This window comes from Orcinus orca, chromosome 2, assembly GCF_937001465.1.
Source record: "Orcinus orca chromosome 2, mOrcOrc1.1, whole genome shotgun sequence".
In the NCBI taxonomy this organism is placed as follows: domain Eukaryota; kingdom Metazoa; phylum Chordata; class Mammalia; order Artiodactyla; family Delphinidae; genus Orcinus; species Orcinus orca.
This window is the reverse complement of record NC_064560.1, coordinates 117,424,641-117,563,025: the sequence shown is the minus strand read 5'-3', so window position 1 is coordinate 117,563,025 and position 138,385 is coordinate 117,424,641. Positions and strand designations below refer to the sequence as shown.

The following is a 138,385-nucleotide window of genomic DNA, read 5'->3' as shown; positions in this document are numbered from 1 at the left end:
CACCCCACTGGAGAGTCTGCCAAACTGCTCGGCCAGGCTGCCACGGCCGCCAGCCAGCGCGTGCCCAGAGCTCAAAGATTTTTGATGGTGTCTTCCCTCCTCCCCTCCCCAGCCCGGCCCCCTGCCCCCGAGAGCTTTGCTCAGCATCTTCTTGCAGGGGCAGGACCCCCTGTCCTGCGCCTCATACCTCCTGCGCCTCTTGCCCTTTGGCTGCCTCCTCTGGGGGGTCTGCTTCGAGGTGCCAGGACCTGCTGGGCCCCAGCCTTGCCAGGCCTGTCTTCTCTGGGTTCCAGGGGCCCTGCCTCTTTTGGGGGCCCAGAACAAGTCTGGGCTTCTGGCTCAGCCTGGGGCTCGGTCCACCCCAGGGGCTGCTCGTGACCCTCCAGCCAGGACACAGGGCTCTCCTGGGTCCCAGGCCTTGGACTGAGCGCACACGTGCTCTCCCCAGGCCCAGGGCTACTGGCACATCCTAGAGAGAGGTCAAGGGGAAGCAAGTCCGTGTTTCGTGGAGAGCCAGGCTCAGGACTGGCTGTCGAAGCTCCTGACTCCCCTTTTGGCTCCTCTGGTGATGCTGATGCTGGAGCTGGGCTGGTTGCTGGGACACTCATGGGTCCGCCCGGCTCCATCCTGCTCGGAGTTTGCGCATGTTCCTTCTCATCTGGAGTCCTTCTGGTGCTTGGGCTTCCCTGACAACAAGAGGTCGGCTCTGCTGGTTGGTGAATTCAGGGCTCATGCCCCTAGCCCGCCCCATCCTAGGCCCAAGTACCCACCTCCTGGCTCTCCAGCTCCTCCTTGCCTCCCTTCATTTCCCACCTGCAGAAACACAGAACATGGCAGGCCCCACTACTACCCATCCCACTTCACGTCACCTGCTCCATAGCCAGCAGCCCATGTCCTCCAGGGAGGAGCGAGAGCCCAAGGGTCTCAGAGGAACCTCAGAGCCAGAACGAGGCTCCAGGATGCTTCCCTTCCAGCCCAACCTTCCTCCCCAAACCCAGCCACTTCCTCTGAACACCGCCCACCGTAGCCCCGTTGCAAGTCCCCAACTGCTGTTTATGGCCAAGCCTGCAGCACCTTGAGTTCTGTGGGGACTCCGTGCGTGTCCTGGCCTGCGCTGCCTGGGAAAGGCGCGCCTGACTTCCCAGGGGAGGTAACTGCTGTAATTACCACCAGCCTCCCTGGACACCAGGCTCTCGCTGCTGCTGCTGCCTTTGCTGATGGCCTCTCCCCGCATCTCATTAACCTGCCACAAGGCAGCAGTCAGCCAAGAGGCAGAGGCCCCGGGGGCTGGAGCAGGCACCTGGGCCAGTGCTGGGCCCGACCTCCCAGGGGCAGGGGAGGGCCAGGAAATCAGGGAGCCCTGATGCCTCCCTCGATTTTGCTCCCTGCCACATGTTACCTGCGGGCCCTGCCAGTCAGCCTCTCTGTCCCCCGAGCTTTGCTGTGCGTGGCCAGCGCCACCAAAGGTCTGCTGGCTTGCCCACCCCGAGTAGTACCGCCTGCAAGAGATGGTCCACAAATCAGGAGAGAAGAGGCCCATAGCAGCCCAGCTCCTCCACCAGCCCATGGGACCTGCTCCTCCTCCTGTCCCAACTCACCTTTGCCATCAGGGGGAAACGGTGGGGGCTGTAGCTTTCGGTGGCCCCTGGGGCCTAAGTGGAAAAAGGAAGTGGGGAAAGGGTGGGCGTCACAAAAGACCCAAAGCAGGAACATCAGTTCTTTCGGGACCAGGAAGCCGCCAGCTGTGAGTGTTCTGGCTCCCAAAAAAGAGCCCTGGCCTGGGGGTCAGGGGAGCTGCGTCCCTGCGCCCGCTGTGTCACTCCTGACTAGGTGACCGGCAGAGCCTCTCCAGCCTCGAGCGCCCTTGTGTGTAAAATGAGGGGCCAGCGACGCAGAGTTCTGTTCCAATAACAGGCGAGGGGCAGCGGCCGCCCACAAGGGACCAACACCTCAACAGGACTCCAGCGCTGACTTCCTGGTGAGCCCTTCTCCCCAGACCCTCTGGGGTCAGAATCCAGGACAGGGGCTGTGGGTTCGGAGGATGGGGAGTGGTGCCCTCCTCTGATAGGGAGGGAGAGGAAGGAAGATGTCCTTCCACGCTTCCTTCCAGCTCTGAAAATAAGTGGCAAACCAAGAGACAGGGAGCAGAGAGGAAGCGGGGGGCAAGGGGTGAAAGAATCCAGGAAGGGTGGGTGTCGGCCCCCCCTCGTGCCGCCCACCCTGGCCGGGCCCTCTTCCCAAGGCTCGCTGGAGTCCTGTGGCCTGCGTTGCAGAGAGAGGGAGTCAGGCGGGCTGCTGGCAGGGAGCACAGAGGCTACAAGGCTGCCGGCGGGCTGACACCTCCTGCCCCAGTCCCAGCCCCAAGCCCAGCCACGGAGCCAAGGACAGCATGGAGAGGGTGGGCCCGAGAAAGGTGGGAAACGCAGTGCCCACACACAGCCCTGAGCCCAGGGTGCGAACAGAGGGTCAGACAGAGCCTCACCACCCTGGGGAGGGTCCCAGCAGCCCTCCAAGAGATACCCACAGTTAGCCCGACTCAGCCCCACAAGCATGTCGACCCAGCAGGAGGCCCAGCCCTGCCACCCACGTGGGCTTGGCCTTGTCCAGGTCCCACGGGCGGCGCCAGTCACCCTGTGCATCTCTGTGCCGCGCCAGGCGGGCCAGGTCAATCTGCTCTCGCTCCTGCTTCCACTGGGCGTAGTCCCAGCCCACCTCCGGGGGCCCCCCCACTGGCCGGCGGGGAGCTGGGCCTGGGACCAGGCCTGGACTCTGGGGCTCCCGGACACCCTGCAGGGAGAAGACACAAAGCACCACGGGGTCGAAACAGAAAGAGCCCTGAGCTTGGAAAGGGGATCCAGAATCTACTAACCCCTTCCTGTCTCAAGGCCTTGAGGTCGCCCCACCAAAAAAATTAGATCCATTCCATCTCTAACATGTTGTTTGCTATAGGCACGGTTTCCGTCCACGCGTTAGCGGTGTCTTTGGGGCAAGTTACTTAAGAGAGCTGTGTGTCATTTCCTCATCTGTAAAATGGGGATAATAACAGCATCTATCCACAGAGTTGTCGCTGGGGTGTGTGGTCAGGTGCAGGCAGGGTGGAGAGGCACCCAGCGGCTGTGAGCGAGAGCCAAGACTAGGGGCTGCTGCCACCTAGAGGTCACACCTGGCACATGGCCAGTCTCTTACACCCTCCCGACAGACCTCCAGGCCCCCCCCCCCAGCTTGCTACCAGATGTCCAGGTAGGGTAAGGGGCTAGGTCACACCTCTGGCTTACACCGTCTCTCACGGCAAGACCCACCCAACGTGGAGACTGGCCAGAGAAAGGAAGGAGTGGGAAATTCTTGCAGGTCCTGCCTGGGCCACGTCCTCGCAAAGGGGGACATATGTGACTCAGCTTCTATGCCTCCCCCGAAAGGGAACCACCACATTCATGTCCCCAGCCCCTCTGGAAGAGCTACCTTCCGGGCAGGATCTGAGCCGGTGGCCATCTGCAGGGAGGAGCTCCGGCCCAAGCCCCCTCCAGGTGACCCTTCTGCCCCCTGGCTCCTTGCTCTGGTGGGCTTCTCACTTACGATCCGCTTGGCCTGGGGAAGGTGCGGATGGGCAGTGTGGCAGAGCCAGAGAAGAAGAGGCTGCCTCCCTGGCGCCCGGCTCCCCCCACCAGCACTGCTCACCTCGGCTTTGTTTTCCATGATCACAGCCAGCTCCACCCGCTCCCCCAAGCGGAAGGCGCCCGCGTGGGCCTCTGCCTCCTCATCCTCAAGCATCTCATTGGCTGCTCCAGGTCCAAGGGCGCTCCTTGCCCAGTTCCGGCTGACCACCCGCTTCCCCTGCAGAATGAGGGGCCGTGCCGTCACACCACATAGACAGCACTGGACAGAAGCTGGGGCTTGGGCCCTTTGGGTGGTTCCCCAGGCTGGGTTCCAGCCCTGGCCCTCCCTGGAATGCCCACAGAGGAGCTGACGCTGCGAGGCGTTCACATACCAGTGGCATTAGGTTATCCGGGCCTGGGGCCACCCAGGGGCCCAAGACTCCACAGTGGCCCATCATCTCTGAGCTGGGAAATCCAAAGCACTCATACAATGAGGCTCTGTCCCCCAGACGCTGTTCCTGGCATTCAGCCCCAACGTCTCTGTGCCCCTGGGGTTTGGGGTTTACGAGCGGCCTGCGCTTGGGGGTACGGGTGCAGAGCTCTGGGGCTGGAAAAGGGCATGAAGAGGCTTCTATCTGGTCACCTTTCAGCTGTGGCTCTTTGGGTATGGGGGCCAGCAGTGGCCTGGGCTGCATGAGGTTGGGAGCTGGTAGGTATGCCCCAGAATGTAAGCGGGAGAAGCAGAGGAGCGGGGGCAGCTGTGCTCCCCTGGCACGGGCTGGGCCTCCACCTCCTTGCCACCCCACCCTGTCTGCCGGGTGGGTCTTACTCCAGGAACCTGGCTGATGGTGACAGTGAGGCCGTCAGGACGGAGGAGCTCCGGCGTGGTCCCAGCCATGCCCGCCTGCTCCGCCTGCCGACGGTCTTCCTGGATCTCCTGTGGGAGGGCCCGGGGTCAGCACAGGCCATGGCCCCCCAAGTGCACAGAGACACAGATGTCGACAGGCCTACCCAGAGAGACACCAGTGGGACACCAGGGGGCAGAGGCACTACATCACAGAGTCCCCAGGACCCTCACAGAGCCCCTGAGATGGAACGCACCCAACCTAACCCTGGTCCCAGGCCCAGAGCCTGCAGGGAGAGACAACTATTCAGGGTCTGCAGATCGGACAGGGAGTGACAACCCAGTCAGTCCTCCCGGCCCATCACAGCCCACTCACCTGGTACCTGCGCAGTAAGGCCTGGTTCTTCTTGCGAAGGGCAACGATCCTCCTGTCCAGCTCTGCATCCTTCTCCTCCTGCCTGCTCATTGGGGACTCGGCCCCATGAGGCCCCTGCAGAGGCCAGGGGGCCCAAGCTCCTGACTGCTGGGCCCATCCCTTACCAGCTCCTCGACTTTCACATTTGCCCACTCTACCATACTCTTACCACCCAAGGAGCAGACTCCAGACCCAGAGCGAGGGTCACGTGGGGAGATGGCCCATGGAAGGCCCCCCAGCCCCACCCCGCTGGCCTCTGTGCCCATCTTCCTGCCACCTCTGAGGCTCAGGCCGGGGCCTCATACCCAGGCCTGCAGCTCCCAGCAGTGGCTGCCCCTCCCCCCAGCTCTCCTGGGAGCTCCACTGCAGAGCAGAGCCTGGAATGGGAGTTATAAATGGCTCTGGCAGCGGAACCTGCCGTGACTGGGAAGTTGCCAGGGTATTCAGGAGGTCGAGGGGGGTGCTGTTTGGCTCCCAGGCCAAGAACCATGGTGAAAAGAGAGGCCCCTGCTCTGTCCTCAGCTCCCAGGCCCTGGACCCCACACCCCAAAACTGTGCCCAGCCTGTGGGAAAGAGCCACTCCCACGGGCCCGGCCTCTCCAGGCCCTGAGCTGCCGACAGTCAGTCGGGGCAGGAAAGAGCCAGCTCCGAGGGCAGGCCCAGCCGGGGAGCCCCCCCGGGGCACACTGTGCCTCACCACCGAGATCCCCGAGTCCCTCCTTCTCCGGCTGCAGGGACCCCGTCGTGGCTGATGCCCCTGCCCAGCCCCCCACCGGCATAGGCACAGCCCTCTTCCTCCCAGGCCCAGCTGCCCCCAGCTGCCCCCAGAGTGTGGCCACCTGATGTCCCAGCCCCAAGAAGCCCCCCGCCAAAGGCAAGGTGCCACTCACAGCCGAGCGCATGGCAACAGCAGGCACCGAGAGATTTCCAGAGCAGCCCTGGGGGAGCCAGAGCAGGAGGGAAGCTGGAGCCACCGGAGCCGGGCCTCTGCTGGCCTCTCCCTGCCGGCTTCACCGCCCAGCACACGAGATCATGTTGTGATTACAAAAGAGTCCTCTGGGCTCCCAGCCAGGAACGCAGTGGCCACCGCCCTCACCATCCACCCTCAGAGGGCGAGGATCAGGGCCCCGGCAGCCAGCTGGCCCTGCCCAGCACCTCTCCCTGCCCTGCCCCGGCATCCCTAGACGGACTGGCAGGGACTTCTCCCTGGAGGGTTGAGTCTACACAGGGGGCCCTATGCTCCAGTGGGACCCCAGCCTGGGCCTGCCTGCAGACAGATGGACAGCCAAGTAGCCCTCTGGCCCTCCCATTAGTAGAGAAAGACCTATAGCCCAGCCCATTGTGCTCCCTGGTCCAAGGGGCCCAACTCAAATGAGCATCCCCTGTCCCCTCACTCTCCCCATCAATTCTGGTTTAAGTAATTCGAAGGGATTAAGAAGCTCGCCTCCCCTAGGCCACCAAGTACTACCACACACCTAAAATAACACCATTTGTCATTCATTCCTTTAGGTTCAACATTGTCTTCCCTGTATTTTCTTTATATATATATATATATATATATATTTAATATTTATTTATTTCACCTATTTTTTATTTTTGGCTGTGTTGGCTCTTTGTTGCTGCGCGCGGCTTTCTCTAGTTGGTGGTGAGCGGGGGCTACTCTTCTTTGCGGTGCACAGACTTCTCATTGTGGTGGCTTCTTTTGTTGCGGAACACGGGCTCTAGGTACACGGGCTTCAGTAGTCGTGGCTCGCGGGCTCTAGAGCTCAGGCTCAGTAGTTGTGGCGCACAGGCTTAGTTGCTCCGCAGCATGGGGGATCTTGCCGGACCAAGGCTCGAACCCGTGTCCCCTGCATTAGCAGGCAGATTCTTAACCACTGCACCACCAGGGAAGCCCTTCCCTGTATTTTCAAGTACAGTTACTCCTGGGACGCTCAGCTGTCCAGGTCACCCCTTGGCGTGGGGAGCATCCCTCAGGGTCTGTGCTGCCACAGCTCAGGGCTGGCCAACAGCCTTCCTCCTTGGCTCCTAACTTGGGCCTTTCCTGGCTTTGCTCTCCAGGGATGGCCCTTTCAGCCTCTCTGATGCCGAGAAAGGAAACAACGTTTCCTGGGAAAGTCTCTCCCCAGATCTTCCCGGTGCATCTGAGGCTGCTGTCTCTGCCCAGGGGAGCAGCTTGCCTGGCAATCCCACCCTTAGTGCCTCTGGGAGGAGGGGTGGTCTCTCCGTATCAGGAGCACCTGGGGTCTGGTTCAGTAGTAACAGATGCCCAACCTCCAGGCCCTGAAGGGCAGGTCGGAAGTCCCTGCATTTCCCCTCATCCCTGATTGACCAGGCCTATTTCTCTAATTCCATGCATGACTTGTCCCCTTCTGTCTCCAGAGCAGAAAGCCCTGCTGCCCTCTCTCCTACCCAGACCAGCCCAGGCAGTCAGAGGTCCAACCTCTGCTCCCCTTGAACTACCCCTTCCTGTCTCCCCTCCCCTCCCCCCTCCCCACCACGCTTAGCCTCTTACTAGGCCAGGCCTTGGAGCAACAACCCTGAACCCACGGCCAGTCTCCACCACCCATAGTTCCCATCCTGCTTGGAAATGCCACTGTGCTCTCTCTTCCTTTCATGCCGGATGTTCCCACTGAGTCAGACTCGTCTACATTCCCAGTGACGGTGATGCACCCAGGCTACACACACACACACACACACACTTGCTTCTTCTCCCACCCTCTCCACGTGCTGCCTACTGAGCTCCAGCCTAGTCTCTGAAGGTCAGGGCAGGGCCCTGGTGGGGTGGCAGTTGGGCCCCCTGTCACCTGCCCCATGCCGTGTGGTTGGAGCTGGAAGGCCCGCAGAGTACCAGCCTGGGAGGGGGAGATGCAGCTGAGACCTAATGTTCTCTGTTGTCTTTGGAACCCAGGTCCCCAGACCAGGTTTGGGGAGGGCAGGTGTAGATAGAGGAGGCTGTAGGAGCGAGGCAAGGTCTGCTGTCCCCCTTGTGCCTGTTCCCAGCCAGGGTGGGGGCAGGACAGCAGCGGGGAGCAGCAGGCACAGGTAGAAATCCAGCTCTCCTGCAGGGAGGGCGACCCAGATCTCTGGAAGGCCCTGCAGGAAAAGACTCCCCTAAACTAGTGGCAAAGGCCTCCGGACCCAGCAGGCTGGAGCCACGTGCCCAGGAGAAACCAATAGTCAGACAGCCCCACGGTTGCCGGCCATGTGCTTCCCAAGTGTTACTCACACAACAGTCACACCTCAGAGCAGTCTCCTATTTTCCCCAGAGTCTCTAATGTGCCTGTCTGCTCCCCCCTGGACAGAGGCTCTCTGAGGGCAGGAATGGTGTGCCAAGGGGCTCTAAATCCCCAGGGCCTGGCCCAGTGCCGCTGCAAACTACAGAGCCTCCCTCAGCGCTTGCAGAATGAATACAGGAGTGAGGTAGCCATGCCATCCTGTGCCTGGCTGTGGGTACTTGTGCATTGGCTGGGGCTGCCTTTCCCTCCACCCAGAGCACACGCAGCCTTGAGGGAGGCGGTGTCCGCTAAAGTCCCTGACCGTGAATTTCCTTTCCCTGTCTAGGGAAGGCGGGGTGTGACCAGCATTGTGTTCCCCCGGGGAGACCATGTCTCTGTTACTCTGTGTCACCACTAGGGGGCAGCAAGGTTACAAAAGCCTGGTTGGGGGGCCCTCTTCCCCTCCCTTCTGCTCCCCTCCCCTTCCCAGCGCCCCGCCCACAAGTCTCCATAACCCCCACCTCCCAAGTCCGCCAGACCAGAGAAGCCACATGCGTTGTAAGAGCCTCATTTTACTGGTGATGAGACCAGAGAGGTAGCGCCCCTCTGCCTAGGCTGCTCAGCCTGTTTGTGGCTCAGATGAACCTAGCAGCCGGGCACCTGCCTCCTGACCAGCTCTTTTCCTGGCTGTCCCAACAACGCTGTTTCTCCTGATACTTCACCGTGTGCCCTCCCTCTCTCTACGCAGGGATGGGCCTGTTGTCCCGGGCCGCAGGTCGGGTCGTGTCTCTTCCCTGGCTGGTCCCCCACCCTCTCAGGCAGCCTGCCGGCTGGGCCCATAGCACTGCCACCTCACTCTCAGCACCTCCCTGGATCAAGAAACTGCTGTCATGATTCCTACTGACCAGAGGTTTAGTGCAGGCCTCTCAGGTCAGGCCAGGCCTGGCCCTGGGTAGGGAGGACTCAGAGTGCATGAGGTAGGGCCAGAGGGACAAGCTCTTGGCAGGCTCCAGATGCCAGGGACGTTCTGGGCCCTACCGCTCCCAAGAACACACATACCAGAGCAGGGGGGGCCGAAGTCCTTTGAAGCATCAGGTGGCAGAAGGATGGTTCGGGGAACCCCTCCTCCGTTCTGTTCTACAGGGCACACCCTGGGCTGGGGCATCCTAAGCTTTCCAGCTCCGGGCCGGCAGTGGGAGGAGAACCCTGACGTGGAACCGAACCCCTGAGCTACTTCACCCGGTCCAGTCAATGAGGGAACAAAAAGTGAAGACCCGGGCTCCACCTCAGAGGCACCTGACGATACCAGGCCACAGAAGCCTGAGGCCAGGGTGACAAAAGACTCATCAATTGAGGAGTTCTGCTTGCCGCAGGACAAGCCAATAAATCGGAGACGAGGTGGTGTAGCCAGCAGACGGAGAAGATGGCAGACTAAAGTCTCAAAATAACCATCTTATCGGGGTTTGGATGCCAGTTTCTTTTATAGCACAGAGGGGGAGGAGAGAGGCAGTAAAGTAAAAAGGCCAGACGTTTTGCAAATATCCCCTGGAATGGCCAGCCTCCGGGAAGGGATGTGTTAAGTGTTGATTTCTTCTTCCTCTTAGCCATCCACAGGTGGACCGGGTCCGGATGTTTGCCTGAACAAAAGGCACTTGGTTTAACATTCTGGCAGAGGGGCAGAGTTCCCTGAGGCAGGCCATTATGTATACACAATATCCTTTTTTTTTTTTTTTTTTTTTTTTTTTTGCGGTACCCGGGCCTCTCACTGTTGTGGCCTCTCCCTTTGCGGAGCACGCACAGGCTCAGCGGCCATGGCTCACGGGCCCAGCCGCTCCGCGGCATGTGGGATCCTCCCGGACCAGGGCACGAACCCGTGTCCCCTGCATCGGCAGGCGGACTCTCAACCACTGCGCCACCAGGGAAGCCCTACACAATATCCTTTTACTGAACAAAAGCAGCGGAAAGCAAAGGTTAAAGTAAAAGAAGCAGATTCTACATGTAGTCATTTGGCTCTTCCCTGTTACAATTTTCCAGGAGATAACCTTGCGGGGGATGAGCAAGACTCAGCAAGGGGATGGCAGTGAGAGTGTTGCATGAAGCGGGAGTGGCATCTTACTAGTAAGAAAACGTTAGGGGACTTCCCTGCTGGTCCAGTGGGTAAGACTCCGTGCTCCCAATGCAGGGGGCCTGGGTTCGATCCCTGGTCGGAGAACTAGATCCTGCATGCCGCAACTAAGAGTCCACATGCCACAACAGAGATCCCGCGTGCAGTACAACCAAGACCCGGCGCAGCCAAATAAATTTTTTAAAAAAGAGAGAGAGAGAGACCCTTAAGTTAGGAAAGTGCAGACCAGACCACGTAGGTCACTGCAGGGCAGACTGAGGGGACAAAGCCGTCCAGAGGGGCTCACTGAAGGTTTTACAGCAGGGGCTAAGGAGGCCATGCAGTGGTTTAGGAAGCCAGGGAGGAGGCTGAGTCCAGATGGTGGAGGGAGGGGTCCGTACCAGAGAGGGAAGAGGAGTTTCCAGGAAAGGGTGAGCAGGAGAGCCTCAGGAGGCCTCAGAGCATCAGCATGGGGGGTGGGGGGAGAGGGGCAGGGCAGCCAAGACAGCATCTAGGACTCAGGCCTGGGGTCCTCATGGATGTGGGGAGCAGGCCGGGCTTGCCTACAGGTGCCCAGGGTGCTCCTTCCTCTAGGCAGGCAGAGAGGCTGGAAGGCTGGCTTGGGACAGACAGGCTCTCCCCATCTTGAAGCTCATCACAGGGGCCTCTCATGGGGATGAGGTGTGGGTGGGGTCACACCCTCCAGGGATAGGGAAAAGGTCTGGCACAGTTTTCAGGGGCGGAGAGGACAGAAGCCCAACAGAAGGCCGAGGGATTGCTGAGAGCTGGCCTTTGGAATGGCAGGGGGTGGATGTCCCCTCTCTGTAGATGGTATCACCCAGCCTAGAGGCTTCAAGGCAGAAGAGGGCAACCAGGGTGAGAGAGAGCATGCTGAAATGCCTGGGACGCCACAGTCATCACAGGGAAGAGGAAGCAGCCTGGGGGTGTGGAAGGGAAGTAGGGTGACCAGTTGTCCGGGTTTGCCTGAAACTGAGCCCATCTTAGCACTGAAAGTCCTGTGTCCAGAAGTCCCCCCATTCCTAGGCAAACCTGGATATCTGGTCACTTTATGGCGAAGGAGGCTGGGGGAGGGAGGGAATCTTCACCTGTGAGTGAAATACTCTGAGTGATGCCAGTGGCTAAAGATGCAGATGTGTCCCTCAGGAAGATCCCACTGTGAGCAAGGGGATGAACGATGAGGCCAGGAAGACAAATAGGTCGTCAGTGCTAATACTGATAATCATAATAACACCTTGCACTTACATCTAACACTGCCAAAGCCCTCACACATGTGATGTCATTTGATCTCATCAAGCTTTGAAATCTGTGGATTAGCCAGGGCTAGTGTTACTCGATTCTCTTTGGAGATCAGGGTCAGTGACCTGCCCGGGAGTCTCGTGGTCGGGTGGGGGCCTCCCGCTGCACCGGCCCCATCCCTGCAGCACCCTCTCCAGCCCAGGTCAAGGCCGCCCACCTTTACCCTCCTGCCAGGAGAAACCTGTCCCCCCAAACCCTGCAAAAGTGCCTGGCTGTCCCACCTCCTTCCCCACCCCATCCCCCAGGACAGCCCAGGAGCAAGGGCCTTGCTGGCTCTACTGACAGGGATTGGGGGTCACAGAGAGGGCCGACATCCTGCCTTTTGGCCTTCACCATCAGTCCACACGCTCCCTGAGGCCCCCCCACCCATGGCCTCTACCGCTTCTGGAGATGCCCCCAGCCTCTCCTCTCCCTGAGCCCAGAAATGTCTCTCCTTCCTCCCAGAGTACCTTTCTTCTCCACTTGGTGTGCCTTTCTGTCAGGGAAGGGCCACCTCTCTCTGCCAGGCAATAAACAAAAGCACTCGGTAAGCACTTACTATCTGTAAGGCACAGTGCCAGAGGGTAGAGGGGACCCACACGTGGTCGAGGCTCTGCTCACCCCCAACATCTTAGGATTGGGTAGAGGGATCCCACGGAACATCGTGCTCTGCTATAAATTGATTCCAGGACTTCCCTGGTGGCGCAGTAGTTACAAATCCTCCTGCCAACGCAGGGGACACGTGTTCGAGCCCTGGTCCGGGAGGATCCCACATGCCGTGGAGCAACTAAGCCCGTGTGCCACAACTACTGAGCCTGAGCTCTAGAGTCCGTGAGCCACAACTACTGAGCTCGCGTGCCACAACTACTGAAGCCCGCGCACCTAGAGCCTGTGCTCCACAACAAGAGAAGCCACCACAGTGAGAAGCCCACGCACCCAACGAAGAGTAGCCCCCGCTCGCTGCAACTAGAGAAAGCCCGCGCGCAGCAACGAAGACCCAACGCAGCCAAAAATAAATAAATAAATAAGACATTATTAAGCAAGACTAATCCATTAAAAAAAAACCAAATTGACTCCAGTGTGCCCACCCACTGCTGTGGACATCCTCCTCAACTCCCGAAGGCTGCACCCCACCCAGACCACTCAGACTGTCCTCGCTTCTCTGTCCACCCCATCAAGATGGGTCTACCTCTAAATTGGGAGATTGGGATTGACATATACACACTACTGTATATAAAATAGATAACTAATAAGGACCTATTGTATAGCACAGGGAACTCTACTCAATACTCTGTAATGACCTATATGGGAAAAGAAGCTTAAAAAGAGTGGATACATGTATATGTATAACTGACTCACTTTGCTGTACACCTGAAACTAACACAATATTGTAAATCAACTACACTCCGATAAAAATTAAAAAAAGAAAAATGATGGGTCTACCTCCTCGGCCCAAGGCCTCCGTACCTCCTACTGCCTGCCTGCAGTGATGCAGATCCTGAGCCCAGACCCTGACTCCAGAGATGCAGAGAACCAGGGTACTGAGCCTTGAGCCCAGAGCATGAGGCCCCACTGCCCTCCTCAGCCCTGCAGTCCCCTCTCCCCCTTGGGGGTCCATGAAGCCATAGGCCTCTCCTTTTAGCTTCCTGCCAAAGGCTGGGGCTGGGAGTGAACAGGTCATGACATCAGGGTCCCGGAAGGGGAAAAGGAGGATTCCTGGAAGAGGGGGGCTGGGAGGGCTGGGGAGGGCAGGGCGTGGTGGTCACAGGTAGTACCATTCAGGCAGCGTGGGCTGAAAGGTGTGAGCTCTGCAGACACCGCGCCTTTGTAAACCTCCGCCTGCCCTCCGTGCACTAGCTCCCCTAAGGCTCACAGCAAATATGTACATGATGGATTAATAACTCCCCATCTAGTCATAAACCAAAGTCCTTTGCCCACAGTGTTACCAAAGCAGGCGGGAATTTTTCAGAAATGCATTCCTGAAAAGAGAGACAACGTAATGTGGAGAAGGGGTCCAGGCTCTAGACTCAGATGGTCCTCGACTGGGACTAATTACACGCTGGCTGGGTGACCTCAGGCAAGTGTCTTAACTTCTCTGAATCCTGGCTTTTCCTAATCTATAAAAAAGAGGAAGATAATAACACCTATCCCCAAGAGCTTATGTGAGATAATTGGTATTTTAAAAGAAACTGACACACAAATACTTTCCTTTCTTGCGCACCAGGGAAATAAAGGAGAATCACTATTTTCCTCCTCTCCATTTTCCAAATTGTTTTCTGATGCAGTTATGTTGCTTCTGTTTTTACAGCTCTGATTGAGGCCAAAATGATATACCAGAAATGGCACAAAATGTACAATTTGATAAGTTTTGCCGTGTTTTTACCCCATGAAAACATCCTCACGATCAAGATAATGAACACATCCATGAAACCCAAAACTTTCCTCATGTCCCTTTCTAACGTCTCCCTCCAGCACCCCCCCCACCATGCTTTCCCCAGGCAACCACTGATCTGCTGTCATTATCAATTGGTTCACATTTTCTAGAATTTTACACCATTCTAGAATTTTATAGACACTTATGTAGTATGGATTCTTCATGTCTTGCTTCCTTCACCAGCAGTTATTTTGAGGTTCACTTATGTTTCTGTGCATATCAATAGTTCATTCCTTTTTACTGTCGTATCCAATGGAGTGCATGCACCATGATCTGTTTATTCATTCACATATTGATGGACATTTGAGAAGTTCCCCAGTTTTTAGCTATTCCAAACAAAGTTACTACATTCAAGTATAAACCTTAGTGAGACCCAGGTTTTCCCTTCTCTCCAGCAAGTCACTGTTTAAAAATGAATTTAAAGCAGTTCAGGTACATCGAGGTCAACCAGGCTTTTTATAGGAGAACCTAGAGAGAGCAGCTGCTTTAACTTCTCTTCCTCCTCCTGCATGTTCTCGATTTCACATGGTGCTTGTTCTCCTTGATCGAAACAGGACCCCTCCGAGCCCCTTCGCCTAGTTGAGGGTGGGAGTGTCAGCTGGCCTCGGTTTCACCCATCACGGTAAGCCCAGGGGTGGGCATCACGAGCTCACGTCAGCCAGGGGACTGCCATCATGGGAAAAATCCTCCTCCTTCTTCCAGAAAATAATTTTTTTTAACATGTAAAAAAGAGAGAAAAATAAACAAAATATAAACCACAGAAATGGAGACCAGTTACTACCCAACAGTAACTACACTCCAACCTTGCGTTCATTCACCAGATTTTTATTGGGCACCTGCTGAGGGCCAGGAGAGCTGCTAAGGGCCAGTCCCTGGGGATACAAAGGTGAACAGATAGTCCCACGGAGCAGGATACAGGAGAAGAAAGATGCAGGGAGAGAGGGGATGCCTTGTAACAGGGGCATCTGGTCTGTCTGCAGGGGCCTAAGGGAAGCCAAGGGGTGTGGCACAAACAAGAGGCCAGAGGATTCAGCTGGGCTGGGCCACAGGGGCTTGCAGAGCACAGAGCAAGCTGGTGGTCTGGACTGCAAAACCCCAGGCTTGCTTCCCGCTTGTCGACATTCCAACCGTAAAGTCCCCTCTTCTTTTCTTTTTTTTCTTTTTTCAGTGTCCTGGAAATTTATTAATCTTATCCCCACTTCTATTTAAAAAAATTTTTTTTACTGAAGTATAGTTGATTTACAACATTATGTTAGTTTCAGGTGTACAGCATAGTGCTTCAGTATTTTGCAGATTATATTCCATTATAGGTTATCACAAGATAATAAGTATAATTCCCGCGCTATACAGTATACCCTTGCTCCTTATCTTTTTTTTTTTCTTTTGTGGTACGCGGGCCTCTCACTGTTGTAGCCTCTTCCGTTGCACAGGCTCCGGGCACGCAGGCTCAGCGGCCATGGCTCACGGGCCCAGCCGCTCCGCAGCATGTGGGATCTTCCCGGACCGGGGCACGAACCCGCGTCCCCTGCATCGGCAGACGGACTCTCAACCACTGCGCCACCAGGAAGCCCCCTTATCTATTTTATATATAGTAATTTTTAATCTGTTAACCCCATACCCCTAATTTGTCCCTCCCCACTTTGGTAACCACAAGTTTGTTTTTTTTCTGACTCACTCAATTTCCACTCCCAGGCGAGCTCCCTGAGCTGGGGCAGCACATGTGAGAACTCAGGCCTGGGGCTTGGTTCCCAGGGCACAGATTCCAGAGGCCCCTCCACTAGGCTCCCTGTTTCCTCCTTCACCCATGGAAGCAGGTGATAATCTCACTGTTTTGTATGCGTCAGTGGGTTCACTAAGTGTGTGAAGCACCTGGGGCCTGGCATTTAGTAGGAGCTCCATGAGTGTTTAGAGACGGCCCTCTGGGTGCTAAACAGCCTCGCCAGGGTATAGGCCCCCTGCCTTGGTTCTGTGGCACCTTGTTACCAGGCTGATGGGGTAACGGGTTCTTCCCTGCTCCTTCCCACCCACTCCACCCTTACACACACACACACACCCCACACACACACCCTGTTTCCAGCTGCTCTTTGCCCAGTTAAAGATTAGCCCAGCCCCCCTCATTCCTCCACACCTTCAGCCCATGAACCTCCCAGTGCACCTGGCCCACCCCAGCCCCTCCCCATCCTTTACAAATACACCTGAGGACAAACAGAGCCTCAGACTGCCTCCTGCCCCCTGCTCTGCGCTCCCAGGTCAGGGTCTGGCTCCGCTGGCTGTGGGCTCTGTGAGTGCTGTGGGCCTGTGTGGTCATGGTCTCCCTGGGTATGTGTGTGTGTGTACTGAATTGGTATCTGTGCCTCTGTGTCTCTTTGTGTGGGTGTCATTCGTGTGCGCGCGCGCGCACGTGCGTGTCTCTCATAAACGCAATGTGGGTCTGTGTGCTATGTGTCTAGGTGCCTGACCCCACTCCTGGGTCTGCGCTCTCTTCTTGAGTTAGAATTGAATTTACAGCCTCTGATGCGCCAGACACAGGGGTTTAGCTGAGGGTCCAGGAGATTGTGTTGGTTCCCTTCCAGAGCCACCAACTCCTACCCCTCGAGCACCTCGGCCTGAACTGGGGAGAGACAGTCCAAGGCCTGTCTTTTTTTTTTAACTGAGGTATAATTAACGATAAGGTTAGATTAGTGTCAGGTGTATAGCAGCTTGTACCTTCCAACCCCCTCCGCCCATTTCACCCAGGCCCCACCCCCTGCCTCTGGCAACCACCCATCTGTTCTCAGTTATCTGTGTGCTTGAGGGGTTTTTTGTTTGGGGAATTTTTTTAGGTTCCACATATAAGTGAGATTATATGATACTTGTCTTTCTCTGTCTGACTTATTTCACTCAACATAATGCCCTCAAGGTCCACCCATGTTGTCACAAACAGCAAGATTTCATTCTTAAGGCTGAAACAATGTTGCCAAACAATATGGCTAAACAATATTCATTGTTTATAATACTCATTTTATTTATCCACTCATCTGTTGATGGACACTTAGGCTGTTTTCGTGTCTTGACTATTGTAAATAATGCTGCAATGAACATGGGGGTGCATATATCTTTTCAAATTAGTGTTTTTGTTTTCTTTGGATAAATACCCAGAAGTGGAATTACTGGATCATATGGCAGTTCTATTTTTAATTTTTTGAGGAACCAACATACTGTTTTTCATAGTGGCTGCACCAATTCACATTCCCTCTTCTCCACATCCTCGCCAACACTTATTTCTTGTCTTTTGGATGATAGCCATTCTAACAGGTGTGAGGTGATATCTCGTTGTGGTTTTGGTTTTCATTTCCATGATGATTACTGATGTTGAGCACCTTTTCACGTACCTGCTGGCCATCTGTATGTCTTCTTTGGAAAAATGTCAGGTTCTCTGCCCATTTTTTTTAATTAATTAATTAATTTCTTTATTTTTGGCTGCGTTGGGTCTTCAATGCTGCGCGAGGGCTTTCTCTAGTTGTGGCGAGCAGGGGGTACTCTTTGTTGCCATGCGTGGACTTCTCATTGCGGCGTCTTCTCTTGTTGTGGAGCATGGGCTTTAGGTGCGCGGGCTTCAGTAGTGGCGGCACATGGGCTCAGTAGTTGTGGCTCCCGGGCTCTAGAGCACAGGCTCAGTAGTTGTGGTGAACCGGCTTAGTTGCTCCGCGGCATGTGGGATCTTCCCGGATCAGGGCTCGAATCTGTGTCCCCTGCATGGGCAGGGAGATTCTTAACCACTATGCCACCAGGGAAGCCCCTCTGCCCATTTTTTAATGGGATTGTTTTCTTTCCAAGGCCTGTCTTTTCTCTTTCTACCAAGCCAGATCCTGGCTGGCCCTAAGGTTGTCTTTACCACTCCCTCCCCAAGCCTAGTCCCATGGATCTCTTCCATACTCATCACTCACTAAGGGGAAGAAGGAGGTAACAGGAAGGACCATGGCATAGCTCAGAGGCTGACCTCAGCTGAACACTTCTTTCATAAGTAAAAGCCAGCAAAAATGGGTGGCTCAAAAGGTGCCAGGGGGACTTCCCTGGTGGTCCAGTGGTTAAGACTCCACGCTCCCAGTGCAGGGGGCCTGGGTTCGATCCCTGGTCAGGGAAGTAGATCCCACATGCTGCAACAAAGATATAAATAAATAATTTTTTTTAAAAAAACAAAAAAACAGTGCTAGGGGCCTGTCTTGCAAGGGGCTGGGGCTGTTGTAGTACAGAAGTGTGTGTGTGAACATTTGTGCCTCTATGTTCGGCAACCATATGAGTACCAGAGTGCCCAGATGTCACGTAGTTGGTCTGTATGTCACATATTATATTCTGATTTGCGGGTCAGAAAAAAAATTAATTAATACACCACATTTGCACTGGGTCCATTCTGGAGTTGTCCATTATGACCTATGCACCAGCCCCAAGCAAGACAAGGCCAGCCTTGGCACCAGGGCACCTCAGAAGCTCCATCCTATGAGAGCACACTTATTGGCAAACGACAGATGGGCTCAGCCCCCAAGTCCTCTTCCAGTCCTGGTGGGAGGAGACAGGAACAAGCAGCTTGGATCAAGGAAGGTTTTCCATTCACTTGTGCCATGGGGGTAAAGGTCTTAGGATCCCCTGGATCCCCCAGAGGCCCCTACCCACCAACCCCATCCTCCCTGCTCTGGGTGCACCGATCTCTCCAAGTCTCCCTCCCCACCTTTATGCCAGGCGTCTACACAGGGACAAGAGTCTCTAGGGACTGAGTACTGTGACCTGACACATGGTAGGCATGCTACATGAATAATTAACATGATTGAAATTGACCCTAGTAGAAATGAATTAATAGGGAGCTTCCCTGGTGGCACAGTGGTTAAGAATCCGTCTGCCAATGCAGGGGACATGGGTTCGAGCCCTATTCCAGGAAGCTCCCACATGACGCGGAGCAACTAAGCCCACACGCCACAACTACTGAGCCTGTGCCCTAGAGCCCGCGTACCACAACTACTGAAGCCCGCGCGCCTAGAGCCCGTGCTCCGCAACAAGAGAAGCCACTGCAAAGAGAAGCCCACGCACTGCAACAAAGAGTAGCCCCCGCTCGCCGCAACTAGAGAAAGCCCGCGCGCAGCAACGAAGGCCCAACACTGCCAAAAACAAATAAATTTATTTTTTAAAAAATGAATTAATACATGATTGTGAGTCTGGGGGTGGATCTGGTGGGTCACGTGTGAGGGTGTAGGGTTCAGGGGTGCATAATGCTCTCATGTCTCTGTCTACCTACCATATGAATGAAGCCAGTGCATCCGCTCAACACCCTTGCCTGGCGCCTACTCAGTGTCCAGCTCCACAGTGAGTCCCAAGCTAAGCCACAGGGAGCAGTTTTATCCCTTTCATCCCTTGAAGGGTCTACGTGTGTACATCCTTGGGAAGAAGAAGGAGAGACCGAGATTTAGATCACAGTAAACTAAACTTTACCTGTTGACTCACAGGTGTTCTTTTTGTCACCCCCTGTGCTTGCCTCATAAAGATGGAGCCAGGTAAGTACTGCAGCGGGAGGCTGTAGGGTGGAAGAAGGAAGAGAGAAGGAAGGGGAGGGTGGTGAAGGCAGGGGCAATCAGTCAGTCACATCTACCACAAGCCGAGAGAGAGAGAGAGAGAGAGAGAGAGAGAGAGAGAGAGAGAGAGAGTGTGTGTGTGTGTGTGTGTGTGTGTGTGTGTGTGTGTGTGTGGTGGTAGGGTTCCAAAATGAAAACAAGCCCTTGAATTTTGTAATACACTCTACAGTTTAAGAAGCATGCCCACACATCCTTCATCTCACTAGATCTTCAACCTCAGGAGTAAAACAGGGAGGGGCTCCTCCTGCGTCCACATGCGCTCTGGGGAATTAGGGGTCATGCTCAGGGTGAGGCCCTGGAGGTGGGGCTGGGGCTGGAACCTTGAACACAGCTCTTGGCAGCTGTGCCATTGGCTCCCCTCAAAAGGAACAAAAGACCACGCTGCTTCCCCTCCTGTTCCCTGGTGGTCCAGTGGTTAAGATTTCGCACTACCCCTGCAGGCGGTGCAGGTTTCATCCCTGGTCAGGGAAGTTCCACATGCTGTGTGATGCGGCCAAAAGAAAAAGAGAAAAGAAATATACATCTCATCAAGGAGGCGATTCTCACCGAGGGAGCACTTCAGAACACCCAGGACCACTCAAATTGGTTACTGCAAGAATGAGCCCTCTGGGCCAGCAGCTGGGCAGTGAGGGCAGGCAGGACGGCCCAATCTAAGCAGACTTCCTGCAGGAATGCGACACAGAGTCAAGCAAGAGATAGTGCCAAGTGGCAGGAGACATGAGCAAAGGCTAAGAGCTGGGACCAGAAGGTCATTAAGCAGGAGCCAAGAAACAGCTGAGGATCTGAGCAGAGATTGGGCTGAGAAAAGTGGGATCTGGGGGGAGGAGGCAGAGGGGGAGATGGGGTGGGGCCCGCCTGAAGGTGGAAGTAGAAGAAACAGGGTTTCCACTGCAGACGCCTCCCTTAGCGTTAGGGAGTTTGGCCGAGGTTGGGAGGGCAGACAGCTGACAGAGTGAGAACAAGAACCCACACTTCCTAACTAGCCCCATCCCACCCAGGAGAACTCAGCTGGCTCTTGAGCCTTGTTGGAGGAGGGGGGTGGAAGGTGGGCACAAAATCAGCACCAGGAGGAAGACAGGATTCTTACTGCAGAACCAAATAACCAAAGCTATTTCTTTCTTTTCCCTTCCTTTCCCACAGGTCCAAAGGATAGAAAGTTCCCCAGCCGTCTCCCCCTTTTCCTCCCCGCTGCCACGTCCCCCAGACCTCCAGCCCCTTCCTAGACCCTCAGGGAGCGACCACAATGTCCCCCAGATGCAGAATAGGGAGGCCTCAGCCCCCATGGGTGGGGCGGGGCAGGGCATCACAGCGCAAGTTCACCCCCTACAGGCGTCAGCCTTCTCCTCTGCTCCTTTCCTGTTTTCCCATCTGTCTCTCTCCTTTTCTCACATCCCCTCCCTGCCCCGGCAGCCCATCCTCTCTCCTGCTGCTTCCCCTCCTGTTCCATGCTTCTCTGCATTCCTGGCTATTCACAGCCTCCCTGGATAGCTGGCTTGCTCCCAAATCCCAACCACACTGCAGGGCCCCAGTGACCTGCCTCTGCCAGAGAAGGGAGGCTGCCTGCCCTCCTCCCTGCTTCCCCCTCCCCCAGCCCCCACTGGCTACCACCAGCAGACCCAGCTCCTAGGCCCGGAACTGGCCCCACCACAAAAAGAGTCACAGAAGAGGCAAGCAGGGTGGGAAGTGGCAGTTTCCAGGCATCACTGAGCCTGGATGGGGCAGCGGCAGCCCTAACTTGGTCACAGGAAAGTCCCCTAACCATGGAGCCTGCCTCTTCCCCACTGGTTATAAGCCGTTTTCAGGCCCTAGGCGGCAGGAGCAGACTGGGGAGTTATCCACCCCCCAGAGTAGGGCCCCAGCCCTGCTCCCCCGGGGCCCCAGGTCCCCTGTGCCCAGCACCAGAAAAGCAAGGTAGCGTCTCCACTCTTCCCTAGGCCTGTGGCAAGAGGCAAAGAGACTTCTCTGGCCTTGGGGCCTCAGGAGTGGTTCCAGCCATGACAGAAGGTTAAACCACTTTTCCCAGGACTCTTCTGGCTTAGGCGATAAAGCCTTGATTTTACTTTCTATTCTTCCTGGTTTCTTGAGTCTGCCACCTCCTCAGGGACAGGCATGGGCTCACATGTACTCCCACTGTCACATACACTCAACCAGGCACATGCACCCATACACATGTATCTGTGCACACAGCAGGCATGTATAGGCGCCCACCCATGCACATGTATACAGACATAGCTATGTGTATGTAAACGCAGCACATAGCCTTGTACCTGCACACACTACCTACAGAGAGGACACGCACATCCTTACCTTGTCACCTCCTACCTTTGTCTCCTCCCACCCTCCAGCTGCCTCTCCTTCTCCTTGGCTCCCGCATCTCCCCTCACCCTGCCTCCTGTCTCCTCCTTGCCCCTGGCCCTCACTGTGTTCCTCTGTAGCCTCCCCCAGCCCCACGTTCACTTCTAAGTAGTCAGCATGGCAAAACCTCTAATCACTCTGCATGGGTTCCTGGGTGAGGGAAGAGAGAAGATGAGATAATTCTGCTTCTTCATTGCAGATAAAATAAACTGAGGTCCAGAGACTGGGAGTCATATCTCAGCTAAAGGAATGTAACCCAATGGATCTAGGTTCCTCCCCTTGTGTCTGCTCTGTGCTCTGGTTTCATCAAGGCAAAAGGCCCAGGGCTAGGAGCAGTCACTTGCTATCCCTGTCTCCCGACCTCCACAATGAGCCCCTGCTAGTGCCCAGGAATCCTGAGTCCCCTAGAGTAGGGGCTGGAGAGGGGGAAGGGGAAGGGAGAGGGATAGTTGACTGCAGGTAAGATTGGCACTGACCTCTGACTCTAATATTGTTCATCCGGCTTTCCACAGGGGCCCTGCCATGGTGGCGGGCATGGTCACGGCCCTGGCCCTGGGCACTGCCATGGTGGTGGGCACCCCCTGGCATGGCAACCATCCTCCAGGTTCCCACCCTGAACCAGGGCACTGTCCTATGCGGGGCCACCCCCCAGGGCCCTGTGGGCACCCCACTGGCCCACATCACTGAGGAAACAGAAGAAACAGGACATAAGAATGGAGAGCATGACCTGGCGTGGGGCCTGAACCAGAATCTTCTGGATCTAATAAACAGCCTCCTGGAGGCCATGTTCTACCTTAAAAGAGCCTATCTTCCTTCACATCCAAACTGGCACTCAGGGGGCCCAGTGGTCTCTGAGTTCCCTAGTTGTGAAAATCGGCACCCAGTCAGGCATTCTCAGTAGTGTCCATAGCATACGGTTGAATAAGGTCACCCCTCCTTTTGTTTTCACTTCTGCCCCACCCCCCATCAAAGGGTCTCAATCTCAAGTATGGTCTCATCACATCTATCCCATCATATATACCCAGACCTGGTGGGCCTTCCAAGGTTCCATCTTACATGCCTCACCCTACAGGTCAGAAGCCTTCAATGGATCCCTAACTCTCCAGATGTTATTTCTCACTATCCCCTGAAAACACATAGAAATTTCCAGCCACTTAAACTTTGCACAGTTTCCCCACCACCACCTCCACCTCACCCCCAGGTCAGGAATGCCTTCCTTCCAAGCCAGCTGAAGCTCCACCATCAACATGAAGGCTTCCCTAAAGCCCATTAGGATGAGTGAGGTCCTCTCTGTCTTTGCACACTGCCCCCTCCTCTGCAACTCCTATCGACCATCACATGGGCCCAACCACACCCTACCCAGTTGGCATCAATTAACGGGCTGGCTTTTTATCTCTCTCACCAAACTAAGCTACTCAGGGCAGGGCCACCACTTCTACACCTCTAGACTCTCCCACCCTCATGCCTACTGGTCTATGCCTTGCACACGGTTTGCACACAATTTAGGGATACCCATAGTCCAATCACTCCTGGGTTCTGACTCTCCCCCCAGCCGCATGCTTCAGCCAAGGCACCTACCACACACACAGAGAGTCTGCTTACTGTAAAACCTCTTCTGCCCATCCAAGTTCCACGTCTGGGATCCTCTCCGCTCCCCAACTCCCAGGCTTCTCACAGGGCCCGTATCTGTTCTAGAGCTATGGTAACAGCCCTCTAGCCCGGCCTCTCCACCGCCCATCACACCGCCCCTCTCTCACAGCCATTCCCTAACAGGGGAAGCAGCAAGCGCCCTGGAATGAGTGGCTACTGGGTACCTCCCAGGCTAAAGTGGGGTGGTTATAAGAGAGAGTTGGGGCTTCTCTGAGTGTCTCTCTTGTCCCTCTCCCCGGCCATACTCTGCACTTGAATAACAGAATCCAGGCTCCACAACTGAGGGGCGCAGAACCAGGTCCAGACCAACGTGAAGACCCAACTTGAGCAGGTGCCTAGCCTTACTGGGAAGGAAAGGGGGGACGCTGAGCGGAGCCGAGACAAATGTGAGTCTAAAAGTAGCCCAACCTCTCAACCCCTCAGCGTCCGGAGCAGTGAAGTGCCGGCATGGAGCTGCTCCCTCTTTGGGGCTGGAAGAGTCTGTGTTACAAGTTATGAGGCTCTTTACACGGTGCCTGGGGTCGCGTTTCCTGGTCCCTCACGGGAAGACGGATGCCCCCCAGGAAAGGCCGATGTGCGAACTACTGCACAGACTCCTAACAGCAGCTCTCAGACCTGGCCTGAGTAGAAGGGCGCACAACTCCAGTCCGGGGGTCTTAAAGACAGCGAGCCTTCGGGCAGCGGCGCGGCGGGAAGCCCCTGTCCCCGCCCCCCGGTGCCGCGCCCATTGGCTGGGCTCCTCATCGGCCCCGCCCAGCGATCGACCCGCTTGGCGTCGACGCGTGCGCAGGAGCCGCCCCCCGCCGCCGCCGCCGCCGCCGCCGCCGCCGCCGCCGCCGCCGCCGCCGCCGCCGCCGCCGCCGCCGCCGCCGCCGCCGCCGCCGCCGCCGCCGCCGCCGCCGCCGCCGCCGCCGCTACTTCAGCACCAGCGCCCGGACAGCGGCGCCGCCCACGGGCATGGACGGCGGTAGCGGCAGCGGCAGCAACGATCCGGCTCCCGGCCCGGGTCTGGAAGGGGAGCAGCGGCCCGAGAGGGAGCCTTTGGCTCCAGACGGCAGGTCCCCGGACAGGTAGGGGCGGACTGCTCCGCAGACCCAGCTCGCAGACCTTCCCAGAATCCCCGCCCCAGGTATCCCCAGTAGCCGCCATATGTCGTCCCATTCAGTCCCCAGCCCCATCTAGAGCCCCTCTGGGGCCTCCAGACTCCCTGCCCCCTGGCCACGCCCTCATTCTGCCGGGTCAATTTTCTCTCTCCCGATACCCCGTACTGTCAGCCCGCTTAGCCCTCACCGCCCCCAGGACCTGCCCCACCCACTGTTCCTACCTTTCCTCTAAGGCCCCGGTATCCCCAGCCCCTCCGGCCTCCAGAGCCCCTCCCTGTAGGCCCTGCCCCCGCGTCTTCTCTGTAAGCCCCAAGCCTGCAGCAGCCTCAGTCCGGGTTCCAGCGAGTCAATGTGGTCGAGGGTGCGCGTGTACTGTAGACGGGAGACTCGCCAAGGTGTGTCCTGGGGGGAGGGCAGACACCCGGTCTCCAAGCTAGGTAGGATCTGTCTTTGTCCATCACCGTCTGTCTCCAGTCTGCCCCACATGGCCAGCTGCGCACGTGTAGGCTCGAGTCCCCACGTGTGGCAGCCACCTGCACTCTTCTGAGGCGCTGCGTGGGCAGGCTCTGAGGCTCAGGCTGCGGTCAGTACCGTCCCTGAAGGAGCACCAGGCTGGCGGGACGGAAGGAACATCTTCCCGCTGCGGGCCCAGATCTTGGTGCCTCTCCTTTCCCTTCCTCCACCATATGTGTGAGGGAACAGCCCAGCCAGGTAGCAATATGGTGCAATTTCTGTGCCCTGCCTGGTCTGCCGCCCCCAGAATCCCTCACCTGACATGACACCGCCTCTCTCTCCTGCCTGGACTGAAATAGGAAGCATTCTTTGGGGGCAAAAGCAGAGGTGGACACATTGTCTTCAGACTGCCCCAGTTAAAATGTGCATTCTGTACCTGAGTGAAGAGGAGACCCCACAAGTGGAGGGAAATGTTTTCTTCCCACTATGTTGACACATCAGCCTGGGTAGATTTAGCCACGTTTCAGTCTGAAAGCCACAGAACTTTCTTCAACAGGATGGTACACAGGATTAATGTGTTCCCTGGACCAGGGGGCTGCCTGGAACTATGGCTTGACCAAAAAGCCAAGTATGGACAAGGCAGAGACAGTGACAGGACAGGGCAGGGGCCAGGAGCATCCCTAGAAGGGACTGGAGAGTCATTTGCTACCTTGGATATTTTGCCAAGGATCAGCCCTGTCTGGTCTGCTCACTTCCCCTGCACGTGTGGGTCATACTTGGGCACAGGAATCACTTGCTCTCTTCTAGCAACTCCCTGAGACCTCTGGCCCCTCTCTGCACTTCCCCAGAGACCCTGGACAAATCAGGCAAAGGGATTCATTTCAATCCAAGAAACAAAAATACATTCCGGCTGAACTAAGTAGCACTCTGGGGAGTGAATAAGATAGCACGTACGCGCGTGCGCGCGCGCACACACACACACACACACACACACACACACACACACACACCCCTTTACTAATGCATTGACAACAGGGCAATTTGAAATAGTTCATTCTTTGTGGTGTTTTATTTTTGTTTTTATTTTTGGGATACGCGGGCCTCTCACTGTTGTGGCCTCTCCCCTTGCAGAGCACAGGCTCTGGACGCACAGGCTCAGCGGCCATGGCTCACGGGCCCAGGCGCTCCGCAGCATGTGGGATCCTCCCAGGCCGGGGCACGAACCCATGTCCCCTGCATCGGCAGGAGGACTCTCAACCACTGCGCCACCAGGGAAGCCCCATTCTTTGTGTTTTTAAAATTACCTTTTTATTTTCCTAGTGGCGTGAATTGCTCCCTCATCTGTCCTGGCCACTCCGCAGGGTCACATGGATGTCCATATGGCTACGTGTCTGTGGACTTGGGGGCATGGTTAATACACATGTACATTTTCCGCTCACGGGGCTCCCAAGAGAGGTGTCTGGGGCACTATTAGCCAGGCCCTGACTGCTGTGACTTTGGCCATGAGTGAGGCCTGTGTCATCACTTTCCATTAACCTACCTGCCTGCCTCAATCACTTAGCTTACAGACCAGTGGGCCCAGGCAGGTGGCCCAGGAAATCGCTCATCCTAGTCAGAGCCATGGAACTGAGAGGGTGAGAATGAAAGCCCCCCGGGGAGGCAAGGCGAGGGGTGCTTAACTATTACTAGGTCTTCCGAAAATAGAGGGCAGCAGCGGCTGGCAGGAGAAAGCTTTTATTCTGAGAACAGTTTGCCTCTTCTCCTTGGGAGGGTCAAGACAAACTCCCGGTTCTACAGCAGTCGGAATGTGGAAAGTTTCAAATTCTGCCACATTCACAATGATGGGCACGGTCATGAAGGGTGAGATTTGGGAGCAGCTGATCCTAGGTCCCTGGAGAGGGATAGAAGGGATTGAGAGGAAGGGGCTGGGGCCAGGGACACCCCAGTAGAAGCAAACCAATGGTGGATGCTGGAATCCCCCTTGAACAGGAGCCTGCTAAGGAAGGGGGTGGCTTATGAGATTTGGTAGACTGGTTAAGGACAACTGGAGTTCCTGTTCTCTGCCAGCACGGCCTGGAGTGCTGGCTTCCCTTAATGAAAAAGAAACTGACACTCCAAGTGGGGGCCTGGCTCCTAGGATAAGCCCAAAGCTCAGTGAGTGCTCTAAGACCATGCACAGCTGAAATAGGCACCCTGGCTGCCCCACTCTCCTGACTGCGGAAAGCAGGCCCTGCTCTAAAGAGGGAGACCAAGACTAATGGGTCACCTTCATGCCTTCAGGATGCAACCCAGACCAAGCACAGTGCCCAGCATGTGGCAGGTGCTCAAAAAAGACCTGCAGAATAAAAATCTTAAAGAAGTAGATGTCCGCACTTATACACATGAACCCCGGTCATTTTTCCAGCTTCCCTTTGGCCCATGGTGATGGGCCCATAAGCTATTTTATCTGCAAGGACACTGGTTGCTGTGTCATTAACTTTATGGGGTATTCTGAGGTCTTGCTTGAGAACAAGTTTAGTCAAATTCCTATTTTTCTAAGTGTTGAGTTAGTAAGAAAAAAAAAATCAGTGGTTTAAATCATGAAACAAATTCTGATGCTGCTTCTGGATAACAAAAAGAAAAGTACTTATAATTATATATGTAGTGAGATTCTCAAGGTGTGAGAAGTTCTCAAATGGAGATATAGTATCTGAGGTGCCTAAAGAGGTCGAATTGTAAATATAAATATACTTCTTAAACTGCACACTCCCTGCAGCACTGAGTGTGGGAAGAGGCAGGAAAGTAAATGTCTTCCACATGCCAGGCTCCACGCCAGGCACCTCACATGTGTTACCTCAGTTAATGCCCATACTAAACCTGAGAGGGAGGCGTTATCATCGTGCCCTCACTCAGCAGACAAGGATGCCAATGCTCCAAGAATTGTGTGTCTTTCCCAAGACCCCAGAGTTAAAGGATGATGGAGCCAGGACCCCACCTCCACTGCTCCCCTATTTTAGTCCAAGCATGAGAATTATACCCCACCCCCTGACTGTCTGCCATCCAGCCTTCTGGGAGGAAGAGGAGGAGCTTGCCTATTCTTTCCAGGTCCTCTGCTTGGTCTCTGGGCAGAACCCAGCCTCTGTGGGCAATGTCCATGTGCCACCACAGCCAGGACTCTGGCCCACGGCCCCTTCAGCAGTGCAGCAGGCAAGACTGGAAGCCAGGGTTTGCTCGGCATAGACCTGGCTCTCCCATGGGAGCTATGCAAGTTGTAGCAGGCAGATGGAAGAAAGGAGACTCGCTGGAGGGCCCAGAACCCCTTGGGAACCCGCCATGGCCCTCAGGCACTCTGTTCTGTGGCCATCTTCTCCTACCCCAGGTCTGGCAATCCTGCCCCTGGGGTGGGACTCCACCTCTGCCTGCACCCAAGGAGTGGGGCTGGGTCCATGCACAGAGTGCTGCCCTCATGCATAATTTGGAAAGAGGAATCTATTGCTGACTCCTCCCTGGCAAGCTCCTTGGGGGTCCCAACTCCCTCTCCCAACTGTGCACACCGTTGCAGAGCAAACCTCCTGCCCCAAGGCCCAGGCTTGGTGAAAAGGAAGTGGTTGCCTCTGCAAAGCTTTCCCTGACCCCCCCACCCCTGTCAAAGTTGGGCCCTCCTCTGGGAGCCTTCAGTCCCGTGTGACTTCCCCTCTCACAACACTCAACGTGGTGGCCCCTGCACATCGCCCACCTACCATGAGTGCCTGGAGGACAAGGACTGGGCTTTATTCATCCTGGCACCACTATTAGCAGCCCGTCCAGCACTCAGCCTTCACTCAGCAAACATCCCTGGGGCACCTTCGGTGTGCAAGGTGCTGCTCAAGGCACTGGGGACACAGATGAACAAATGCACCAGGCCCTGCTCTCCCGGAGCTCACGTTCCATAGGAGAGACAGGCAGTAAACATGACAATATATAATACAACGTCCAGTTGTGGAAAATGCTAGGAAGAAATATAGAGTAGGTAGGGGGATAGGAGTTGGTGGATGATTATTTAGAGAGGGTAGTCAGGGAGGGCTTCTCTAAGAAGGTAATGGTGTGAGCTGTGCAATTATCTGGGGAGGAACATCCCAAGCAGAGGGCAAAGAAAGCTCAAAGGCTCTAAGGTGGGAACAAAAGTGCAGCAGGTGCTCAATAAACGTCTGACAAGAGGATGAAGAGACAACTACAGCAGAAAGAGCACAGGTCTGCAAGTCAGAACTGGGTTCAAGGTCCAGCTCTTCAGGGCTCACTGAACCTCAGTTTTCAAATCTATAAAAGAAAGAAAGTACTTCCCCGGTATGGTTTTTAAAGGAGTAAATAAGATCATATGTGTTTTGAGGTGCATGGGCAGATGAGTGAATGAGACAGTGAACCCCAAGAAGTAGGCTGGGGGTGTAGACCCAGAGCCTCCACCCTCCTTGCCTCTCCCCAGGCCTAGGAATAGAACAGCCTGAGCTCCGTCCGTCTCAGCTCACTGAGCAAGGCTGCTGCACGGTGTGGACCACCGCTGTCTCCCACCCCCTTTTTCCCTGTCTCCTCTCTCCCCAGGTCCCAGAGCAAGGCTGTGGCCCCTGAGGCAAGCCCAGAGAGAAGCGGCGCCCTCCACAGCTGCCCCCTTGAGGACCCTTCCAGTTCTTCGGGACCCCCACCAGGAACTTCCACCCTTCATCCTGTGGGCCCATCCAGCCCCTTGGCCCCTGCCCACTTTACCTATCCCCGGGCACCACAGGAATACCGGGGGGGCAGCTCCCTTCCAGGGCTTGGGGACCGGGCAGCGCTGTGCTCCCATGGCTCCAGCCTCAGCCCTTCCCCAGCCCCCTCACAGCATGATGGGGCCTGGAAGCCGGCATCTGTGCAGCACCATGTGGTCAGCGTCAGGTAAGGAGGGGTCCAGCAGCCTGCCAGCTGCCCTGGAAGGTGGGGCAGGGCTTAAAAGTGGGGTTGACACCCCCCCCCCGGACTCTGGACTCCATCACTAGGAGGCAGCCCAGGATGTCCCCTGCGTCTGATGGAGGAGGCAGCCTGGATGGAAGATGAAGGAAGCATTGGAGCTTGGGAGTGGGAAAGCCTAAAAGGGTTGATGCCATCTTCCTCTATCCTCCACCCCCATCCCAACCTCCCACCCTACAAGAGGACTCTAGCAAGCAAATGTCTTTTCTTCTCTTCCACAGGCAGGTACGGGCCTTCCAGATGCCAAAGAGGTAGGCCTGGCCCTTCTCTGGAGCCCTAGGGGTCACCAGGCCAGTCCCCAGTTTAGCCCCACCATCCCTTGTTGGTGGCTTCTAAGCCCCCGCATTCCCTGCTATCACACCCAATGCTAATTCATGTGGGATCTCTTCCTCTTTCCCAGCTATTCCCAGCTGATTGCTGAGTGGCCAGTGGCCGTGCTGCTGCTGTGTCTGGCTGTCATCCTCCTCTGCACCCTGGCTGGACTGCTGGGAGGCCAGCTACCCGATTTCTCCAAGCCCTTACTGGTGAGGGACCAAGGGGAGGGATGGGCCCCCAGGCCTGGCCACCTCAGCTCAGTCTGGGGCAGAAAATGGGAGTGGCGCAGCTGGGAGTGGGGAGGCAGCAATGGGCTCTCCAGAGAGAGCTGGGAGATGGTATAGAGGTGATCCTCGTGTCCAACAATCCAGGCAGGCGGGCCAGCCTTCCCTGCTCCAGGGACCCAAAGGGGCAGAGCCGAGAAGGGAGAAGGAGAACTCCCCCTCCTGCCGGCCTGATCTTCTCTGCCCTCCTCCCTGCAGGGCTTTGAGCCTCGGGACACGGACATTGGGCGCAAGCTAGTGGTCTGGAGAGCACTGCAGTCCCTCACAGGCCCCAAGAAGCTGCTTTCCCTTTCTCCAGACCTTGAGCTGAACAGGTAACGGGTTCCCATCTTTCCACTGCTGGGGGGAACCGGGGAAAGAACGAGGCCTCCAGAGAGCGGCCGAAGGCAGGTCAGAGGGCCTGGCATAGATTTTCTCTCTGCCTCAGCTCAAACCCCCATACCACTCTGAGCCCCACACCCTGGAGCAGTGCCCAGGAGGGCATGGTCCGGCCTCGGAGGATGGTGGAGCCCCTGGAGGCCAGAGGGCAGGAGAGCTTCTTCTGTGGCCCCCCTGGTAAGCTGCAGCCTGGCCAGTTCCTGGCTTTAATGGTGGTTACCCCCTCCCCACCTACGAGAACAGGAGGGCCCAGGAGAACAAATTTGGGCAAACAGAAGGGGAAGGAGCCTGGCCAGTCACATTCAAGCCAAGGAAGTTGAGTTAGAGCTGGGATGATGAGGCAGGTCTCAGGTGCTCCAGCCAGGTAGGGGCAAGCTGGATGGGGGTGTGCCACAGGGGAGGGATGCAGGCCCAGGATCAGGCAGGCAGGCACAGGTTTCAGGCTCCTGGGAATCTAAACCTCATATGGCCCTGGGTAAGCATCTTCCCTTTGGTGGGCCCAGGACCTGGGGCCAAAGGGTGAGCTGTGGGCGGTGTGTTGCAGAGAAGAGCTATGCACAGCTGGTGTTCATGTCCACCTCAGCGGGCAGCCTGTGGAACCTGCACGCCATCCATTCCATGTGTCGCATGGAACAGGATCAGGTGAGCTGGCTAGGGAGGTGCCAGGGGCTGGGTGGGGGAACCAGGGACACCAGGGACCTGAGCATAAGGAAATACAGCTGAGCCAGGACTCCCAGCCTGGACTAGGAGAGAGCATTCCCTGCTTAGAAAATTACTGCAACCCTGCTGAGAGGTTCTGGGTTGGCAGGGAGAGAAGAGTCAGCTGTTTCCAGAAGAGCCAAGATACAGGTGCTGGAAGACAGACCCTGCAGAGCCTGGGGATTTTCGAAAGGTCCTGAAAAGGAGCCTCAAGAGCTGTTGAGGAGGCCCCGGCCCAAGGCCCCCAGCCCCCATCAACCCAAGCGCTGCAGATCCAGTCATGCTAACTGGAGAACCATGTGCTATAACATCTGCAGAAAGTTTCGCTACTAAAAACAGTGTGAACACCACTAGGCTTAAAGAACATGTGCTCTGGAGTCAGATGCCTGAATTCAAGGCCAGCTCTAATACTCCTTGGCTGTGTGACCTCAGACACATTTCTCAACCTCTCGGTGCCTCGGTCTTTGTATATATAAAATGGGAATAATGGTAGTTTCCTCATAGAGGTGTTGTGACAATGAAACAAGGTAGAATTTGTAAAAAATATAGCATAATGACTGACAATAGTGATCTCTCAATAAATGTTACTATTGTCACCATGATCTCAGGCCCAACGCCATACATCCAGTTGATGGCAGTACAGGGCCTCTGATTCCCAGGCTAGCATTCTCTGTAACTATACCAGCTATTGTAATGTCAGCATCAGGGTGGGAGAGAAAAACAGGCATGAGGTCTGAAAAAGAAACAGCCCTATCCCTCACAAGGTTTAAGCAGACCACTGGACAGAGATAGGGGGCTAGGGTTTGGCAGTGACCCTGATCCTGGAATGTTTTGGCCTCCACTTTTCCCACCTGTCCAGTTCCCTGGACACTTGGCCCCATTCCATCTGTGGCTGCCACTTCCACTCCTACTTCTGTCTCAGGCAGTGCAGAGTTGGGGTGTGTGACCTGCTGGGGCCCTTAGGGCAAGACCTCTCAGGAAGAGGCCTGGGGCCGCATTCCTGAGGCTCCTCTTTGACAGAGTCAAGACGTAGCTGCTGGAACCTGGGCCTGACCAGTCAGGTTTTGCTGGGCAGTCAAGATACCTCTCTGCCTCTGCCCTGCAGCCTGAAAGGAGGTGAGAGGGCCTCGGACAGCGCTGGGGAAACCTGGGCCCCTGCACTGCCCCTGAGCTCTCTCGTGCTGTGTGTGTCCTATAGGTCCGCTCCCATACCAGCTTTGGGGCTCTGTGCCAGCGTACAGCAGCCAACGAGTGCTGCCCCAGTTGGTCCCTGGGCAACTATGTGGCCGTGCTCTCCAATCGTTCCTCCTGCCTGGACACTACTCAAGCCGACACAGCCCGCACGCTGGCCCTGCTGCGGGCCTGTGCCCTCTACTATCACCGTGGTGCCCTGGTGCCCTCTTGTCTGGGACCCGGGAAGGACAAGCCCCCGCGCTGTGCCCAGGTTCCCACCAAGTGCTCCCGGAGCAGTGCTGTCTACCAACTCCTGCACTTCCTGCTGGACAGGGACTTTCTGAGTCCCCAGACGGCTGACTACCAGGTGCCCTCCCTCAAGTACAGCCTGCTCTTCCTGCCCACCCCGAAGGGTGCCTCCATGATGGGCATCTACCTGGACCGCCTAGCCGTGCCCTGGGGGCTCTCCGACAACTACACATCCATCACTGGCATGGACCTGGGCCTCAAGCAGGAGCTGCTGAGGCACTACCTGGCCCAGGATACGGTGTACCCCTTGCTGGCCCTGGCCGCCATCTTCCTCAGCATCGCCCTCTACCTGCGCTCCCTCTTCCTCACACTCATGGTGCTACTGGGGGTGCTGGGCTCCCTGCTGCTTGCCTTTTTTCTTTACCGAGTGGCCTTCCGGATGGCCTACTTCCCCTTCGTCAATCTGGCGGCCCTTGTCCTGCTGAGCAGCGTCTGCGCCAACCACACCCTCATCTTCTTCGACCTCTGGCGCCTCAGCAAGAGCCAGCTGCCCTCCGGGGGGCTGGCGCAGCGCGTGGGCCGCACCATGCACCACTTCGGCTACCTGCTGCTAGTCTCGGGCCTCACCACGGGCGCGGCTTTCTACGCCAGCTACCTGAGCCGCCTCCCCAACGTCCGCTGCTTCGCGCTCTACATGGGCACGGCTGTGCTGGCGCACCTGGCGCTCACGCTGGCCTGGCTGCCCTCCTCCGCGGTGCTCCACGAGCGCTACCTAGCGCGCGGCTGTGCGGCCCGGGCGCGCGGCCCGTGGGGCGGCAGCGCGCCCCGGCGACTGGCGCTGGCGCTGCACCGGCGGCTCCGCGGGCTAAGGAGGGCGGCCGCCAGCACCTCGCGCCTGCTCTTCCAGCGCCTTCTGCCCTGCGGCGTCATCAAGTTCCGCTACATCTGGATCTGCTGGTTCGCCGCGCTGGCGGCGGGGGGGGCCTACATCGCCGGCGTCAGCCCCCGCCTGCGGCTGCCCACGCTGCCGCCGCCCCGCGGCCAGGTCTTCCGGCCCAGCCACCCCTTCGAACGCTTCGACGCTGAGTACCGTCAGCAGTTTCTGTTCGAGCGGCTGCCTCAGGGTGAGGGCGGCCACATGCCTGTGGTTTTGGTGTGGGGCATCCTGCCGGTGGACACTGGCGATCCCCTGGACCCTCGCAGCAACAGCTCTCTGGTGAGTGACCCTGCCTTCTCGGCCAGCGGTCCTGAGGCGCAGCGCTGGCTGCTGGCACTCTGCCAGGGAGCTCGGAATCAGAGCTTCTTTGGGGCCCAGCCAGAGGGCTGGCCCACGCTGTGCTTCGTGGAGGCCCTCCGGCGCTGGATGGAGAGCCCCGGTTGCGCCCGCCTGGGGCCTGGCCTCTGCTGTGGCCACTCGGGCTTCCCCTGGGCCCCCCAGCTTTTCCTGCACTGCCTCAAGATGATGGCTCTGGAGCAAGGCCCCGAGAGCACCCGGGACCTGGGAGCCCGCTTCAATACCCAGGGCGGCCTGGCCGCCCTGGTCCTGCAGTTCCAGACCAACTTCCAGTATAGTCCAGACTACAGCCAGGCCCACCACTTCTACACTGAGGTCAGCTACTGGCTGGCAGCAGAGCTGGGCAGGGCACCCCCCGGCCTGCGCCGGGGTTGGTTCACCAGCCGTCTGGAGCTGTACAGCCTGCAGCACAGCCTGAGCACCGAGCCTGCTGTGGTGCTGGGCCTGGCCCTGGCGCTGGCCTTTGCCACACTGCTGCTGGGCACCTGGAATGTTCCACTTAGCCTGTTCTCTGTGGCAGCCGTGGCAGGCACCGTGCTGCTCACGGTGGGGCTCCTGGTTCTGCTCGAGTGGCAGCTCAACACTGCTGAGGCCCTCTTTCTCTCTGCCTCTGTGGGCCTCTCGGTCGACTTCACCGTCAACTACTGCATCTCCTATCACCTGTGCCCACACCCTGACCGCCTGAGCCGCGTGGCCTTCTCGCTGCGCCAGACCAGCTGCGCCACGGCGGTGGGGGCTGCAGCCCTGTTTGCAGCCGGTGTGCTCATGCTGCCTGCCTCGGTGTTGCTCTATCGCAAGCTGGGCATCGTCCTCATGATGGTGAAGTGCGTCAGCTGCGGCTTCGCCAGCTTCTTCTTCCAATCTCTCTGCTGTTTCTTTGGACCAGAGAAGAACTGTGGACAAATCCTCTGGCCTTGTGCCCACCTGCCATGGGACGCCGGAACTGGGGAGCCTGGAGGGGAGAAGGCAGGCCGCCAACGACCAGGGCCAGTGGGAGGGGCGCCTGGGTCCTGTCCAGAGCAGTACGAGTTACAGCCCCTGGCACGACGCCGGAGTCCCAGCTTTGACACTAGTACAGCCACCAGCAAGCTGTCCCACCGGCCCTCAGTGCTCTCTGAGGATCTACAGCTGCATGATGGCCCCTGCTGCTCCCGGCTCCCACCAGCCCCTACCTCCCCAAGGGAGGTGTTCCTGGACCACCAGGCGCTCTTCAGCCAGTGCCCAGCCCTGCAGACCTCCTCCCCCTATAAGCAGGCTGGTCCCAGCCCCAAAACCCGGGCCAGGCAGGACTCCCAAGGGCAGAAGCCTGAGCCTGTGCAGGCATCACCAGAAGCCCCAGCCCACTCCCCCAAGCCCAAGCCCCAGGTCGCAGAGCCTCCTGAGTGCCTCTGCTCCTCAGCCAGCACCCTGGAGGGGCTCAGTGTCTCTGACGAGACCTGCCTAAGCACCTCTGAGCCCAGTGCCCGTGTGCCAGATTCCGTGGGTGCCTCTCCAGAGGACCTGGATGAAACTGAGCAAACAGTACCTGAGCGGGGCCAGCTGAATGGGAAGCGGGACACGCTGTGGCTGGCGCTGAGGGAGACCGTGTACGACCCATCACTGCCCGCCTCCCACCAGAGCAGCTCATCCTGGAAGGGCCGTGGTGGGCCAGGGGATGGCAGCCCTGTGGTGCTGCCCAACAGCCAGCCGGATCTGCCAGACGTTTGGGTGCGCAGGCCCAGCACCCACACTTCAGGCTACAGCAGCTGAGGGGGGCCCCGAGAGGCGGGACTGGGGCCCAGAGCCTGTCGGGGGTGACAAGGCAGGGGCAGCAGCAGGCTAGAGCCTGTTGGTGTTTCCTCACATCAGCGGGGAGGGGTCTCACTCTCCAGCTGTGGATTTTGAACCCTGCCAGATGATCCAGCCTTGGTAGGGGCTTCTGCTTCCTCCCCACATCTAGAGGATTCAGTGGGGGGTGCGGGGGGGTGGTCTTTGGAGTGAAACGCCAAGCTCTCCTAGTGACCTGCTAAGGGCTCGTCTGCCCCACAGTGCCAACCAGGACCCACCCTCTGGAATGGGGAAGGCCACAGTCGTAGCTCCGTATATCAGGGGAGGCTGACCTGGCCCCCATGCCAAGTGACAAGAAGGTCAGTGGGACTAAGGACCCAGCCAGGGCACCTCACCAACCAAAAGAGCCCTGGGAAGCCTCAGCAGCCTCCTGGACCTCACACCTTTCAGAGGCTTTTTATCAGGACACTTCCTTCTCTTTGGGGATCCTCTCTGGGCCAGAATTGGGCTGGGCCCTCTGTCCTTAACTACCTGTGTCCCTCACAGTCCTCAGTCTGACCAGGAATTTGTCAAGACCAGGCAGAGATGGCTGCTGGCAGTGAAGTGGAGGAGGAGGAATGGTCGGCCTCTGAGCACCCCTAAATTGCTGACGGTCCCTCATGGGGAGCTGCATTGACATGGAAGGGTCCTCTCCCCTGTTAACAACAATAAGAATCCTTTACGTCCTGCATCTTTTAGTTTGCAGAACACTTCTACACCCATCGTGTCCTGGGAATCTCACCACTTCTGTATGGGGTAGCCTACAGTTGGTCAGGTCCTTTTGCCGCCAGTTTACAGGTAAAGACATTGAGACTAGGTAAGGTTAAGTGATTTACACAAAGTCGCGTAGATAGTAAATGGCAGAACAGGCTTCCTGACTCATTCCACCACAACTGCCACTCTCCTCCTGTCTACCTGCCCCAGGGACGTTGGCCTGTGGCTGTCTTGATCTTTGGTCTCTGACAATCTCTAACAACCTGCCTTCGCAGATGCCTCTCGGTAAACTCCCCTCCTTCCTCGCTTTAGGCCTCCATCTCCAGAAAGAGCTACGTTCTGAGCAAGCCTGGAGTTCCTCCCCATCTCCCTCGTGCTTCCCTCCAGCTCCAGCTGAGAAGCCTACCATCCATAAGGCATCCTGGCTGTTCTGATTCCCAGGTTCAGGGTCAAGAGGAGGAGGCCTCTTCAGTGGCCACAATGTGTGGAGAGTCCCTGCCAGGAGATGCACTGAGGGCAGTAGAGGCTGAGAAGAGTTCAATTAAGGCAGGAACTCAGGGCTGCCCTCTTTAGGAGTGTGTAAGTCTGAAGCTGTTTTGCAGGTCAAGGTCCCAGCTTCCTAAGGACAGGTCTCTCTAGGGGCACTCAGCAGACCAAAGGCTGACTGCCCCCTCCCCAAAGCAAAGGTCTCTCTGGAAGGTATTATCCCACATGAGAGCTCACGACACCTGGAGCTTCAGCAAGTTTACTGAACACCAACTCTGCCTATGGCACTACATGGGGACAGAGGCAAGGAGGGAAAATCAGACATCTGCCCTAAGGAGCTCACTCTCTAGCTGGGGAAACAGCTCACACACACATGCGGGCATCGATGGGTCACTGATAGTAGCATGCAGCACATGCTGAGGGCCATAGGCCTGTCACCATGACTATTGCTGGAGCTCAAGTACCCAGGAATGGTAACCAGGAAGGCTTCCTGGAGGAGGAACGACTTGAGCTGGGCTTTAGAAGTCCAAGTATCTCAAACTGGAAGGGACCTTAACAATCATTTATTCCAGCAGTTTTCAAACTTTGGAGCCTCAGGATCCTTTCTTCAAAGAATCCTTGTGTGGAAACAGTATATAAAGCAGATGAAAAGCAGCCACTCTGGTGGGTGCTGGGGGTGGGGGAGTACAGAGCCAGGTCAGCCTCCCTTTCTACTGGGCCTCTCAGGGGACCCTGGGGAACCCCTCAAGCTCCTGGTGGCTCTGAAGAATGTGATGCGAAACCACTGATGCAGGTCATTTTATGGATGAGTAGCACAGAGAGGAAGGACTTTTCTAGGGCCAAAGAGACAGTCTGTGGCAGAGCTGGAGGCAAATCAGGGGGTGTTTGGGTTTTTTTTCCTATATTGTTGAGCCCTACCTCCCACTCCGAGTAACCCATAAGAAGTGAGGCCAGAACCCCAATGAAAATATGGGCGTTGTGGAAGAGACAGAAGACCGTGGGCAGAAATGACCGGTTATGTCGGCTCCTTTGCAAGATAATGATACCCATTTGACTCCCGACACCAGGAAGGAGAGACAGTGACTAGGACTAACTTGGACCATCTCCCTGGAGGTCCGCTGAGACCTCTCTCTCTTCATGTCCGAGTAGAATTCAGCCTCTCTGGCCTGGCTTCTCTGCACCATGGACTATATCCTTCTGTTATCACACAGCCAGGCTGAGAGAGCTCTGGTCTCGTCTGGGACCATCAGCCAGAGGGAGGGCAAGGTGAGCCCTACTTACTGAGCACAAGCAGAAGTCTGGCCTTGACTCAACAGCGAGTCCAGCGTCTTAGTGGTCTCTCAATGACGCACCGCGGCTCTTCTGCCCTGTGTTGTAGGAAGGCAGCAGGGCCCTGGACGAAAAGGACCTGCTCCTCTGCGCCCTCTTTCTTGTCTTGCAGGGGGAGACGTTGATGTCTGGGACTGGAGCTTCAGGAATCTGGCCTGAACACAACCAGTGAAACGTTCGAGAGAGCATGAAGTGGTGGCTGGGGTGGGCATCAGGGATCTGGGCACAACTGAGGGCCCTCCGCAGGGTCCCCTTCTGGCAGGCTGTGGCCACACAACCCTTCAGGAAGGCAGATGAGTCAGAGCAGCCGAGACACCCACTGGATTTGTTCTTTACACCAGCGGGCCCAAAGGACTGGAAGAACCCAGTGGTAATCCAAAACATCATCTCACACCCAGAGTGGCCCGAACGAAGAGCAGGCTTCCCACAGCAGTGGGTAATCCCGCCCGCCTCTCTAGCCCCAACTTTGGAAAGCGGGATTTGAAGCACTTTCTATTTCCTTTGAGTTTCAGCAGATCTATTATTATCATTATGGGTGGTTACAGTGAGTGTATGGTCCTGGACACATGTGGGGAGAGGCTTAGATGCATGCTGTGAGGCAAGGGAAAACCAGTCAAAGCATTCACGATGGCTCTGGAACATTCAAGAAATGCTTTCTTAACACTGAGACACTGCATGAACACTCATTTGGGACTTGAGGTCATTTCTCCTATTTGTGCCACAGGTCCTTGAACTCACACCCAGAGCATGAGTATGTGTACCGTATATTTTAAGAATGTAACTTGGAATAGTTTGTCACTATGGGGAAACCCATCTTTCCATGGCTGAGGCACTCTGGTGACAATGTTAGAGATTGAATTGACCGGCAGAATCTTAGATTTTACAGGCACATCCCATACCATGATATTTAGGCAATATCTCAGCTTGAGCCTGATTCTGAAAGAGACATCTCACAGGAGATTTATAAGCCAAATGCCCTCAGCTCCTCCAACTAACTCCTTCTTCTCCCAGTGCATGACAAGACAGGGAGGTGGGGGAGGGGTACCAGGAAAGAGGACATATTGGAGAGTTTCTGATCTTTTCTTCCATGGTGGCCTTATCTTGGCCTTTGATAATACACGTGGGCAATGACAAGCTCTCTGGCACCCATGCCATGCATCAAGATTTGCTTGAAAAAAAAAAAAAAGATTTGCTTGGGGGTGGGAAAAACAGACATTCCTTACACTTTCTAACCTCACCCTTGTTCACAGGGACAACAGTAACTCAAGGTGTAGTGGTGTTTATGCTTAAGAGAAGAAGCTGTAACTCAATTCACTGGGAAGATGAGAAACAAAAGAAAGCCACTGTGTGCTGTGTAAATGGCTGGCTGTCCCAAGCCACCTTGCACTGAAGAGCCCTGGAAGGACCTTGATAAACTTGTTATCATGAGGCCTCTGTGTGGTTATTCATGTTAGACCTTAACATAGGGAAAAGATCAACATTTTACCAAGTTCACAGACATCAAACAAGAGCTTCAGGATTGCTAACAAATATCACTCAGCTGGGCAGACTGACGTAGATCTGAATCCATGACCTCCAACCTCACCTGCAGTCTCCGCCCTGCCTAGCTAGCTTCCATTCCAGTTACTAGTTTCCATTCTTTGCAATGATCATTTCATACTTTCTCTACCTGCTTCAGACATCAGATGCCCTTCACCTCCCTGCACCCCGACTTTCAGTAGACAAAAAACTCATTATTCATGAGGAAACCTGGAGGCATCAGAGTGAAATGTGCTCACCTTCAAGGCACCAAGTCCCCAACTCACCTACCGTGCTCCTACTGGCTTCTCAACCCATCCCTTGTGTTACAAAGAAAGAAGCAGTAATGGCCCCAGCAATGGCTTCACACGCTTTGCATGAGAGGCCTTCAACTAGGGCTTGCATTCCCACAGAGACATGAACACTTTCTAGAAGGTAGGTGGGCACAGATAGTTTTAAGGGAATCAGTTTCAAGAGCTTCCTTCTTCATAATTTTCCTCTCCTTATATTCATCAGCCTAAGAAGGAGCCTTAGGTCTGCAAGTTCGCCTCCCCAACCTCCGCTTTCCCAGTTGACCCTTCCTTCATTCTGACTCCTACTCTGGCATCTCCCTCTGCAGTATTTTCTGAAAAACAAATAAAAGGACTACTTGAGAATGCTCTGCTTGAGGAAGTCCTTGAGAGAGCAAAGCCAAGAACATACAAACATTATTATAACTGTATTCCATATGTTCACATAGCTAAGTAGAGACTTAGAAAAAAATATATATATATATATATTTTAAATACCCAAATTGAATTTGTAGAGATGAAAACTAAAATGTCTGATTAAAAAAAAGAAAAATCCCTGGATGGGATCAACGGTTTAGACGTTTTAGAGAAAAAAAAAGGATTAGTGGACTTGAAGACATAGCAATAGATATTATCCAAAATGAAACACCAAGAGAAGAAAAAAAGTTTAGAAATGAATAAAGAGCATACACAATATACAACAAGCAGAAAATATGTCCTTTACAACTATTTAAAATTATGAAATAATTTAGGCATCAACTAAAAATGAAGAGGGTGCATTTTAAAAATATATTTTTTGTGAGGGTACATGCACAAAGGAGTTTGAAAATGCTACCTAGGTACCATCTCCCTTGCCTCTTTCTCTATGACTTTGCTCTTTTGATCATCTCATCTCCCTTCTGAAGCGTCCTTTTCTTCCTCTCAGCTGGCTCACTCCCATAGGCACATGTACCCACTATTATCTACATCTTCAAGAAAACCCTTCCTTGACCCCCACAACCCACCTTCAGTTATTGCCCAATTGTTCTAACTCCATTCACAGACAAACTCTTCTGCACCTGCCATCTCTGCTTCCTCGTCTCTCATTTACTCTTCAATTTGTTCCAGTGTGGCTTCCACTCCAGCCTCTCCACCAGAATTCCTCTTCTGATACTCAACAGTGACTTTTGTGTGTGTATGAGAAAACATATGCATGAGTTTATTCACTGCAGGATTTTGTACACACCAATGACTTCTCTGTTGCTAAATTAAATGGGTTCTTTTAAATTCTCATCTTGCTTGCCCTTTCAGTTATTTTCAATGGTTTATCACTCCCTTTTTCAGCAGTTTACCACTTCCTTCTTCCTAGCTTCTAAGACACCACCCTTTATTTATTTATTATTTTTTTAAGATGTTGGGGGTAGGAGTTTATTAACTAATTAATTTATTTTTGCTGTGTTGGGTCTTCGTTTCTGTGTGAGGGCTTTCTGTAGTTGTGGCAAGCGAGGGCCACTCTTCATCGTGGTGCGCGGACCGCTCACTATCGCAGCCTCTCCCGTTGCGGAGCACAGGCTCCAGACGCGCAGGCTCAGTAGTTGTGGCTCACGGGCCTAGTCGCTCCGGGGCATGTGGGATGCTCCCAGACCAGGGCTCGAACCCGTGTCCCCTGCATTAGCAGGCAGATTCTCAACCACTGCGCCACCAGGGAAGCCCCTCTTTATTTTCTTCTCACCTCTCTGACACCTCTTTATCAGATGTCTTGGCTGGCACCTTCTAATCACTGCAGCTTCTAAGTACTGCCATCCCTGTCCTTGGTCCTAAGGCTCTCTGTACACTTCTTCCCTGGTGATCTCATCCAATATCATAGCTTTAAATACATATGTATACCCATGACTCCCAAGAGTATATCTCCAACCCAGACTCTCCTCCGGGCTCAAGGCTTGTATTTCCAACTGCCTACTTGACAGCTCCACTTGAATGTCTCAAAGGCATTTCAGGTTTGCCGTGTTCAGAACTGAAATCTAAATCTCTCCCCAACACAAAATAATGACTCTATCCACACAATTATTCAAGCCTGGGAGTCATCCTTAAGATCTCCCTCCCCCTTACTCCTCCTTCCCCCACATACAGTCTAGCACTAAGTCCTGAGATTCTGCCCTCAAAAGCTGTCTTAAATATGTCCGCCTCTTTCCATCTCCACTACCACCACCACCATCCTGACCAAGCCCCCATCATCTCTCACTTGAATGATGAGAGTAGCCTCCCAACTGTCTCTCTAATTCTGCTCTTGCTCTCCTTCAATCCATTCTCCTTGGAGTAGCCAGAGTGAACATTTTAAAATATAAATTGGGGAATTCCCTGGCAGTCCAGTGGTTAGGACTTGGCGCTCCCACTGCCAGGGCCTCGGGTTTGATCCCTGGTTGGGAACTAAGATCACACAAGCTGCGCAGTGCGGCCAATATATATATATATATATATATATATATATATATATATATATAAATTGAATGACACTCTCCTGCTCTAATACTTCAATGATTTCTAATTACCCTTAAGAAAAAAAATCTAAAAAAAAGAAAAAAAATCTCATTACGTTTGGACTACAAATCTCTTTACCTTTGGCCTACAAAGACTGCCATTTGACTTCTTATTTCTCCAGCTTTATCAGTACCATTCGCCTCCCATCTTTCAGTCCTTCTAGGAAAAGCCCATTCCTACCTTGGGATTTTGCATTGCTCTCCTCTTCCCCATTGCTCATCTGATTAACTCCTAGTCATTTTTGTCAGTCAAACATCACTTAAGGTGTCTTCCCTGGTACTTCCCTGGTGGCACAGTGGTTAAGAGTCTGCCTGCCAATGCAGGGGACACGGGTTTGATCCCTGGTCCACATGTCTCGGAGCAACTAAGCCTGTGTGCTACAACTACTGAGCCCGCATGCCATGACTACTGAAGCCCGCGCACCTAGAGCCCGTGCTCCACAACAAGAGAAGCCCCCACAATGAGAAGCCCACACACCTCAAGGAAGAGTAGCCCCTACTCGCTACAACTAGAGAAAGCCCACGTGCAGCAGCGAAGACCCAACGCAGCCCAAAAAAAATGACTCTGCAATTTAAACTAGGTTTCCCTGCTTTTCTCTCATAGCACATTGTACTTTCCCTTCATAGTTTTACTATAGTTGATGAATATATATTTATTTGGGTTTTTTCCAGCTTAACTGAGATACAGTTGACAATTTTGTGTGACTATTTGTTTGCTGTTTCCTGGATTGTAAACTCCAAGAGGGCAGAACCCAGGTTAGTGTTGATACTTGCTGCCCTCATCCCATCTGCCCACTTAGAATTGTGGTCTGGCACATAGCAGGTGCTCAATAAATATTTGTTGAGCGAAATGAATTAGTGCACTGTTCCCTGCCCTGTTCCCTAGGAGTAGCTTTGAATCTCCGCTTAAATTCTGGATAAGTGTTATTAAAGTTAGGACTGAGGGTAGGTGTTGCAGGTATTTCAGCTCACAGACCCTCTCCAAACCTCGCCTGCCACTCTCCACCCTGTAACGTGTAGTTTCCTGCCCATCCCTCTCTGTGTTCCTGGCTATCCGGTATCATGCACCATCCCTAACAATCATAGACCAAATAAAGAGAAAGATTGTGACATGGACTCTAAACGTGACCGCGTTTGCATCCCAAGGCCGGAATAAGACGCCAATGACTCATAGCTCCATTTAGGCCGGCAAAGCGCATCACTCCCCTCCCCCGCCCAGACCTGGGGGATTCCACATCCACCGCCAGGAAGCTCGCGCTCGTGCCTCGATTCGGATCTTCCGTACAGCATGGCAGCCCCCGAAGGCGTCGCCCCCGGCAGTGCATTCCGTACAACATGGCCGCCTACAGAGAGCGCATCACAGCCCTCCCGCCCGGCCACCGGAAGTTTCCGTTTGAAACTCGGGCGGCAGACCCGGTCTGCGGTACGGCAGTTATTGCCGAGCATCTTTCGAACCAGAGCGACGAGGCCTGCGGGCAGGAGCAGCAGGCGTCAGGGTTCGGCTCTCCCGGGGCGGGAGACTGGGCTGGATGCGGGAGGCCGATGGGATGGGCTGAGAATAGAGGATTTTCTCTCTCCCGAGTCGCGCTCTTCTGGGGCCCTCCGCCTGCTCGGGCACCCTGGCTCACTCCTGGGTAACATTCGCCTTGTACCTTCCAGTCCCCAGCCGTGCCACCTCGTTACGATGACCAGCGTGGTCAAGACAGTGTACACCCTGCAGCCCCCCTCTGTGCTGAGCAGCGGCCTGTCCGCAGGTGGGTGTCGACGCCGCCCCTGCCCCCGGGCATTGCGAACTGGCCCCGGGTGGTCAAGCCAGGAGTATGGGGGATCAAATCGGTGGCTGGGAGTGGAGGGCTCCGGCAAGGGAGGGGGTTCTATCGGCTCTGACATCCTGCTCTAACTCCCCTAGAACCGGGCTGTCTAGGCTTATGATGGGAGTTAGGGGAAGGGCCACATGGTGGGAATTTAGACTTGACCCATACCCCTGCTCCCCCAAACCGAACTCTGCTGCATTCACCAAGTAGATTTAAGTTGTTGATTATTCTACAATATTATTCCCATTAAGCTAGGAATCCCTTTTTAAACATTTACCTGTTTTATTTCCAGACGAGCTATCTGGAAGGACTGGGTTTATTGTCAGGGAGAAGAGAAGAGAGTCATATGAAAAGCAGGATACTTAGGGAGCACTAGGCTTCACACTGTGTCTGGTTCACATTTGTAACGGCACAGTGTCTCTTATATAGTACATTCTCAGTAAACATTTGTCGAGTGAAGTGAGAGAGAAGGGTCAGGCCTAACTAGTATTCGAGAATCTTGGGAGAAGAGAGATGGTTAAAAGCAATGTTTGGGACTTCCCTGGCGGTTCAGCGGTTAGGACTCCGCACCTTCACTGCCAAGGGCCTGGGTTCCATCCCTGGTCGGGGAACTAAGATCCCACAAGATGCCCTGCGTGGTCAAAAACTAAAAAATTAAATAAATAAATAAAATAAAAGCAGTGTTTGATTGTTTTGCCATTTGCTTTGTGTTACTGGGCTTGCGGCTGAAAGTCATCCCCTAAAGTCTGCAGTTGCTGAGCTGCCTAATCTAGAGATTATAGCACAGAATAGGCTTCAAACATCAGAACCTGTGGTAGGAGATTTTGAAGCAGCTATTTAAGATCCCTTCCCAGATGACTCCACGCAGTTGACTGAGGGGCAGTAGCAGGATTGACCTTTGAAGTAAATAGGCTTTACTTCAAAGGCTTCAAAGGGTTCTGTTTGTCCTGTGTTGCTTCAGAACACCTGAGTGGCAATTCTGGCATCAGCAACACCTAGGAGTTGATGGAGGAAATGGAGCCGGTCTTAGCTGCCTTTCCCTTAGAAAGCAGTCTCTCGTTCAGTGGGGAGCGACTGGCATCTCCCCAGCCAAGTTGGAAGTTTTCATCTCTTTGCTTTTTTCCTTGTCCCAGCTTTATGATCATATGTAACTTCAATAGTTTAACATTTTTAGGCTGCCTCTCAGGATTTTAGATTTTAGGCATGGGTTGGTTGTTTTTTAGTTTTTTGAATAGGTAACATTCAAAATAAATAAATATCCAAAGTGGGGAAACGATATACGGTGAAAAACAAGTCTTCCCTTCCTTGACACCAGCCATCCAATTCCCTCCTTCGCGTCTCTCATTTTAAGGAGATAGTCTTTGTTAAATCCTGCTAAATTTTTCCTATGATGCAGTCCTTAGGATCTAACAAATATGGGTTATTGAAATCAATTCCAGTCAATGAAGAGTGTTAATTTTGATCAATTTGCTATGGACACCTTTTTGCATGAGACAGATTTCTTATTGTGTGTAACTTATTAATACTTGAGAGAGGAGAAGGTAAATTCATGCACTCAAAGTTACTTTTTACTTCCAACAGAGACCTCAGAAAGAACCTTTTCAATACTTGTTTTGTGGGTAAGAGGGGAAAATAGGATGTAAGTGCCGATTGAGTGTACCTATAAATGAAGTAATTCGTTAGCCTGAGAAATCATATTTATTCCAAACTGTTGTGCAGCTAGAGTCATCAAAATAAATCTTTATCAAACACAAAGTTTCCTAATCCCTGTGATCCAGTGCTTTGTACCTCATTTCTTCAGCTTGATTTAATTGTTATGGCTCTTAATTTAGGTCAAGCTTAAAGGAGCCGTTTTACAATGAACAAAGTGAAAGTTAGTATAAACTAGAAGAATCCTGTGCATGTGCTGGGGGTGCATGCTCAACTCCAGAACAAGTTACTTGAATTTGCTATCGAATGTAAGTGGTAGAAAGATTCGATAGAGGCTGTGTGGTAGAGGGCTGGCATAAGGGCTAGGGGGGAAATGCTCTCCTCTGGCGAAGAAGTATGTCATGTCAGGGCCATTTCTCTGGTTATCTGGCAGTAGCCTAGCAGGATCAGAACAGAATACCGAACAGGGAACCTAACGAGCCTCTAAACTTAACGATGGATAAACAGTTTAAAAGGGCTGGTGGTAGGGGCTTCCCTGGTGGCGCAGTGGTTGAGAGTCCGCCTGCCGATGCAGGGGACACGGGTTTATGCCCCGGTCCGGGAAGATCTCACATGCCGAGGAGTGGCTAGGCCCGTAAGCCATGGCCACTGAGCCTGCGCGTCCGGAGCCTCTGCTCTGCAACGGGAGAGGCCACAACAGTGAGAGGCCCGCATACCACAAAAAAAAAAAAAAAAAAAAGGGCTGGTGGTAAAGGCAGTCAGCATGGAAGAGGGAAAGAAGAATAGAGGAGCTAGTTTAGAGATGGTCTGTGAAATAACTCATGAAACTGTGACGTGTTTCATTTATTCAATAAGTAGGTTTTGAACCTCTGTTAATATGCCAGATACTCTCCTAGATGCTGGGGCACAAAGATGTCTCTTAGAGTACTAGTTAGGGAGCCAGTCTCATCAAAACAACTAAGCAACTGCCGAAACTCGAAGCAGCTTGAGTGTAGCCTTAGGAGAGCGGGCAGAGTGCTTAGGAGCTGAACGACATAGTTCCTTTCAACTGCTGTGTGACGAAGGACTCAGCTGTGTTCTGCCTTGCTGACGGCCACACTGCCTCTCATCCTCTTTGCTGTATGAATCTCCACTTTCACATCTATACCCTCTGGCCATTCAGTTTGCTGTATCAGCAAGCTTTTGGCTACCCTCAAACACACTGTACTGTCACATTTAAAGAATTTTGGTTTCTATTCCCAATTGGTCTAGAGGTCTTATTCTTCCGAATTTATAGAGTTGCACTGTTGGGTCATGATGCGTGGGATTCCACCCTCTTGTTTTCCTTTGCAGATGCACAAACTCGAGCCACTTCTAAGAGCCTATTACCTGTTAGGTCCAAAGAAGTCGATGTTTCCCGACCTCACTTAGGAGATTCAGAAAATGATGTTACAAAAATCATCAAACCAAGACGAGACAATGGGTGAGAGTCAGAGCATCGGTATCCAATTAGAACATTGGGCTAGAAATTGCTCAGTACCAAAAATTAGGGCTTTTGAGAGCACAGGGTATCTGAAGGATTGGCCTGTAGTCAGTGGCCTATAGCAGTGCAGCGTTGCTGACCTGTTTGTCAGAACCCTCTGTGTTGATCAGGTCAGAAGAGGCACAGCCAGGGTTACAATAAGAGATATTCTTTCCTCTCTCAGCATTTGCTCTGAGTGTACAAATAGCAGCAGTGCAGTCAAACCAGCCTTAAGTGGTAGTCGTGGCGGGTGGGGCCTAGTTGTTAGCCTAGGTTGCTGCTCTGAGCAGTCCAGCCCAGTGTAGTGTGCATGTGTGTCCCTCCACCCGGTGTTCAGCTCCCGTGTGAGTGAGGCTGACATGAAGTAGCCACACTGTCTTGAGCCGAAGCAGGTCTGTCAGGTTGTTGAGGTGGTCAGGAGGGGAGCCCGTGCCCTATTCATAAGCTTTTTTCAGTAATCTGGGCTGACACAAAAGTGCCTGGGCCCTCAGAGCTTCTCAAGCTTGTGCTGTCTGGGACTTGCCTGGCAGTCCAGTGGTTAAGACTCTGTGCTTCCACTGCAGGGGCACGGGGTTTGATCCCTGGTCAGGGAACTAAACTCCCGCATGCTGCACACGGCCTGGACAAAAATACAAAAAAAAAAAAAAAAAGTAATAACAGTACCGTGATTCTCTGATTGATTTCTTTGTTTTTGTTATTGTTTTAATTGAGGTATAGTTGACATACAACATTGTGTTAGTTTCAGGTGTACAACATAATGATTTGATATTTGTATATATTGCAAAATGATCACCGCAGTCAGTCTAGTTAACATCCTGATTTGTTTTTGCTTCTCTAGGCAGCTGAGAGCTACAGACACTGCCACCAGGAGGAACATCAGGAAGAGGTGAGCGTCAGGGTAGATGAAACCTGGCCACCGTTTTAGGGTAGTGGAGCTCAATCCTGGTTGTACATCAGAATCAGTCACAGGACTTGTTTTACTGTGTTGGAGTCTGATGCCACCCCAGAAATCTAGATGGGATTTTCAGGGCTGAGGCACAGCCGATTTTGAGAACCACTGTCAGGGCAAGAATCAGTGATGCTACCATCTTGAGTACCAGACAAGAGTTTGGGGGCTCCATGCCAGGACCACTGCCCGAACCTAGCTATGGCCCATCGGCAGGAACGGGAAGCCCTCAGGATGGGAGAGCCTGCGTGTGGTTAGTGAGTTCGAGATGAGTGTTCTGCTGCCGCTGCTGCTGCTGTTGAAATTCTGGAGAAGGATCCATCTTTCTCTGCTTGAGACTTGCTTGGACGTTTTGCAATCCTGCAGACAGAAATAACATGAGCTGAAAAGTTTGTAGACATAGGTTTTAATTCCACATCTGTTACTTGGGCATGACTTAAAAGTTCTGAAGACAAAATACTATCAAGGACTCAGAACTTTGAAAAGGCTTAATATTGATGATGATAATGGCTATTACTTATTTTGATTTTTTGCATTTTATTTATTTTTTTATACAGCAGATTCTTATTAGTTATCTATTTTATATATATTAGTGTATGTATGTCAAACCCAATCTCCCAATTCATCACAGCACCACCACCACCACCACTTTTCCCCCTTGGTGTCCATACGTTTGTTCTCTACATCTGTGTCTCTATTTCTGCCCTGCAAACTGGTACCATTTTTCTAGGTTCCACATATATGCATTAATATACGATATTTGTTTCTCTCTTTCTGACTTAGTTCACTCTGTATGACAGTCTCTAGATCCACCCACGTCTCTACAAATGACCCAAGTTCGTTCCTTTTTATGGCTGAGTAATATTCCATTGTATATATGTACCACATCTTCTTTATCCATTCGTCTGTTGATGAGCATTTAGGTTGCTTCCATGACCTGGCTATTGTAAATAGTGCTGCATTGAACACTGGTGTGCATGTGTCTTTTTGAATTATGGTTTTCTCTGGGTATACCCAGTAGTGGGATTGCTGGGTCATATGGTAATTCTATTTTTAGTTTTGTAAGGAACCTCCATACTGTTCTCCATAGTGGCTGTATCAATTTACATTCCCACCAACAGTGCAAGAGGGTCCCCTTTTCTCCACACCCTCTCCAGCATTTGTTGTTTGTAGATTTTCTGATGATGCCCATTCTGACTGGTGTGAGGTGATACCTCATTGTAGTTTTGATTTGCATTTCTCTAATAGTGATGTTGAGCAGCTTTTCATGTGCTTCTTGGCCATCTGTATGTCTTCTTTGGAGACATGTCTATTTAGGTCTTCTGCCCATTTTTTGATTGAGTTGTTTGTTTTTTTGATATTGAGCTGCATGAGCTGTTTATATATTTTGGAGATTAATCCTTTGTCCGTTGATTTGTTTGCACATATTTTCTCCCATTCTGAGGTTGTCTTTTCGTCTTGTTTGTAGTTTCCTTTGCTTTGCAAAAGCTTTTTAAGTTTCATTAGGTCCCATTTGTTTATTTTTGTTTTTATTTCCATTACTCTAGGAGGTGGATCAAAAAAGATCTTGCTGTGATTTATGTCAAAGAGTGTTCTTCCTATGTTTTCCTCTAAGAGTTTTATAGTGTCCGGTCTTACATTTAGGTCTCTAATACATTTTGAGTCGATTTTTGTGTATGGTGTTATGGAGTGTTCTAATTTCATTCTTTTACATGTAGCTGTCCAGTTTTCCCAGCACCACTTTCTGAAGAGACTGTCTTTTCTCCATTATATGTCCTTGCCTCCTTTGTCGTAGATTAGTTGACCATAGGTACGTGGGTTTATCTCTGGGCTTTCTATCCTGTTCCATTGATCTATATTTCTGTTTTTGTGCCAGTACCATATTGTCTTGATTACTGTAGCTTTGTATTATAGTCTGAAGTCAGGGAGTCTGATTCCTCCAGCTCAGTTTTTTTCCCTCAAGACTGCTTGGGCTATGGCTATTACTTATTAAAAGTTTTGTGTCAGTAGCTGTGCTAAGAATTGTACATGTATTCTCTCTTATCCTTCATGGTAATATTATGAAATGTGTGTATTAATTCTAGAAATGAGGAAACAGCCTCAGAGAGGTTACACAACTCCCTGAAAGTCATATACCACTATGTGATGATGCCAGGATTCAAACCAACCGGACTGCATAGCCCATACTCTTTTTTTTTTTTTTTTTTTTTTTTTTTTGTGGTACGCGGGCCTCTCACTGTTGAGGCCTCTCCCGTTGCGGAGCACAGGCTCCGGACGCGCAGGTCCAGCGGCCATGGCTCACGGGCCCAGCCGCTCCGCGGCACGTGGGATCTTCCCGGACCGGAGCACGAACCCGTGTCCCCTGCATCGGCAGGCGGACTCTCAACCACTGCGCCACCAGGGAAGCCCAGCCCATACTCTTAATCCCTCCACCACTTCATCTAAGTACGATTATCATTACAGCTATAAGCCACTGAGTAAAGAGAAATCAGAGGAAGAGCTCAAGGATAAGAACCAGCTCTTAGAGGCCGTCAACAAGCAGTTGCACCAGAAGTTGATTGAAACTCAGGTAAGCGATCCACCAGACCTGCCATCAGCTGCACTGGGTGATGCATGTGGACTCCTGAGGGACCACGCCAGGTGCCTGAGCGCAGGAGAAGATGCCAGGTTTGTGCTGTGGCTGCCCCTGAGGAATGGGGCAGGCCTTACCTGTCTGTATGACACCCCTACAGGGAGAGCTGAAGGACTTGACCCAAAAAGTGGAGCTGCTTGAGAAGTTTCAGGACAGCTGTCTGGCAATTTTGGAGAGCAAGGGCCTCAACCCAGGTAAGAGATGGCACACAACTGCCTTCAAAGGAGTCAGTGCATGTGCCCCTTCCTGGGTGATTCTGGACTGTGCATCAGTGGTCTGGCATGGTGTCAGCTGACCCAGTCAGTGCAGGGGTTGCCTAGCAAAGCCCTGAAGATTTGGGGGAGCTCCACTCTGTTCTGTTGTGATGTTGACTTTGCCTGCCCAGCGGAGTTTCAGATGGTTGTGCAGAGAGGATTCTCTCTTTCTTATCTGAACACTTTATACCATTAGTTTGGTGCTGACAGGTATGATCTTGCAAATACATCAGAAATATTTTCTTTCTTTCAAGGGATATAGCATACAGGTAACCTTCACAGGTGGAGAGAGAGATAATACTGTTGAAAGGGTTCCCAAAGCTGGCTAGTTAGCAGAATCACGGTGTTTAAAATGTGATTCCTGTTCTGAGCCTGTCCCTAGAGGGCAGAGTCTGTCACAGAGAGGAAGCGGAAGAAGGGGTTACCCCAGGACTGTAAGAGAACCTGAATTGAGGAGCCTGAGAATGCCCAGGGAAGGAGCCCAGGCCTGTTTGAATTAAGGAGTGCTGACTTTGAATGCTGCCATTAACCTGTGCATTTTAGGATATATTCTTGATAGTCACCATATACGTTTTTGGATGATTTTAATTTCCTACGTGTATGCACTGTTTTTACCAAAAATAATAAAATTTTTTAAGGCCTGAAAAGCTTTTAAAAATAGTTTTGTGTATTGTTAACGAAACCAAAAAATACAGCCTATACATTTCTTTTGAACAAATTTTCCGCTGAGCTGAGGAGAAATCAGGATGAAGTTTTGGCCATATCCATACCTAGAGAGGAAGGGGAGATAAAATCCAGCTCTGGAGGGCAGGCGTGGGTGACCTTGCCAAGGTGAAAACTCAGGGGAGAGAGTTTTCAGATGCTTAGAGAAGTTTCCCTCGTGAATACTCCTGTGGAGGGATTTTAATTTTCTTTTAAGTTGCAGTTCCCTAGGCAAGGCTGACTTTGTTGTATTTACTGGTTTTAGGCAGTGAGACCCTGGCGGCACGGCAAGACTCCACCACAGATCACATGGACTCGATGGTGAGGGTGTGGGTGTGAGTGGGCGAAGGCCCCGTGAGCGTGAGGCCCTGCAGATCTAAGCAGGTCTCTGCCGTGTGCTCGGCAAAGCTCACGAAGCAGCCTTCGGTTATCCAGGGTAGTGGAAGGGGGTGGTGGATGTGTACTCAAAGTAGCATATTTTACTTGGAAGGTGACTTTGTGCTTACAAATATGAGGGAGTCTAAGTTGAGAATGTACTAGTTTAAAACCCGTAGCAGGGTGGACCGTAGAGACAGCTTTCTGGTTTCTCTATTCTTTGCTTTACCAAATTTCTCCCCTTATTCCTTTGCTGAGAACTGTGTCTTACAAAGGTCCAGCCTGAATTAAATCTGTCTTCTCTTTGGTTCCCTCCCTGAAGTAGAGGGCAATCGTTTGCACTTAAAGCCTTTTGAGCTTCTGTGATCTATTCCCCAGGAAGATCAGTTGTCATCTTAGAATCCTAGAATCCTAGGTATGGAAGCCTTCCTCAGCTCCCCCAGGCGATTTGTCACCCCTTTAGTGGCTACTGCCTTTCGTTCATATTACCTGTGTAGCACAGAGCACGTGGAGGTGGGGTTCTCTGTCCATGCTGTGGACTCAGTTCTTCCAGGCCCACGAGAGAGCCCAGCACGTTTGCGGACACTGACTGAACAGATGGGATATTAGCTGATGAGCTGAGGGACCACGCCAGGTGCCTGAGCGCAGGAGAAGATGCCAGGCTTGCACTGTGGCTGCCCCTGAGGAATGGGGCAGGCCTTACCTGTCTGTATGGCACCCCTACAGGGAGAGCTGAAGGACTTGACCCAAAAAGTGGAGCTGCTTGAGAAGTTTCAGTGACTGAACAGATGGGATATTAGCGATCATCTAATTCAACTCCCATGAAGAGATTAGTTTATATGAAGAAAGTTCTCACATTTCAATAAAGATTTGTTACTACCTTGTACTTTTCTCTTAGCTGCTGTTAGAAACTTTGCAAGATGAACTGAAGCTTTTTAACGAAACAGCCAAAAAGCAGATGGAGGAGTTACAGGTGAGAGGCAGACATCTCTGCAAGGCAAAATTACCATTTCCTACCACAATAGGTGGATCTGTGGAGGGCTCTTTCTTATTTATCTCTTTATTCATTTTTTTTTTTTTTGTGGTACGCGGGCCTCTCACTGTTGTGGCCTCTCCCGTTGCGGAGCACAGGCTCCGGACGCGCAGGCTCAGTGGCCATGGCTCACGGGCCCAGCCGCTCCACGGCATGTGGGATCTTCCCAGACCGGGGCACGAACCCATGTCCCCTGCATCGGCAGGCGGACTCCCAACCACTGCGCCACCAGGGAAGCCCTCTTTATTCATTTTTAATAAACTATTTTGTAGTAATTTTAGATTGCAGAAAAGTTGTAAAGATAATGGAGAATTCAACTCCCCTAATATTAACATCTTACATTATCACGCTGTATTTGTCAAGACTAAGAAACCAATACTGATGCCTTACTATTAACTAAATTCCAAGACTTTATTTGATTTCACCATTTTTTTCAACTAATTTTCTGTTCCAAAGACTCTTAGAAATGTTCCCTTCTGCAGGGCATGAGGCAGTGTGCAACACGCTAGGTGGCTCCAGGTTGACAGTTGACACCTGTGTGAAATCCATGCTGTAGAAACTTGATATCTCAGGGAAACCTGTAATAGGAAACCCCGATTCTTGGGTCTGGACCACTTTGGATTGCTTGGATGAACCATGGGATACCACACGGAATCCTAGAGGATTTCATTGCTCCAGTTGAGATAACAGACTCTGTAGTAGAGAGAGACAATTCCTAAAACCAACACAGATAAAAAAACCTAAGTTAGAAAAGACAATGTCTGTCAGTATCCCAAACAGAAGCATAATGTTCTGGTTATGGTATTGTCTTTCCTGTGAGTCAGAGTTTGGTGGTTTTTTGTTTTTTGTCTTTTTTAATGTCTTTCCATGCAGGCCTTAAAGGTAACGTTGAAGATAAAAGAAGAAGAGAGGGCCCAGTTCCTAGAACAACAGACCTTATGTAACAGTCAAGTAAATGATTTTACAACAGCCCTTGAGGAAATGGAGCAGCTATTAGAAATGTGATAAAAAGCATGTGGCCACATGGCTCCCTCTTGGGGATGAACTCTCAGAGGAAGCCCCTTAGGACATCTGCTTCTTGGCCATGACCTTCTAGGACTCACCATCCCCAGAATGAAAACAGTTTCTGCAGTTTATGCTGGAATGGCAATTCCTCCTTTAAGCAAGCATTCCCAGCCTTCAGATTGACCAGCTCTCCTGAACCTCACAATACGTAATTGAGGCCTACAAGAGAGGGGGCCTGAAAGCTTGGATCAACCTCCTAGGCAACAGAGCGGCACAGAATTAGTATCAGGAGACTAAACCAGCCACAGCCAGAGAAGCCAAAAGGTCACATTCAGACGTGTGGGAAGAAACAGTGGTGCACAGGTGCTTCACGGGAGACATCACTGAGGAGCCCTGCGGTCCCCTCGTAACTTGGAACGCATTCTGTCCCATCCTGGTTGGGCTCTATAACCTCACTGTAAATTTACGAACTGGAAGTTACCTGAAATGGTTTAATAAATGGGGTGAAGGTATAGATAGCAATAACACCTATGAAACAATACACCTTGGAGCTTTTAATCTAAATCAGTTCTGTTTTTGTTTTTATAAAGTGTTACTTTAAAAATAAATATTTCTGTAACTATTCAGACTGCAACACTGGCAAATGAAAATAGCCTTTTAACCTAAATACATCCACTGAATACTATTGAACTAATCTAGGTAACAAGTTCAAGCCTCCAGTTTCACCCAGAATATTTTTCTTCCACTCATTAGGTGCTCTGTAGCTAGTGCCCCCCCCACACCCCCCAACCCCATCTTCCAGGGACATTAGCTAGTCTTCTGTGGTGGTTCCTGTTCGTAGCAGTGGGTGCCACACTCCGTCCACCAGGTTTGTGTCACTAGCTGCCTGCACTCCTAAGTATGCGTGTATCTCTGCTCTTGCTTTGCACAGCCAATCCTGGACCTGGCCCCCTGGATCCTTAGTCAACTGAAGTCCACGGCAGCCACACCCCACCCCTGCAACCGCCAGTCCACCAAAGGCACCGCCATATTTCATAGTCAAACTAGGCACACTTTGGCTTTGGCCATGTCCCATTTTTTTCTGCACCTCTCCCAATTTCTTCAGCAACTCCCCCTACTCTTCAGCATTATTGGGGCTGCCCAGAGCCACCCAATCAAGTCAGGTAACGTCCCACCCTAACTTATAGGGCTAAAATTCTTTTCCTTCATACACATGCAACATTCACACAGTTGGTTATGTCCCAAATATTTTGATAGGGAAACCCAGTTAAATAATTCTCACTGGTGACAAGGGCTGAATATTTTCTTCTACCCATTTTCAGGATGTTTATCGTTTAAAAGATTTTTACCCAAGTGAATTTGTAATTGGCATTTCTGGTCCCCCCAAAAGTTCTACTTCTTTCTTGGAAGGAAAGGGTGGGAAACTCAGCTGTGAGGTCCTTTCCTCCTTGTCATGCCTCCCTAGTTAACTCCTAAGAATGGAACTCTCCCGACTCCTCCATTACTCATCTTGCCCACTGTTGAGATCCTGTTTGCTCAAGGTCTGGCCTCACAGGGGCCTTCACCTCACGGTGCTGCTTTGCACCACCAGCCAGCATTTGTGCAGTCTTGCCTTTTCTTGTCTTCCCTCTGACCTCCGCTGCTCCATCTGCCTTTTGTGCGTGTGGAGGTGTTGTGGTGCTTATTCTGATCTACAGCCTCAGTAAATTCCTGCATTACATGAACCAATGTGATCTGCACCCTCCACTTTGCTAGACGCTATAGGAAACTTTAATGTAGCATGACATTCTTAACCTCAGAAATGCTTACAGTACATGTGGTGAAACATTGCACAGGTGATATACAAGTTGAATAACAAAGGCAATAGTTTACTAAACAGTGGGTTGTGTGATATAGTTGTGTGCTATAGTAGTTAACTCTGAGCTAGTTCGGTTGGGGGAGGCTTGATGGAAGCGGTAAACTGGGGTTGAAGGAAGAGTAATATTTAGGGAGGCTAGCTAGAGGATTGAGAACTTTCCAGGTTGGTGAACACATGGAATTTGGGGACAGTAGCACACTCAGAGAGGGCATGGAAGCTTCATGCCCTTTCCCCATGCATCTCTTCCATCTGGCTGTTCCTGAGTTATATCCTTTTCTAATAAACCAGATCTAGCAAATAAAATATTTCTCTGAGTCTGTGAGCCATTCTAGGAAATCAGTCAAACCCAAGGAGGGGATCTTTGGAACTTCCGAGGAGAAAATAAAATTATGAGAGACTGAAGAAAAAAAAAAAAAGTTGAGGGGATATCCAGATGAGTCTTGAGGAACTCAGTAAGAACACTGGGCTTCTTCAGAAGGTTCAAGATGAGAGGGGAGGAATTCCCTGGTGGTCCAGTGGTTAGGACTCTGCTTCCACTGCAGGGGACATGGGTTCGATCCCTGGTCGGGGAACTAAGATCCCGCAGGTCATGTGGCACGGCCAAGATATTTAAAAAAAAAAAAGATGAGAGGGGATTATATCTGACACTTAACCGAGCACTTGCAATATGCCATATGTGATGTTTATGTGTGTTCCTCCTTATGTTCATTCTCATGTAATCCTCATTACAGTCACACAAGGTAAGCACTATTAACCCTTTTTATAGCTAAAGAAAAAGGCTCAGAGAAATTATACGAAATTAATCCATATAATTAATTAATGAAATTAGTTAATGAAATGAAGTGGATTTGCCCAAGGTCAAACAACAGGCAAGTACTGGAGAAAGATTTGAGCCAGGGAATAATGGGAGTGGAAAGTACATGGTGCTACTAGACGTTTTGAAGAAACTTAAATGCAAGCTAGGAGGTGTGGATTTTTATCATCCGGGCCAGAAGTTTACAAACTGTCTCAGTTCATGATGCTCCTGGTGTCTCAATATTTTATGACACACCAAAAGAAATACCTAAAAGTTCTAAATACCTAAAAGTTCTATTTTTAGTAGGTATTTGAAAAAATAATACAAATAAATCTAAAGAAAATATTTTTATTTTTAAATAACTACAATTATTTACTAATGGGATGTGGGGCACAGTTTAATTTCTCAAGCCTTGGAATCAAATTGGACACTACCACCTTCCTATCCTGTTTGACACTGAGAGGAACACAGCATGACCTAATGTTGAAACTGACCTACTTTGAGCTAGTACTTCACATGTTGTCTAACATGTCATGTATCACTGTGATTCCCCCAGAAGTTTATCCCGTGGCATCCCAGTGAGCTTGCTGTCTAGGGATGCCTTTCACAGTCTGGGAACCATGAATGTAGGCAATAAGGAATCACTGATACATTTTGAGCAGATAATCACCATAATGAATGATTTAGAAAAAATGAATATAGCACTGTGTGAAAGATGGATGGCTTGCAGGATCTTAGTTCCTGAGCCACTCCTTGGGCAGGCAGGAGGTCATGGGGCACTACCATAGCACCTTTTTTTCTTTCAGTTTTATTGAGATACAACTGACATAGCAGTGTATAAGTTTAAGGTTTACAGCATAATGATTTGACTTACATACATCATGAAATGATTATCACAACAAGTTGTTATTTTGTTTTTGGCCATGCAACGTGGCTTGCAAAATCTTAGTTCCCCGACCAGGGATCAAACCTGGGCCCCCAGCAGTGGAAATGCAAAGTCCTAACCACAGGGAATTCCCATTAATTTACTGTTCTTTTTCTAGGTTCTTAAAATAGAAGATAAGGTAATTCCGTTTCAATTTTTATCTTTTCCAGTATATGCATTTACAACTATAAATTGTCCCTCTAAGGGCCAGGTAGCAGCATCCCAAATTTTGCTATGTCCTATTCTGATTATTTGTCTTTCTGTTCAAAATATGTTCTAATTTCCATTGTGATTTCTTCTTTCACCTGTGGATAATCTGGCTTCCTGTCTCATGACTCTCCCCAAACAATTTTTGATAAGGTGTGTGAAATGAAATTCACATTTTATGGCAAGACAAGAAAAATTTAAATATAAAAAATTTCCTCTGCCCTTTAGCCTCCTGTCTCCCCTCTACTGTGCATCGTGTATCTGCATTTTGCCTCAACAAAACCTTCCCCGCTGGCAGAAATACCTGCTCAACCATAAACAGCAACATCCTCCTAGCAAGAACAAGGCAACGCCTTAAAAGACAACATTTCTTCCTGATCTTGTAAAGGGGTCACAACGACCCATCAGTTTGCACTTGCCGATCTGGATTGTGTAAACTGTCAGTGATACGTCATCTAATGTACGGCTCTGTCTCACAAAACTTATGTAACTGTGTTTTGACTTCTAACAGGCAGAACAGTTCTTGGAACACAAATTTGAGGGTTACAGTACTCAGATTTGGCTCAAATAAAATTTTCCATTTCTTTCATAGATTGGCTATTGATTAATTTTTCATCGAAATATGCTTGGTGTAGTCAGCAGGATACCAGAGACAGCCACCAGAGGACACCTGGAAGATGCCTCAAACCGGCACTCAGTACCAGCATGGGTACTTTGAGCCTCACCAGCTTCTCAGCATCTCTCAGGTGTTCTGGTGAGTTCTCCTAATACCCAGATCTTGTTTGTTTTTTTTTTTTTTTTAATTTTTGTTATGATATGCTAGTATTTATTTATTTATTTTGCGGTACGCGGGCCTCTCACTGTTGTGGCCTCTCCCGCTGCGGAGCACAGGCTCCGGACGCGCAGGCTCAGCGGCCATGGCTCACGGGCCCAGCCGCTCCGCGGCATGTGGGACCCTCCCGGACCGGGGCACGAACCCGTGTCCCCCGCATCGGCAGGCGGACTCTCAACCACTGCGCCACCAGGGAAGCCCCTGAGATCTTGTTGTTTTGGTGATGATCCTGAAAATTTTATTTGGGCTGGTTTTTACTTGTCTTAAGGGGCACGTAGGAATTTCCTAGGCAGGGTCCTAGGGGGATCTGGACAGGAAGTCCAGGGAAACATAGGTAGCTGGTTTTTGTTAAGTTCGGCTTAAATCAAGGGAAAAAAAGGGGTAAATTGATATCAGGTCTTAACAGAACTTTTTTGTTAGTGAAATGAGAGACTGAGTTATTCAGCTCTGAAGAATAAAGGGACATTTTGCTCCTGGCCACAAGGCATCCTCAGGTGACTGAGGACCTTGCAGAAGTGTCTGAGGATCAATCCTTACTATGTGCAGTGGTCCTACAAGGGAACCCCACTACGACCATTAAGTAAATGCTGCTTATCTGTGGGGCGCAACAGAAGCTGATAACTTAGCACTCCCCGCACCCATGACAGTCTTAGATTGTCACAGGGAGAAACCGAGACACATAAGAGTCAAACCGACTGCTAGACTCAGAAGCAGTGCACATCCAGTCCACCACACTGTCCTCAGAAAATTGTTCAGATCATATCTCATACCTGAACCAGACTACCAAATTAATAATGGGAAATCATGCCTCACGGGCCAAACAGCTCCCGGATGAATAGCCACCTATGGGAACCCCAGCTGGGTTTATGTATAACACCCATGAAACTGACACTTGCAAGCGTTTAACTTCATGGGAAGGTCTGACCAAAAATCATTTGTCCCTGAGATGGCCAAAATGGGGCACTTTCGACTTACCTAAGTTGGTAAATTTTATTTGCACACTAAATTAGAAAAAGCCGGCTTAAGATCAAACAGCTAGAATGGAGACATTTTAATTGGTACCTGGAAGCCTCAAAACGAGAGAATGATAAAATGGCTTCATTGTGAGAGACAAATCAGAAATTATCAGAAATGGTGACTAGATTAGAAAAGACCTCAGAAGTCATCACTGCTTCTCCTCCTCTCTCTCCTCCTTTGGCTCCTTCGTATCCTCTTCTTTCTGAGCTCCCCTATGCTGACCTCTCTGCTCTTCCACCTCTAATCTCAAAGGAAGAACTTGTTGAGTCTAAGGGAAAGGATAAAGACAGCCCTAAGGTAATAGCCACCCCCTTTAAGGAGAAACCTGCTCTTACCTATACACCCTTGGACTAGGACAGAACTTAAGGCCTTAACTAAGAAATTTCCAGATTGTTCACAGGATCCCTTGGGGTTTGCTAAACAATTTCATCTTACAGTAAGAACTTATGAGCCTGGATATTCAAACTTGTACCAGCTTGTACATTTACTAGTTCCTGAAAGTAAAGCAAAGGAATGGCTCCAAGAGATAAATTGGAAGGTGCCTATGGAAGATTTTCGCAAACATGAGGCTGCAGATCATCAGAAATGTAGAGAACTTGCCCACAATCTATATCAGGTTATTCCGAAAATCTTCTCCACCTGGGGGTGGGGGAACCTTTGATATGAAAGGCAGTGAGCTGAAGAAGAAAACATTTTGGTCTGGACAAGCTGACAGAGCCTGGCTTTTGTCTTAGCTGTGTTTGAGACCTTGGACTAATGAATGGGGCACTGTAAGAAGGAACACCAAGTGTTGTCATTAAATATGTAATCTCCTTTATTCCTCCTTGCAATGGGTAGTATTGTTTTCATTTAAAGATGATGAAAGGGGGGACTTCCCCTTGTGGTCCAGTGGTTAAGAATCTTCCTTCCAACCTAGGGGACTCCGGTTTGATCCCTGGTCGGGGAACTAAGATCCCACATCCCACAGGGCAACTAAGCCCGCTTGTGCCTCAACTAGAGAGCCCACGTGCTGCAAACTACAGAGCCCACGCGCCCTGGAGCCCGAGTGCTGCAACCAGGGAGAAGCCCGAAGGCCACAACGAAAGATCCCGCGTGCCACAACTAAGACTCGATGCAGCCAAAAATAAAATTAAATAAATAAATATTTAAAAATAAATAAATATGATGAAAGGGAATTCCCTGGTGGTCCAGTGGTTAGGACTGTGCACTCTTACTGCAGAGCGCCCGATTCAATCCCTGGCAGCTTGGCCAAAAAAAAAAGGATGAAACAGAGTCTGAAAAGATCCAAGAAACTTGCCCGAAGTTCCACATCTAAGTAGCAGGATTGCAATGGTGTCCCTGGATTCAGGGCGCTAAACTACCTGAGATGAGTTCTTCAAGGGCATTGACCACCCCACAGAAAGGGAAATTAGCAAAGCAAGGAAGGGGATAGAAGCCGAATTCTATCAGCTCTCCTCTTTCCCCTCATATACCATTCTTCCTTTCCTGTCTCCCTGAAATGGAGCAGGACCCTGTGAGGCCCTCCTGTGTACAAATCCTTTCTGTGTCCCCATTTATTGTTTGTAGGAAAGAGGCATCAGCCTCCTAGACCTTCCCTGAGTGCCAAAGGGCAGATTCAAACAGTTGCTAAATAGAAAAAAGAGGGAATGCAGAAACAAAGGAGGAGCTGTCAAGAAACTATAGTACAACAATAAAGCAGGGACCTGGCTCCTCCAGAAACCAGGAATATACCTAACAATATCTTTGAGTTCTGCTAGAACTAAGGCCCTACCTAGGTGGAAGATGGTAACTTCAGGCTGAGCACCAGATTCCTGAAACACCACCTTATTACCCCACCACCAACCAATCAGAGGAAAGTCTGCACTTAGTGGAAGATAAGGAAGACTCTGATCCCCCCCTCCCCAAATGATTAACTGCGAATGGCAGTTAATCATTGGACTAATGAATTAACTGCCCCCCTTTCTCCCTTTAAAAACTTTCATGGTGGAGCAGACTCTTCAGAGTTGGTTCTTTGACGCGACTCTGCCTTCCCTCCAGGTTGCCTTCTGAATAAAGCAACCCGTCCTTTCCAGCCAACACTTGTCTTTCCAGCAGGAAGCAGCTGAACCCGAGCAGCTGAGTTCGGTTCACCATCACCCCACCCCTGTTAAAAATAAGTCCTGACTCTTGTTCTTAGGTACATTAAATAATTTGGAAGACAGCAACTCCTTAACAACCCCTTTCCCATAAAACTCAATCAAACTCAATAAACCTTGTTACATAATAAAGCAAATTCACTGAGTTATAACCAACGTGTACCCTAGAGCAAGCGCTCTTTTCCCCGATTTGCTTTAACAATGTATTGCTAAGCAAGGGGCATTAGGGGCTTTTCCTTTTGCTTTTTTAACACTTGCTTTCCCACAGATGTTTGCAGTTAGGGACTGCTATTTTCAACGCAGGGGGAATACTTATCCTCAACTCAAAAAAGAAGACACTCTTCCTACTCGTCCACTTTAAAAAGACCCAAACTTGACATGACCCCTGCAGGTCCAGCTCCCCCAGCAAGCACACCAGCCTCGCGGGGCGTCGGTCCGCAGGCGGTCACCGCTGATTGGCTGGTGCAGTGGCCGGGGGAAGCGCGGCCTTCCTCGGACAGTGGAGGGTGATTGGCTGCTGGAGACCCACCCCCTCGCCGATTGGGTGGCGGAAGCGAAGCCGGGGATTGGTGGAGCGCCGCAGGACTCCCTCACAGCTGCTGGGGCTCAGGTTCCCAGGACAAGGCCGAGATGGCGACTGTAGCTTGGATACTGGGTCGACGCGTGGCGAGCTGGAGGCCGCGGCCGCCCCTGCAGCCGCTCGCCGGCCTGATTACCCAGCGGGCCAACTCGCTGTTGCCCGTGGACGATGCAATCAATGGGCTAAGCGAGGAGCAGAAGCAGGTAGGGAGCCTGACCCCCCTCCCGGCCCATTTTCCGTGCTCGGTGGTCTCCCTGGCGCTCTTCTACCCAGCGCCCACCCAGCCGCGGCGTGTGATCCGGGGGCTGTAGGAGCGCCAGCGCGGGGGCGGCCGCGGGCCCCAGTCTCCCCTCTGTGGCGGAAGCAAGGCCCGGTTGCCGGAGTTAGACGAGGAGTCGAGGATAGGAACGCTGCTGGGAGACCGGGGATGGTGGGGCGGGGGGTGTTTTGGTGGAGGATTGGCAGGACTACCCGCGTGCGGCAAAAGGGCCCTCAATCTGTCTGAAGTCTTCTTACACCTCAATACTGTCTACGGCTGTGGTTCTCAAACCTGGTTGATCATGACCACGGAATCTTTCAAATAAACACCTTGGGGGTGGAGTTGAAATTCACAGTGTATATAATTCTTCAACCTATCGGGTAAAACCACAAAGTTGAAAAAAAACTTGAAAGATGTTGTTACGAATGGGGCTGAACCAGAGCCATTCCTGGAGGAAGGAGACTGTTCACTTGGACACTGGCTTGGAGTTCCCGGGGAATGTGATTCTCCTGTGGCTCTAAGCAAGTGCCTGAGCTTGCCCAGAACCCCAAAGTCCACTTGTATTTACAGTCAGCAGACAGAGCTTTGAATCACCTCAGGCAGAAAGTGTTCAATCCTAGTTCTCAAACTTTCCTGCCAAAAGGAGTTTCTAATCTCTTTTGAATAATCCCTTTTACCCAAAGCCTCAGGGACAAAAAGGAGCCTGACACGTGCCAGGAACTGAAGGGGGCGTGGCTGGAGCACAGTGAGTGGGGGATGAGAAAGGTACTGGGGAAGGTTGGATAGGCTGCAGGGGTCACCTCACACGGGGCCTTCCAGTCCTGGGTAAGGAGTTTGCCTTAATTTTTTTTAAATGGTTAAAAAAAAAAGCATAGTTAATTTACAATGTGTTAGTTTCAGGTGTACAACAAAGTGATTCAGTTATACATATACATATATAAGGAGTTTGTCTTTTTTTTTTTTTGCGGAACGCGGGCCTCTCACTGTTGTGGCCTCTCCCATTGCAGAGCACAGGCTCCGGACGCGCACACTCAGCGGCCATGGCGCACAGTAGCCGCTCCGTGGCATGTGGGATCTTCCCGGACCGGGGCACGAACCCGTGTCCCCTGAATCGGCAGGCGGACTCTCAACCATTGCGCCACCAAGGAAGCCCAGGAGTTTGTCTTTTAAGGACAGTGGAAAGCCATGGAATGATTTATGTAGGGGAGTGACATTTAAGAAATAATCTTCAGGGACTTCCCTGGTGGTCCAGTGGTTAAGACTCTGCACTCCCAATGCAGGGGACCCGGGTTTGATCCCTGGTCGGGGAACTAGATCCCACAGGCTACAACTAAAAAATCCCCTATGCCGCAGCCAAATAAATAAATAAGAAACAATCTAAATAAATAAATAAATAAAAGCCTAATAAATAAATAGAAGTAATCCAAATAAATAAATAAATAAAAGCCAAATAAATAAATAAATAAAAAGAAATAATCTTCAGAAAGAGAGGGGAAGATCATCTCTGAGGAAGCATAAACTGGTGGGGCCTCTAGGTTTCAGTTTGATGCTCTTTGGTGAGGCTACTTGTGTCCCGTTTCCCTGAAGGTGTCCTCAGTAGTGGAGACGCTGTCCTCAGGGGCAATTATGTACCGTTTCAGCAGCATCTGTCCACATCTCTCCCTCTAGCTTCGTCAGACCATGGCTAAATTCCTTCAGGAGCATCTAGCACCCCATGCCCAGGAGATTGATCGGAGCAATGAGTTCAAGAACCTGCGAGTGAGTAGTGGGGCCCACTCTGAGGGGCACGGGGGGCAGACTGGGAGCTGGGTGGGGATGGCCTGGGAATTGTACTGCTGCCTGGCAGAGCTCTCATAGTCTTCTGGTAAATGAAAGCCCCCTAAGAATGCAGCCCCTTTCTGTGAAGCCCTTGGGTCTTGTTGTTCCAGATATGCCAGGCCCCTGTGACTGTCTGCTTTCTCACAACCCACTATACTCACTCCATTCTGTTGGCAGGAGTTTTGGAAGCAGCTGGGGAACCTGGGGGTCTTGGGTGTCACAGCCCCTGGTGAGTATGGTTTCTTTCCCTACAGAGAACTTGTCTTGCATGCCCTTTAAAACCATTCCCAAAAGAAGCAGGAAAGGAGAAGAAAGATCATACTCGGAGAAACCAGAGTCTCTTCCCACTTGGAGCTGAGAAAGTGCCCAGTACTGTCAACCCAGAGAAGAGTAAACTCTTCTGTGTCTTTAGGCAGTGATGTTAACAAGGCAAAGAATTTAGGTCTGTGTGGTTCACTTGGGTCACCCAGTGCATGCTTAACAAGTTCCCCCAGGTGATCTGGGGAGTTTAGAAAACTCCAGATCAAGCAGTGGTCTGAGTACCTCAGTCTTACTGCCTCGCATAATCCCTAGGCTCTGCCCTACCAGTAGCATCGAGGCAATACCACTCAGGACAGTGTGTTCCTATGGGGGACGCCTGTGTTCTCTGCCCACAGCTGGGCCCTAGAGCTCATCTGGAAGCAGACGGAGGTAGAGGGGAGAGGGATGCCTGTCTGAGCCTCCACAGTGAGGTGGCCAGATGATGTATTTAACAGGTTGTCCCTGGGCCTGTCCAGAGTCCCCTGTGGGTCTTGCTACTTGTTTCCACGGGGAGAGGGCAGGGAGCTGGTGGGCTTTGTCTCAGATGTTGGCCTCTAGAGCAAAGGCCAGGCCTGGCTTGCGGTCCCTTGTAAAGAGTTGAGCCTATGGCCTCGCCAGCCAAAGCCTGAACAGCCCACCCTACTTTGGCCTGTGTTCACTGGGCATTAGAGTAGCGGTGGACCACAGTATTCTCTCCTTACATCCTCCCCTCACCACTTGGAGACAGTTCCTGGGATTTAAGCTGATCGTACAAAGTTACATCATGAATAATGATGTAACCACTTAAAAATTAATTTAGACTATCTTAACGTACAATAGTAGGGGGAAAGTTGCTGGGAACTCTCAAACAAGACTCTTTCTCCCCTTGTGTCTTGGGGGTTTATGAGCCCCCATAAAGAATATTCTTCTGAATCAGATGCTAGTTAACGGAAGAAAGAGGCAGTTAGGAATCAGATGAAAACCCTATCCAGGGACAACCTTGAAAAGAAAGCCAGATATGTGTTCTGGTTTCCACATGGTGTCCTGGTAGCAGTTTCTAACGTTACCTGCCCTTGGGCTTTCCTTCCTGGAGTCGTGCGGGTTGGGCTAACCCTTCCCTAGAGCCAAGGACCAGCCTGACTTCTTGGTCAGAGTGAACATACACAGAGGGCCTTGCCAGGGTTTACCCAGACAGCAGGGCGGAGGGAGGGTAGGCTGGCACCAGGTAACCCAGCCTCTCTGATTTTGATGTTTGGGATAAAGCAGGAGTTGCAATGACTGTTTTCTGAACCATGCCTCAGCTGACCAGAGGCAGCAGCAGGCAAAACCAATTCTGTGAGCTTGCGAGCAGGGTCCACAGCATCCGCCTGTTGACCTTGCTAGAGGGAACTTGGAATAGGTGCTATAAGAGTGTTCCTCTACTGCAAATAAATGTAAGATTCCTCTCAGTGTCCTCATTTAACCAGGCTGCCTTTTCCACTCCCCTGCGCCCCCCACCCCAACCCCTAGTTCAGTATGGTGGCTCTGGCCTGGGCTACCTGGAACACGTGCTGGTGATGGAGGAGATATCCCGAGTCTCTGGAGCAGTGGGTCTCAGTTACGGTGCCCACTCCAACCTCTGCCTCAACCAAATTGTTCGTAATGGAAACGAGGCCCAGAAGGAGAAGTACCTGCCCAAGGTGAGGAAATGGGGATGGAGAAACACGCTGATCGCATGGTGCAACCACCAGCCATGAGGCTTCTCCCCCATTGGGGAGGGCTGGTCAGCCTTGCTTTCTGTAGCATGCTGCTGCCCTGAAACTGATAGGGGTAGGAAGGGGTCAGGGATTTGTTTTAAAATACTTCAGTCAGGGCTTCCCTGGTGGTGCAGTGGTTAAGAATACGCCCATCAATGCAGGGGACACGGGTTAGAGCCCTGGTCTGAGAAGCTCCCATGTGCCGTGGAGCAGCTAAGCCCGTGCGCCACAACTACTGAGCCTGCGCTCTAGAGCCCGCGAGCCACAGCTACTGAAGCCTGCGTGCCTAGAGCCCGTGCTCCGCAACAAGAGAAGCCACCGCAATGAGAAGCCCACGCACTGCAACGAAGAGTAGCCCCCATTCTCCGCAACTAGAGAAATCCCGCGCAGCAACGAAGGCCCAACTCAGCTAAAAATAAATTAAGAAAATAAAAAACTAAAATATGACACTAAAAAAAGAATAAAATACTTCAATCAAAAAAATTAAAAATAGGAACTTCCCTGGTGGTCCAGTGGTTAAGACTCCGTGCTTCCAATGCAGGGGGCGTGGATTCCATTCCTGGTCGGGGACTCTCAAGCCGCATGGCACAGCCAAAAAATAAATTAAAAATAGGGCCAGAACACCTGAGTCAGTCACTGGACAACATTTACTGAGCATTTTAAGAAATGAAAGCCTAGGACTAGCTTCCCTTGCAAAGGGAATGGGCATAGAAGAGAAAGCTTCAGGCTTGTGGCTATGGGGCTTCTCTTCTAGGACTTTACCTATGCCCGGATCTGAAAGAAGTTGGAAGGGGTGTCATGTGACCAGGCAAGACATGGTATCAGTGAGCCCCTGTAGGGTATTTCTGAAGTCATAACAAGGCCCTTTGGGGTTTTCCTTGCAGCTGATCAGCGGTGAATACGTCGGAGCCCTGGCCATGAGTGAGACAAATGCTGGCTCCGATGTTGTCTCCATGAAGCTGAAAGCAGAAAAGAAAGGTGAGGATCCCCTTGATTTGAGAGCTGGAGTGGGCAGAGGGACAGACCTTCGAGGTGAGGGAGCAGTGACTGGAGGTGGCCTCTGCTGGGTTTCTAGAAGCACTTGCCAGCTGGACAGCTTTTTGGTCAACAGAAGGTCTGGAGAACTGACTGGTTGAGACAGGCCCATACAACTTATGCAAGTAGCCAACTTCCTGTCCTTAGGAGACCACTATGTCCTGAATGGCAACAAATTCTGGATCACCAATGGCCCTGATGCTGATGTCCTTATTGTCTATGCCAAGACAGATCTGGCTGCTGTGCCAGCTTCTCGGGGCATCACAGCCTTCATTGTGGAGAAGGTGAGTGTAGGGGAGTGTATGGCGGGAGGCTTTTATCTCCTGAAAGTGGCACCAGAGATGACCTCCTTCAGGTGATTGCAAAGACCATCAGGGTTGTGTGCTCTGCCAAGGCTCCCTCCTGGGATGGGGCTGAGGCGGGAATGGAGACTGAAAGGAGGGTGGCCAAAAAGTGGAATTCAGGGAGGAGGGGTCAAGTCTGAGGACGGTGGAGCCATCCACAGAGCCGGGCTGTCCGGAGGTCCAGGAAGATAAGGACTGAAGGGAGGCCACCAGCTTTGACAATCAGGGTGTCACTGGTGGACTTGGAGAGGGCAGCCGCGGGAGCCCAAGGTATGAGTGAGGATGCAGGTGGAGACCGGAGACCGCACCTTCCAAGTCTTGTCAGTAAAAGCACAAGTGAGACAGCAGGAGTTAGAATGAAAAGTTGGGAGTTTCAGTTTGCTTTTAGGAATGGGAGAGAACTGAGCAAATTTTTTGGTAAAGAGAAAAGAAAATAGGAGAAGGAGAAAGTGAGATGCATGAGAGAGAGTGAGCAAAGCACAATGGTGAGTTGAGGGAGAAGAGGCATGGGTGGGGGATGGTGATGGTGATGGTGGAGGAACCATCTGCCTAATGGTCATGAAGTAGGAGGCCAGGGCCCCTAGGAGGGCGGGGGGACCATGGGGGCAGGGGAGTGGGTAGAGAGTTTCGTGAATGAGTGTTTTAAAGATTTGCAGTACCCTCCATAGGGAGAGGGAGAGAGTGTTTCGGAATGGGACTGGAGGACAAGAAAAGTGAGTAGCCCAAAGGGCGTGGCTGAGATGGGAACTCTCCAGGTTGAGTCACGCTGCTCTCATCTCCTAGAGGAGAGGGAAGCAACACCTGGTAGTGCTCTGATGGGCATATGCCAACGCGTTCTGCATCTGATTAGTCCAGGTCAGAGCACACAGGTGGTTGAGTTGAACCCTGGGTAGGACTCCATTAGGTACAGGTGGCAGAGGAACAAGGGGGCAAAGGAATTGAGTGGGCTGGGGAGAGTGTCTTAGAAGTGATTTCCTGGGGCTTCCCTCGTGGCACAGTGGTTGAGAATCCGCCTGCCGACGCAGGGGACACGGGCTTGAGCCCTGGTCCGGGAAGATCCCACATGCCGCAGAGCAACTAAGCCCATGTGCCACAGCTACTGAGCCTGCGCTCTAGAGCCCGCGAGCCACAACTACTGAGCCCGCGTGCTGCAACTACTGAAGCCCACGCGCCTAAAGCCCGTGTTCTGCAACAAGAGAAGCCACAGCAATGAGAAGCCCACGCACCGCAACGAAGAGTAGCCCCCCTCGCCGCAACTAGAGAAAGCCTGTGCGCAGCAACAAAGACCCAACACAGCCAATAAAAATAAATTAAAATTTTAAAAAATCTTTAAAAAAAAAAAAAAGAAGTGATTTCCCCCAAGGAAGGGAACCAAAGCCAGGAAGGGTCAGAAGGGCGCCAGGGATCTGGCATTTCACTGGGAAAGAACCGGTCTCCCGAGAACTGGGGAGAATGCAGCCAGCAGCAGGGGAGGCTGGGGTGGAGTGTCAGGGCAGCGCCTCCAGAAATGGGGTGGTTGCATACAGAGTGAGTAGACGCTGGTGTATCAGGCAAACACAGGGACTTGATGGAAAGATGGTTACTTCCCAGGGGTTTCCCTTTTCTTGGCCCCCTTGGGGACTGCTCTGTAATCAGGGCCACCTTTTATTCCCATAAAGGGTATGCCAGGCTTCAGCACCTCCAAGAAGCTGGACAAGCTGGGGATGAGGGGCTCTAACACCTGCGAGCTAATCTTTGAGGACTGCGAGGTTCCTGGTGAGTCTCTGAGAACGAGGGAGCCCCTGTCCTGACCCCATCACACGCTGAGAAAGCCCATCTCGGGCTTGGAGAGCCTCACCATTGTTAGCTCACCAATGGTACGTGGCCAGACAGTGGGCCTGCCACTGTGCCCTTGCCCACTGGCCCATAGGTGTTGGTTTCAATCTGGACAGCTGTCCTTCCCGGCCAGAGCTCCTGCAGCTGTATGCCCTACTGTGGCTTCAGGGAAGGGTGGTGTTCCCTATGTGGACCACACACTGTGCCTGGGGCTGGTATTCCAGTATCTGGAGTAGAAAGGTAAGATCTGCCCTTACCCACTCACGTCCTTCAGACGTCCTTGTATGTACAATTGCCTGTACAGCCTGTGTGAGGTATTCATTAACAATGCTAGAAAAAACATCTAAATAAACTGATGGAAGCTGGACTCGGTGAAGGGAAGGCAGTTCAGTTTATAGGTATTTCTCCCCTGAAGTGTAAGTGCAAGTGTGCCACATCATGAGAGAACCAGCACGCCTGTCACGCGCTGATGAGACGGAGGGCACAGATTTGATCACCAGTTAGGATGGTTCTGTGTCTCAGCCATAAACCATCCCTCTGCCCCACGATCCGCCACCTGAGAAAAGTGTGCTTTAGTCATAAGGAGCACCTAGGGAGGGACAATCAGTGCAGAGCCTTCTTTGTCGGCAAGGAAAAAACTCCACTAGCATTAAAGACAGGTCAGTGGTGTCAGCTCTTTGCACTCAGCTTCCTGCCCACACCTCCCCAGGCCATCCAGTGTCCTTGCTTCCTGGGTGGGGAGGTGTTCAGCAGTTTCTGTCACCAGCACCGAATGGCCCATCTCCTGGACAGGCTCTTCCATGGGCCACCCAGGGGAGGGTGGAGGGTAGTATTAACCAGAGCAGACTCAACCTGGGGGAAAGAGTAATTCTCTGGTTCCTTTATGCGCACAAGTGTGTTAAAAAGAAAAATTGGGAGAGGTTGGATGACTTGTAGACCAAACTAGCTTTTCTTCTTTCCCATCCAAGGCAGCTCAAGAAGAGAAGGGGAGGATCTAAGGATTGGGCCTGTGTGTCTGGTCTTGGGGATGGTGTGTGTGTTGGGGGCAGGGTGAGGGGAGCATGTCCCCACTAGCAAACTCCACTTCTGACTGGAAGTGGTAAACTCCATCCTTTTCCTCACCTGGAGCCCTAGTTGAAGGTCAGGTAACATATTTTAATGCCTTGTGAGAGAGCCACGTTACTAAACCCAGCAACTTTTCTAAAAGCGAGGAGGCTGTGGACAGCCCCCTTGCCCCTGACCAGCACTTTTCCCTGCAGCTGCCAACGTCCTGGGCCATCGAAGTAAGGGCGTCTACGTGCTGATGAGTGGGCTGGACCTGGAGCGGCTCGTGCTGGCCGGTGGGCCCCTCGGGTGAGTGTGAGGCTCGGGGCGGGGTGGGGGGGGAGCTGGGCTCTTGTAGCCTCCTCAGCAGGTGGTGCCGCAGCCCTCCCCTCGGGGCCGATGGGAGCCTGTACCTTATCTCCTGGAGACAAAAAATTACCTTTCCTCTCACGTTTACTTTCTTTGCACTGAAGGCAAGTATCACTGGGTGACAGACACAAGGCCTGAGGAGCCACCCTGCTTAGTTACTCAGATGTGAAGCAAGACGCCTGAGCTCTAACCATCTACGAAGGGTCCCGCCACTCCGCCTGGTCTCAGGGGAAGGGGCACTGACTGCCGGGCAGTCAGTGCGGTGACTGAGCAGGGCTGACAAGGGTCCTCACGCTCCTTTTCTCCTCCCTGGGACGCCAGCTCCTTGTCTTGCTGGGCTGCCCCCCAGGCCTTTCCACACTAGCATTTGCCCCCCAACCAGCAATGGGGTAACAGCGAGGCCCCTCGCCAGTGTTCTCTCCTTCCCGCAGGATCATGCAGGCCATCCTCGACCACGCTATTCCCTACCTACACGTGAGGGAAGCCTTTGGCCAGAAGATCGGCCACTTCCAGGTGAGTGGAATGGTTTTGTTAAGATGTACTCTTTCGTTGGGTTCAGGTTTTCTTTAACAAATGAACAAGTAGGGCACTTGCTGTGGGCATTTACTATCCTTCATCAAAAAAATGAGTTTGAGGGACTTCCCTGGTGGCACAGTGGTTGGGAATCCGCCTGCCAGTGCAGGGGACATGGGTTCGAGCCCTGGTCTGGGAAGATCCCACATGCCGCGGAGCAACTAAGCCCGTGCGCCACAACTGCTGAGCCTGTGCTCTAGGGCCAATGAGCCACAGCTGCTGAAGCCCGCGTGCCACAACTACTGAAACCCCAGTGCCTAGAGCCCGTGCTCTGCAACGACAGAAGCCACAGCAATGAGGAGCCCGCACACCACAATGTAGAGTAGCACCCACTCACCCCAACTAGAGAAAGCCCATGTGCAGCAACAAAGACCCAACACAGCCAAAGATAAATAATAAATAAATTTAAAAAAAAAAATGAGTTTGAGGGAATGCCCTGGCAGTTCAGTGGTTGGGACTCCGTGCTTCCACTGCAGGGGGCCCAGGCTCGATCCCTGGTTGGGGAACTAAGATCCCGCAAGCCTCAAGCCTCGTGGCATGGCCAAAAAAACAAAAAACTGAGCGAATGCTTGGGGCGCAGGCTTCCTCAGCATGCTACTGGCTTTGAAAGCTGTCAGGCAGTTCATCTCATGTCACCTCCCTTCCTGTTTGAGATGAATGAATGAGGCATTGTAGGGTTGGAGGGTGAAGGGAGCAGATTGTGGGGAGGGAGTAGCATTTTGAGTCACACTTTCTGGGCTGCGGGACGGTCGGTAATGAGGGTCGTGTGAGTGGAGGGCCAGGTCCACAATGCAGCAGCTGCTCTCTGGCCTTAACTCCAGACCTGCTACCATGTCTGTCATCCTAAGCAAGTCCCACCACCTCCTCTCTGTGCCCCGGGTCCCCATTCCTGGCTGTCAGGTTGCTACTGCTGACCTACTTTTGGTAACTAGGGAATGATTCTGAGAGGAGCGCGTCTCCACCACACTGACCTGTGGGCTCCCTTTGTGTGCAGTTGATGCAGGGGAAGATGGCAGACATGTACACCCGCCTCATGGCCTGTCGGCAGTACGTCTACAATGTCGCCAAGGCCTGTGATGAGGGCTACTGCACTGCCAAGGTAAGGGCTGGGCCCAGAGGAGAGCGCGCCGGGGCAGGGGTGGTTGCTGGGCCCCCTCCCCTCTGTGTGGCCCTGGCGGGGGCCCTGCTGACACGGAACCTCCTCCCACAGGACTGCGCTGGGGTGATTCTTTACTCAGCCGAGTGCGCCACACAGGTAGCCCTGGACGGCATCCAGTGTTTGGGTGAGCGGCCCCCACTCCTCACCCTGTGCTTCAGCTGAGCTGCACCTTTAGGTTCCTCCTGCCCCAGTTACTGGGAGGACATGGAAAAGCAAAGAAGAAAACTGCCAGAGGCCACAGGTTGCTACTGTCTCCAGTAGTGCCCCCCTCTTACCCTCCCAGCCTCGTCCTATGGGCACTGGGGAGTGGGGAAGAGGAGACGCCTCAGAGGTGGAACAGCCTCACTTCAATGCCGCATAGTGGTTGAGAGCACAGGCTTGAGCCAGACGGCCTAGGTTCAAATCCTGGCTCCACCACTGACCAGCTTTGTGACTTGTGCAAATTACTTCACCTCTCTGGGCCTGGCCCCCAGTAAGTGCTATGCAGTAGTTTCTTGTCCCCCTTCTCCATGTTTGCCAGTGGTTCTCCCCTACCTTTGCCTGGCATCCTCAGCACTCTGAGTGGACTTCCGGCCTCCTGTCCACCCTCCCCACAATTAGGTAATCCCCACCCCATCCCTCTCACCACCGTTTTTTTTTTTTTTAATTTATTTTTGGCTGTGTTGGGTCTTCGTTGCTGTGCGCAGGCTTTCTCTAGTTGCGGTGAGCGGGGGCTACTCTTCGTTGCAGTGCGCAGGCTTCTCATTGCGGTGGCTTCTCTTGTTGCAGAACACGGGCTCTAGGCGCATGGGCTTCACTAGTTGCAGCACACGGGCTCAGTAGTTGTGGCTTGCAGGCTCTAGAGCGCAGGCTCAGTAGTTGTGGCGCATGGGCTTAGCTGCTCTGTGGCATGTGGATCTTCCCAGACCAGGGCTCGAACCCATGTCCCCTGCATTGGCAGGCGGATTCTTAACCACTGCGCCACCAGGGAAACCTCTCATCACCTTTTGCTGCTTCTCTTCAATCAGTCTCTCCTCCTAGCCCATTTCTATGTATTTGATCTTCTGTTTGCTTTCCTCGCTTTGCCCACTGCCCATCACTTTTCCTGTTGTCCTTTCTTCTGTGCCCAAACCATGGCTGCAGGTGGCAATGGCTACATCAATGACTTCCCCATGGGCCGCTTTCTGAGAGATGCCAAGCTGTATGAGATCGGGGCTGGGACCAGTGAGGTGAGGCGGCTAGTCATCGGCAGAGCCTTCAACGCAGAATTCCACTAACTCCAAGACCCTTCATCCCCTTTCCCAGCACCTAGAGGCCTTTCTCTGGAAGGAGAGACGCGGCAGCTCTTCTCCAGGCAGGCCCTGCCCACCGGCCCAGGGAAAGTGTGCAGCGGCTTAACAAGGACTCCTCAGGAAGCATGCTGGCTTTTCTGGGGCTCAGTGGGAGGGCTTTGGTGACTCTGCGCTCTTGCTCTCTAACTTCAAGCCTGATGCTCCACCCCCGCTCCCAGGGTGGGCACCTTTTTTCCTGGTGAGCCTCTGCCAGGGAACTCTGCTCAAGTACACAAGAAGCGTTGCCCCTCTCCTTCATTTGAACTTGGTAGCGTCTTTTCTTTCTGGGGAAAAATACCCCCCAAACCTAGCCTCTGTTTCTGCCAATTTCTAGAGGCATCAGCTCTCAGCAGCTTGTGAGTGGGCACCCCCTCTGCAGCAACCCCTCCATCCCTCATTCTTTAAGCTGAAATCCTACCACTGGGGTAGAGGTCTGGAAATAGGCATCTCAGAACACCTGTGCCACCCAGAGTCCACGGTGGGGCAGAGGTCAGCGTGCTCGTGAAGGACGGGGCTCAATGCCTCCAGCACAACGCTGCCACCGCCACCGTCCAGTCCTGGCCATGTGACAGCCCACAGCTGACTGGGCAGCAGGCCTGGGTTGGCTGGCTTAACTCCAGCCAAGGCTGCCTGCATACATTTCTCTGGACACCCTATGGCTAATTTTGTTACAACTGCACAGTGGCTGCTGCCATTTTGTATTAAACATTTCGTGAAGCAAACCCATCTGCTTCTAAACTGGTGTTTTGGGGGAGAAGCAGTCTACTTGCTACTGCCTTCTGTCTGGCTCCAGCCCTATGTCCTTGGAGAGTGGCTGGTCCGGGTCCTGCTTCTGGCCCTTCAGCCTGCTCATTGGTGATAGGGGACACAGGGGTGGAATCAGCCCTTAGGATAGAGGAGTTCTCAACCTCCCTTTTCCAGATCTCCCAGTGATTTTTTAAAGAAAGGAGGGAGCGGTAAGAGTCTTGGAGCTAGAAGGAAGCTCGTAAGTTTCTGGAAACCATCCCCATGTTTAAGATAAGACAATTTGATTTTCCCAAGGTCAGAACTGGAGCTAGAATCCAGATCAGCAGAAATAGGGGTTCTGGGAATGCCAGGCTGGGGCCCTACTACATGGCCGCCTGGATGGAGCACAGTGAGAGTGGGACAGTTTTGGGTTGTCCCACCCCATCTAATTCCCTAAAAGAGAACTGGTTTTCTTGGCCCTCAGCGCAGCAGTGCCTGTTCTGACTTTCGGTCCTGGCCTATAGCCAAGAGCTGTTCCCAGCCTGATGCTTGTGACAGGTGGAGCTAGCTCCTTACCAGCCCCAGCCCAGTCCTATCCTGAGGGGCTTGTGGCCCTGTCCCTTCACTTCCCCACCCTGCTCCCTACTACGTTGGAGATGAATGTGGCTAAAATGGTGGTCTTGCTGGTTATAAAGTGTAGCTGGAACGAACAGCCCGAAGACGTTCAGAATGGGATGCTTCATCCAGTCAGTGTGGGTAACAGAGCTCTGCCACCAACTTGGGGAGGATGATTATTCTCCCAATGCTATATGTGAAACAGAAATGTTATAAAATAAAGCCACAAAAATGTAGCCTGAGTCATGAATGATGGGAGAGCAGGGGGCACTGCTTCTTGGTATTTGGGGTTGTTATGTGCATTGCGCAACTCTGCAGTACCAGCTCCCAGCACCACTCCTTCCTGGGGCTGCCTCATTCCACTCCAGTTTTAGGCAGGTCATTATCAGCCCAGCTCCCCTGTTGACTACCATGCCATTCTTTGTTCTCCTACTGTTTGCCCCGTCGGATGGCAACAGAAGCTAAGAGAATGGTTTTCCAAGTGTGGTCTGGGCACACCCTTCATCAGAATTTAGCAACCTGTAAAAAACCCAGATTCCTGGATGGGCCCCAGACCTAATCACATCCCCAGGGGTAATTATAAAGCACAGGCAACCTTTTAGAACAGCTGATCTGGGGCCTAGAGGACACACCTCCAGAGGCCTGAGTCCTAATTCTAAACCCATATAACCTGGTAATGACAATCGCTCACCTATATAGACCTCTCAAGTCTCATACTGACATATTAGCTCCTTTATCCCGACAACCCGGTGCAGGAGACAAGGTTGCGCAGGGCCCGCTTCCTGAAGACCGGTGAGTTGCCCACGGTACCCGAAAAAACGCTAGGTGAACCGGCCACGCCCAGACGTGGAGCCAGCCCTGGCGTCAGCTAGGCGTTGGGGCTGAGAAAGGGCGCCTCTTTTTTATTTGGGGGCGGACGCCCAGTCCACGCCCCGCCCGGCTAACCCAGGACCGTTAGCCGCGACCCCCAGCCTAGGACAGGTCCAGGGTCCAGGGTCCTCCCTCTGTCCCCCTCCCCCGAGGCGCCGCACCCGCGGCGGACCCCGGCTCGGGCTCGGGCGCGGTTCCGTGGGTCCTGCGTGGAGCTCGCCTGACCCCTGCCGGCCGCCCGCCGCAAAGGCAGGGTGCTCTGGACTGGAGGCTCGCAGTCTCGTATTTCAGGATGCACAGGGCTCAGCGACGTTTTCTTCTGCCAAATGAGGACATTAACGGGGGGAAAAGCCGGCTACTCTCCATCTGTATCGTTTCATACAAGAAAGGCCACTTTTAGCAATTTAAAAAGTAGAAAGGACAGAAATTCAGAACAAAGGCCAGGATTTTTTTTTGCTGGTGGGGGTGTGTGTTTGTTTTATGTGCATGGGTTTTAAACTAGGATAGTTTAAAGGCTTATTTAAAATCAACAAAAAACTGCAAACCCTCCCCTACGCCCAGTTCCAGGATGAAACTCCTTTTGAATCTTTAAGAGATTTCGTTTGGTAATTCACTTCATGCCTTTAAGTGATATGCCGACTTATTGATTTAACTGCAGATGGATCTTTCACGTGCACACGTTTAATTTATAAGAAGCCCACTACATGCCTCATTTCCACAGGCCAGCATCTGGGGGTCCTGGAATCAGAGAGTTCAGAGCCCCATCCACATTCCTGGCTGTTGCTGCCTTTGCCCACACTCCTCATACCCAGAACCCAGGGCCACACTAGTTCCAGCGCCCTGTGGGACACACCTGGTCACTCGGCAGGGAGCTGTTTGTGAAGCTGGCCTCTCCTACACCCACCCACCCACCGACTCTCAGACACAGCTAGCCTGTCAAAATAGTTCTCGGATCCACAACAACCTGACAACTTGCCTGCCTCCTTCCAATCCACGCACCTCAACCCTTCCTCTATACTGAGCCAGAGTGAACTATCAAGCCCCTAAATACTTTGGTGGCTCCCAACACCTATAAGATCTAAGGTTTTGCAAGGCAAATATGACCCTGATCTGCGTTGGCCTTCCCCTCCGGCTGCTCCTCTCCGCATCCCTGCTGAGTACTTGTGTTCTGGTTGCAAACAGTCCTCGTGACATTGTTTCTTACCCTGCGCCTTTGCCCCAGCTGATCCCTCTGTGGAGGATGTCTTAGCCCTTCACCTTGTTCTTGCTTCCTCATCCCTAAAGCCTCAGTTCAGGGGCTGCTTCCTTCAGGAAGGCCTCCCTTCTCCAACCTTTCCCACTCGTCTGTCCCCATCTCACCCATCCTGAGTGGAGCCCCTTCTTGCTTCTCCCTGGGCATATTTGCATCAGTGGGCTTTCCCCGCTGTCGTTTATTTATTTATTTATTTTTTTTGTGGTATGCGGGCCTCTCACTGCTGTGGCCTCTCCCGTTGCGGAGCACAGGCTCCGGACGTGCAGGCTTAGCGGCCATGGCTCACGGGCCCAGCCGCTCCACGGCATGTGGGATCTTCCCGGACCAGGGCACGAACCCGTGTCCCCTGCATCAGCAGGTGGACTCTCAACCACTGCACCACCAGGGAAGCCCCCCGCTGTTGTTTTTATCTCATCTGTGTCTGTTTCCCATGCACCAGGCTAAGAACATAAGGGTCAGGATTGTGACTGAACTGCCTTTGTATGCTCACCATCCAGCACAGTTTCTGGCACATAATAGGTGTTCAACAAATGTTTATTGAAAGTGCAGATGGGAGGTCATGTGATATTTAGCTCACATTTTCCAGGTACCATAGTTATTTGTATACGTGATTACCTCTCTATACAGTACAGATCTTTGAGGTCAAAGACCATTTCTCACTTATCTGAACACTCCCAACAGCACCCAGTGCTCACAGTAAGTGCTCAGTGCCTAAGTTCATGCTGAATGAGTGAAACAACAGGTGGGCCAGAGCCCTGGCCTAATCCTCAGAGTTGGCAGAGACAGCAGAGCCAGCCGGCCTCGCCTGGCCCTGCTTCCCCCAGGCCTTCCCACTCTGGAGTAGCGGGGCCCAGCTGCAGAGGGGAGGCCCTCACCTCCCATAGTCCTCTGGCCCCCCTCAGAAACAGAAAGGAACTGTGATGAGGGACCCTGGCCCCCTCTCTGCCAGCTGAGGACAAGTGCAGGGATTGGATACAAAAAGAGGGCAGAGTCGGGGCACACACCATCCTTTTTTTTCTTGTATAAAACGTAGAGTATATTTAGAAAAGTATATAACATGCATGTATGCAGTGTGAAAACCAATAACACAAACTCCTGTGTACCCAGCACCCAGGCCAACGAAGAGAACATTCCAAGTACCTTAGAAGCCTGTGTGCCCCTCACTGACACGTTCCCCCCAGAGGAACCGTGACCCTGAATTTAGTGATAATCCTCTCCCCGCATTTCTTTATAGTTTCCGACCTCTGTGTGTCTCCCTAAACACTATTATTTCGATCACTTGTTTAAGCTTTGTGCAATGGTACTCATACTAAATATATTCTTCTGTGTCTTGCTTCTCTGGCTCACCTTTGCATAGTTTTTAAAGATTCATTCACGTTAATGAGTGGAGCTTTAATTTACCTACTTTTTTTCTTGTATAGTATTCCATTCTGTGAAAATACTACAATTTAAGTATCCATTTTCGTGTTGATGGACATTTGGGTTGGTTCCAGTTTGGGGCTACTCTAAAACATTCCATATGTGTCTCCCAGTTTATGTGTGCAAGTCTCCAGGTACACTCCCAGAAATGGGATTTCTGTGTTGTAGGGTATACATGATCAAGTTTACTACGTAATTCCAAACTGTTTTCCAAAGTTGTTGCGTGGCCTATATTTTTTAGAATGATGCCACCAGAAGTGACCCAGGGCAGAGGTGGCACGCCAGCCCCAGGGCCAGCCCCATGAGCTTCTTTTCAGCAAGGGGGAAAAATCAGACAACAAAAGAGTGTACATTGGGGCTTCCCTGGTGGCGCAGTGGTCGAGAGTCCACGTGCCGTTGCAGGGGACGCGGGTTCGTGCCCCGGTCCGGGAAGATCCCATATGCCGCGGAGCGGCTGGGCCCGTGAGCCATGGCCGCTGAGCCTGCACGTCCGGAGCCTCTGCTCCGCAATGGGAGAGGCCACAACAGTGAGAGGCCCACGTACCGCAAAAAAAAAAAAAAAAAAAAGAGTGTGCATCACTGCTTCCCTGCCCAGGCCTATAAGCCACAGTCAACAAACCTTTATGGACAAGCTGAGAACCATGCGCTGGGCCAGCATTGAGTTAGTATAGACCAGCCTCAGAGAAGGACAGTTTTGTTTCCACTTACTCTTCCAGGCAGCCCAATACAGCTTTGCCCTGGAAGACATGGAAGAGTATGGGCTAGACAGGTAAGTGGGAGTTTTCTTGGAGAGAGGAACGATATTCCGAGCCCAGGGATATCTCAGCACAGGCAGTATCCTCCCCCCACAGAGGACAGGGGATCAGTGGAAGAAGTACAGAGGGCTGCTTTTGCCAGCAATAGACGGAGGGAAGAAAGAAGAGAAAACTAGGGCTATGCAGGGAACCACAGAGATAGGCACATCTCCATCCAAACACACCTGTGCCCTGTGCCCACTGGGCAAACACGGGTGCACACATACAGACACGTACACGGCTGCACGCACCAAGAGACAGGTTGTTAGGCATGCCGCAGGAGCGGAGGCAAGGAGCGTGAGCTCGCAGCTGCCAGAGGGAGATAAGCCCAGCACTGGGGGCCACCTGCCTGGCCCACCTTGAGAGTCCCCCCCGGCGCAGCCACCTGGGCTCCAAGAGGCAGCCTCTGCAAAGCTGAGTATTTTCAGGGCAACGCAGGGCCCATCCCAAATGCTTGTTCTATTTATGGGAACGGAGTAGCAGAGTCTCAGTCCATACCTGAGTACCTTGCCTGATGCTGCCAGGTTGGGCAAGGGTGGGTATACAGTAGGTCCCTTTACTTGCTGAAATAAAATTATTTACTTAAATGTATTATGAGATGAATTAAGATATAAAATCGGAGGAGGAGGAATCTGAAGTGAGAAGAGGCTGGGGAGGTGAGACCCGATGTCCTTCATAACTGGCCTGCAGCCTACCCAGCCCTTTCTTTCTTTCCAGACTCCTGCTGTTGGCCCAGAGTGCAAGGGTGGGGTTGCGGCCATTGCAAAGTTGTTCATTAAGACTGGAGGGATGGGAATTTTGTATGACTTCAGTTACCTGGGAGAGCAGGGACCTGCTCTCCAATGTTGAGGCTACTTCCAAAGTCCAGAGCTGGCAACAGTTCAAGCTAAAGAATCACCACCTAAAAAAAGTCTATTTTACTCTTTTCCATGAAGTTTGAATCCTGTTTTATCTCTGATTATAATTAAAACTTGTTTCTGCAAGATTAGCAAAATGATGACAATTGATGAAGTTCTGTAATGGGCACATGGATGTGTATTGCATTATTCTCCTTTGTGTTCGAAAATTCTTATAATAAAAAGTTAAAAATTAAAAAATTTCAAAATAAAATAAAAAAAGAATCACCACCCAGATATGCAGACCCGGCCCCTCTCACTACCTCTCTCCCTGCCCCCGCCTCCTGGGTGCCTCTGGACAGAGTACACCTTGCGGTAGGTCCCGCAAGGCTGAGAAGAGGGCAGATGGGAAGCAGGTTGGCCTTTGGGATCTTCATCTGTCCCAGGTACCCCTCCTTTCCTGGGAGGCTGCCTGGCTCCAGAGTGAAGGAAGGTGAAGTCCACACTGGAAAGCGAGTGGGGCCCTGCCTTGTCTTCTCCTGTGCAGGATGCCCGGGTGCTTGGAACCCTGCCCCACACACCCCTAAGCCCCATTCACCGACCCCCGAGGGGGCCTTTCGAAGTTTCATGCTGCAGTTTTTCTGCTCTCCCCACCTGATCACCCAAACTTCCAAGTGGCCTAGAGACTCATGTCCTGGACTCCTCAGCCTGGGAGAGGCCCCGGAGGTGCCTCAGAGTACGTGGAGCCTTCTGTCAATAGGCAACAGGACAATCTGTAAGCAAGGCTGTGAGCCTTCCCCAAAGAAGGGTCAGAGAAACACAGGCTCCCCGGTGTTAGCTCTGAGGTATCTCCCTCACTAGTGTACCCTTCCCTACTTCCCTATCCCATATTCTGCATTCCTTAAACTTCCACATTCCCCTCTGCCTTGAGGATGGGAACCCCACGTGGCCACTCCTGTGGGCTCAGACTTCTTTCTTCCCCACAAGGTTCTCTGAGCTGTCCCTTCCCTCCACTCCATGCCGCCCCAGCCTGCCCCACTCTCCAGGAAAAAGCCACCCAACTCATTTCCCTGCAGCCTCACAGAAACTTCATCAGTCTGCACCTAGAGAGTATGCAAGGGTTTCCTGGGGTCCACCACCCAGTCACACCGCCAGTCAATGGATGGACCTGCTTATCCAGCCTCCTGCCCCTCAGCTAGAGTACCCCAGACACAGCCCACTTGAGTGACCCACCTCTCCACCCCGCCCCCAATCCCCAGCTTGGTGAAGAATGACCGGCATTGAGGGGCGCCAGGATTCAAAGGCGAGGAACAGTTATGGGGCCAAAGGAGCTTACAGTTTAGTTGGGGAAATAGATGTGAAACACTGATAGACATTTAATCACGCCAGTCAGTTCTAATGTTATCCATTCTTTAAGACCCAGCATGAGCACCGCTCATCCAAACATTCTCTGTCTGGTTTGCTGCTGAATCCCCAGCATTAAGCCTGGCTTAACGGAGGTACCCACCATTAAATACTTGCATAATGAATGCCTTCCCTGGGGGGCTACAAGAGGGGACCACCTGTCCTCCTGTCACCCTTCACCAAGCTTATTTAAATGAAATCACATTTAACTAAAACATCCAGGGCGGACTTGCAGGGGGAGGGGTATAAGAGGACAGGGGAAATCCCAAGGCTTCTCCTTGAACTAAATTCTCCGATCTTTTTAGTAGCAGCTAAAAGAGCAGGGTTCTGGGGCCACAGATTCTAGCTTCTTGGAGAAGCCATCTGGACTGTCAAAGCCAGCACCGTAACTTTTATGTCTTCAGATTTCAAAGTCTGCCCTGTCGAACCCACAACTGTTGTAATCTAGTCACTGAATTAAAGTCAGAAAATTTTATAGTAAAAATAGCAGCAGGGCCTGGTAGGCAGTGTGGCAGCAGGAGGTAGTTTTCTAAGCGGATATGGAAGGTCCAGTGCTGTGCCCACCTGGCAAAGCAGGCAGACTGCAGAGCCGCTGCAGCACAGGCAAAGCCTTGCTTTCTTTGCCAGTCATTCATTTATTCATTCATCATTCAGTAATTGCTACTGAGAACTACCGTGTGCAGGCGCCCTGCCAAGCTGTGGGGAAACGGCAGGACCCAGTGCAGGCATGGGTCTTCACCCCAGCGTGGGGTGTCAGGCCTTACCCTTGCTGGCCTGGCTTGGCTTGGGAGGGAGGGAGTATTGCCGGTTCAGGAGTGCAATTGGCGGGGGGGGGGGGGGGGGGGGGGGGGGGGGGGGGTTGGGGGGGGTGGCGCTGGGTAGGGATCAGGGAGCCTCCCAGCTAGGGCAGCCTCACTGGTCTGTCCCATATTCGGATTTTTATCCTGACAGCCAGCAGGAGCCATAGAAGGGTTTAAGCAGGAGAAGGTTGCAATGTGATCGGTTTGGGGAAGATCCCTCTGGCTGCTGCGTGGAGAACAGGCTGCAGAGTGGGGATGAGGAGATGGGGTGGGACAGGGCGGATGCAGGTGCTGGGGCTGCTGTGCTGGGGTTGGGAGGAGGTGTGAGGAGAGGAGGTAAATAACAGTCAGGCTGTGGTGATGGATTAGATATGGGTGGTGGCTGAGGAGGGAGAGCGAGGTGCCAAGGATGACTCGCAGTTTCCTGGCTTTGGAAAGTGGGTGAGGGCTGGTGCCTTTACCCCCAAATCGAAACACTGGGAGAGCGCTGGGTTTGCCTGTAGTTGGAAGTTGGTTGAATTGTATGTGATGTCCCTGAAAGACCACATTATTTCAGTGTCAACATGAGTGCAGAGGGTAAGCAAAGGGTACTTTTGATGAGGGTTTGCAAAAGGAATATTCTTTTTATAAAGAAATATGAAAATACAGTCAAAACATTTTGCTTCCCTATCTAATAGTGAGATGAATGTTGCTCACAGCAACTTCATGTGTAAAATCCAAACTACTTGCTAACAGACATTTGGAAAACACAGAAATGGAGGTTTGGGGAAGCTCATTTAGGAGCAAGAGATGAAGGAACAACTAAAAGTGACAAGGCTGAGGGCTTCCCTGGTGGCAGTGGTTGAGAATCTGCCTGCCAACGCAGGGGACACGGGTTCGAGCCCTGGTCCAGGAAGATCCCACATGCTGCAGAGCAACTAAGCCCGTGAGCCACAACTACTGAGCCTGCGCTCTAGAGCCCGTGAGCCACAACTACTGAAGCCCGCGTGCCTAGAGCCCGTGCTCCGCAACAAGAGAAGCCACCACAATGAGAAGCCCATGCACCGCAAGGAAGAGTAGCCCCCACTCCCCGCAACTAGAGAAAGCCCACGCGCAGCAACAAAGACCAAATTCAACCAATAAATAAATAAATTTATGTTAAAAAAAAGTGACAAGGCTGGGATCTGAATCCTGGCTCCTCTACTTATTAGCTGTGTGACTCTGGGTAAGTGATCGAACCCCTCTCTGCCTCAGTTTCTTCATCAGTAAAATGGGAATAATAACTACCTGTTTCATAAGACTGGCTGAAGATTAGAAGAGCGTGTATAAAGGACTTAACCCAGTTCTGAGCTCATGGAATCTCTCCGGGAATGTTATCTATCACCACAGAACACACTCTGACAGAGAGAAACAAATGAAAAACAAAATTGCTGACTTCCCCATATGCATTTCAGTAAAGAAGAAGCATTGCCCATATAACCAATCATGATTTTTGCAAATCCCCTTGTAAGATTTTTTAAAATTAGGATAATATTCCCAAATCAGGGGAAATGATTTGTCAGACCTCATGCCTGACTCCTGGTGTCACCTGATCAGCTATTTATTCTCTGACTCAGTCTTGCCTGGGTCATATACTCTTGGCTGGGGGTTCTTGAGTTTCAGAGGGGCTCTCCTCTGATGGGTGGAGGGGTGGCTGTCCAGGTCAGACGCAATGTAATCAGCATCACCTTTCAGGTCCACTGGTGCCTGAACAGTGCCAGGTGTCAGTGGCGCTGTGGTTGGTTAGCATGGCACTTGTGGCCCAGACTTTAGTTTGGGGGCCTCTCCAGGGGGTGTCTCTGCTGGGAAAAGCTGATCTTGGGCTCCTGTGCATTCATTGAGGTTGAAGGAAGATGGCCAAAGAGCCACTCTCTGCCTCTGCTCTTGGTTTCAGAAGACTGGGGAGGTCAGTGGCTATTGCTAGAAGCCTGTAGGAGATGGAGGCTTGGGGAATGTGATTAGCGATGCCACCGAAAATCTTTCCAAATGCAGACGAAGATGGCTGGGGTCATGGAGACTGCCCCGGTGTTGAGAGGGTGAAGTGGGAAAGCCATGGGGAGAGAGGCTGGCTCCTCCCCCAGACGTAGCAAAGAGAGGCATCCAGCCTGACTGAGGCCAGAGGGGGACACACTGCAACTGGGTGGACAGAATACAGCCACGGGCACCACGTAGTAGGGGCTTCCAGTGTGAGACAGGGGTGCAAACAGGGCTTGCAGGACTGGATTCCAATACCAATACAGAAACAGGGCAGACTGCAGGCATGGCAGAATGGGGGCATGATGAAGTAGACTCATAACTGCTAATGCTCTGAGGGCATTTGCTGTGGGTCAGACACTGTTCTAAGTACTTTGCATGTTTTAAGAAGCTATAGAGCCAGGACTCCAACTCGGGGAGTCTGGCTAAAGCTTGTATTCTTTAACCACTACACTACATGAAATGTGAAAAGAGCAAAGGTTTTAGACCTACAAAGGGTGAGACCTCTGTTAACCCTTTACGCTAAGTGCCATATTTATGGTTTTACATTTTATTTATTTATTTATTGGCTGCGTTGGGTCTTCGTTGCTGCGCGCAGGCTTTCTCTAGTTGTGGTGAGTGGGGGCTACTCCTCATTGTGGTGCGTGGGCTTCTCAATGCAGCGGCTTCTCTTGTTGCGGAGCACCGGCTCTAGGCGCACGGGCTTCAGTAGTTGTGGCACGCGGGCTCAAGAGTGCGTGGCACACGGGCTTAGTTGTTCCTGGCATGTGGGATCGTCCTAGACCAGGGCTTGAACCCGTGTCCCCTGCATTGGCAGGCCAATTCTTAATCACTGCGCCACCAGGGAAGCCCTAAGTGCCATATTTTAAAAAGCAAAGGTAGGAACCACTCCAAGCCTGTGTGATCTTGAGCAGTTACTTAGACTCTTCAGGTCTCAGTGTCCTTATTCATTTGTAAATTTAAGAATAATATTAACCTAAAAGGGCTGTTGAAGATTAAAGAAAGAAATGCGTGTTGAGTGCCTGCCCAGGCCTTCTGTAAGACCCCTGGCTTTGGAAGACATGGCCCATTCCAGATCTGGGTTTCCTCATGGTCCCAGGAGTCTGCGGGTCTGGGTTCAAGGAATCACAGTGGGTACACTCCTGGATTTCCAGTCCATAGCCCCCTGGGTTCCTCAAAGGAGGGATCCCCTTAACATACTCCTATTTTGATATCTGAGTGGACAAGTGTCTTGATAGCAGTGACCCCAAGGAAGCTGAGGTCCCAAGCGACCCACACCCAGATCATCACAGACATTTCGCGTTTCTTGGAACCATCCTCCCCACTCCATTAATTTATTTATTCAGTTGCCATTTACCGTTTACTATTCAGCTCATCAAACATTATTAGGCACCTACTATTTGCCAAGCATTACACCATGTTCTTGGCAGTAGTCACCCAGAAGAGCCCACACACTCTGGACCACATTTCATTTCCCTTTTCATCTGCAGCCTGGGCCCGTGAATCTTGGAGCATGCTCAGTAAACAATAATAAAGGTATTATGAGAAACAGGCTATGAGAATGTAATGAGGATCTCCAAGTAAGGCCCAGGGAGGCAGACACTCCAAGGGCCTGGACCATGACACCCATCTGTGTCTCTGAGGCCAGAGTGCAAGGATCACAAACCTGAAGACCTTCAGGGGTCAGACACACATAAATGGTGGAAGAGGGCAAGGTGGAACCACGGCACACTGGAGCATGCCTGCCATGTAAAGATGGCATTTGCTACTTGGCACCAGCCTAACTGTTGCAAGTGGAAACATGGGCCAAAGGTAGCCAGATCTTCTGATTTTTCAAGAGAAACTGTAAATCTGGATTTTTCTTTTAAATTTCCAAACATTTCAGCATTGACTCCTAATTTTAATCTTTTTTGAAAGCCCTATGAGAAAAAAAGCTCGTCAAACAGAACTTGTCTGCCTGCTGAATTCTGCTCAGAGGTTGCCAAATTGGGACCCCTGAGTGGATCTGTTCAAGGGGAGAGGTAGAGGGCTATCCTGGAGCTAGGTTCTGAGGGACCTATAATGCCATCCTTCCTTGGATCCAAGGATATGCGAGACACGCAGGAAACCATAAAGAGGAAGTTGAAGCCACAGTCCTGTCTTCCAGGGTTTATAGACTCATCACAGAGACCCAGGCAAAGCAGGAGATGGTCAGGAAGGCATAGCAGGAGGCAGTGTGGGACCCCTGGGAGTCCAGAACATCAGGGAGTGAGGTGGACCTAAGCTTTGGGAGACCTTCACCTGAGCTTCAGAAGACCTTCCCAGGAAGTCAGGCTTGAGTCTCTGAGGATGAGGATTCCGGAGACAGAGAGCCCAGGGAGCTCCAGGAACAAACAGGAATGGGTATGACGTGTGCTGGAGACCCCAAATAAAAGCCCTGGAAAGTTTGCTTCCAGGTGTCTGGGAAAAGGCTAGAAAGTGCAGGGTGATCGTATGAGGTTTCACTGATACATTCCCACCCTGTCCTACTCAACCTGGCAATACCAACAGTGGTCGTGGTCCAAAGGGGCAGACAGTGGGGCATGGCTGTCCAGGCTCATAGAAATCAGGGCTGTGGGCTGGGTCCAGGGGATCCAACCCTGACCTGAGAGTCAGGCAAGCTGGGGTATAAGTCTCACCTGTGTGACTTGGGACAGGCATTAACCGTTCTAAGCCTCAGTTTCCTAACCTGTGAAATGGCAACAGTGATCATGCCTGCCTCCTGGGATTGGGATGAAGACGAAACCAGCTCTATATGGTTTTTAATCATCAATGTTCACTGCCTGAGAATTCCAGTCCCAAGTGGAGCAGAGAAAGAGCACCTGGAGGGCAAAGCTGGTCCCCCTGCTTGCCGACTTCTTTCTTGCCACTGCTCCAGGAAATGGCAGGACGACTTAGAAGGGGCGAGGGAGGAGACGGAGGAATTGGACCCTCCCCATCCCTTCCCCGGGGAGAGAGAAGGTAGAACCCGTACTTGGCGGTGGGAGCCGCGCTGAGAGGGGACTCTTCCCCAAGGTTAGACCCTTTCTGCCCAACCCACCTGGAAGGAAGGGCGGAGACCGGAGGTAAACCGTCCCTCCGAGAAGCCAGCGTCGGGTGGAAACCAAGGGGCAACAGGCCCCCTGCATGAGCTATACCCCTCTGCTCCCCCAACTCGCCTCCCCAGATCTCTGTCACGCCCAGATCTGACCAGGACCTTCCTTCCCCTTAAGAGCCTTCCGTGAGCGATACCTTGGGATGAAGCCCCATGGCAGGGCTTACAAACCCGGGTGGCTCCAGTCCCGCTCCAGCCGCAACTCCCGACTCACCGCCTACTTCACAGCTCTGCGCCTTTACTCAAGCGAAGACCCCTGCCCGGGGCGTCCTTAACTTTGCCCCTACCGATGGCAGGTCTGCGTGGAGAATGCCTGCGCCTTCATAAAGACTTTGCTCACTGCTTAGCCCTTTCTCGAACGTTCTCGCACCTCACCCCAGCTCCACACCAGAGGCAGACCTTGGCACCCCTCCTTTGGCTTCCTCAGCAGCCACTGCGTGTTCCTGTCAAGAAGTTATGTTTGTCAAGCTGTTTTCTGTCTACTTGTCCTTCTACCCCGAACACATCCCAGCCCCCGACTGGAAGCTTCTTGAGAGCAAAAAAAAAAAAAACAACCCACAACAAAAAAACCCCAGTCTGGTTCCTCGTGGTAACCCAAGGGCTGGCCCTTTGGCCGGGGGCATTCTGACCCCTCCAGAATCCTTCCGAGGATGGACAGCTGGGCGGGGGCAAGGGCGAGTGGGCGGCTGGATGGAAGAACTAGAGAGGCGGATGGGGCCGCTTTTGCAGAACCGGAGCGGGTGGGGGTGGGTGAGGTGAGTTCTCGACCTTCTGCAGCCGGCTCCCGCCGAACCCAGCCCACCCGGCCCCGCTCCCGTTCCCGGGGCCGGTGCCCACTGGGCCAGGTGATCTCGAACCTTCTCCCTCTCACACCCCAACAACAAACAACCCTCGCGCTCTCCCTCCGGAGAAAGGAGGTGGAGCCTGACCTCAGCCGGAGGCTGCAGCAGCTGCGGGAGGTGCGGGGGGAGGGCTCGCAGCTCCGGTCCTTGGGGGAGCCTCTCCTCCAGGGAGTGGCACGGGTGGGGGCCTTGGCGGGTTCCCAAGCGCCCGGGAAGCCCTCCGGCGGCAGCCTCGACCCTCCACGGGCGAAGGGAGGAGGGGCAGAAGGGGTGGCTTCATTGGAAGCCTGCTTCCGACTCTCCTTCTCGGTCTGGAGTGCCCTCGTAACCACCTCCCCCCTTCACACCCACCCTCCTCGAACCCTGCGGCCGCAAGGGCCGGGTAGGACTGAGGTGCCGCGTTAGCAGGAGGGCGAGGATGCAGCTCCGCCGGGCTCCCGGGAGCCGAGGTGTGCCCATCCCCCACCCTCTTGGCTGGGAGGGGGGTTGGAGGGCCCACGAGGGTGAGACGAACTCCGGGGACTCAACGACAAGGACAGGAAAGAGCCTGAAATGGGGTTTAGTCTGCAGTTGTTGGGGCCTCGGTGGAGGCAACTTGGGTAAGGGGCAGAGAGGGCACCCCAAGGGGAAGGCCTGAGGCCCTAAGAAGGGTGGGAGTTGGGAGTTGTGAGAAGGAAGGAGAACGCAGAAACAGCTTTTTCGGGGGGCGGGGGGAGGCAGGCAGCCTGCAAAGACTTCCCCTGGCCTGCAATCTGGAGGCTAGCACTGGACAGATGGGGGTTTTGGACACCGCGCCATGGACATGTGTTCCCCAAGGTCTGAGTACATGTAGCCCCCCTTGTTCCCTCTTACGCAGAGACTGGGCCCACACAGGCTCCTGCCTCAACTTGACCTCCCCCTCATCCTGTGGCAGTGGGTGCCATTAGAGGAAAGAGAGGTCCTGTTCCGTGCTGGGCGCTCAACAGCTGGCTCCTTGGCGGCAGGAGGGGGCTTTGCCCCTCCAGCTCAGAGTCACAGGGAGAGCACTTCTGCTTCCCCCATCCCTAGGGAAAGGGGCCCCAGCAGGTAAAGACCAAACAGACGGCTGCACTTGGATTTGCCTGGGGGCAAATAATTTCTGGAGATCCCTTTAAGCAGGGGGTTTCGATCCCTTTAAGAGGGAGTGGGTCAGATAAAAGGACTATAAAAGTCCAGCTTTCTTTATTCCCCAACACCCCCCTTCCTGCGACGGGGGAGGGGGGCAAGTGCTGCAGCCGCATTTAATTGGTGTCCTGGTATCCCTGCCCCAAGGCACCGTGACCTCCAGTTTGTCCAGTGGGGATGAGGGACCAGGTAGCTCAGTCAGTGATCTTGACACCTAGAGTTCACGCACTCTTGGGGGGGGGGTGGCAAGAGAACAGCTGCCCCACTCCCAGGAAAGACAGGACCAGGGCGTGGAATGGAGGAAGGGGAAAGTGGTTACCGCCACCACCGCAAGGACTGCGCTGCCCCGCTGTGGTGCCCTGCCCTGTGCCAGGTGGCTGGACCCGAGGGCAGGCGGTCTGCAGGGACTGCGGCGGGTAGTGGGGGAGGTGCCTGGCGGCTGGACTGGAGATGACGGAGCAGCCAGTCTGTCCCGGCTGTCAGTCTGGTCGTACGTGGTGGGGGAGGGGTGTGCAGCGTGTTTTCTCTCAGCCGCATCTCTCTCTCTCTCTGCTCTCCCGTTCTGAGGCAGTTAACCCTTCCTGATGGGTCTGGTGGCGACTGGGTAGAGAGAGTCCCCTGCCTGGAGGCAGAGAAGGGGTGGCTCTGGAGACCTGATGAATCCATTCCTCTCTCCAGATGAAGCAGCAAATCCTTTTCAGTGGGGGACCTCTGGGCTACTGGGTGTGCCAGGGTGAGGAAAGGTGAGGGCCCCAGGCGTTGGCACAGCTGCCTTGGTGGAGTGGGGTGGGGGCAGCATTCATTCAGGAAAGGTTTAGAGGAAGAGGTGGAGCCCTTCCACACCTGGAATCGGCTCTGGACTGGAAAGGAAGGAAGCCCAGGTGAAGAGGTCCCTGGAAGTGGGGTGAAGAAGAGAGACCAAAAGGTCCCTTGGGGAACAGGCAGGGTGTGCAGCCTCTGGTCTCTTTGTTGGCTCATTGACCGGCACTAACAAAATGGATGGGGAACAGAGGTACATCAGTGGGCTGGAATAGGAGGAACATCAAGTGCCTTCAGCCAGCCTCTTCTCCAAACCATAGTGAGAGCTTCTTGGGGCAAAGGAGACAGCCACCACATGGGGGATGCTCTGAGAGTAGAATTCCTCCAGCTGCTGGGCAGGCTGGAATGAGCTCTCATGACCACTCTGCCTCCTCGCCAATCAATGTTCCCTTTTTTTCCTCCCACCAGGGCCCCAAATAAAGACAACTCTTTCCCCACTCCCCCAGCCTAGGGCCATTGGATCTTCACTCCTGGATGTTGGGGAGAAGTCCAGTCCTCCAACCTCACCCTGCAACCACTTCCTAGGCCGAGCACGGGCTTCCTGCCCTTTGGGTCTCCTTTTCCTGTGACTAGGTACATTTCATTTTTGACCCTCTTGGCCTCAATCCCTGCCCATTAGTGGGCATGAAGCCAAGGTCACCATAGGCTGGGCTGCTGACAGGGGCCCCTTCCCCTCTTCTGCCTTGGCTCGTCTGCCAGACAGCATGGCTCAGCACCAGCAGCCACCTCTGCTGTTACCCTCTACCACCAGTCTCTTGATGAGGGTTGGGGGACATCAGCTCACGGGACAGACAGGTGGAGGGGGTATTTTGTGAGGTGGGGGTAGGGCTGGCCTGATGGTGGTGGGGTACTGCTAGGAATCTTTGTCCTGGGAGGCTCAGGGAGGGGAGAAATCCTTTAGTGTTCTTTTATAGGTTTGGGGATTTTGCTTTCCCTAAGAGTGGGAGGTGGGAGAAGTAGGGGCAGTTGTCTTAGGAGACCCTGGCCCTTTGAGAAGTTGCTGTGCCACAGTCTTAGTGTTCAGCTTCCATTCACACCCTCCTGGGTGACCCTCTCCTTTAAACATGTCCCCCAACACAGCTAAGACTGTCTGGGCCCCACTGACAGCTCCAGAGGCAGATGGCAAAACGTCTTTTAGGGTTCTATTTCCCAGCCATAGGGGCTCACAGCCCTGATTTTCTTAAAGTGCTGAGTCTCAAGGTCTAGGAAAGGCTAGGCATTATGTGTGGTGCAGGAGGAGTCCCTCAGCCACACTCCTAGGCTGGGTTTCTCCTCTTGCCTAGGCAGCCCCAGCACTGGGGGTGCTTCTCTCTGTCAGAGGTGTTCCTCCACTCAGCCCCTCCCTGGGCTGCTCCCAGGCTCTGGTGACTTGACACTACCCTTTTTGCCGCTCCTCCTTTTACTTCCCAAAGCTCCCCTCCCCCGCCTGAATTGGGAATGAGGCTTTGTTCTAGGCTGGACTCAGCATTTCTCAAGAACCTACTATGTGCGCATCCAGTGCATGTTGAAGTGAAGCCCTTTGCCGGCTCTGGCGATACAAGGTGCCGAAGACACAGCCCCTTCCCGCACCTCACAGGGACCTCCCACACCTCCGGGTGACCTCAGCCTGCTGTGCCCACCCACCCCGCTGACCCCGCGAGCGTGCTCGGGCTTGGAAAGGCACGTCTGTGGGTGTGAGACGGAGCCACAGCATTTGGTGACTAGGGGGAAGCCAGGTAAGTGTCCACACTTGGTCCCATCCTGGCTTGGGGACGCGAGAGAGGGAGTCCAGCCTGGGCTGTCAGGCTGCCCACCCCCTCCTCCCTCCCCCGGAGAGCTCTGATGTTCCCCGCGGTGGTGGAAGAGGGTGTGTGGGTGTCAAGGACTCACAGACCAGGCTCTGCTGTCGGCTGGAAATGGATGAGGGTTCCACACTCTGCTTCTGAGAAGGGTGAATTAGGAGCTGGAGTGGGGGGCGGTAGGTGAAGGGGAGAAAGAGGAAAAAGAGATGCGGGTGAGGGGTTACCGAGCCAGGACCGACCTTGCTTGAAAGGAAAGGAGACGTGGCAGGCAGGGAAGTCGGAAAGATGAGGCAAGGGCGGGAGGGGCTTCTCAGCAGTCGGGGCCCTTTCGTTGGAGTCTGGGGCCCTTTCTGCAGGAAAGGGGGGTTGTCCTCGCTTGATTTTCAGCTGGTCTTCCCGAAGCCTTGCCCTGGGGGCAGCAGCCGCTGGCGAGCGTGGGGGTGTTCCTTGGCTCGCAGTTCTCTGCACTGGGTGCTGGAGAGAAGGGGGACGAGGGATGTAGAGAGGTGACGGCCAGGGCGGGGGTGAGATTAGATTTCTCGGGGGGGGGCGCGGGTAGCAGCTAGGGGATTGGGGCTCCAGGGTCGGGTCACCATGGGATACGGGCTCATGTTCTGGAGACGAGGAGAAAATCCAAGAAGCCGGCAAAGAAAACCGCCCCCTCCACCACCCTTGGCACCGTACCCCTCCCCCCAGGCCCCACCACTCCCCGCACCGCCTCCCGCGGCCGCCTCGTGCTGCCCCCTGCGTTGGGACGACCGACCCACGGTTCTGATTGGTTGGAGACCTGGAGGGGGAGCCGAGGGCCGGATTGGCTGGCGGGGCCAGCGCAGGGCGGGGCGGCTGATTGGCGGAGCTGGCCGAGGGGCGCGCTGCTGATTGGCTGGGGACGAGGAAGCAGGAAGGAGGGCGGCGGAGGCTCCGCTCTCGGGGAGTTTGTGGGGGAACCGCGAGCGGCGTAGCGGATCCCGGAGCCCGGCCCCCGCCGCCCGCCCGTCCGGCTGCCTGCCCCGCCCGTCCGGCCCCCACCGTCCGCCCGCCCCGGCCAGGCGCGCCCGCCCCCCCGACGGCCCCGCCCGGCCGCGGCCCCCGCTCCGCCCGCCCGGCCCCGGCCCCCAGGAGGAGGCGCTGACGCAGCAGCGTGGAGCCCGGGAATTGAGCGCCCCCGGGGGGTTCCAGCCGCCGGATTCCAGCCCGGCCGGGGCCTGCGGGAGCCCAGAGCCGCGCCGTCCGCGCCGCCGTCCCGGTGAGCTAGGGGCCGCGGTCGAGGATGGGGGAAGGGGCGAGCGAGCGGGAGGGAGCGAGCGAGGGAGGCAGACGAGTGAAGGGGAGAGGACCGGTCGCCCGTCAGCGCGCCCCACCGAGCGCGCCGCGCCGCCGCCCCCGCCAGCCCGGGAAGGGACGGACGAACGGACGGACGACGCGAAGCAGGTGCGGCCGCCCGCTCGCTCGTGCCGCCTCTCTCCCCCGGGTCCGGCGCCACGGTCCCGCCATCGGGGAGTGCGGAGCGCCTCGAGGTGACAGCCCCTGGGGGCCGCCCGCTTCGCAGGCCGGGGGCGGGGTGGGTGGGGGCCGCAGTGTGGCAGCTTGGCCGGGCGGCGGCGGCGCGGGCGTCCCGGGTGGCGGAGGGCGGGAGGACGCCGGTCGTTTCTCCGCCGAGGCAGAGCCGGCTCGCCTCCGAGTGCGCGGGCGGCGAGGCCCCCGCCCCCCCGTGCCCCCTCCCCCCATCGAGGTCCCCGAGGCAAGGGGCCGCGGCTGGGGGCGGCGCCGCGGGATCGCCAGCACAGGGTGGGGGGCGCCCTCCCGCGCAGGGAGCTGACCGGTTATTGCTGGATGGGGGGCAGGGGATGGGGGCCACACCGGGGCGGGGGGTAGTGTAGACCAGACCCGATCGGACTGGAAGGAAGGGAGGCGCCGAAGAGGGAAGGGAACCGGTTCGAGAAGCGAGTGTGGGCCGCGGGAGGCCCGGCGGGGATCGTGCGGAGCAGCGGCCGAGTCCGAGGTGGGGCGGGGGATCGAAGTTGTCAGACCGCCTCTAAGTGACAGCGGGACCCAGTGCTCGCGGCCGGGCCTGGCCCTGCCTGCCTCGCCGCCTCTCCTCCAGGGCCGGGGGCCGGGTCAGGTCGGGCCCGAGGGGCCCGCTTGGCGGCGAAGCGCCGGACAAAGGCGGCGCCGGAGCGGGCGCAGGTGGTGGCGTCGGGGAGGGGAGCGGGTCCGAGCCACCCACCCCAAGGGGAGGGCGACCGGGCCGGACTCTGCCCTGGGGATTGCGGGGGCCGGGACGACCGCCGGGAGGAGCTGCGGCACTGGCTCACGGCTCCAGCCTCGGATCACCTCGCTGTTCTGGGAAGAGTGGGGTCGACCCAGTGGGGCAGAGGGACAGAGGTGGGGGTGTGCACATGGTGGGCCTGGCCGGTGGCGACCGGGTTGCAGGAGTCACCAGGAGAGAGTCCGGTGAGCAGCTCTAGAGCCTGCCAGGACTGAGGGGTTTCAGCAAGAAGACTCTGTCCACAGGCAGAGGGTTATTCCCACCTGGGACATCTCCCAGTCGCCCATTGTCATTAGTCTTAAGAGGGCAGAAGACCAGTTGGACTGGGGACTAGGAAATACCTCCCAGAAGTGCTCCAGCAATCCATGGACAACTGCCTTCAGCACTAGTGAAAGAAGGTACTCACATAGAGAAATGAGAAGCTGAGTTTATAAACCCAGGCAGGAATTTAATTATTAAATAAAAAAGGTTTCCTTTCTATCACCTGAGAGACTTTCCTCCCACCTTTTCCACCCCCATGCCTTCTGCAAAAAGGAGAAAAGGACCCCAGAGAGACCACATGTCTTGGAGGAACACCACTGTCCTTGGCCAAGTAGAGGACATTTGGGAACCAGTGGCTTAAGCCATGAGTGCTTCTGACCCCACCAGTTACCAGCTCTAAGCTGGATGCTGTTTTTGCATATGTAAAAACCCACTCAGAGCTCCTGTGCCCTCTCCTGTGATCCCATACTTAATGGAAGAGTTGGGACCACAAAAACAGGGAGACTTAGGGTGTTTAGAATGTATATATTTGATAAAATCTGGGTCCCACCCCAGGAAGGTTTTGGTTATGAGCTGCTCCCAGCTGTGGTTGACTGTAATCCCTCCTTGGGAAAACCGCCTGTCACCCTTGCTTAGTCTGAGCATGGAGTTAATTCATAGCCACCCTCCATCCCCCTCCCCAAGAGGGTCTAGACCCCAGCCTGGGTGGAGTTGAGGCTTGTGGGAAAGGGAGGTATTACCTCATGCAGGAGACTAAAGTTTTTCTGAGAGAATTTAATTGTATGTCTAAGATCCAGAGGATGATGCAGCATCTCAAGGTCTTTGTGTCTCCTGAGGGGCTCTCCAGTATGTATGTGATTTCTTTTGGTGGCAGTCAGAAGGGGGTGACCTGTCTGGCCTAAAGGAGAACCTAAAGGAGAATGGCCAAAACAATGATTCCCTCTTTGACAGGCTCTTACCTGGCAGGAGACTCATGTCAGATCAAGTGTTTAAGAGGGTTTGCTCTGGAGAGTTTAGCCAATGAAGAGTTTCTCTCTTTTTTATATCTCCCTCCCTTTCTTCCTTTCTGTTGCCCTGCTGTTCCCATGTCAGGCCTATGTTGTTATCATGACCTCCCTGTCCCTCCTGCTTCCTCTGGCCCTTCTGATCCAGTCTGTACACAGCTGGTAGATCATTCTTTGTAAAGCACTCCTTTCCCCATGTCACTCCCCTACCCACAAACTTGCAGTGACTCCCCTCTTCCTGCAGTCTCATCCTAGACAGTCTCCCTTAAGGCTCTCCCCTAGCCATGCTGCGCTGTGCATGTTTATCTCCCTGCATCTTTGCTCCTGCTGATTTCGCCAGTTGTCCCCAGTTAGGAGCCCGTTGCCTTCTTCTTCTCCTGCCTGAACCCTACTCTCATCCTTCATCTCAGACCACTCCAGGCCAGCGTTGCTTGCCTCTGAGATTGTGACCCTGGATTTTATAACATGGTGTCTTCTTGAGTGTTTTTGTCAGTTGGAAGTTTCTTAAGGACAAGGACAGTGTGAGTATTAAACCTTTGTGTGTGTGTGAGTATTCTAGGATTTCTGGTATAGTGCTGTGCACATCGTTTTTATTGAATGAATAAATGCAGTTGGCTGCTTAGTTGAGTGGGAGCGGAAGGGAAACGTTCCCTTCTGTTTCCTTAGAAATGCTAGTATAGGAGTTCTTGGTGGTTTCTGACCTTTTTAAGGCATATACATAGGGTGTATTTGGGGTGCTTTAGCGTGGGGAGCAAATGATTGCTTCTGATATTCCAGCTGGTGAAGAGTCTGTCCTGTGGATTGCTCACATGATACCGTATAGACATGAATTGGAAAAGGACTGTAATCCTGTTTTCCTCCTACCTTACCAGGACATTCTCGCTACCCGGCTTTGCTGCTCTTAGGCAATTTTCCTTGTTGTCCGTGCTAAATGAATCCATATGTTTTATCCCTTCTCAATCCTGGGTGTAAATGGGGGAGAAAACACGGTTCTGAGAACAGAAAAGGAAGATTCCTGGGTCTGGCGTGTGGACAGGGCTTTGGGGACTGATGTTGGAGGAGTTGTTTATAGAGGCATCGCTGATATGGGAGGCACCATTAGTCCCACACTGGACCCATCAGAAAGGAGAGCTTATGATCCCAGCTCTCTTGGAACTTCCGTTTTTGTTTACCACCAACCCTGGGCCATGGGAGAAATGGGAGAGAGGACTGGTGACTGGTTTGAGTCTAGACATTGAAAAAATAAATTCCGCATCCATCCCCTTTCCCCCAAACCTCCCTTTTGTGCCCCAGTTTGATGATTAATGGACCAGCATTTCCCTTCCAAGCAGGAATGCCACCCCTCACAGTTGCCATGGCAATGCAGACCGCTCCCCCGTCAATTAAAAAAAAAAAATCCGCACTACTTCTCTCCTCCTTGCTTCTACAGTAGTAGGAGACAGGTTACCTCATAATGCATCTCCTGGCCTCTCTTCTCAGCTGCTTGGGCTGTTTGTGCTGTGTGTCCTAGAACACGGCCCTTCCTCTCTTTCTGAGGATGGTCTGAGTTGCTCCACTCTAAGCAAATTGTGCCCCTCTTGGATCTAGCAGCTCCTGGAACACTTTTACAAAGAATCAGAGAAAATTTCTGCTTATTTAATTCACCCACAATGCAGATTAAAAACCAAAAAGAGCCTTTTTCTATCTTTTCCTTTGGGGTTAAAAAAAAAAATCCCCTCCACACTGTCTCTGGTACATAGAGGTGTAAGTTGGGGAGCGTTTTGACATCCATAAAGGAAGTTTCAGTAAACCTGGAAGGAATTAAGCCTCCCAGCATACAGAGTTCACATTGGAGTTCTGTGGAGATTTTCGATTTCTTTATTTTCATTCCTCCCCACCTCTGTCCCAGCATTCAGGAGGACTTGTGTGTTTTCATTTTATCTGTTCTTACTCCTCTTGGCCTTGCTCCGGCAACATCTGGCCTCAGCGCCCTGTCGCAAGGTGTCATTAAAGAGAAAAAAAAAAGCTTAAGGGGAAAATGTCTCTGGAGTTGAGAAGTTGCCTGTGTTGAACTAAGGCCGCCAGTTGAAGCTGCCGGGTTTATGGAGCATTATACGAACAGCCCCAACATTAAAGGGCCTCCTTTTTATGAATGGGTTGTGAAGAATGTAAATAAAGCAGCATTTCTCAATGGGGAAGCATTTTACATAAGCAATACTACCCCAGCCCGAGTATTTGTGGGAATTTGCTAGCATAGTCTGGCAGAACTCACTTCCTTTGTGAACTTGCCATTGTGCTGGGGACTTTGGAGGGACAAGAAGAGTGTGCTTTGACACGGAGGGCAGCCCCAGTGCTCCTGCTCTGCAGGTCCCCGGCCTTGACGTGATGGGCCACCTCATGGCTGGAAGTGCCTGCTAACCCTGAAAAGGTGGACAATACAGCATGTAGTCAAGAGCCTGTGATGATTAGAAGCATAGGCTCCTGGCACCTGGGTTCTGAGATTCTGCAGCGCCTCACCCTTCAGGCTGCTTCTACCTCCCCGGAGAAGGGGACAGGGAGGTCCTGGATGATGAAATCCTGCCTGTTTTTAGGGGAGACACCTAACTGTAGTAAAATAGACTGGTTTGAATTTCAGCTCCTTTATGTTTCCCCTGCTCACCTCCTGGTACTGCCACTAATGAGCAGTAAACCGGCTAATAGGGAGAAGTAGCAGCAGCAGTGGCCGTGAGGCTGAGGCTGCAGGCGGTCTGCTCAGGGCCAGACAAGTGCCCTTGGCTCCAATGAGCTGGCTTTGCAGAGTGGCTGAGTACTAGCCTGGCCCTGGGGTGCAGTGGAGGTATTGGTGTCCTGCCCTAGGTGACTTGGTCTAGCGGCTGGGGATCTAACTGTGGTGGGTTTGGTGAGCAGGCCTCAGGGCAAAGTCACATCCAGGACTTTGTGTGATGTCCCGGGAAGCATTTTCATCCAGATTCCATTTTTACCAGTGGGAAACACCTGCAAGATGGTTTGTTATTAACCTGTCTCAGCGTCCCACCAGTAATAATAACAATAATAATAACATTGCCCTTGAGATCTTCTGCAGGCACCAAGAATAAGAGAATGGGTTTGTCTCTCAGCCTCTCTGAGGTTTGAAATAGGAACTTATTTCTGAGGCACCATAACCAAGTTACCTGAATGAAAAAATGACAAGTGACTGGTCTTAGTTAACAGGATCAATGCCAGGCAGAAACTTGAGGTCTGCATCTTTTTTCTTATGTTTCTGTTCCAATAGGTTTGCGGGATGGGGGTGGGGGCTTTAACACACCTGGTGTGTTAAGACACCTGGTGTGTCTCTGCCTCTTGTGACCCCAGGGTCTCACCTGGAGTGGTACTTACCACCCCATACTTCCCTTCCATCTTCAGTGCCTGTTTGGGCCCCAGCCCTCCTTACATGCAGCTCTTTCAGTTTCCTACCTGCAGAGGAGAGGGGTGGCCCTTCTTCAACGGCAGCTGCCTGTCTAAATGTTTGGGGAAAATTCAGTTTGTTAATCACATTCTCATCCGGCCAGGTGGTTTAGAGGTGAATTATTATTATTACTGTTTTTTTGGCTGTGTCTTGTAGCTTGTGGGATCTTAGTTGCCCTACCAGGGATTGAACCGGGGCCTCAGCAGTGAAAGCGCCAAGTCCTAACCACTGGACTGCCAGGGAATTCCCTAGAGGTGAATTATTAGTTTTTAGAGCATCTTTGCAGATACCACAGCAAAGGTATTAGGGTGTTGCTTGATGCCAGGATATCCTGATGTGTATGCCAGAATGGAAGATGGAGTCACGATTCCACTATAGTCAGGGTCAGCAGGCCCTCCTCAGTAGTGAGGGGTGTCCCTGGAGGCGTTCACACAGTTGGGACAAAGTGTAGAAAAGAATTGTAAAACAGATGAAATGACTGTACGAGATAATCGTCAGAGAAAATTGGAAGGACTTGGACTTATTTGGCCCAAAGAGGTAGCCATAGAGGTCAGGTAATACATCTTCAAATATTAAGATGGCTGTTTGGAGTGTGATGACCAAATTTCAGTCTTCATTGCAGTCCGTGATGGAGATTTCATCTGATTCGAGACGTGGTTAGATGCATGGGGTTGGGGGGCAGTCTGTAGACTCCTTTCCTGGATTGACTGTTAAAATCAAGAAAACATGTCTTTGTAGCCCTTACCCCTTTCGAGGATATAAAATGGGTTTGTTTCAGAAGTGCATCTAAGAGCATATTGGGAACTTTGAGAGACTTTTCTGTAGAAACAGTTTGTAAAATTATGTTTATGTTCCCTGGCCAGTATATAGATGGCTCTTAATCGTAGTACATTTTCAATTCTTTTGTCGTGAAAAATCAGGAAAAACTAATAATGTGTTAATGCCAATAATTAAAACAGCACAGAGAAGCAGAATTGCACATGCAAGTTGATCTCGAATGTTGGTCTGTGACTCAGCAGCCGTCCTGTGTTGCGGTTTGGGGCGTGGGCTTGGGGACTGACACCAGCCACCCCGCCTCTGCCCTCGATGGTGTGGGAGTGTGGGCAAGTCCTTCTGCCTCTCTGTTTTCTCCACGTTAGGGTGAGATGATATCAGCCACCGGGAGTGGGGGGTGGCAAGGATGAATGAGAGTGACGGTGACTGTAAGAAGTAAGTGGAACGAGAGGAATAGTCTCCTGAGATAGCTAGGCAGGTTGGGAGAGAGAAGAAAGAGGACAGTCGTGGAAGAAGGTTGTGCTGTGTAATATGAGAGAATTCCTAAAGTAGCCTGTTGAACTGTAGATTATATTGAAGAGGCAAGGTGGACTCCTGGGGATGAGGGATAGTTTGGAGGTCAGAGTTTCTCTGGGCTGTAAGTTGGGCCATCAGTCTAGGGTGGAAATGTTATATGGGATGGAGCAGGTGGGCACCCAGATCTTCATTTGTTCAGTAAGCTCTTACTAAGCCCTGTGGATAAGATTTATTGGTAAGGAAGGCAGAGCCTGCCTGTCCCTGCAGAGCTTGCATAATGAGGGTGTTACTAAACAGTTAATTGGTTAGGCGTGAGATATTCAGGTTGGCTGCCTGTGTTTCTGTTCGCGCTGTGGGAGTATTGGGAAGCCCTGGTCTTGGGTCTTGTTCCTCATGGCTGTTTCATTCAGGACATCAGCACTTTGCTGGGGAGGCTAAGGGCAGAGCTCCCATGTTGGCCTGGCTGGCCAGTTTCTTGTGTTCAGGACAAGAGATTGCACCTCCAGTCTCGGCACGCCATCTTAGAAATCCAAGTTACTGGTTCCTGGAGTGTCCTGGTGGTTGAACCAGCACATATCCTTTGCCACTCCTGGGCAGGTGCCCGGAGCAGGCTGGTGAGCTGTTGCGTTTTTTGAAGAACGGTGCATCAGTACACGAGGTTTCCTCCTGGTTGACCTGTTGCTGAGCCTTGAGGTTCCCTGTCCCTGTTCCTGCTTTATTTTTTCCACACTTTAACTGCCGGGAGCAAATGGGTCCTGCTCCAGGAGGAGATTTGCTTCTGGCCTGGTCTGTGCACTGTGGAGTCTGGGTGGGAGGGTCTGAGGGAGCCTTAGCCTGGCGCTCCCTGTCCCCCAGCCTGGAGTAATCCTGTATGGAGCCAATGGTGGTGAGTCTGGGGAAAGCTGCATTTGTCTCCCGCCCTTTCCAAATGTTTAGGAAGCACATTTCTCAAAGTGCTGCCCATTTCCCATTGGGCTTAGTACACCTGGCAAGAAGTAGATCGTAGACCCTCAGTAAGAGTCTGAAAGTCCTGGCTCAAATGTGCCCTCTGGGAAGCTGCCATGGAGCCAAGCTCTCTGTACCGAGCTCCGAGCCCTCAGTCACAGCCCTGTCACGCTGTCTTGCCCTCTGTCTTCCTACCAGCCCAAGCTCCAGTTCCTCAGTCTGCTTTGCATTTTTCTTCAGCACTTGGCGTGATACTTGACATGTATGGGGAAAGAATGAGCTTGTGTTGAGCGCCTGCTGTATACCAGGCACTCTGCTAGGCAGTTGACACACACTCTTATTTAACTTGATCCTCATAACAACCCTGCTGTGTAGGTAAGGAAACCAAGGCTCAGAGAAGTTCAAGCCATTGACCAAACCCACTTCGGATTAGCAGTGGCACGAAGTGGCTTCCAGCCCCGTGTGGGTCTTGCCTTGCTGAGCTGTGGCGAGGGGCCAGCAAACGTTGGCTGAATGAGCAAAGGTCACAAGAGGTGCCGTGTGCCTGGGAGTGAGCGACGGGTGCTCTGGCTTAGCTGGACCGACACCTGCACATAGAGGTCTGCCTGGTGCACACAGGAGCTGGGCACTGGGAAGAAGCTAGGGGAAGGTAGGTTGCCTTCAGTAGGGACATGTGCCTTAGAGGAAGCCTCTGCAGACTAGCTTTGTATTGCACGTGATTACCTTCTAATTTGTCAGGGCTGAGTTTCTTAGAGCAGAGCACTGTGGTATGACTAAAATACAGTGTTCTCTGCCCACTGTCCTCACTCAGGGGTCTGTGTGTATATATTGACTTATAGGTCCCAGGGGTAAGTCTTGTCTCCCTCACTCTCAGCCCCCCTACCTGCAAGGAAGGGCCTTGCCCTGAGACTAGGGACTGGCTGTTTCCAGTGAGAAGGTGAAGGAGATTCCACCAAATCTATTGTTACTATATTCCTGTACTTAATTGCAATTCTAATGTAAAATGGAGAGGTCCATTTCATAGTCTGAGTCCCCTCCCTCCCCACAGAGATGTTAACAAGAGGTGTGATATCTGGCCTTGGGTCCAGAGCCAGCAGTACGTGGAGGTTCTGGATGCTCAGGTGTAGCTCTGGGCGCGTGTGTCTGGGCGCTCCCGCTGGGATGCTCAGCGTGGACAGGAGTAGCCAAAGGTGGGGCCCGGCTGTGGGGCTGGGCCGGTGGCTGCACCGGACCCTGTGTGGGGTGGGGGTGGGCCTTCCCCTGCACTGCTGCTCCTGCCTCTCTGGGCTCCTGGGAGCCCCCAGTGTGAAGTGTGAGGAGCAGGTGGTCGACTGGCCAGAGATAGGCTTGGTGCCTCCGGGGCAGGCGGGCCCAGCTCCTCAGATGGCCACGACCCGAGGGCAGTCTATAAAACAAGCCGCATCCAGACGGGTCAGGCCAGTTCCCTTTGGTCAGGCGCCGTGCTTCCTGCCCAGGTGTTTGTAGGGTCCCAGCCTGACTGCAGAGTAAATTGAGTACCCACAGCAAGTGAGGCTGAATGGGCACGAGGGAGGCCCTCTCTTCGGGGCAGTACCTTGGGGCTTGAGGTCTGAGCTGCTGGAGCCAAGGCTTCTGCTCTCTCTGGGAGCCTGCACTGAAGCTGCAGTCAGATGGCAGCAGCAGGCAGAGCGAGTGCCCTCTGACCCCATCCCCTGGGCCTTTAGCATCTGAAGATCTCGCCTTTCTTGTTTCTTGGAGGCGTGGAGCTGTTATTCAGGGTCTGTGGGATACAGTTTCTGCCCCTGCCCTCTTCGCTGCATTGTAAACCGAGCCCCCCAGAGTTCACCCCAGACTGGGTCCCGAGTGGGATACGGGTGGCACGGCTGCATTTCCCGGGGTGGACACTCGGGTGTTTTCAATGGAACGGTAGCAGAGCAGGGGTCAGGTACAGGCTGCGTTTTCAGATTTCTCACCACTCCCGGTGGCTCTGGATTCCTCCTAATGTGGGGATTCGAGAGCTGAGGGCAGGCCACCCTCCACTGTCTGTGGGTCTGAAAGAGGGGGATCCCCAGGATGTTGGCCTGCCCGGTTCCTACTCTGCTAGGCTCCTGCATGGTCCCTAGTGTCATTCTCACCACCACTCTTAAGTAAAGTTCTTTCTGATGTGTCTCTTTGAGATGAGGCATCTGAAGTTCAGCAAAGTTAGGTAAGTTGCTCATGAGGGCCAGAGCTGGATCCAGGTCTGGCTGACTTAAAGCTTTGGCTGTTTCCATTTTACCGGCTCTAGGGGGTTCAGGAGATACCAGCCGCATCTTTATCTGGCTTTATCACAAGAATTTCAGCAGCTCACCTCTCTGTTTTTCCATGAAGTAACATCAACTAAATTTAAAAGAACAGGAGCTTGCCTTTGTGCTCTTCCTGCTTTTCTTCTCTGATAGCAGATTCAAGAAATTCAGTGTTCGTGAAAAAGTATTATTCCGTTGAGGGGTGGCGGAGGGGGTTATTTTATTCCAAGAGAGATTGCAGAAGTGGGCAGTGCTTACTTAACTCGGTGCCTACTGTGTGGCTTTAGGGGTAATTGGAGGGAGGTGGCTTGGGTCAGGGCCCTTCCTGACCCTCACCCAGGGGACCACCTGGTCTGCTCTTACCTAAGACCGCCCCCCCAACCCCAAGTACTCCCTCCCATTACAGATAAACCAAAAAGCCTGAAAAGCATAATTTCAAGTGCAGTGGGTAAGAGAGGTTTCAGGAAGAGCAGTGGGGCAGAGCCCTGGGTCCTGAACTCCTAATGATGGGGGTGTGGATGTGGCCTAGAGCTGGGTAAGTTAGGGAGAGCCATGGCCAAGGCTGAGGGCCTCTTTCTGCCCCAGGGCAGCCTCTGCTTGGGGGAGTGATCTGGTTTCGACCTGCTCATCCAAGCCCCCACCCTTGCCCTCGTTTCTCCTCTGGTGCCCACAGCCCATCTCCTCCAGGCCTTTGACCTGCTCTTGCACACAGTACCTTGGGTGTCCTCCACCTGCCCTGGTGGGCCGTGGGGGCTACGTATAAGGTGCTGCTGCAGCTTGAGGGCAAAAGACAAGGCCTCCCTCCTTTTCTATTTCTGTGGAGATGACTTCTCCCAGCCCTGGTCAGGCTTGTGATTTTGGATTCAACTTTTGATTCATTGGGTCTTTGGCTCGGAGGACCACCGGCCGGCCACTGTGCTTCAGACTGGTTTTCTTCAGTGAGGGCTTCCTTGACATGGTCTAGGCGAGCTCTACGACGCCCTGGGGAGTCCCTCCTAGGAACCTTCTCCCGAGGGTGCCTGAACTACCTGCCCCTGGGAGGACAGGGCTTCCCAGAGAAGAGGAGGGTAGTCTGAGAGAAGCAGGGCACTCTTGTCTGTTGGTAGTGGCAGAAAGTTCCTGGTTGAGCTGGTGTGTAAGTGGGAGGGACAGGACAGCAGGATGGTTGGCAGAGCTGGAATGGGAACCAAGCCTCCTGCTTTCCCGGGATCTTCTTCCCCCATTGAGCTGGGCCACCCCTGCAGGTTGGAGGGGCCCTGGCAGGCTGGGCGCCCCTCCACCCAGCCCCACCCCAGGGAAAAGCTGCTGCCGAAGTTCTCACACGTCCATCTGGCTTCAAAGCATGACTCACTGACTCTCTTCAGCCTGGAGTGCAGTGCGCTAGGCAGCAGAGTCCCCAGCCTCTCCTCAGGAGCGTGAGTGACATTGCTGCCTTAGGCACCACGTGAATGCAAGGAGTTCTGCGGGTGATGGGATTTGGCAAATTCAAGGGAGGCTAGCAGGAGGCCCAATATGCTTGATTTGAAAATGTGACTTGCACCCTTTGATTTAGAAGCTTCCTGGGATCATCAGCCTCAGGGACAGTGGGTGTCCCTGAGGGACGAAGAGGGAGGTGAAGGAGTGAGATACTCGCCGGAAACAAATTCCCAGGTTCTGGGGACAGACTCCCGAAAGTGGAAGGCTTTTCTCCGAATCTTTTTCATATTGCAAGGGAAAGACTGAGTGGGACCAAGTATCCCAGAATCCCTGGGCCATCCATCCATGTAGCAAGTCTACCAGCAAATTGAGGGTGGGGGGAAGCGAGGGCAGACCAAGGACGACCATGGTCTGCTAAGAGCTCTTCATTGGCCAGGCTTGGAAACACCTCCCTGTGTTCGCTTTCTCTTTCCCATCTACTCCTCCTTACTCTGCTTGGTGTCCATGTCCTTAAAGGCCATAAGCCCAGGTGACCTCAGCCTTGGCCACCGGCCATTCCCAGGCCCGACTCCTCTGGTAACTTGGGGCCTGTTGAGGGGCTTTGGCCCCTGCTCAACTGTGTGGTCTATTCACTGTCCTCCTTCTCCAGGCCCTTTGGGGGTGGGGGAGGGCTGGGCGCAGGCTTCCCTAGGAAATACAGATGTGCTTCTCCTTGTTCCTGCTCCTTCACCTCTGGCACAGGGGTGCCCTGCCCTTGAGGGAAGGGCCTGGGGTTATAAGCAACTGGGATTCTTTTGAGGGCTAATAAGCGTGCTGAGCAATCAGGGATGGGTGGACACCCTGATTAGAAGAAAGAAAGCGTCTTAGGTAGCCTAGCAGATGCCTGAGGTTTTTCAGGAGCACTCCAGTCTGTGCTTCAGGAATGAATGGATTTGCCTCTGTGGCTCTCTGTCCTGCCTGGGGCCTAGTCTCTGGGTATGCAGGTCCCCGCATGTGGCCAGAGCAATGCCTGGCACCCCGCCTCCCATTTCCAGTTTTCCAAGTTCTTTCTCAGGGGTGAGGGACACCCCTGCTGCCCTCAGCCTGGTTTTTGGAGCACTCTTTCTCAACTAGTGGCATGTCTCTGGAGAGAGGGTAGAGGGTACCCAGTGACCCTAGCCACTGGCCCAAGGCCACAGGAGCTACTGGAAGGGCTCTGGATTCCCTGGGAGTCCTCAGGCTTGGGACTTTCAGGGTTAAATCCTGGCCCTGCAGGGACTGCTCCCAGCTCCTCTGGTGGAGCGAGAGTGAATAACAATAGCAGCAGAGAAATCAAGCTGAAAAGCTTGCTGGGCAGGAGGGGTCCCAGAGTGCTGGGGAGGGCAGAGCTCTGTCTGACACCTTACTCAGCAGCATCTTGCTTTGTTGGGGTGTAGGTAGGGAGTGAACAGCATAGTAGTCTCTGACCACCGATGCCGGCAGTGTCCGTCCCCCCAACCCTGCCCCTCAGCTCTCCATTGCCTGGGCTGTGCCAGCTTCCTGCACACAGCCTGCTGCCTTTTTCATTTACGGGGGTGCCCGGGGGGCCCAGGTATGTTGGAGGTGGGGAGGGTGTCTGCTAAGCAAAGTTAAGGGATGATGCCTGGTCGCAGGCATTTTCTGTCTGGAGCTCTGGGTTTCCTGTGACTCACCCCCATCCTGCCCCCTGCCTGGCATCTTGCCTACAAGGAGGGAGTCCTGAGGAATAAGGCAGGACTAACAGGGCTGCCTGGGTTTGTCGCCTGAGTTAGTTCTTCTATTTGGTACTTTCTTTTCCCAGCTCTTAGTGGTTGGTGGGCCTTTAAAGCTGTACCACAGGTCTAGAGTGTGGTCCCTGGGTTTCCTACCTGGGAATGCTGGCCCCAGCCTTACTGACATCCCTCCCCCAGGCACGGGCACTGGGCCATTTGGAATCTGAACTAAGGTGGGGCTGGCTCCACGGGCTGGCTGAGACCTCCCCCCACAGGCTCCTCACAGCCAGGCCTTCACTCTTGAGGGGGCTTTCCAGCAATACCCAGGTTATGGCTGTCCTGCTGTATGTGCCAGGCAGGTGTCCTCACAGGTGGACTTTGCCTCCTCCACGGCCCAGCAGGCAGGTTCCTCATCTCAGCTCCTCGCTGTCCATCTCCTTATCCTCCTGTGGCCAATCTCAGAAGCCTCGAGAAGGGGGAGGGGACTGATAATGTCTTTGAAGGAATTGGTGGGCTCCCACCACCCAAGCCCCTATCCTGGATCCATGTCCTCAGGACAGTCTCCTCCTGTCCTACGATGAGTATCTAGTGGGAGAAGAACAGGTGGAGACAACCGAGAGCTTTGCCCCCAGCTTCTTCTGTCTTCCAGCTCTGGGGTTTGCATTGCTCCATAGGGTCCCCAGGGGCTTGGTTCAGAGGAGAGTGGGGCAGCCAGTCCTTGCACAGCTGCTGGTAGCCTGACCCCGCTAGACCTTTGCACTCTGGAAGGGGGTGTCCCGGGAACATCCAAGCTGGAGATGGAGTGAGTGGCCAGAGTTACTGCAGGGGATGCGGGCCAGAGTTACTGCAGGGGATGCAGGCCAGAGTTACTGCAGGGGATGCGGGATGGGCTGCAGTGGGGGAGAAAGCAGGCCAGGGCAGGCTTCTCTCATTGCCTGCCTTATGTCCTGCAGCTTGGAGGTACTCCATGACACACACTCGGAGGAAGTCTCTTTCCATGCTGAGTTCGGGCCCCACGGGCCGCCAGGAGCCCCTGCAGATGGAAGGCAGCAGTATGGAGCAGGGGGCAGAGGGTGTGGAGCCAGGTCCTCCTGAGAGCCCAGGGCACCTCACGGGGCGCCGCAAGAACTACCCACTGCGGAAGCGCCCGTTAATTCCCGAGAAGCCCAAGGCCTGCAAAGTGCTGCTGACCCGCCTGGAGAATGTGGCTGGTCCACGGAGCGCAGATGAGGCTGATGAGCTGCCCCCCGACCTGCCCAAGCCCCCTAGCCCGGCCCCATCCAGTGAGGACACTGGCCTCCCCCAGCCCCGCAAGCGGCGCCTGGCCTCCCTCAACGCTGAGGCCCTCAATAACCTGCTGCTGGAGCGGGAAGAGACCAGTAGCCTGATGGGCACCCGCCGCAGCCGAGGGGGAGACCCCCACCGCAGCCGGGACCGTGACCGGGCCACTGGAGGCTGGGCCTCCTCCAAGAAGCGGCCCCGGCTGGGGGACCTCGGAGGAAGTCGGGACCTGTCCCCAGAGCCAGCACCGGATGAAGGGGCCCGCCGAGATGGCGATCCAACTCCCAAGAGACTGGCCAGCCTGAATGCAGCTGCCTTCCTAAAGCTGAGCCAGGAGCGGGAGCTACCCCTGCGGCCGCCTCGTGCCCATCCAGAAGCAGATGGGCACTCCACTGAGCCACCAGCACTGAGGGCCCCGAGGCCAAAGTGGGCCAAGGTCAATGGCAAGAACTATCCCAAGGCCCGGCAGGGGGCTGGCTCTGGGGAGGCTGCAGGCCCACCCGGCTGGCAAGGACACCCCGAGGAGCCATGGCCATCTGCCACCCCTCGTGGGCCGTCCAGCCAGCCACCTTACCAGCCCCTGAGCGAGGCTCTAGAGAGCCCCTTGGGGCTGCGCCCTCACCTGCCCCTGCTGATGGGTGGGCAAGCAGCCTTGAAGCCGGAGCCCGGGCGCCCAGGCGAGGAGTCACCTGCCCCCAAGCAGGAACTGCACCAGCCCTCTTTCCCCGCACCCCAGCTCTCCCCGCTACCGATGCCTGGCAACCCCGCCGACTACAGTGGCCTGTGTGGTGGGCCTGAGCTCACCGCGCTAGGCAGCTTCTACCTGTACTGCAGCCAGGCCGGGCTGCGGTGTGGGGGCTACCCCTCCTGCTCCGTGCTCCCCGAGGACAAGCTGTCCCCAGTGGCTGCAGCTAACGCGGGGCTCCTCTTGGCCCCGAGCTCAGTGCCCGCCACGGGCACCCACTTCCAGCACCCTCCATGGGGTTCTCGCTACTGCTCCAGTGAGGATACTGGAGTGAATGGCTACAGCATCTGTGAAATGTTGCCCCCGTCTCTTACCCACATCGGCACTACCTGTGGCGGCTGCCCCTACAAAATGCCTTTTGCAGCAGGTATGCCTTCCTGGAGGTGGGGTACACCAGGGAGTCTCTGAGAAGCAGTGTCCCAGGAGGGTGGGGCGCACTGGCGTCTGTCTACCGCGTGGGAGAGTCGGGGGTTTTGAGAAGGGAGGATTCCTCTAGTTTTGTGCCCCCAGCCTAGGAGATTCCCAGGAAAGAGGCCCGTGTTTAGCTCTTAGCAGCCCTGCTCCGTCCCCACTGTCTATGGAGGTTTCTCGGCATGGCAGTTAGGTAGCTTTGTGGTGGCGAAGTGGGCAGGGTGTGTCTCTCCTCCCTCTCCACTGGGATGCCCATTCTTAGACTCTGAGTAGCAAGTTAGATGCTGAAATTAGCACTTTTGCCAAGTTCTTCCCATGTCCTTCTGCCTTCCTCGAGGAAAACTAGAATTCCTTACTTCCCGGGAACCCAGACCATCTGCATGCCAACCGAGTTCAGCATTCACGGGAGGGGTGGTGGGTACCAGGCCCCGTAGGTGGTACCAGCTGCAATAGGACGGCTTCGTCCTGGCCATACAGGCCTTGAAAGAGAAGTAATGCTCAGACTTAGAATCACCTTGCTAGGTACAGACCGGGTGGGCACACTCTGAGAACAGACAGGCTGCCATCAGGGCCTGGGCTTTGGTGTCTACCTTCTTGGCAAGATCCAGACACCTGAGAGTCTCGTGCTGTAGTTGATGAGACATCCCTAAGTGATCTCTCTTTCCCCAAACTGGCAGGAGTGTCCTCACATGCCTCTCCAGGCTCCCTTCCTGGCTCCTGGGTGGAAGTGAGGTGACCAGAGCCATGCTAGCCAGCAGGTCTGCCCTGCTGCTGGTGAAGTGAGGGGCCAGGCCTTCTCAGGGCTCTCCCCTCCCCTGCACAGCCCTTCTTGAAGGGGTCCATAAAACAACTTTATAAACCGGTTGACTCTGGCCAGACTGGTTGTTTCAGGTTCTCGCATGAGTTGGAGCTCTAAGAAATGAGAACAAGCTTCTTTTTAGGCTCTTCTTTTTCTTCCGTACCACTCTCTAAGTCTAGCCACTTGAACTGTGGGACCCAAGACCCCTAGCCCCTTGCCCTGGGACACCAGTAAGCACCATGTGCCAGGCGCTTGTTCTTAGTGCTTTATATATGGGAGGCCATGTGGCTTGTTAATTGAGCACAGACTCTGGAGCCAGACTGAAATGTTCTCCCCACTTCTTCAGCCACGTGACTGTGGGACAAACCAATAACCACCCTGTGTCTCAGTTTCCTTAATTGTAAAATGGGGGTAAATGGTACCTACTTCATAGGGTTGTTGTAAGGATTTGAAGAATTAATATGTTGATAGGAAAACACCTAGGACACACTATATGATACTCACAACTACTACTTCTGTTGCAAGGCACGGAAAGGTAAAGTGACTTGCCTGAAGTCACACAGCTGGTAAGTGGCAGATCTGGGACTCATATCCTGGTCTCACTCCAGATCCCCTGCTCCTAAGTACGGTGGAAACCTTAGAGAAGGAAGATTAAGTCAGAGCTTAGAGATGCCATTCCCATTACTTCCCCTTCTCTCAGGCTAGAAGAGGAGATGGAGATGTCTGTGGGCCAGTCTCCAAGGTCAAGAAAAACCCTTGGCCAGTCACTGATCATCTCCCTTAACAGCCTCTGACCCCACCTGCCACCTCAATGGCCTTTGGGTTCACGCTTAGAATTAAAAGAAGGCGGCTCTGAAAGCAGAGGGGCCGGGGGTTCCCTGCTTATCCTTACCTGCCCTGACCTCCCTCTCTCCTTTTCCCAGAAGGCTGCAGGTCCCTGGGCCAGCTGGAATTTCCTCTCCCAGAAGCCGGCCACCCTGCCTCACCTGCCCACCCCCTCTTGGGATGCCCTGTGCCCAGCGTGCCACCTGCAGCAGAGCCTGTCCCCCATCTTCAGACACCCACCTCGGAGCCCCAGACGGTAGCTCGCGCGTGCCCTCAGAGCGCCAAGCCTCCTAGCGGCTCCAAGTCAGGTCTGCGCACGGGCTCTAGCTGTAGGCACACTGCGCGGAGCAAGGCTGCCCGCAGGCCCAGCCACCCCAAGCAGCCTCGCGTCCAGCGCCCACGCCCCCGCCGCCGCCGCCGCCGCCGCACTAACGGCTGGGTGCCCGTTGGGGCTGCCTGTGAGAAAGCCGTCTATGTCTTGGTGAGTGCCAGCTCTCAGCTGATGGGGAGAAGGGAGGGTGGCGGTTAGGGACATAGGACCTGCAGTGAGTTGGGTCCCAGGAACCCCTGGCTCTAGCCACTCTGAGAAGTGACAAGGGGTTCAAGCTCAGTTGTACCCCAGGAACTGATCACACTGGCCCGGCCTGCTCCCCCAACCCGTACTGATCCTGTGCCCTGTGCCTTGGGGAGTCACGGAATGCACAGTCAGTCACAGCTGGTGGCTGCCATCTCTGTCACCGACTCTTAGGGAAGCCTCCTGAAGTGTCTTCACCTCTCATCCCGGATTATAAAGTGGAGGACTTCCCTGGAGGCTTTTTGGATAAGTATGTATGGGGGAAATTGGGATAGGCAGAGAAAACTGGTGATACAGGAACATCTGGGATGATGAAAAGAATGTAGACTGAAATGTATCTAAGTATGTCTTAGGTGCCAGAACCGAACTAAGCACTTTACATGCATTATCCGCTTTCATCATCACCACCGCCCCGTGAGGTACGCACACACCCCGTGGTCCTAGAACTACCCTCATTTCACAGACGAGGAAACAGGCTTAGCAGTAGATTAAGTCATTTGCCTGTGATAAGGCTTTGCTGCTTATACCATGGTGGTTTAAGAGTCAAACCCAGACTGCCCATTAGGAATCTTGAGGACCTGCCCGGTGCTGGGGGCTTGGAGCACGAGAGCCGGCTGTCGTGGGTGTGGTGGTTGGAGTGCAGGCCCAGAAGTTTCGAGCCACTTTCTTACCCCTGTTCCCATTTCTCTTCCTCTCTCCAACGGTGAGGATTCCCTTTCCTGCCCCTGAAAGCCAGGCTCAGGGAGGAGGGGCCAGAGTGCAAACTACTTTGGCAGTCTCCCATCCTCAGCAGTTTGACTGCCCTGAGGAGAGCACAGAGAGGATGTCACTCCCTCTGCACGCTGAATGCGGCCCCACAAGCCTTGTTTGTGTCATTGGTTTGTTGCTCAGGATGAACCGGAACCAGCCATCCGAAAGAGCTACCAGGCGGTGCAGCGGCATGGAGAGACGATCCGAGTCCGGGACACTGTCCTGCTCAAGTCAGGCCCTCGAAAGACGTCCACACCTTATGTGGCCAAGATCTCTGCCCTCTGGGAGAACCCGGAATCAGGTACCCCTTGTCTAGAGTTCGACCTGGCACTAGTGTCCTGCGTCCTTGGCAGAGTCTGCCTTCCACTAAGCCAGCGTCTGTCTGGTGCTCAGGGCTGCAGACGGCCTTGTGCTTGGGTTGGATCAGCTCATTAACCTTTCCAGCCATCGGGGCCTGAGCGCCTGTCACCCTGCCTCACCTGTCAGTGCCTTTTCCTCCTCCTTCCTCCATGCCTAACAGCATTCTAGGCCACTGAATTGCCAGACTTGGCCCAAGGCAGGGGATAGGGGTGGCCGGAGCCTGCAGAATTGGCCTAGGCTTTGAAGTTGGATGAGCCTCCAGGGCAGGTGGCCAGCCCGCCTGCCTATCTAAGTAACTCTGGAGCTGCCAGCTCAAGCCCTGATTGCTTCTCTTTCCCCCCTAGGAGAGCTGATGATGAGCCTCTTGTGGTATTACAGACCAGAGCACTTACAGGGAGGCCGCAGTCCCAGCATGCACGAGGTGAGCTGCCTGGCGGGGGAGAGGCTGGGGCACTGAGAACGTGGTATGGGGGGGTGGGGCAGCCTGGGCATTCAAGTCCCTGGACTCATTACCTTGGACACCAGAGAACCTGGGGAAAGGCCTGAGTTTTAGCCTCTTTTCCCAACACTGCCCCAATTCATGTTTTGAAGGGAATAGTAACCTTTGTCTTGAAAGGTGGGGCAGAAAGGGAGCCCCCAAGAGCAGGGTGCCAGAATGGGAGCAAGTAGTTGTGTCTTCCTGGCGACAGGAAAGGGGAGGTGGAGCTGCACACCTTTACTGTCTGCAGCAGGAGAGGGAGGGGAGAAAAGTCTCTACTGACACCCCTTGCTATCTACCAAGCCGTGTGTGGGTTTCTCCACCCCCGGTCTGGGCTCCCTTTTACTTTTTTTCCCCTCTCTGGGACTTTTCATCTAAATGGGAGAATGCACACCAATTCCCCTCTCCTCCCCTGGGCTGGGGTGGGGGTCGGGAGGCCGATGTCAGTCAGAGGCTGGAGCGGGTACTTGGCTGCTCCTGAGTAGGACAGGACCTGGGAGGAACGCCTTGGGCTGCTTGATGAGGAGCAGTTAGGCTGAAATTCCAGGGAAGCTCCCTAGCTTCCTGGGCACTAGCTGGAGTTGTCTATCTCAGGTCAGGAGTCCCAGCAGAGTGGTTAATGTCTGCCTTGCTCCTGGAGCTAGGTGCTTCCCACCCTGGTAGCCAACCTCCTCCTCCCTCCCCTTGAGCCTTTGCAGAATGAAGTCTTTGCATCGAGACATCAGGACCAGAATAGTGTGGCCTGCATTGAAGAGAAGTGCTACGTGCTGACCTTTGCTGAGTACTGCAGGTGGGTGGTGCCCTGTACCTCTGGCTAGCCTCTCCCCTCAGACTTCCCAGGGCTATTTGGGCGCTGCCTGTGATCCCCAAGGGGATCTGACTCACTGGGCCTGACCTCCTAGAACTTTCTTCCCACAGTCTGCTTCCATCATGTAATTTTTATGGAAAAAAAAAAAAAGAAAAATTGTTCCCCCTCTGAGGCAGAGTGATTGGGGCAGAGTTGCAGAGTCGGGGATAGTTAGAGTACTGCTCTCAGAAAAAATCAAGGAGAATTGACAGGTGATTGGGAGGGAGGCCCTGGTAGGTGTGGTTCCCCAGTGACAGAGAAGATGGTTGGCAGAGAGGGCATAGGCCCAGGACAGGGATGGAGGCAGCACCTGCCCTTGTGGAGGTGGGAGGGGGTGTCCCAGCCCTCTGGGCAGGGTGGGGAAGGAATTGGTCTTCCTGCTAAGATAGCTGTGGTAAAGACAGCGAATGGTGTGTCACTGCAGATTCTGTGCCATGGCCAAGCGTCGAGGCGAGGGTCTCCCCAGCCGAAAGACAGCACTGGTGCCCCCCTCTGCGGACTACTCCACCCCGCCACACCGCACAGTGCCCGAGGACACGGACCCTGAGCTGGTGTTTCTTTGCCGCCATGTCTATGACTTCCGCCATGGCCGCATCCTCAAGAACCCACAGTAGCCCCCTCACGCCCACACTGGGGCTGCCCACGGGCAAGTGGGGCTCAGGGCAGGGGCACTGCTTGAAGCACAGCACTTGGTTAAGGGGCCACAGGAGCCTGAGGTGGCTGGCCTGTGGTTCTCTTGTGGGGGGAGGGCAGGGGCCTCTATGGATTTGGGCCCCATGGGAGGGAAGGGGAGGCCAGGGTAACGAAAAGCATCAGAGCCCTCAGCTTGGCCCAGGGCACCTCTCTGTGGTCCCCTGGGCAGAGGCTCCTGAAGAAGCAGTCTTCCTGAGGCTGGGCCAAGCCTCAGGGGCATGGCCCCTGGGGGGATTGGGGGAAGGTCCTTCAGGAACCAGGCCCTTCTTTATCCTCCCCTGGGCCCTTCAGGGGGGAGTGGGAGCCAGCTTTACCTCACCCACTGTGACCCGCTGCTTCCCCATTAGCCTGGGACCAGGCTCTCCCAGATTCTAGCACAGCTCCGAGCTCATTCCTTTGAGGCCTAGGGAGCCAAAGTCTGGCTCCCAGAGCATTGACTTTCTCTTCCTGGACTTGGGGCCTTTCTCTGGCATTCCTCCTTTGCCCCTGCAGTAGCCCCTGGTGCTGGGACAAGTTACCAGCCCTCACAGTCATGGGTGTGGCCCCCTTGTGGGAGTCAGCTTCCTGTCCACCTCCTGGTGAAGGCCACCCAGCAGGTCTGGCCTCCCAGAAATTAACTGATCAACATGGGGTTTGTCATGTCTGGGAGAGCAGAAGGGAGCTGGGAGGGGGTGGGGGCAGGGGGCAAGGAAAATTGCTACCTGATTTATTGAAGACTTTTCCTCTTGCCTTACACTTAGAGGTTTAGGAAACCTCTTGCAGAACTTCACACATGACTTTTCAAGCCACACCCACCTGAAATCAAACCAAAGGAGTGCTGTGGCTCCCCTTGCCCTGCCACCTCTTACCCTAGTCTTTTGTAGATTGCACTAATTTACATCCCAGCGAGAATCAACACTGTATCAGTCCACAGACCTGCTGAGCTGCAGCCACTCACTCTAGGAGCTAAGGACCTGCATTTTCAGTTTGTTCCTGTTGCCCAGGGGCCCTGTTCTCACCTCATGCTGCTCCCCAGAGTAGATTAGGAGACTCAGCCCCCTGCTATCCTTGCCAGAACTAGGCCCTGGCCCTGGGGCACTCCGTGTGGCAGCTGGAGCAGTCTGGTTCTTTCCTATTTGTACCAAAGAGGAGCCTGGTAGGGAGAGGGAGTGTGGCTTGGGCCCGGCGCTGGGCACATGCTCGTGAGTGATTCCACAGGCCACAACCCTGGGGACAGGAGTCAAGGAGGGCAGCACTGGGTCCCCCTCCCCTAGGGAGGGGCAGACAGACCCTGCAGGCTGAGGAGGTGGCACTGGGTGAGGACAGTTGGGTGGGAGGTGGAAGTAAATCCTGAGGGCACTCCCAGCGATCCCCCAGCCCTGTGCTGTCCCTGAGCAGATGGCTGCTCCTGATTGGTCATTGGGCTTGGGTGAGGCCTGGACCATTCAGAGGTGAATTTACACTTGGGAAGCCCAACCCCAAATCTGAAGGGAAGGAACTTGGGTCCCCTTGTATTGAATAAGCTGTTTGGAGGAAGGCATCATCAGTCCAGGAGGGCGGGGCAGTAAGAGAGGTTGGCAGAGTGGCCGTGGGGTGGGGCCGTGGTGGCTCTGGAGACCCAGCCTTGGAGCCTGCTCTTTCCCAGGGCGCTGGGCCCTTGCTGCCAAGGAGCCCAGCCTCACCCAGCAGGAGATCAGGCCCCTCGTCTCCCAGGAGGCAGGGTCCACTGCCCACAACTTAAATGCTTTTGAAATCTCTTAGATGTGGAAATATTTTTTCGAACCTGAAAATGCAGCTGGTAGAATTTCAATGGAAGCATAATTCATGTAAAATATATTTTAGTTGATATTTTGTAAAATGCACTTTTTGTGTGTGTCGACCCTGGTTTCTCAGATCTGTATTTCAGTGTTTACAAGGGAGGGAGGACCTTTCCTCACCTTCCTTTTGACAGAGATTAGAAGTACTTCTTTAAGAAAAAAAATAATAAATTTGAGAAATTGTATTGATTTAGAAAAGGACCATTTCCTGTGTGTCGTGTCATTTTTTTGTGTGTGGGTGCAGAGGGGCTCACCACTCTTAACCACTGCAGTGCAAGGGCTCACTGAGGTCAGTAAGCAAAGAGCACAGGAATGTGCGTGGAAACAGCGGGAGGAGAGGAGACAGAGGGAATGGGAATGTGGAGGTGACTTCTTCGCATCGTGGTGGGCTGAGTGAAATCCTTTGGAACTGGTCTCCAAGTGGTTGCGCGGTGAAGATACCGCCTCATCACCTTGCATCATGCCTCTGGAGAACTGGCCAGCAGAAACTGTTGGAGGGCCTTGGTATCTTGCAACTGGCACTCCTTGCTGAGGAATTGAAGGCTGCATCATGAGGCCAAGGGCTCAGACGGCCTGGACGCTTGGTTCAGTCAACCTAGCCCTAGCCCCAAAGCCTCAGTGTTGACTGTGTTCAAGGTGGGGTGGACCTAAGGCTCTCGGGGTTCCTAGGAGGCAGATATGCTGCCCAACCCGCTCCTGCATTTTGTAAGGACATCTGGGCAGCTGCACTTCCATAGAGCTTGTTAGTGGCACAGGCACCATTGTGGACATACTGCAGCACTGCCATCAGTGTGCTGTCCACAAGAGTCCCATGAGATGGGCAGTATCCCATCATTTTACAGACGAGAAACTGGTGTGGAGACAAGTACTTTGTCTAAGGACTCCCCCAGAGTAAGTGGCCATTCCTGTATTCAGACTGCCTCACTGTGACTGCTAACACAGAAGACTGCTCAGAGAAATGAGCACATGTGATGCAGTTACCAAAAACTTTCTCAAAGTTGTTTTTTCCTCTCCTAGTATAGAAGACGTATTTACTGTTTAAAAGAAAAGAAAAAGATAAAAGATTTCAGTGGAAATAATCCCATGACCAGAAATCTACCTTCAGTGCTATTGGAAGCAAGGAGCAGTTCGGTGAGGGCTAAACCCTGATGGAGACTTCTAAATCAGTGAATGGTGTCCTGAGATGCACCCCAGCATTCAGACAGAGTAGGGAGCCTGTCCTGAGGAGCTGGAAGGCCACCAGGTTTCCCATTCTTTCCCCTTGCGCATGTGCTGTGCTCACACTGCTAGGATTGGGCGGGCCATGCGTGTCTTTTAGCTTCATCTCATCCTTCAGGAGCCCTCATCCTCTGAATTCCTCTCATCAGTGGTAACTCCATTCTCGCTAAACTCAAAGCCTGTGGCATCTTCTCCTGTTCCATCACCTTCTCAGTACAGTGTGTTCTGGGGTCAGCTGCTTTCTCCCTCCGTGTTTGTGCTCCATTCATCTCTGAAGGATCGTGATTAGGAATTTAGGATTTAGAATCAGACCAACTCACACAAAGTCTCAGCTTCCCTGAGCCTGTTTCCTCAGCTGTGCAGCGGGGATGCGCATAGTACCTACCACCCCGGGTGACTGTGACCACTAAAGAAGGTAATGAATACAACAGATGACACCTGCCTCAATAATGTGGACACTGTTTCATAGCCTCACGGGCTCCCCGCATGTAACAGGGTGAAGTCTGGACACTTAGCTAGGTGCCCAGTTCAGATCAGTAAAGGCTGGCTACTGACTTCCGAGGCATTCCCCAAGTCTGTCTAGTCCACATGGCCAGCCCGGTGCCCGTGAGCACGTCTGACTCCAGGCAAGGAGGCTGCTGCTCTGTGCCCCCAGCTCCTCACCCTTCAAAATGTGTGCTGACCACACCAGTGGTCACGTGGCAGCAACTTGTCACTGGCCCCTCACTAGAGTGTCCCACCTCTTCAGGCCTTGAAGAGGGAAGACAGAGGAGAGAAGATTCCATTTCCAGACATTTCAGCATTCCCATAAGCCATACCAGTGGATAAACACTGTAACCACTAGGTACTGTTAAATCTAAGGGTCACCATAGAGCTGAGCCATTGTCAGTGCCTGACCGTCTAGTTCCTCTTTATTGGAGTGGCCAGGACACGGCGGGTAGGGGGAGCACACTGGGGACTCTGCTTACAGCAATTAAGACCTCCAGAAATTTGGGACTCAAATTTGGGAGTCGGTGGAGAGCACTGCGGAAGCCCCTTGCCTCCAGACCCGCTGTTGGAGTAAGGGCTCGGCCGGGCCAGAGTGTGCGGCAGGGCGTTGCGTGCAGGTCCTCTCCTTCCAGCTCCCTGAGGGCACGCGCTGCGCGGGAGAGGGAACCGCGGCCTGGGTCTTTCCTGCCTTCGGGGCCTCGGCAGCTTTTGAACCCGAAGCGCGGAGGACCGGGACGGCCCTGGCTCAGGCGCCCTCTCCAGGGTGGGGGTCCGCACGCGCCCTCCCAGCCCCCTCGCTGCAGGGGTACCCGCCCCTCTCCACGCCCCCGGCCTGGGCCCGCCCCCGCGCCTGTGTCACGGCGGGGCCGGGGGCGGAGAGCGGCCGGGCGGGACATCCGGCCCAGGTCCCTCGCCGCGCCCGCCTGCTGCCCGCCGCCCGCTCCGGTGCCGCAGCCCGGGAGTCGGCTACCCCCGCGCGCGCCGGGGCCTCCCGCCAGCGCTCCGCTCCCCTACCCCATCCCGGCTCCGCGGGCCCAAGCCCTCGGGCCCGCCCCCAGCCCGAGCCCGCCTCCCGGGCAGCCCTCGGATCGGCCGGGCCCGCGCAGGCCCCCGCCCCGGGAGCACGATGTTCCCCCGCCCGCTGACCCCGCTGGCGGCCCCAAATGGCGCCGAGCCCCTGGGCCGGGCGCTGAGGCGGGCCCCACTGGGCAGGGCCCGGGCCGGGCTGGGCGGGCCGCCCCTGCTGCTGCCGTCCATGCTGATGTTCGCGGTTATCGTGGCCTCCAGCGGGCTGCTGCTCATGATCGAGCGTGGCATCCTGGCCGAGATGAAGCCCCTTCCCCTGCACCCTCCCAACCGCGAGGACGCGGTCTGGCGTGGGACGGTCCCCAGGCCTGGGAGGCTGTCCCTGGATGCGGGGGACTCGGACTTACAGGTGAGGCAGGACGTCCGTAACCGGACCTTGCGAGCAGTGTGCGGACAACCAGGCATGCCCCGGGACCCCTGGGACTTGCCGGTGGGGCAGCGGCGCACCCTGCTGCGCCACATCCTCGTGAATGACCGCTACCGCTTCCTCTACTGCTACGTGCCCAAGGTGGCCTGCTCGAACTGGAAGCGGGTGCTGAAGGTGCTGGCGGGCGTCCTGGACAACGTGGACGTCCGCCTGAAGATGGACCACCGCAGCGACCTGGTGTTCCTGGCAGACCTAAGGCCTGATGAGATTCGCTACCGCCTGCAGCACTACTTCAAGTTCCTGTTTGTGCGGGACCCCTTGGAACGCCTTCTCTCTGCTTACCGCAACAAGTTTGGCGAGATCCGAGAGTACCAGCAGCGCTATGGGGCTGAGATAGTGAGGCGGTACAGGGCTGGAGCGGGGCCCAGCCCTGCGGGGGACGATGTCACCTTCCCCGAGTTCCTGAGATACCTGGTGGATGAGGACCCTGAGCGCATGAACGAGCATTGGATGCCCGTGTACCACCTGTGCCAGCCTTGTGCCGTGCACTACGACTTTGTGGGCTCCTATGAGAGACTGGAGGCAGATGCCAACCAGGTGCTGGAGTGGGTGCGGGCACCGCCCCATGTCCGATTCCCAGCTCGCCAGGCCTGGTACCGGCCGGCCAGCCCCGAAAGCCTGCACTACCACCTGTGCAGTGCCCCACGGGCCCTGCTGCAGGATGTGCTGCCTAAGTATATCCTGGACTTCTCCCTCTTTGCCTACCCACTGCCTAACGTCACCAGGGAGGCCTGTCATAAGTGACCATGGGTGTGGGCCAGCAGTTGTTGGGGACTGGTTTTGACAATGCCACCTTCTGTGTTGCCATAGAGAGAAACCCTGGCTCTGGGGCCTGGGGCTTCTCCAGATGCCTAGGTGGGAAGAATTGCCCTTGGAAGTTCCTTGTCCAGGGGGGGTGCACACAGTGGTTCAGAGGCCAGGGTTGGACAGATGGCCTGGTGCTCTCCATAGGGGGATTTCTTGGGAGCCAGTGTGATCCTTCTTGCCCTGGCAGGGCTAGATACCAGTTTGCTAGTGTAGCAACACATCTCTTCTCAAGACTGGCTCCACGGCCCTGCCTGCAGGGGTTGTGCAGTCCACTTGAGCCACCTTAACTTAACCTGTAGCCAAACCCAGAGGAGGCACCAATCAGGAGATGACCACAGCCGGGGGCCCTGTGGCTCTGATCACCCGTTCATCCACTCCATGTGCCTCAGGACTGGAGTCAGCAGTCGTGCCTTTTTTAAATGACTTTTGTATCTTTCTGCTTCAGACTTAGAATTTCCTACACTTGCCGGGTTCTTTCCCTTTTTTCCAAGGAAAGGAAAACTGAAAGGGGCCTTCCAGGACCTGGCCCTGCAGCATCCAAAGACCCCTGTGCCCAGCCTCTTCTTGGGACTCTGGGCACTCTCTCCCATCCCCCAGGATTGTGACTGTGGCCTATGTATCTGGCTGCCACTTTTCTGATGCATTTATTTAAAATTTGTACTTTTTTGATGGAACCTTTGAGAAGGCTTTGTTTTCCTAATAGCTGAATTTTTAATAAAGCCATTTTGTATACAAAGTCAACATCTCTGATTCTCCCTTTGAGCTCCTGTGTGTCCACCAAGACCCCCTGATGTCTCTTTCCCCAGGTCAGGAGAGGGAGCTTGAAGGTAGAGAAGGTAAGACAAGCTGTAACTTGCTAGGGCTATTGCAGTGGGCCATTGTCATACCATGGAGCCTTTGGGAGCTTCCCATAAGCCATACCGGATCACTGACTCAGCTTCTGGGATGCCACCAAAGGGCAAGCCCCATTAGGAATGGCTCCAGGTCTAGAGCACATTATTCCCTGAAGCTAAGTAAGAAATATTCCTCCTCTTAGGCAGGAATACTTCTTGACTGAGGAGGCTCTCAGATGAAAAGGGGGATCATTGTGCGAACAAGGGGAGGTTATTCCTGGCATTGAGAATTATAAGGAAGGCAAGAAGGTTGAGTGAGGGGCGGTCTTTTGCTGACTTAGATTCAGAGGAAGTTGTGGGCAATGTGGGAGGAATACAGTCAGGGTAGTAGAGGGCAGGCCTCAGTGTGACCGTTCCCCACTGCTCTCCAGAGATCCCAGACCCACCAGGAGATGGAGAATAGGAGGCTGTGCCAGCCATGCCCATGGGAGAGATTCAAGGTCAGAGCTGGCTTTTCTCTGTTAGTCCTATTTCATAGATTCCCAGTGGGAACTGCTGTACTTCAGGGACCTGGGGCTGTGGTGAGAAGTGGTGCCCGAGGGGGTGAGGGACGGAGGTGGGAAGAGCCTGCTTGCCAATGTCACTTATACCTAGCCTTGCTATTGGCCTGACTTTGGAGGCGTAAACCAACCATATTCCCCAAATTTGGGGGAGGGGGCTCCTATAGTCACTCATGTTTCTCTGCCATGACTCACCAGGAGGCCTTAACTGATCCCCTGTACAGGACCTGATCCTCAGGTCCTGGGATTTCACATTTGGCCCTGGGGATTTCACCTCAGATAGCACCTACCATGCGCTGCTGTATCTATCCAGTTACTTGTCACTCTCTCCCACCAAGAATGTGAATTGTGGGAAGTTGAGACCGTGTCTGTCCTGTTCACGTGACATTCCCAGAACCTAGCCCAGGGGGCTGGCAGGAGGTCGATGACCCAGCAGAACCAAAGCGTACATCCTGCTGCATTAGAGACGGCACTGTGCTTGGAGTCTTCTGGACCGATCAAGTCCCACCTCTACTCCTCACCAGCTGCCTATCTCTCGGAGCCTCCGTGTGCTCCTCTGTATTGTGGGAATAATAATGCCTATCTTACGGAGATCGCTGTGAGAATGAAGACAAAATGAGTTAAAGGGCCCATCCCAGCAGCTGGCTCAATAGGTGTTCTCTGAAATGCTAGTTGAACACCTGATCCCTCAGAGACCAGTGGGGACAAGGGAGAAGCCAGGACAGTGCATCCACCCAACACTGGAGAGCGGAGCTTCCTCTGGGCAGGGCTTCTCTGACCCATGACCCACTTCCTCTGCTAACCAGTCAGATCTTCTCTGAGCTTCTGGCCCCTCAGGAGCCTCGCACCCCCACCCCGCCCCCAGCTTCTTCCTCCTTTGCTGGGAACTGCCACTCCGGACCCATAGCGGCTACTCAGTCCCCCTTCCCAAAGCCCTGCAGCCTGGAGCCCAGCTGCTGTGTCTGCTTCATCTCCTTTCAACCTCACAACAGCCCGGTTCCACAGGTGTCATCCTGTTTTACAGACGTGGAAACTGGCACAGAGAGAGTTAAGTATCCTGCCCGAAGTCCCACCCAGGTCTGTGTGCCTCCCAATTATGGGAGCAGGTGCAACCCAGGTCTGTGTGCCTCCCAATTATGGGAGCAGGTGCAACCCAGGTCCGTGTGCCTCCCAAATTATGGGGATGGGGGGTGTGTGGAGAGTGACCGAGAGAGAGAGAGAGAGAGAGAGAGAGAGAGAGAGAGAGAGAGAGAGGGAGAGAGAGAGAGAGAGGGAGAGAAAGAAGAGAGAGAGAGAGAGGGAGATATGGAAGGTGAGGGGAGAGAGAAGAGGGGATGGGAAGGCTAAGGAAGATGAAGGGTGAGAAGGGTGAATGGGGGTGGATTTAGGGGTGTTTGCACACATTCTCCCTCTGCAGTTCTTTCATTCCTTCATTTGCAGAGAACCCAATTCAGCTCAGCTGACATTTACCAGTCCCTGCCCTGGAGGAGTGGGAGACAGATGAAGTGCTTGATGTGGTTAGCTTCTTGGCTACTCTCTGCCAGGCGGAAAAGGGTGCCAGGCCACAGAGCACCCTGACAGCCAGAACCAGACACCTGTGGTGTGGGGAGGAAGGTCTGAGGTAAGAGGGAGAGGGCCTCCTGAGGTGAACTGCAACCTACCGTCGTTCTTCTCCCTCGAATCAGCCCCTGAGGGACTTAATTTGTCATCTACCTTTCCTTTCAGGAGAATGGACTTCTTAAAAGAAGCTACCACGGAGGTGGCAGAGAGTTGTGCGGGTCCAGCTAACCCTAGTGGGGCTTGCCTTACACTGGGCACCCGGGCCAGAGCTGGGGGTGTGTGACAGTCTCTGGGTCACCAGGAGCGGGGCAAGGGCATTCTCGGGACTAGATGCCTGGGCTGTTTCTTCTTGGGATTCTCCCTTTCACTGGGTCTGCCCTCATCCCCAGGAGCCAAGCCCTACGCCACTGCCTGGTGACTCTGAAGAAGTCCCCAGACAACTGAGTCCTCCTGGGCAAGGGGGATGAGGCTAGCAGCTTAACTTCTCTCAGCTGAGGGTGATGAACAAGGAGAGGGGAGGAGCCCAGAGGGGCCCAGCCCTCCAGGTCTGGGTCCTGACTCCACCTCCAGGCTCCACTTCTGGGTCATCTTTCGAGGCGTCTGAAGCTACCACCCAGAGACCACCTCCCCTTAGATTCTAAGGTCCTTTCCCCTCCCCTTCCCCCTCCTACCTCTGTCCCACACCCACCGCACGGACCCTCTGCAGGAAGCAACAAGGTCCAAATGGAGTCGCTGACCTGCCCTCTGGGCAAATACAGAGCCCTCACTTTTCCCAGAGGCTGAAAGGGGACCAAGCCTGCGGGCCCCCTCCCAGGATGGATCCAGTGCTTTTATTTATCGAACCAGTCCCTGCCTGGCTTCAAACGAGAGGAGGGAAATTCTTTCTCTTCCTAAAGGGAAATAAGAATTAACGATAGGTACTCTGAATTGAGAGCACCTGTGCCAGCCGTGCTGTGAAGTGCTTTACATGCATCATCCTCTTCCTTCTTACAACAGCCCAGCAAGGTAAGTAAAAGTATTCCCATTTTATAGATGAAGAAAGTAATCCTAAATGACTTGTCCAAAGAGGTGGTGGCATTGCGATGAAAATCCAGCTCCGTCGAATGCATCACGAATTATCCAGCTCATTGCATTTGCTGATAAGCATCTTGTTCATTTTCTCTAATTTTGGTGTCCTTCTCCAACCCTCTTTCCCAACACTCCACAGACCTCTCCAGCTATTATAAAATTCCCCAGATTTGCCCACCCTGAGAATCTACTTTCCAGTAGATCCAGACCATGAATATAGTATTTCTGTTTCTTTTTTTAAAATTTTATTTATTTAATTTATTTATGTTTGGCTGTGTTGGGTCTTCATTGCTGTGCGTGGGCTTTCTCTAGTTGCGGCGAGTGGGGACCAGTCTTCGTTATAGTGCGCAGGCTTCTTATTGTGGTGGCTTCTATTATTGTGGAGCACGGGCTCTAGGTGCGTGGGCTTCAGTAGTTGTGGCACGCAGGCTCAGTAGTTGTGGCTCACGGGCTTAGTTGCTCCGTGGCATGTGGGATCTTCCTGGACCAGGGATCGAACCCGTGTCCCCTGCATTGGCAGGCGGATTCTCGACCACTGTGCCACCAGGGAAGCCCTAGACCATGAATATAGTAGATGTTCAGTCGGGTCTTCCAAGAAGCAGATGCCAAGGCAGAATTAGACGTGCAAGAGATTTACAGAAGAGGGGCTTCCCTGGTGGCGCAGTGGTTAAGACTGCAACGAAGACCCAACGCACCCCAAAATAAAATAAAATAGATTTATAGGAGAAAACAGCTGTGAAGGATAAAGGGGGAAGGGAGCAGGAATAGGCAGGAAGTGTCTCCTGACACTTGTGAAAGGAGAGGGGGAAGGAAGAATTGGGTGGGAAGAGTCTCAGATTACAGTGCAGCTCTAAAAATCTCAGCAAGGCTAGCGGCAAAGGTTGCCTATTGGAGGAGTCCTCCACTGGGCAGAAATGGGGGGACATGAACATTGAAGCAGACTGAAAGGTGCAACGGCTGGGGACTATCCGCCAATAACACTTCTCACAGCAGGTTCTCTTGAAAGGAGATGTGAGCAGGGCACCTCCCCGGCTGCCTCACAGACTCAATTTGGCTACTCCAGCTTACGGGCACTGGTCCCATAGGTTCTGTTGACATAACGACCTTTTCAACAAACAGAAAACAGCTGTTGGCCTAGCAAGAGCCTCTAGATGTCTGGGGGATCTTGAACTAAACTCTTCCCCATGGCCATTCCTTGGCTTTATAGCAGGACTGCTGACCCTGCTCTTTTTTTGGGCTTTGGAAGACATGTACCATCGTCATGCCCAAATGCCCATACTGTCATTTTCAGGATGTTTTCTTTGCAGTTTACCCAACTCACTGCAGGTTTTGATTATCTTTGGTTTGTGTCACTGTCATTAATTGGGTGGATATTGGTGATCACCTTAGCTTAGCTCCCATCTCTCATAGGCTCACATCCTTTCAGCTGAGAGCAGATTCACCCCAAAATTGAGTCTGGCTGCTGGAGCCCCAGACTTCCCAGGGGATACAGTCTAGGCTTCCTCCCAACATTATCATCCAGCTGGACTTAAATGCCAGAGGCAGCCTGAGAGGGAAGCAAAATTCCCCTAAAGGGAGCTTCTAGGGATCTTCATGCCCAGGAGCACCAGGTGTTCTGCAGAATCCCCCTACTGAGCTCTTCATACTGCCTGGTCCTGGACCCCTCTGCACAGGGGTCCGCACAGAAACAAAGAGAATCAGAGCATTAGTCCTGATTGTGCCATTGTGAGGAGATAAGGAGAACCAAGGTCACGCCAGGTCTTCTTCTGCCCCTCAACCCTCCAGCAGGAAAGCTTTGCCAGCCTCAGCCTTTGGGTGGGGCTTGGGGGACAGAAAATCATGAGGGGCTTGAGGAGCTCAGGAAGGAGGAAGCTGTTGTATTACTCCTACCACTGGCCCTGCGGTGCCCCCAGACCTGCTGGGCCACTACTTCAGTGACTGTTTGCAGCTAGAGGGAGCCAGGTTTCAATCTCACAGCAGCCCAGGGGGCAGGAAGTCATCAACTATCCACTGGATCATTTCTCCATCTGCAGCCCTGGCGAGTTGAGCTGCCCCTAAAACCCCCACCAGAGCCCCAGCAGAGTCCCAAGAGTCCAGGCACTGTGACCAGAGGGGCCATCAGAACAGGGGAGTCCATGGGAGCTGGGGTCCAGGCTGGCCCCTGAGTGCTGCTGAGGGCCACAGGCTCCCTGGAGGAAGGCCCAAGAACAGTGGGTTTGGCTAGGCAGGGGTGGGGGGAATGGGGCAAGGCTTTCCGGTTGAGGAGCTAAGCCAAACTGGGCGCCAGCTGATCCCTGGAAGTCCAGGCATGCCTCCCTCACACACACACCCCTCCCTGCCTCCCAGTGAGAGGAGCTATAATGAGCCTCTTCTACAGAAACTGCTGGATTCAGTGGCAGGCTCATCCCCTGAAAGGTGGGGGGTGTGGTGCCTGGGTGCAAGTGTCCAGCAATAAAAAGAGACCTGCTCTGACAGATGAAACAGAAGACTGGCCTAACTAAAGCAGGAAAGCCAGGAGGGAAAAGCCAGCACCTGTGCAACTTTGGGGGCGGAGTCTTCGATTTTAATCCACTGAGACTGCCCTCAGCCCAAGCACATACAGATAACAAAATGAATAGATGGAGGACTGGGGGAGCGATGGTCACAGAGGAGGAAGAGAACAAAGAAGGGGACTCAGAGTCACAGCTCAGATGCCTGGCCCTCCCTGAGGCTTTTCTCAGCCACTGGCCAGTTAGCCCCTTCCTCCTCTGAAATCCCATGGTCCCTAATACATACTTCTAGGAGAGCTTTCAACCCATGGTGATACTTGTCTACCCCTGCCCTATAGGCCGGGAGTTTCCCAAAGACAAGGGCCAGACTTTGTTTCTCTTTGTATTTGTAGCACATAGTAGGTGCTCAATAAAGGTTGAATAAGTGGAAAGTCAGATGATTAGATGGATGAATACATGGATGGATGAATGGATGGATGGATGGATAGATGTGTGAGTAAGTGTGTGTGTGTACATACATGAATGGGAGGATGAATGGCTAAATGGATAAGTAGTTGGATGGATGGATGGGTGGATGGATGGATGAGGAAGTACATGGTTGGATAGATGGGCAGGAAGGGGAGTAGAGGAAGAAGAACTTCTGTAGGAAGAGAAATCAACAATCACAGTGAACATCTATCTGGTGGTTAGCATATTGCTTCGTAAAAGGAGAAGCCTGGAAGGAAGGAGAGATGTTCCACTAAGGAAACAATAGCACAGGTTTGGGAGATGGAGAAAGCAGCTGAGGCAGGGCTGGGTCCTGGGCTTGCTGAGATATAGGAGGGAAGGGGTGCCATGCAGGCTGGCAGGAACATAGGTGAGAGACAGATGTCATGAAAAGTAAAACTGAGAGAGGAGCCTGGGAGTCAAAGTGTGACCATGTGAATTCCCCAAAGGGAGGAACTTTCAACAGTCAAATGGCTTCCCTAAAGCAGAGGTGAAAGGGGGCCGTGTTCATTTGTTCCTAACCCATTCAGGCTTCCGGAGGAGGTGGGTCACAGCCTCCAATGGTTATTTGGGAGGGAGTCCCTTAAGGACACAGAGTGACCCGATTCCTACATTCCAGACTGTGCCACGTGCCTCTGATGATCTGGAGCAAGTCCCCTCTCTCTCAGTTTCCTCACTTGTTACCTTCTCTACCTTGTGGAGTTATGGGGACTTGCAGACCACACGAGGAACGGAGTTCGACACGGCATAAAACTCTGCACAAACAGAAGGCTGGGGAGCGGCAGTGGGATGAGAGCTCAGTAGTCCTAGATTCAGATGCTTGCTCTCTTGCTCAGACACTTACTAGCTGGGCCAAGCGAACAAGCCTCTGAGCCTTTTCCCCCACAATTGAAATGAGCAAAATAACATCTGTCCTGAAGAGTTGTGAGGTTTCAAAATAAGTCACAGAACATGCCTGGCATTCAATTAATGGAAGCTAATATTACATACACGGGGTTAATCAGGGCTGCTGTGTGCGACTGGATGGCCAGTGCCTGGACACGGGCTGGGTCTCCCAGAGGAAGGAGCACCTCTTTCTCATTCTCACAAAGGTACCGTCTGCTCTCCAAGTTCCTCACCTGGGAGGCTGCAGCCATCAAGCCTGGGATTAAAAGTGTCCTTTCCAGCTCTAATCTCTTACCTTCCACAGAGAAGTCTCAAGGCCAGGCTGTGAGCACGGCCGATGGCCTGGGCTGGGCCAGCCAGGATGTCCTCCTCCCAGAGGTGAGAGGAGGAGCTCTCGCTCTGTGTCAGGGACACCGTCATCACCCCTTGAGGGGCAGGCAGAGCAGGAAGGCCCCAGCACACGGAGTCCTGCCACCATCCCGGGCCAGAGCCTGTCATTCCATTTTCTATAGTCATTCTTTTGGTTTATGAAATCATCCCTTTGTAGATGCAAAGGTCAAACAATCATAGTTGATTAACTATTTCCTTGTGCCAGGCCCTCTGTGAAGAGATGTCTGTATACCTCTTCTCCTATCTTTTATTTTGAAAATGTTCAAACCTACATGAAAGTTGTAAAAAATAGTACAGTTAGCACCCATAGACCTAGATTCATCATTTCACATTTTGCCACATTTGCTTTATCTCTCTGTGTATATAAGTTTTGCTGAATCATTTCAGGATAGACTACAGACATCGTAATACTTCACTCTCAAAATATTTCAGCATGTATCTCCTAAGGAAAAGGGCATTCTGCTCTGTAACCCAGTACCACAATCAAACCTAAGCCGTTTTACATTAATACAACAGTATTAAATCCATATTCAAACTTTCCCAATTGTCTGGATAATGTCTTTTGACTTTTTCTTTTTTGAACCAAATCAAGGATCATGCCCTGTGTTTAGCTGTCATGACTTCTTAGTCTGCTTTCATCTAAAACAATCTCCCATCTTTCTTCCCCCTCTTTGGTCTTTCATGCCATTGACATTTTGAAGCATTCGAATCAGTCGTTTGCAGAATGTCCCTCAATTTGGATTTTCGGATGGTCTCCTCCTGGTTAGATTCAGGTTTGCCTGCATGCTTGACGCTCCTAGTGACTCTCTGATGGATTTTACTGCTCCATTTTACAGAAACGGAGGCTGAGGCTCAGAGAGGGCTGTCACAACACAGCTACTGAGAGGCTGAGCCGGGGTTGACGCAGAGAGCTTGGTTCTCAGTCTGTGCTCGTTCTCCACATTGCAGGGAGCAGCTAGGAAGTCTTATCCCTTGGGTTCTTATGATGGATTTGTTTACCAGTCCCTTTTAGCACCTTGACCATGAATGGAGAGCAGATTTTGACAGGAAGTCAGAATAGTACGGGAAGAAGAGGGACACCCCAGGGAAGGGGCACCTTCAACATACTGTGGTGAACGCTAGCCTTCATAGCCTGGCTGGAACCCCCAAAAGCCCCTTGAAGCTGTTTTAGAAATTTGACTTTTTCTGCCCCCTTCTAGACCTCCAGGGGAAGTGATGGGGCACGTCATACACACACATACCACATGCCACCGACTACCAAGGGTGTAACAGTCTTCTGGGTACCATCATCAGTGAATTCTTTCCTGTTGCCTAGCAATCCTAGGGCATTTCAGCCCTTCCCAGCCAGAGGGTGTGTAGAGAGGGCAACCACGTGACTGGTTGGGTGTCTCTTGCTCAGGAGGTCTCCTGGCCCTACTTCCTCTTGACCAGTTGCCTAACGACTAAGGTGGTCCTTGTGCTCTGTGTGGTTACTCCCTTCCTCATAGGAGATTAGCAGAATCTCTTTAGGGCCTTTCCTGCTGTCTTGGAAGCCACACAAGTGCACTATAGAATGTGGGGCTCCTCCCAGGGAGGAGTTCGTGAGAGCTAAGGGGAGGATACACATCTCACCCTGCAGTGAATCTTTGAAGAGAAGAGGGTGAAAGGAGAAGATCCAGGTAAGAACATCATCATGCCAGGACAGTCCAGCTTCTCATGGTATGGTGCCACAGAGGTTCAGAGGTCTGCTGGGTTTGGGTCCTGGCCAGTTGCTCTGTGAAGGGAGAGAGATGGATAATCCATGTACCTGGGCAGCTCCTTAATCATCTAAGCCTGCAGTGAATCTTGAATATGTGTGCATAATTGTAACCATTTTATTTGGGTAAGATTTAGAGCAAGTGTCCTTGACTGGGGTCCTTGGGACCCCTTAGAGGTCTGTGGACAGAATTCAAGAACTTGAGGGAAAGTTACATCTTTATTTTCTCTAACTTCTTCTGAGATATATAAAATATTATAAATTCATAGTTTTATGAAATATTAGTAAAATTGGTGACTTTGTCATTTATAGAAATCACAGATATATATATATATATATATTTTTTTTAATTTATTTATTTATTTTTGCGGTACGCGGGCCTCTCACTGTTGTGGCCTCTCCCGTTGCGGAGCACAGGCTCCGGACGCGCAGGGTCAGTGGCCATGGCTCACAGGCCCAGCCGCTCCGCGGCATGTGGGATCTTCCCGGACGGGGGCACGAACCCGTGTCCCCTGCATCAGCAGGCGGACTCTCAACCACTGTGCCACCAGGGAAGCCCACAGATATTTTTAATACCACTTTTTTTTTTAACTTTCCAAGAGGTCTCACTTTATTTTAGTTTTTAACATCTTTATTGGAGTATAATTGCTTTACAATGGTGCGTTAGTTTCTGCTTTATAACAAAGTGAATCAGCTATACATATACATATATCCCCATATCTCCTCCCTCTTGCGTCTCCCTCCCACCCTCCCTATCCCACCCCTCTAGGTGGTCACAAAACACAGAGCTGATCTCCCTGTGCTATGCGGTTGCTTCCCACTAGCTATCTATTTTACATTTGGTAATGTATACAGCACTTTTTTTTTTTTTTTTTTTTTTTTTTTTTTTTTTGCTGTACGTGGGCCTCTCACTGTTGTGACCTCTCCCGTTGCGGAGCACAGGCTCCGGACGCGCAGGCCCAGCGGCCATGGCTCACGGGCCCAGCTGCTCCGTGGCATGTGGGATCTTCCCGGACCGGGGCACAAACCTGTGTCCCCTGCATCGGCAGGCGGACTCTCAACCACTGCGCCACCAGGGAAGCCCTATAGCACTTTTTAATACCACTTTACAGTTATTGAAGATATCACAAACTATCAATTACATTTATCACTACCTATTAATTATGAGTTACCAGATCTGCCACTAGATCTTGTGAATAATATATTCATAAAGAAGCATATATCAATACCACATTTTCATTTTTTAATATGTTGATAACCAAATGTCAATATAATTGGTTTCCTTTGCAATCCTATCATTTTTTATGCAAAATATTATTCTGAGGCTTCACCAGACCACCAAAGGGAGCTGTGGTACAAAAAAGTTAAGAGCCTCGGGCTTCCCTGGTGGCGCAGTGGTTGAGAGTCCGCCTGCCGATGCAGGGGACACAGGTTCGTGCCCCGGTCCGGGAAGATCCCACATGCCGCGGAGCGGCTGGGCCCGTGAGCCATGGCCGCTGAGCCTGCGCGTCCGGAGCCTGTGCTCCGCAACGGGAGAGGCCACAACAGTGAGAGGCCCACGGAACGCAAAAAAAAAAAAAAAAAAAAAGTTAAGAGCCTCATGTTTAGTCTTTGGGAGTTTTTGTCAAAATATTTAAGACACAAGGATGTATTCTGGGACATCTTCTAATTTTGAATGTTCAGCTTTGATGCTAACCTACACAAATTATCATATAACATTCCTGATGGTTTGAATGACTACCTTATAATCCAGTACTGCCATGTCATCTCAGCTTCCAAGTTTGCGTTTACAGCAGAGGTGACGCAAGCAGCTCCACCAGAACTGTTCCCTGATGATAGTACAAACAAAAAAGAAAAAAAATGGTGTGGAAGTTGGTAGAAGGAAATAAGGTGAACTCAAAGAACCTGCGTCCTGCGGTCGGCACCATAGTCAGGTGGGCAGAATTCAGTGTAGCAACACAATATCATTTATCACATAAAATTAATGACTTTAATTTGAATGGTTTTTAGTTGTGATTTTGTTTGAACTTGTAATTTTGTTTTGTTTTTTACATCAGTATAATAAGTATTAGCATAAGTCTCCTCAGCTTCAGGTTTTGTACTTACTTGAGTAACAAGTGGACACCAGAGAGCTGGGCAATTTTTCTTCTCCTTTAAGGGGGGTATGTTCCTCAAGGGTGGGAAATGCTGGGCTCCGGCACTTACTGGTAACTCTTCATGTTTCCCTCTCTAGCTTACCCCTTTTTCTTTTGAAGAGTAACTGAGTTAGGGTCTCAAGCATTAGAGTGACTCTATTTCAAAGGCTTCCCGGATACAGGATTAAATAGCAAACTACCTAGTAATTTCTAGAAATGTCAAGTGTATGATTCCTTGATTTGTCCAAAGTCACTTTCCCATATGGTGAGGACTGAAGTGTGTGGGTGGTGTTATTCCGGTGAGCGCTTTGGACAGTTTGACTTTCCCAAGATATGGCTTCCTCGTGATGTAAGCACTAATCATGGGTGGCAGTTGGGGGTGCCCTCCTGTCATGGAGTCAAGGGGGTAGGCCGGGCTGAGCATCTGGTATACATGAAATATTCCTCCTTTCCCAATCTACTTTGGAAGGCATTTTCTATAGTGCCATAGTTTAAAAATTATATATAATATATATGTATATATATACTACAGAAAAAAGTGTGTGTGTGTATATATGTGTGTGTGTGTGTGTGTGTGTGTGTGTGTGTGTGTGTGTGTGTGTATGTATATATACTTTTTTTTTTCCCTGTAGTAAGACCTAAAAATTTGAAAACCTACAGTGTCAAAGGGTTCAACTTTAAGGTCTGTCTCAAAGGAGTCAAAAATGGTGATTAACTTTGACCCTCTTGAGGATTAAATATCAAGCAATTTACCAGTGTTGGCATTTTAAAATGGTGTGTAGCCCTTGTTGGACTCTTGAGTCCCATTCATTCTAGCAGTGTCATTCCCAGAACTAAAGGCTCCCTCCCTAAGAGTCCCAGCTGCTCACATTGCCTTTCCACTGCTGTGGGGGCTTTTCCAGTTGTCCTGGTGACCCTCCTCTGCTTCCAGGCCGCACACCAGTCTGTAGAGTGGCTCTTGGCCCCAGCTCTGCCCCTCCTCAGGGCAGCTTCCTCCCCACCCCAGCAGTGTGTACCTTGGGCTGTCGTGTCCGTACTTGCAAATACAGCTCCCCATGCTGCCCTGCCTGACTCCCTGAGGTCAGGATGGTTTCTCTTCCATCATTCTGGCTCTTGAAGTACCCAGAAAACTCAGTTTTACATTCCTTTTCTAGAAGAAACTTGGAAAATAAGTCTCCCGGGGCCTGGCTGGAGGATACTGCTTGAGGAATATTACTCAGAGCAGCATCTGAGGAGGTTCCTAGACAAAGCGTTTTTTTTTGTTTGTTTGTGTGTGGGTAAAAAACACATAACATAAACTTACCCTCTTATTTTTTAGGTGTACAATACAATCTTGTCAAATAAATGCACATTGTTGTAAAATAGATCTCTACAGCTTTTTCATCTTGCATGACTGAAACTATGCTGATTAAACTACTCCCTGTTTCCCTTCCCCCCAGCCCCTGGTAAGCACCATTCTACTTTCTGTTTCTATGAATTTGCCGACTTTAGATAACTCATATAAGTGGAATCATGCAGCATTTGTGTTTTTGTGGTTGGCTTATTTACATAACATAATATCCTCAAGGTAGGTCTGTGTTGTAGCATATGCCAGGATTTCCTTCTTTTGTAAGGTGGAATAATATTCCATTGTATGTATATACCATATTTTGTTTATCCATTCATCTATTGGTGGACATTTAGGTTGCTTCCACATTTGGATTATTGTGAATAATACTGAAATGGATGTGGGTGTGCAAATAGCTCTTCAAGATTCTGGGGGGGGTTGTTGATTTTTAAAAAAATATTTACTTATTTATTTATTTGGCTGCGTCAGGTCTTAGTTGTGGCATGCAGGATCTTTAGTTGCGGTGTGTGAACTCTTAATTGTGGCATGTGGGATCTAGTTCCCTGATCAGGGGTGGAACCCAGGCCCCCTGCATTGGGAGCATGGAGTCTTAGCCACTGGACCACCAGAGAAGTCCCAAGATTCTGTTTTAAATTATTTTGGATATATACCTAGAAGTGGGATTGCTGAGTCATGTGGTAGTTCTATTTTTATTCTTTTGTGGAACCTCCGTACTGTTTCCTAGAGCAGCTGCACCATTTTACAATCCCACAACAGTGTGCAAGCATTCCAGTACTTCCACGTCCTTGCCAACACTTGTTATTTTCTGTTTGTTTGTGTGAGTTTCCTTTTTCATATTGGCCATCCTAATGGATGTGAGATAATATCTCATAGTGGTTTTGACTTGCTTTCTCTGATGATTAGTGATGTTGAGCATCTTTTCATGTGCTTGTTGACCATCTGTATATCATCTTTGAAGAAACATCTATTCAAGTCCTTTCCTCATTTTAAAGGGTCATTTGTTTTTTTTGTTTGTTTGTTTGTTGAGTTGTATGAGTTCTTTATATATTCTGGATGTTAACCCTTTATCAGATATATGCTTGGCAAATATTTTCTCACATTCTGTAAGTTGCCTTTTTACTCTACTGATTGTTTCCTTTGCTGCACAGAAGTCCCATTTGTCTATTTTTGCTTTTGTTTTTGTTGCATAATGGGACAACAAAGTTTTGTACAATAATTGCTAATGCAATCATTACTAATGAGACTGCTACAGACTGAATGTTTGTACTCCCCTCAAAATTCATGTGTTGAAGCACTAATCCCCAATGTAATAGTATTAGGAAGTGGGGCCTTTGGGAGGTAATTAGGTTTAGATGAGGTCATGAGGGTGGAGCCCCCCATGATGGGATGGAGACCAGAGTTTTCTCTCTCTCTCTCTGCCATGTGAGCACACAGTGAGATGGTGGCCATCTGCAAACCAGGAAAAGGGCCCTCAGCAGACACCAAATCTGCCAGCACTTGGACTTCCCAGGCCCCAGAACTGTGAGGAATGAAAGTTTGTTGTTTAAGCCTGTGGTCTATTGTTTTCTGTTACAGTAGCCTGAACTAAGACAGAGACTCTTACCGGTTAAAACACAAGTCAAATAACAGGATCTTGTGCTTTATTTTTCATAGGCTTCCTGGAAACCACCACCTAAGTTGCAAACTTGAAGGTAATGTTGACTTGGAGCAGCAAAGCAAATTTACTCATCTCGTGCTGGCTCCCGTCTCTGCCCGTCTCTTTGACTAGAGTGGCTATGACTTTGTTCCCATTTCCCACTAACTCCTGAACCTCTACTTTTCTCAGGAGTCTAGAGGTATTTGACCATTCAGACTGTGCTCTCATCAGCATCACTGGTCAGGAAAGCTTCCATTCATGCCCCTGTCACCAGTGGGCACCTGTGCTGGCATTTCCCCAGGGGAATACAAGTTGCATTCAGGTGGTAACAGGCCTCCTGAAAAGTTTTGGTGGTCAAATATGTTGGGGAAATCCAGTGTTACACAGGATTTAAAAGATTACTACAGGGCTTTTTTTCCTGATATGTTAATGCGTCCCTTGTAGATCTGAGTGGAAGGTGGAGACAGGGGAATACGCACTGCTCTTCCAAACTTATTTGACTATAGAATCCCTTTTTTCATAGGTCTGGGGTTCCTCTGAGTCCATTTTGGGAAAGACAAGTCTCTAGGAAGTTCAGACCAGCTCTTAAATCAGCTTTGCAATTTTGACTCTCTCCTGCAGATAAACACATGTACTAAATGTTTCCATCTACTTCTAATTTCCAGAAGTAGTAGAAATTAGTAGATATAATTCAGGTAGAAAGATGCCTCCATGAGTATTTATTTCTCTTTGAACTGTACATATATTTTATGTATGCTCTTTTATATATATATTTTGTCAAAAATTATTTTTCTCTTGCTTTAATTCTAAGTATCATAGCTTTTACAATCCACGTACCACTATTTGGTATTCTGTGTGAACTCTAGAAATGGAGAAATGAGCTTCCTGAAGTTTTAAATTGTAGTAAGCAAATTTAAAAATTGGTCATGGGAATTCCCTGGCAGTCCAGTGGTTAGGACTCGGCACGTTCACTGCCGAGGGACTAGGTTCAATCCCTGGTTGGGGAACTAAGATCCCACAAGCCACACAGCATGGCCAAAAAAAAATGGTCATGACAGGTTTATTCTTTTCTCAGTTATCTACTATTTTAAACCTGTTTTTTTCCAAGGATACTTAAAGAGACTGTGAGGCTTGGAACACATGTAAATATCACTCAGCTGAACTGTGTGCCACAGAGTAAAAAACTTCGCGTTCTATCCTTATAAGCCTGTGTTCTTTCCAGGATATCTAGCATAGTGGTAAGAGCACAGGGCTGGAAATCAAGGAGATCTGTATTCAAATCCCCACTTCATTACTTGTCTGTATGACATTGGGTAAACTGCTTTAGTTCTCGAAGCCTGAGTTTCTGGATCTGTAGACTATGGTTTGTTTTGGAGATTTACATGGTATAATACATGTAATGCTCTGTAAATGGCAACCTTTCATATAATACCAGCACCATTACTAGGTCTGGCCTTGTGAACTAGCAGGCAGAATGAATGACTTATTGATTTTAGGGGCAGCAAAAAGTCTTCCTGCCCTCTACTTTTGTGATGGGTAATTTTGTGTGTCATCTTGCCTGGGCCACACTGTGCCCAGCTATTTGGTCAAACATTATTCTGGGTGTTTGGGG

At 52.8% G+C, this 138,385-nt stretch overlaps 6 protein-coding genes and 1 long non-coding RNA gene across 13 annotated transcripts in view; 6 read left to right on the top strand and 1 right to left on the bottom strand.

Moving 5' to 3' along the window:
• Positions 1-5,886, bottom strand: part of CCDC9B (coiled-coil domain containing 9B) — a 9,049-nt gene extending 3,163 nt beyond the window's left edge. The window contains 11 exon segments of the mRNA XM_049705820.1: positions 1-686; positions 771-813; positions 1,400-1,499; positions 1,599-1,652; positions 2,201-2,262; positions 2,588-2,787; positions 3,460-3,585; positions 3,676-3,831; positions 4,423-4,530; positions 4,814-4,927; positions 5,743-5,886. The exon segment at positions 1-686 is cut by the window's left edge and continues 3,163 nt beyond it. Coding sequence (XP_049561777.1) covers positions 141-686; positions 771-813; positions 1,400-1,499; positions 1,599-1,652; positions 2,201-2,262; positions 2,588-2,787; positions 3,460-3,585; positions 3,676-3,831; positions 4,423-4,530; positions 4,814-4,927; positions 5,743-5,886 — 1,653 coding nt within the window. The 3' untranslated portion in view covers positions 1-140.
• Positions 5,887-24,318: 18,432 nt separating this feature from the next.
• On the top strand, positions 24,319-41,238 carry DISP2 (dispatched RND transporter family member 2). 2 transcript variants are annotated; one of them, XR_007474951.1, is made up of 9 exons: positions 24,319-24,579; positions 29,620-29,949; positions 30,243-30,272; positions 30,422-30,545; positions 30,819-30,934; positions 31,048-31,175; positions 31,543-31,640; positions 32,896-39,118; positions 39,999-41,238. XR_007474951.1 is itself a non-coding variant. In XM_004274001.3 (8 exons), exons 1-8 carry the CDS (start codon positions 24,467-24,469, stop codon positions 36,160-36,162), a joined length of 4,206 nt encoding a protein of 1,401 aa, XP_004274049.1. In that variant the 5' UTR covers positions 24,319-24,466; the 3' UTR covers positions 36,163-39,957. The 2 variants fall into 2 exon arrangements, 1 of the variants encoding a protein (XP_004274049.1); XM_004274001.3 differs by lacking the exon at positions 39,999-41,238 and having other exon boundaries at positions 32,896-39,957.
• A 3,107-nt stretch (positions 41,239-44,345) lies between these two features.
• KNSTRN (kinetochore localized astrin (SPAG5) binding protein) lies at positions 44,346-59,361 on the top strand. The gene is given in 11 exon segments (XM_033435802.2): positions 44,346-44,436; positions 44,439-44,568; positions 44,732-44,826; positions 47,869-47,998; positions 48,876-48,923; positions 51,447-51,552; positions 51,716-51,809; positions 52,837-52,892; positions 53,845-53,919; positions 58,682-58,702; positions 58,999-59,361. Coding segments are annotated over 11 exon segments (921 nt in total). The 5' UTR covers positions 44,346-44,360; the 3' UTR covers positions 59,089-59,361.
• Positions 59,362-63,324: 3,963 nt separating this feature from the next.
• IVD (isovaleryl-CoA dehydrogenase) lies at positions 63,325-76,652 on the top strand. Of its 2 annotated transcripts, XM_033435801.2 has the most exons (13): positions 63,325-63,537; positions 65,262-65,351; positions 65,589-65,640; positions 67,200-67,369; positions 68,311-68,404; positions 68,609-68,745; positions 70,464-70,560; positions 71,880-71,973; positions 72,465-72,546; positions 73,601-73,705; positions 73,817-73,889; positions 74,286-74,365; positions 74,888-74,982. In XM_033435801.2, exons 1-12 carry the CDS (start codon positions 63,385-63,387, stop codon positions 74,324-74,326), a joined length of 1,188 nt encoding a protein of 395 aa, XP_033291692.1. In that variant the 5' UTR covers positions 63,325-63,384; the 3' UTR covers positions 74,327-74,365; positions 74,888-74,982. The 2 variants fall into 2 exon arrangements, with proteins under 2 accessions (XP_033291692.1, XP_004274048.1); XM_004274000.4 differs by lacking the exon at positions 74,286-74,365 and having other exon boundaries at positions 63,327-63,537; positions 74,888-76,652.
• Positions 76,653-94,358: 17,706 nt separating this feature from the next.
• BAHD1 (bromo adjacent homology domain containing 1) lies at positions 94,359-117,822 on the top strand. Of its 5 annotated transcripts, none has more exons than XM_004273998.4 (7): positions 94,359-94,726; positions 109,016-110,455; positions 112,222-112,604; positions 113,589-113,748; positions 114,152-114,228; positions 114,975-115,075; positions 115,557-117,822. In XM_004273998.4, the coding sequence occupies exons 2-7, from the start codon at positions 109,030-109,032 to the stop codon at positions 115,744-115,746; spliced, it is 2,337 nt and encodes a 778-aa protein (XP_004274046.1). In that variant the 5' UTR covers positions 94,359-94,726; positions 109,016-109,029; the 3' UTR covers positions 115,747-117,822. The 5 variants fall into 5 exon arrangements, with proteins under 5 accessions (XP_004274046.1, XP_033291690.1, XP_033291688.1 ...); XM_033435799.2 differs by lacking the exon at positions 94,359-94,726 and adding an exon at positions 94,784-94,911; XM_033435797.2 differs by lacking the exon at positions 94,359-94,726 and adding an exon at positions 94,980-94,997 and having other exon boundaries at positions 112,225-112,604.
• Positions 117,823-120,211: 2,389 nt separating this feature from the next.
• On the top strand, positions 120,212-122,384 carry CHST14 (carbohydrate sulfotransferase 14). Its single transcript, XM_004273997.3, has one exon. The coding sequence runs from the start codon at positions 120,455-120,457 to the stop codon at positions 121,583-121,585; it is 1,131 nt and encodes a 376-aa protein (XP_004274045.1). The 5' UTR covers positions 120,212-120,454; the 3' UTR covers positions 121,586-122,384.
• A 1,981-nt stretch (positions 122,385-124,365) lies between these two features.
• LOC125963145 (uncharacterized) lies at positions 124,366-125,354 on the top strand. The gene is made up of 2 exons (XR_007474967.1): positions 124,366-124,662; positions 124,767-125,354. It is a non-coding gene; the product is annotated as an uncharacterized LOC125963145 (long non-coding RNA).
• The last annotated feature ends 13,031 nt before the right edge of the window (positions 125,355-138,385 follow it).

What these genes read in the sequence shown, in the direction of transcription:
- CHST14 (XM_004273997.3), top strand. Translation starts at nt 120,455, where the DNA reads ATGTTCCCCCGCCCGCTGACCCCGCTGGCGGCCCCAAATGGCGCCGAG.
- IVD (XM_004274000.4), top strand. Translation starts at nt 63,385, where the DNA reads ATGGCGACTGTAGCTTGGATACTGGGTCGACGCGTGGCGAGCTGGAGG. An exon ending in ATGAGTTCAAGAACCTGCGA is followed by an intron (nt 65,352 to 65,588) that starts GTGAGTAGTGGG and finishes TTCTGTTGGCAG; the next exon opens with GAGTTTTGGAAGCAGCTGGG. An exon ending in AGGGCTACTGCACTGCCAAG is followed by an intron (nt 73,706 to 73,816) that starts GTAAGGGCTGGG and finishes CTCCTCCCACAG; the next exon opens with GACTGCGCTGGGGTGATTCT.
- DISP2 (XM_004274001.3), top strand. Translation starts at nt 24,467, where the DNA reads ATGGACGGCGGTAGCGGCAGCGGCAGCAACGATCCGGCTCCCGGCCCG. An exon ending in ATTTCTCCAAGCCCTTACTG is followed by an intron (nt 30,546 to 30,818) that starts GTGAGGGACCAA and finishes TCCTCCCTGCAG; the next exon opens with GGCTTTGAGCCTCGGGACAC. An exon ending in CTTCTTCTGTGGCCCCCCTG is followed by an intron (nt 31,176 to 31,542) that starts GTAAGCTGCAGC and finishes GGTGTGTTGCAG; the next exon opens with AGAAGAGCTATGCACAGCTG.
- BAHD1 (XM_004273998.4), top strand. Translation starts at nt 109,030, where the DNA reads ATGACACACACTCGGAGGAAGTCTCTTTCCATGCTGAGTTCGGGCCCC. An exon ending in CTGGGAGAACCCGGAATCAG is followed by an intron (nt 113,749 to 114,151) that starts GTACCCCTTGTC and finishes TTTCCCCCCTAG; the next exon opens with GAGAGCTGATGATGAGCCTC. An exon ending in ACCTTTGCTGAGTACTGCAG is followed by an intron (nt 115,076 to 115,556) that starts GTGGGTGGTGCC and finishes GTGTCACTGCAG; the next exon opens with ATTCTGTGCCATGGCCAAGC.